Source organism: Leucopleurus acutus (genome assembly GCF_964270905.1).
Source record: "Leucopleurus acutus genome assembly, chromosome: 15".
Classification (NCBI taxonomy): domain Eukaryota; kingdom Metazoa; phylum Chordata; class Mammalia; order Artiodactyla; family Delphinidae; genus Leucopleurus; species Leucopleurus acutus.
The window spans coordinates 71,012,721-71,156,899 of record NC_139157.1 but is presented as its reverse complement, the minus strand read 5'-3'; the positions used below and the strand labels follow the sequence as shown (position 1 = coordinate 71,156,899).

The 144,179-nt window shown below is 39.6% G+C and overlaps 2 protein-coding genes across 2 annotated transcripts; both read left to right on the top strand.

Moving 5' to 3' along the window:
- Positions 1 to 53,381: 53,381 nt before the first annotated feature.
- On the top strand, positions 53,382 to 57,331 carry RIPPLY2 (ripply transcriptional repressor 2; the record flags this gene model as incomplete). The annotated part of the gene is made up of 3 exons (XM_082855953.1): positions 53,382 to 53,747; positions 54,062 to 54,126; positions 57,184 to 57,331. 3 exons carry the CDS (start codon positions 53,382 to 53,384, stop codon positions 57,329 to 57,331), a joined length of 579 nt encoding a protein of 192 aa, XP_082712079.1.
- A 2,195-nt stretch (positions 57,332 to 59,526) lies between these two features.
- On the top strand, positions 59,527 to 143,535 carry LOC309971934 (cytochrome b5 reductase 4). The gene is made up of 16 exons (XM_082855365.1): positions 59,527 to 59,726; positions 64,713 to 64,866; positions 85,185 to 85,285; positions 90,174 to 90,255; positions 103,622 to 103,651; positions 105,820 to 105,880; positions 107,275 to 107,332; positions 108,943 to 109,036; positions 110,845 to 110,877; positions 112,798 to 112,920; positions 125,639 to 125,779; positions 127,388 to 127,540; positions 130,334 to 130,484; positions 130,793 to 130,879; positions 139,808 to 139,972; positions 142,421 to 143,535. The coding sequence occupies exons 1-16, from the start codon at positions 59,652 to 59,654 to the stop codon at positions 142,473 to 142,475; spliced, it is 1,563 nt and encodes a 520-aa protein (XP_082711491.1). The 5' UTR covers positions 59,527 to 59,651; the 3' UTR covers positions 142,476 to 143,535.
- The last annotated feature ends 644 nt before the right edge of the window (positions 143,536 to 144,179 follow it).

The following is a 144,179-nucleotide window of genomic DNA, read 5'->3' as shown; positions in this document are numbered from 1 at the left end:
ATAACTGAATCACTTTGCTGTACACTTGACACTAACACAACATTGGAAATGAACTATACTTCCAATAAAATTTTTTTCTCAGGCCACACCTCCACATCCCATGTCTATTTACAGGCACAAATTGGTACCCATTTTGAGCCCAAGGTTCCAATCATAAAATGTAGGAGAAAAGGCTTTGGTGTATAGGATTTTGATGATTGGAGTTGTGAAATACCCTCATTCCCATGGATCCCCACAGGACTTACTATGATGATGATGATAAAATCTTAATAGAGCTCTCCTCACTCATTTATTTGTGCAGAAATGTAAACTTACAAACCTGTCATATTCAAAAGATAATTTTTGAGCAACTACTGTGTGCTAGCATCTGACAGATAACATTAACCGGAAATAGACACTGAACAACTAAATGAGTTGATCTGTTAAGTATAATTGTTTGATAACATTCATTAATATGCTAAGGCATATTTGACCAAAAAACAGTTTATGTGTTGGTAAAATTAATATTTAGATTTTTAAAAATACAATGAGCTTCTCCTAAGGCCATTCTTAGTGCTGAAAGAGGAAGTCATAAAAATCAGTATAGAGGGTATTTATCATCCTGTTTGTTATGGACTAGAGTCAACTGGTTTGCCTGGTTTAGCTCCTGTTGATACCTGTTGCCTGCTTTATTTTATTGAAGTATAGTTGATTTACAATGTTGTGTTAGTTTCTGGTGTACAGCAAAGTGTTTCTCTTTCGTAGATAAGTTCATTTATGTCACATTTTATTTATTTTTAACATCTTTATTGGAGTATAATTGCTTTACAATATTCTGTTAGTTTCTGCTGTATAACAAAGTGAATCAGCTATATGTATACATACATCCCCTTATCCCCTCCCTCTTGTGTCTCCCTCGCATCCTCCCTATCCCACCCCTCTAGGTGGTCACAGAGCACTAAGCTGAACTCCCTGTGCTATGCATCTGCTTCCCACTAGCTATCTATTTTACATTTGCTAGTGTATATATGTCCATGCCACTCTCTCACTTCGTCCCAGCTTACCCTTCCCACTCCCCATGTCCTTAAGTCCATTCTCTACGTCTGTGTCTTTATTCCTGTCCTGCCCCTAGGTTCATCAGAACCATTTTTTTTTTCATTCCATAGTATGTGTCATCCACCTCACTACAAATAACTCAATTTCATTTCTTTTTATGGCTGAGTAATATTCCATTGTATATATGTGCCACATCTTCTTTATCCATTCATCTGTCGATGGACACTTAGGTTGCTTCCATGTCCCGGCTGTTGTAAATGGTGCTGCAATTAACACTGTGGTACACGACTCTTTTTGAATTATGGTTTTCTCAGGCTATATACCCAGTAATGGGATTGCTGGGTCATATGGTAGTTCTACTTTTAGTTTTTTAAGGAACCTCCATAATGTTCTCCATAGTGGCTGTATCAATTTACATTCCCACCAACAGTGCAAGAGGGTTCCCTTTTCTCCACACCCTCTCCAGCATTTATTGTTTGTAGATTTTTTGATGACGGCCATTCTGATGGGTGTGAGATGGTATCTCATTGTAGTTTTGATTTGCATTTCTCTAATGATTAGTGATGTTCAGCATCCTTTCATGTGTTTGTTGGCAATCTGTATATCTTCTTTGGAGAAATGTCTCTTTATGTCTTCTGCCCATTTTTGGATTGGGTTGTTTGTTTTTTTGATATTGAGCTGCATGAGCTGCTTGTAAATTTTGGAGATTAATCCTTTGTCAGTTGCTTCATTTGCAAATATTTTCTCCCATTCTGAGGGTTGTCTTTTGGTCTTGTTTATGATTTCCTTTGCTGTGCATAAGCTTTTAAGTTCCATTAGGTCCCATTTGTTTATTTTTATTTCTATTCCTCTAGGACGTGGGTCAAAAAGGATCTTGCTGTGATTTATGTCAAAGAGTTTTCTGCCTATGGTTTCCTCTAAGAATTTTATAGTGTCTGGCCTTACATTTAGGTCTTTAATCCATTTTGAGTTTATTTTTGTGTATGGTGTTAGAGAGTGTTCTAATATCATTCTTTTCCATGTAGCTGTCCAGTTTTCCCAGCACCCCTTATTAAAGAGGCTTTCTTTTCTCCATTGTATATCCTTGTCTCCTTTGTCATAGATAAGTTGACCATAGGTGCATGGGTTTATCTCTGGGCTTTCTATCCTGTTCCGCTGATCTATATTTCTGTTTTTGTGCCAGTACCATACTGTTTTGCTTCCTGTAGCTTTGTAGTATAGTCTGAAGTCAGGAAGCCTGATTCCTCCAGCTCCGTTTTTCTTTCTCAAGATTGCTTTGGCTATTTGGGGTCCTTTGTGTCTCCATACAAGTTGTGAAATTTTTTGTTCTATTTCTGTGAAAAATGACATTGGTAGTTTGATAGGGATTGCATTGAATCTGTAGATTGCTTTGGGTAGCATAGTCATTTTCACAATGTTGAGTCTTCCAATCCAAGAACATGGTATATCTCTCCATCTATTTGTATCATCTTTAATTTCTTTCATCAGTGTCTTATAGTTTTCTGCATACAGGTCTTTTATCTCCTTAGGTAGATTTAGCGTTAAGATGGACATCTCTGGGAGAGCTCTCGCCAATTGATGTTACATGGGGCCAGGAGGTCTCTTCTGGTCCAATGTCCTGAACTCAGTTCTGCCACCTCAGAGAGTCACGACCGACACCCGGCCAGTGCACCAAGACCCTGTTAGCCACATGGCTCAGAAGAAAAGGGAGAAAAGAAAAATAATAAAACAAAGTTATTAAAAAATAAAAAAAAATTATTTTAAAAAAGTAATTAAAGAGATTTTTTTAAAAAGAGAGCAACCAAACCAATAAACAAATCCACCAATTATAACAAGCACTAAAAACTATACTAAGATAAACATAAAAATCAGAAACTAGTCAATCTCATACAACAAACCCCAAGTCTACTGTTGTTCCCTAAGTCCACTGCCTCAATTTTGGGATGATTCGTTGTCTATTCAGGTATTCCACAGATGCAGGTACCTCAAGTTGGTGGTGGAGATTTAATCCGCTGCTTCTGAGGCTGCTGGGAGAGATTTCCTTCCTCTTCTTTGTTCGCACAGCTCCCGGGGTTCAGCTTTGGATGTGGCCCCACCTCTGCGTGTAGGTCGCAGAGGGTGTCTGTTCTTCACTCAGACAGGATGGGGTTAAAGGAGCCGCTGATTCGGGGGCTCTGGCTCACTCAGGCCGGGGGGAGCTCGGGGCACGGCGTGAGGGGTGGGCCTACGGTGGCAGAGGCCGGCTGGACGTTGCACCAGCCTGAGGCGCACTGTGCGTTCTCCCGGGGAAGTTGTCCCTGGATCCCGGGACCCTGGCAGTGGCGGGCTGCACAGGCTCCCGGGAGGGGCGGTGTAGATAGTGACCTGTGCTTGCACACAGGCTTCTTAGTGGCGGCAGCAGCAGCCTTAGCGTCTCATGCCTGTCTCTGGGGTTTGCGCTTTTAGCTGCGGCCCGTGCCCGTCTCTGGAGCTCCTTTAAGCAGCGCTCTTAATCCCCTCTCCTCGCGCACCAGGGAAGAAAGAGGGAAGAAAAAGTCTCTTCGGCAGCTCCAGACCTTTTCTCGGACTCCCTCCCGGCTAGCTGTGGCGCACTGGCCCCATTCAGGCTGTGTTCACGCTGCCAACCCCTTTCCTCTTCCTGCGCTCCAACCGAAGCCCAAGCCTCAGCTCCCAGCCCCACCCGCCCCGGCAGGTGAGCAGACAAGCCTCTCGGGCTGGTGAGTGCTGGTCGGCACCGATCCTTTGTGCGGGAATCTCCCTGCTTTGCCCTCCGTACCCCTGTGGCTGCGCTCTCCTCCGCGGCTCCAAAGCTTCCCCCCTCTGCCACCCGCAGTCTCCGCCCGCAAAGGGGCTTCCTAGTGTGGAAACCTGTCCTCCTTCACAGCTCTCTCCCACTGGTGCAGGTCCCGTCCCTATTCTTTTGTCTCTGTTTTTTCTTTTTCTTTTGCCCTACCCAGGTACGTGGGGAGTTTCTTGCCTTTTGGGAGGTCTGGGGTCTTCTGCCAGCATTCAGTAGGTGTTCTGTAGGAGTTGTTCCTCATGTAGATGTATTTCTGATGTATTTGTGGGGAGGAAGGTGATCTCCGCGTCTTACTCTTCCGCCATCTTGAAGGTCCTCCCCTATGTCATATTTTAGATTCCACATATAAGTGATATATGGCATTTGTCTTTCTCCATGTGACTTACTTCACTTAGTATGATAATCTCTAGGTCCATCCATGTTGCTGTCCTGCTGTAGTTATTATTAGGACTCCATTTTACTTTCAGAATTGTCCTGGTTTGGATTACACATTATGTGATTACCTTAGCATCATCACATATTGTAACTCACACAAGCTCAGGCCTGAGACATGCAGTGACTGAGCAACATGGCTGAAGTGGTGTCCAGAAGAAAAATCAACAGGATGGGAATGGAAGGAAGAGTAAAGAATCTCAAGAACCTGTAACGCACTGAACAGGTCCAAAGTGGTGTATTTTGCTTCAGAGGATGTTACACAAAATCCAGTCTGGTGGATGTGACCAGCAATAGGCAGTGGTCAAAACCAGGCATACGGTCCAGATCTGCTTAGGAGAAGACTCCGTGTGAGGGAGTGTGCATGGAGCAGTCAGCTGTGGTGGTGATGGCGGAGGCATACTGGCAGGAGCTGGGCTTGTCAGGGCTCCCCGAAGTGGACTGGCTTAGGCACAGGCCATGACCCAGACCTGGGAAGGAAACTAGATTGCTAGCTGAGAAAACTCAGGCATAGACTTTACTGTATGTATTGGTCTGTACAGCTGGAAGTAAGAGAGAGCTGCAATGTGGTGGGTTCGTTCTGGGTCCACAACAGGAAGACCACAGATTCAGTCCACCATTAGTGCTGTGTCTGGTAACTGTCAGTGTTGGCTCAAGAGCTGGGTGTGAACTTCCACCTAATGACAGGTGGAAGCCATCATTGAAACTACTTATGGAAGGGGCTGGGAAAAGAGCTAAGTCTCTGTTTGGGGGAATAAGGAACCTTGACACATATTAGCTGATATCAGCTGTGCCATATTAGCTTGACACACATTAGATGGAGTGAATGAAGGCCCACATGGTGTGAATTTTGCTACTGAGAAAACACCAACTGAAGGGGGCTGTTAATACAGATGCCGGCCAGAGTCTTGGAGGGAGATCAAGGTGTGGACCAGAAGCTCACAAATGTCAAGGTCAGGAGTACAATCACACACAACTGATGGAGGCCAGGGCCAGAAACCAGACTGAGTCAGAAGAGGAACAGATGGGAACAAGGAAGGAAGGCCTGAGAGGATGGGCATGCCCAACACTGGATGACAGTGGCTGACCTTTGTGGGCCAGCAGGTGTGGGCAGAGGAGGTGTCTCTGCTACAGATGCAGAGGCCAGCTGGGTGGCTGGCAAAACCGACCACAGGAAGGAAGTAGCCTTGTCTTCTGAAAACTGACCCAGTTATGAAGCACGCTTTGAAAAAAGTGAGAGGGGCTAGGGTAACAACCTGTTTTATGTCTTTAAAAAATAATAATAATAAATTTATTTATTTATTTTTGGCTGCATTGGGTCTTTGTTGCTGCACGTGGGCTTTCTCTAGTTGTGGTGAGCAGGGGCTACTCTTCATTGTGGTGCGCGGGCTTCTCATTGCGGTGGCTTCTCCTGTTGAGCATGCGCTCTAGGCACACGGGCTTCAGTAGCTGTGGCACGCAGACTTAGTAGTTGTGGCTCGTGGGCTCTAGAGCACAGGTTCAGTATTTGTGGCACATGGGCTTAGTTGCTCAGCAGCACGTGGGATCTTCCTGGACCAGGGCTCGAACCCGTGTCGCCTGCACTGGCAGGAGGATTCTTAACCACTGCGCCACCAGGGAAGCCCTTATGTCAATTTAAAGAAACAGCATAATGCCAGAAAGCCTTTTCTGCCCACCCTGGTTCATGTGGTGAGATTGTAATAAAGATTCAGAGAGAGCTTTAAACGTTGAAATCACTATCTCAATCGTAACATTTTCTCCTATATATGATTCTTGTTCACGAAGTAAAAAGGGTTGAAAGTGTGAAGGGCATTGAAGTGAAGAGAAAAGGAGAGAGAAAAACAGAAGAAAACAGAAGTGATGTGGTTAAGTATCCCCCACTGTGTCCAGTTGGATGGAGAAGATGGAAGACTCATGACACACAGGGAGATGGAGTCCGCAACTCTAGGCATCTACAGAAAGCCTCATTCTAGTAAATGAAGAACTGTTACTGTTAACAGTTTGGCTGGGTGTGGGGGAGGCGTGTGTGGGTGTGCACATGCGTGTGCACCCTCGCACATACAAAAAGGAGGGGCAAGTGATCATATGATATCACAGCATCACACTTCATGACCTGTTTAATGTGGGTGCATTTGAATCTCCAAGACACTAAACAATGAGATTATACTGCCCTTTCTCCATTTGTAATTTAAAAGCAAACCAATATTAAAATATGACACAAATACAAGGAGTTCAACAAAGTTTTGGCTTTTCTAATAATGTGTACTTGAATTGGTTTTAACATCAGTATGAAATACTTTCAAACATCTTTGTTTTGTCATTATCTTTGGGCCACTGCTCATGTCTGAAGCCATAGCCCAGATACTTAGTGCTGCCTTTGGAGATCCAGCACAGCCTGCGTGGCTAAGATGAGAAGCTAGCTTTCCGGGAAAAGTAACAGCAAGACAGCCTCATCAAAGGCCATTCATCATGGATGCAAAATGCTTACTTCTTCTTAGTCATTTTTCCAATTGCTACATATTTGGAAAGCTCTTCTTTGGGGATAATTATCCTTAAAATCTGCACATAAATGCATACAAAGCCAGGAAGGATAGTAAAAGTGATACATTTGGGATATCACGGGAGAGGAGAGGGGAGTGGACCAGGTTGGGATGGTTTCAAAAAAGAATTTTAACCTTATCTGTAATAACTTAGAATTTTTACAACAAATACATATTTATAATTTACTTGGGTACTGAAAAATTATTTTCAAATGAGTTCATATGGTTGAATAACTTCCAGTGTCATCCAGAATTCTCTGATTTTGGTCCGCTTTAATTTTCCTTTGTCCATTTTCCCTTTGGAGTCTCAATGTGGGCTCCCTACTGTTTCTCCAAGCTTCTTTGAGCTCTCCCAGCTCCTAAGCCAATACTGTCTGTCTCATTCCCCCTCTGGTGAGATTTGATACTCAAGCCCTAAGCTCTTGTCCTCATCTTAGAGTTGTAACTTGCCTCTTGTAGTAGCTGCATTCTGAGAGTGGGGCTCCAGTATTTGCGCTCTCCTGTGGCTCTGCTTCTTAGCCCTGAGCACCTATCTGCCTTGATCCCAATTCTGAGACGTTCTTGCATTAACCTGCTCAGTTCAGCAGTTCTATAAAATAAGTACCAGGGCTCTGCTTCTCTCTTGTTTGGTTCTTCCTCAAGATTGGCAATTGTCCTATAAACCCAATCTAGAAGCTGGAGCTTTGATCCTGTGGACAGATCTGCCCAGGAACCACTGCCCACACCTGGTATTACACCCCTGCACTTTCCCATCACCATGCCAGATTCATCGTCCTGCTGAGAAATCTCATTACAGCTGGGACTTCCTCTAACCTTGTGCTGACTGTGTGCTTGAATCCTGAATTGAGCTGTTTAAACAGGTCAGCCAGGCCAGGAGCTGTACCCGCTAATCCTTTGCTACATGAAAGAGACCCTTCAAGAAATTTCCAGAAAGAGAGAGATGTCAAATGCAATGTACAGTTGGAACACAGCCGAGGCAGCCGGAAAGACACCAGTTGTGACCTCAGAGGCGAAGGTGCAGGTGTCGAGGCAAAGGTGCAGGTGTCAAGGTTAGAGCTAAGACTGAAGAAACAAAATAGTTAGGCAAAGGGAGGGTTGGGAGCTGTCAAGACAAATTAGGCAGAGTTGGAGCAAGGCCTGGCCACCAAGCAGGGTCTGTACACATTACATCATGCTGATGGAACACTCAGGCCGATAGGCCTCTTTTAACCAGATTTGGTGTAATTCTAAGGATCTGGATAGGGTGAGGAAAGAGCTTAAAGTGATGAGCTCCACTCATGCCTGCCCTTCGCCTTCTGACTTACTTCACTCTGAGTAAACTGCCATGCATGACTCACTAAAAAGAAAAAAAAAAAAAATTCCCAAAATACAGCAGTCAGATCCAGCAGTAGTCCACTGAGTCACCAGTTCTGGCATTCTTAACCATACCAGGGGCATTTATATGAAAATGAGTCGTTTTAGTTTTAAATAAGTTTTTAAATTATTTTCTTATTTCAAAGGAACATACAGTAATTCCAGAAAATTAGGAAAATGCAAATAAGTAAAAGGAGGAAACAAGAATCAGCTACAAATATACCACTTATATATTTTTTAATATAAAATAATTTCGGTGTGTCCTTTTATACTTTAAACTGTGTACATGTGCAATCTATCTACCTACCTGTCTATCTAGCGTCTCTCTTTTTATTTAATTTTTACTTTATTATTTTTTATTACTTATCTATTTTATACATATTAGTGTATATATGTCAATCCCAATCTCCCAGTTCATCCCACCACCACACCCCACCGATTCCCCCCCGTGGTGTCCATACGTTTGTTCTCTACATCTGTGTCTCTATTTCTGCCTTGCAAACCGGTTCATCTGTACCATTTTTCTAGATTCCACACGTGTGTGTTAATATACAATATTTGTTTTCCCCATTCTGATTTACTTCACTCTGTATGACAGTCTCTAGGTCCATCTATGTCTCTCTATCTCTTTTTAAATGAGGAGGTCAGACTATACATACTGCTGGCGGTTTTCTTTTCTTCATCCAACAGTATGTCATAGATATCTTCAACAGAATTACTTTCAGGTAGTTCTTTTCTTTTCCCCCTTTCCCTTTCATAGAATGATATGATAGCTCTTGAATACTTTACATTTATTTATTTTGAATGATCTGATATGGTTTTTTAAAAAGTGTCTTTTTGAACAGCCTCATACTACGTTCAGTTGGTTTATGAAGAATTTTAACTGAGAAGGTGTCAAAGCAGTCAAAGAAAGCACAAGCAAAATGACTGAGACTGGAGAAGTGTTAACTAGAAACAAAAATAATAGTTTTTGAAAAATTTTTCCTGATTTTTAAATAGAAACAAATCACTCCAATTCCCAACTTGTCTCAGAGTTCTTGTGACTTATATTTCAACTTCAATTATTCATAAATTGCTATTGTAATTGGACTCCTTTGGGTGAAACATGCAGTAAATATCGAAAAGGCAATTATTCTGTGAAAATAGAGGCCCAAGGAATGGAACCCAGAATGATTCTCAGAATCAATGGTAATTCTAAATTTCATGTTTTTTCCAGGGCAGGGAAGCCCACTGAATGTGGTCAGTGCCAGTCTGTTGCATGCACTACTGCTAGATTTCTCTGCAGATGTGCCCACACAGAAGGCCTCTTGAGTTGTTTTGTTAGTTTGTTTGTTTTTTGTCCATTACCTGGAGATGTCTGCCCTGACCATGCCACTTCCCACCATCCATTGTGGAATCATTGCTTTTCTCAATAGACCACAAAGCTCAGGCAGGTGTCAATGGTCTCTCAGTCAATTCCATTAGCACCTTCCTAAATCTTGCTGGAACATTTAAATTCTTGTCTAAATTATCTTTTTCTTCTCATCCAGGGAGGTATTCTTCAATTATCAGATCATAAATGTTTTCCTTCCATACTATAATCTTGGTTTCAATATTTCCATACTCATCTGGCCATTTTACCGTGTTCAACAGCTGTGCTGTACCACTTTCCTGCCTTTGCAAGAGTTGTATACATGGCTGATCTGAAGCCCCTTGCAGTGAAGTACTGTATGGTGCTTAAAAATAAACACAAAGATTTGATTATCAGTCATTACTTTTGGACATGTGGATTCTGTGGCTTAGCCATTCAAAGAGAATTTTTTTAAATAACAATAACCCTAAAACTTGTGGGGGAGTTTATGGCTGCTGCCTTTGCACAACTTCCTCTTGAATGGCCTATGCTTTTTTTTTTTTTAATACTTCATTTTAAAAATATTTTTTAATTAAAGTATAGTTGATTTACAATGTTGTGTTAGAGTAATATACATACATATATATATATATATATATATATATACTTTTCCAGGTTATTACAAGATATTGAATAGAGTTCCCTGTGCTATACAGTAGATCCTTGTTTATCTATTTTATATACACTAGTGTGTATCTATTAATTCCAAAATCATAATTTATCTCTGCCCACCTTTCCCCTTTGGTAACCATAAATTGGCTTATACTTTTGATGTTCATCCTTCCAATTTCTTGGAGTCTCTTTGTAAATTCTTGTTATTTTTCTCCACACCTGAAATATTTACCTGTGGAATCCATGTAACTGGAGAAGCATTTTTTATGGAGTCATCGGGGGTGTTCAATAACACTTCTCAGAATTACATGACCACGGAGCTGTTCTTCCCAACTTAATTTCATTTCCTTTCGTGTCTTGACCACACTCTGCCTGTTCCCCGGCAGCAGCTTCCAGGCATGTGACTGGCCTCCTGGGCAGCCTTTCAGTGATTTGATGTTAGCGCCAGCAATGTAAAGCCCTCTTGGGTTGGGCTTTATAGCAGCCAGTCCTTGTCTTGCATTATAAGTTCAAATGTCAAATGGCTCTCTCCTTTTTCCTGTCCTGATGTATTCCCCAATATCAACTTGTCGTTGTTGACAATTAGAGTGACCCCAGGTTTCTAGGAGCCCACGCGATGATCCTGTGTTCCAGGGTGGTCCCAGCCTCTGCTCCTCCTGGGCCCCGCCCATCGCTCACAACCCTCTATTGTCCACACAGCTGGGTTTTTCATTTTCATTACCTTTTCCCTCAAGGGCTCTAGGAGCATTTGTCTTCTCATTCAAGACCATCCATATCCACAGACCAAGTTTTAATGCTGTGTTCCATCGGATGCTTTCTCCTTCCATTTCTCTTCCAACGCCCAGGTTTTCTGGCACTTGCTTTTGTTTTCTCTTTGTTTTAAAACCGGTAACCTCTTCTCATCACTTTACCAGAACATAAAGTAGATGCCCGTCAAACTCTTAGTGTAAGATTCTGTCATATGCCACATTCAAGAAAGTAGTCTGTGCTTGTTTATTATTGACACAGAAATGTTAAAATGATTTTTACCTTTGAAAAATGTAACATTAGCATTCCCTGGAGCCAACTCACGTGGTGCAGAAGTTATACATGTAGTAAATATAAATTCTATGGTCTTGTTCTTAATAGTTTTCCAAGCTACTATTTTTCAAAGCACATATTTACTTAAGTGTTCAGAAATTGTTCCTGGATGATTAGAGTTCTGATTCCATTCTGAGACTTTAAAGACTTGTTAAATTAGCTTTTTGGATCATTTGGTGCACTCTAGTGGGGTCTACTTGAATTACAAACAGTCCTGTTTCCAACTCTCCCACCATTTTGGGGAGGGTGGGGCATGACAAGGAGAGGCAGAAATTAGTTTAAAATATACTATGACACAATAGTCACGATAAAAAAAAAAACTGGTTAATTTTTTGAGTAAAAGAAGCATAGGTCTGGAAAGGGCAAGGAGATGTACAACTCATGCCATTGCTTCTAATGAGCACCTCACCCAAGACAACCCAGAAGATAGATTTCTACAGTAAGCGTTTGTCTGAAGGAGAGAAGGTGTGAATCATGTAGCATAACCGTGTTTGTGTTCACTTTGAGAACGTTTCAAATAGATGTTAAACACCCTTATAGTCAAATATTTACAGAGCATGGCTTGTGTACGTGAACTTGTACTAGATGTTATGATTAGTTTTTCCTGAGCCACTATGCACATTATGAATGCTAACAAGCCGCTACACACAACTGTTCCTTTACAGTTCCTTTACAGGTCAAATCATTTAATTAGAAACCTAAATAGATCTCTTCTAGGAGGGGGCAATATCCCGCCATTGTGGGAAATACCCATGTTCTGCCAATAATGTTCAGGGGTCAGAGACAGGCCAGCATGGGAAATTTCTAGTCCGTTCACCTTTAAGATAGCACATATTTATTTCTGTCAGTTTTTTAAGAAAGGAAACACCAGTGCAGGTATGAGGTTATACAATTTTGCAAAGCAGAGAGGACTGAAAGGTGAGAGGTCTGATTCTAGTCTGTGCTCTTTCACCAGCCAGCTGAGAGACTGGGCAAGCCAATGACAGTCTGGACCTCCAGAAAGGTCACTTGTTCACCTGTCAACTTGGGAGGTTGGCCAAATATTTCTTCGTTGGTTGGTTCATGAGTTGATGTTATTTATGAAATTATATTGTTCACAAGTAGAAAAACTATTTTTCAAGGTTCTTGAAAATCTGTGACAAACTTAGGGTACTTTAACATTTATGTTATTTTAAATAATAACATTTATTATTTATGTTAAAGTTCTGTCCTCATCTCAGTAGATCATTTTAAGCCTGTTAAAACTGAGCACTAGAAAGGAACCCTCCTACACTGCTGGTGGGAATGTAAATTGGTGTAGCCACTATGGAAAACAGTACGGAGGTTCCTTAAAAAGCTAAAAATAGAGTTACCATATGACCCAGCAATCCTACTCCTGGGCATAGATTCAGAGAAAACTCTGATTTGAAGAGATACATGCACCCCTATGTTCATAGCAGCACTATTTACAATAGCCAACACATGGAAGCAACCTAAATGTCCATTGACAGATGAATGGATAAAGAAGATGTAATACTCAGCCCTAAAAAAAAGTGAAATAATGCCATTTGCAACGACATGGATAGACCTAGAGATTATCACACTAAAAGAAGTAAACCAGACAAAGGCAAATATCATATGATACCACTTTTATGTGGAATCTAAAAGAAAAGATACAAATGAACTTATTTACAAAAAAAATGGACCCACAGACAAAGAAAACAAACTTATGGTTACCAAAGGGGAAAGGGCAGGGTGAATAAATTAGGAGTTAGGATTAACACATAAGCACTACTATATATAAAATAGATAGCCAGCAAGGACCTACTGTATAGCACAGGGAACTATACTCAATATTTTGTTATAACCTATAAGAGAAAAGAATCTGAACAAGAATATATATATATGTATGTACAACTGAATCTGTACACCTGAAACTAACATGGCATTTTAAATCAACTATACTTCAAAAAACAAAAAACTCTGAGCACTAGATACTTGTTCACATAATTCAGACAAATAAGGGCCATAGCAGAATGCTCTTCAAACATTACCTTTTGTTTATGATGTTTACATTCTCTTGGCTTACTGGAACTCAGTACGTGATAGCAGGTTTCTAGTCCTCAAAACAGGAAGGAATGCCTAATTGCAAGATAGGCACTTCTTGTTTCTGATAAGACAATGCAGTTACAAATAGACTTTATCAGAATCTTTACTATATCCTTCAGTTTGGCACAGGAAGTCATGATTCACATTTTTCTCATTGTTAATATTAAATTTATATTATATAATATAAAAGTATAATATTTATATATGGATTTAAATATCTCTATATGCCTAAGGTTTTGTTTATTAAGCTATACTAAAATGGTTGTGGATTCTGAGTAACTATTTCCAGTTCTTCCTTAAAATTAATACAAGAGACATACTCTGCTAAGTGAAGAAAAGCTAGGGTAAGAATCAGTGACATGAAAGCTTCCTTGAAAGATGATTAAGTCCATCTCTTTGACCACAGCTAAACCTATGTGCTACATTACCTGGGCAGAAAGAAAATATTGATCTATTTTAAAATTCCACTTTCTGGTAGGTTCCTCAGTCCTCCTAGTAACGCTCACATTTCTGTGTTCAACTGTGTCTTCAGACCCCATCCTGCTCTCCAGGATGCAATATTAAAAAACACTATTGAGGGCTTCCCTGGTGGCGCAGTGGTTGAGGGTCCGCCTGCCGATGCAGGGGACACGGGTTCGTGCCCTGGTCCGGGAAGATCCCACATGCCGCGGAGCGGCTGGGCCCGTGAGCCATGGCCGCTGAGCCTGCGCGTCCGGAGCCTGTGCTCCGCAACGGGAGAGGCCACAGCAGTGAGAGGCCCGCGTACCGCAAAAAAAAAAAAAAAAAAAAAAAAAAAAACAAACACTATTGAAGGATGAAAAATGAAGAAACAGGGTTCATACGTTATTCTACAAATTAATCTCCAGTCCATACACACATATTTCCATTGGTTCTCTGGGTTTGCTTTTCCCTCACCATGATTATCAAGTAGATGTAGTTGAATTATAACTTCACCCTTAAGTCATTTGTTTAAATAATAGTTATTAGTACCTAGTAGGCTCTGGGCAATATGTAAATGCTAGGGTTACAGCCTAGTGAATATTTTAAGCTTGCCCTTTTTTGGTTTTATTAAAGTCCCTAACGTCACAAAATGAGCTCTGTGGGTACCTAGTTGATACCAAGCTAAACAGTTGATTTGGTCAGAATAGTGCCTGACAACATGTAATCACAATTTAAATAAAATTCAACTCAAGAACAAAGTCAGTTGAGAAAAAAGGAAACAACACTGTCAAAACTATATTTGGATTCACACCAAACCAAGTACACTGCTATAGCATAATCTAAGTTTTATTAGTTTCTTGTATACACAGAAAACAAACTTTTAAAAATCATCAAAATAATATTAGTAAGGTACCTCTCCCTTATGCTAATGAAATACATCAAAATCAAGACATATAGCATTCCGCTTACTACAAAAGCTTTAATCATCTGCATCACAATTCTATATTAAGGTATAAGCCAAGAGCAGTTGACGAATTTGCCATATAGACACCCAGATCAAGTTTCTGCATTTAATCAGCTACAAATAGACACTGTGTTTAGATCATTTCTCAGAGCAGCACTTTGGTAATATCTCTATCTTGTAAAATATATTAGTGGAAATGAATTATTTTAAAAGCCGATAAGCTTTCAGAAACACCCTAATGACAAATTCATGCTAAAAATGGATATTATATCGATTAGCACAGGAAACATAAAATACTGTAAGATGATTCAGTTCCCCAGAAATTCACATGTAGTCCATCTCAGGAAAGAATTGGTTGTAATCCAGTAACAATTACCTCCTACAAAGTTCTTGCCTGTCTGTCATAGGCCATTTCCCATCAGCTAGGTGTGTTCAGACTCTACAAATAAAACCATGATTAAAAATATCACACTATGGTGTCCTGGTTGCCATTTGAATAAACCAATAAAATTTAATCACAGATTTTTAACCTGTCCTTTCTATAGATGCTAAACAACCCCCAAAGAATAATCACATCCACTTTCATGAAATATTCTAATATCAAACTCATGAAGTACTAAAAGTACCATTGTAAGGTGGAAGCATTTAATATAATGGAAGATCTTGGAGGGAATATATTGCATACAATAGAAATTCTCATTCGGGAAGGGCATGTATATGCTTGAGCTGTTTTCTTCCTGTTACATAAGCACCTGGGAGTCAGCCAGTGGACATCTTGCCTCGGAGAATTGACAGATGCCTACTGACTAAGATGGAAACAAGCCAGGGAATCCAAATTAGCATACTTCATATTGACTATGAACAAAACATTTGCTATAATGAAAGATTTTCAACGAGTTTTCCAGTTTTTGACTTTATTAGCACATTTATTGCCTCCTTCTTCTTAATAGCAATTCCTATATTTGCTTTTATCAGTGTGATGGTGTTGTATTTATTATAGACCGATAAGTGTACTGCAATATGGTATGTGGCCAGAATCGTAGAATATTTAAATATTAGAGGAATACACTGTTGTTTTGAGATGGCATGAGGAGCCTGTGTATTTGCATGGGAATTACCAATTAGTAGGGAAAAAAAAAGAAAATAAGAAACAAAAGAGTTTTTTGCAAATAGTCAACACTACATTTTATTAGTGAATCATGGTGCTTAAAATCCCCATTTTTGTTCTAGTTATCCACATTTCCAGTTTACCTCGTAGTTATAATGGAAAGGTCATAAGCTCTTAAATTGGACTGATCTGCCTTTAAATCCAGCTCTCCCACTTACTAGCCGAATGACCTTGGAACCTAAAGCTCAGTTCCATCACTTATACAACAGATGTAATAATATTTAATTTGAATGGTTGTTACAAAAATGAAATCAGGAAATACTGCTTGTCACAGTTAGTAAGTAGGCTATTATTTCACTTCAAATCCACCCTCTACCCTCAAAACAATAAAACCTGGGTACATCATGAGGGTATTGTGGTTTGGGGTGGTACAAAGCTTAAGAATACAAAATTAGTTTTAAAAGTAAATATATATTTGGAAGGAGAAAATAAATCATAACAAGTTACACATTTTTTAAAAAGCTGATTTAAAAATCCAGGTGAAACAACATACTTTTTGTTAGCCTCCTCATATGACAACAAATTTTGTAATAGCATTTTTCTATATTGAGAAGAAGAAAATAATTCAGATTTTCTTCTAGTACGTTGATGGAACTTTGGTTTATAATTCTGTTTAGTCTGGGAAAACTTTTTTGGGGGGGGTCATAACTTGTTCTTGGGAAGGGCATGTTAAATTGTAGAATTGTTGCCAATTTTGGAGGAGTATTTATCAAGTTTCTTTCCTACGTGAGTTACAAGATTTGGGGGAATTTCAAGTTTTCTCTAAGTGACAAATTTTAAATATCATTTTGAAAGGATACTGGCAACACTTGACCTATTTTTGTGTTGATGTCCTCGTGTCATGATGTTGCATAGTGTGGGCAGAAGCTATTTCTGAAAGCTATTCTTATATCTGGTCAACCAGCAGTAATTTAACTATACTCAGTTGTGACTTTGTAATAAATTCCAATAAATCCAAACTAAATGGATCTCCAATTCAACTTCCCCTTAATTTGCATCCCGTACTGAGGAGGAGAAGTTAAAGAGGAAAGAAAATGGTCTTACAACAAATTGCAGTAAAAATATCTTGCTCTTGCAAGATTTACAAAACATACAACCATATGGGTCCATTGCTAGCGTTGCTCCCAGGGCCTTGGAAGGGATCCAAGTGAAGCTCAAGCTGTATTAGCTTCACCTAAAATTCACCTTTTCTTTTCATCTTTTCCCTTCCTTTCCTGCCCAACATCTGGTCACCCCTTTCTGTATATCCTCTCATTGCTTCAGTTCCCCATGTTCTGACTTTTTGCTCTATCAGTACTGAAATTGCTCCCACAAATGTGATAACATTCAGTAGCTTTTCCTTGGTTTCCATTCGACTTGATCTTATAACCCTTTAGGCTATTATCACATGCTCCTTGAAACTCCCCCTTCCCTTTTAGTTTTTGGTGACTCCTTGCTTCCCCATTTGTCCTTCAGCCTTGCAGTCTTCTTTTTCTGCCCTGTTCTGGCTTGTCTCTTCCTTCACCTCCCACATCATATGGATCCCTACCATCCTTTTATCTGCCCTCCGTACTCATTGCTCTGTGAACTCCAAAGAGAACCCTCATCTCTTACGGTTGCAGCTGGTACCTCCACAGGGGTGATCTCTTAATCTCTGATTCCCATCTTACCCTTTCAGTTTGCTCCAATTTCATTTTTCCACCCATCTGAAGGACAGGCTGCTTCAAAGTCACATCAGCACCTTAAAATGAGATGTTCAAAACCTACTTCATCCTCACCCTTCTCCACTGACTCCACGTTGGTCTCAAGGATATAAATTTTGGAGTAATTTTGATGAGATCCTCTTTGTCACATTTTAGACCTCAGGCTATCACCAAGGCAATTCATTGAAAAGGCTTCCATAACTCTCTCTCAGTATAAATTCCCATTTCCATCTGTTTATAAGCTTTGAACTTAACCCCAATAGTGTATTTTGAGTATTCAAATCTTACCCATCTTTCAGAGTTTAGTTCATAAACATATCTTCCTTTAAAGTGTCCCTAAATAGGCCAATCAACATTTATTTTAATCACTTGGTCAAATCAGCAACAACTCCCTTCTCTGAACTGGGCCTAATTTTGGTTCTTCTAAGTTAAGCAATGGAGACAGAAGTTTGAGGACTCCAAGACACTTTGAGGCCAGTTAATTTCTCTACCACTCCTTTGTTTATTCTCTACTGAGAACAATAGTATACAACATTTTGGCATTACCCATACAGGTTTTTGGTCCTCTGTTGGTGAGATTCTTTTTTTCCCCCCAAATGCCCAAGCAAATCTGAACCTCTGTTTTGGAAGATGAGGACCCAGAGTTCTCTGCACATACAGGCTATTGCCTCACAGGGAGAGGTGGCGTTCTGACTATGTTTTTTGCCTCTTTTGTGACAAAAATGGCAGGTCACTGTGCTACACACTAGCTCCATGTCTTCATTTGAGGACAGTTCAGTCGGTAGGCCCCAATCTGGTTTCTAAAAGTAACCAAAAATAAAAAAAAACAGCAAAGAGAAACAGCTTGTTCCACTTGTTACAGTCTGTGAAATTTATCTTCCTGAAAAGGCACTCACCATTCCTCATTGCAATAAAGAACAATCACATTGGCTAATCCCATTCATTTCCCAGCAGTGAGGAAAAATTGTCGCTTGTGTGATTGACAAGGTTACAGGCCCACGCAGGAGAATTTGAGCACGGATCCTCCAGAACGCAGTTCTGTCACTCTTTTCTGGATTTCTACTTCACTACTAGTCTGTATCTTGGGGAAGAGGGAGAAGGGAATGTGGGAGAAATAATGACTCCCTATATTTCCCAGAGATTCAGTACCAGAATCAGAATTTTTAGAAATGATTTCTTTATGGAGGTCTCACACATCAGCCCACAGACTGAGAGAAGGGAGAAACTCTGTTACGAGTTGAGTCCAAGCCTCCGTGGGGGGCAGGGACTGTTAGTGTACTATGCACTTGTGCTATATAATTATTTATTGACCTCTAATTAGGTATCATCTCCCCCCAAAGACTATAAATTTATGGAGGGTTAGAAACATCTGCTCTTCTTCTTCTCCTGCTTTTCCTCCTCCTTCTTCTCTTTCTCCTTCTCCTTTGAATTCTCAGACAGCGCTGGTTACATAATGGCTACTTATTTAATATGTGCAGATGAAAAAATTAAAGGATTATTTTTAGAACATTGAGGAAAATTCTATACATGTTTCTCAAGTTCAACCTTGTTTGCCTAAATTGAGTTTACAAGCCTAATACCTATGACATTTCCAGGAAATCTTGAAACATGGGGAAATAAGGGGGGAACCACTAAGATGTATAAGATAATGACATATGTACAACACTCTAATTGTGTGGTCCTTCATTAAAATGAGAAAATCTGTCAAACACTACCATCTGCCATCCAATCAAAAGATGAGAAAACACAGGCAAATCAAGTCAATAGATGACTCACAAAAGGGGTACCCATTTGAAAGGCAACACATTACATAATGAGTAACAAAGTCTAAAACAATGGCAAAGCAGTGGGGGGGGGAGGGGAGGAGGAGGGGGAGGTCTGACGGTGATTATCCAGTTGCCATGTCACTGCTGAGCTACAAGAAAAGAATATGTAGTGGGGGGAAGATGACTAACTAAATTAACTATTCTCATCCCGCACCATTCCTGCAGGGACTCAGGAAAGATGTCTTTAATTTCAGGAAGATGTCTTGTCCTTTAATCATGTGATTGTCTTTCATTTCTTGGTCAAATCTGTGATCAGTGGTGGGGGAAGAAGGGAAAGGATAGAGAACCTCCAATTTACTCACAAAAACACAGTTACACTCTAACAGAAGCATTTTGATCCACAGTTGTTCACATTTTCTCAGGGGATAACCCAGCTCTGAATAAGAAAAATGCTCTTGAAAGGAGCTGGAGACTGACCTCACATGATCCAGACGGAGGAGTGATAACAGTGAGAGTAAATCGCTGCCACGTATTGAGTTCTCACCACGTGCCAGGCATCCGGAAGTGCTCTGAAATGACAATTTCATCGATCCACACAGAAACCTTATATATTTGGAACAGTTATGACCCTGATTTCGCAGATAAAGAAACCAAGGCACAGAAAGGTTAAGTAAATAGCTCAAGATTACACAGTTTGAAAGTATCATTAACCAGGATCTAAACCCAGGCAATCTGATTTTAAATTTCATGCCTTCATGAAGAAACTTCGTTTTTATCCTATGCTGTTATATCACAGTGCATTTTAATGTATTTTAGGTCATTTTGTTATCATAAAAACAGAATAATAGAGATGAGTTGTATTATGAAAATACCAATAAAGCTGAAAATTCCATAGAAGTAGGTGGTAGCTATTACCAGTACTTCAGCTTTAATAAGAGAAACCCATGCATAAATGATTTAGAACCGAGAATCAATGTGAAATAATGAGATAATTATATATCATTTTTGTCTCCCCGGTGATCTCAGATTATATAGAGTTTTACAACTAAGGTAAAAACCTAAATATTGTTAGGGATTTATCCACTTTAAAGTTTAACTCATTTAAAATAAAAAGGAAAGAAAAGATTGAAAGCATTTATCTTCTACTCTTGCAGAAAATTCAAATACACAAATTTTATTGAGTATCTCAACTCGGAAAGTTTTGAAAGGGTTGATGAGATTTAAACCTGTGAAGTACTTAAGAACACCCAGCACAGGTATTTTTAAAATGCTTCCTTTAAGATAAAACTAATATATAATAAGTCAAATTTCCAGTGACCTTGTATCTTACTTTGGCGTCCCATAGAAGCAGGCACTGAGATAAGACTTGAAAAGCAAATAGTTTGTTTGGGAGGAGAAGGATGTGACCAGAAGAGAGTGGGGAAGAGAGACAGGAAGGAGGCAACCAATACAGGGCACATTAAGAAGCCAGTTATCACTTCGTATGAGTGGAGTCTAATTTCCCTGGGGAAACCCTGAAAGCCAGTGGAGACCATGCATCCAAGAAGGGTGAGGGAGTTGGGACATTGACACATCAACTCCCATCAGTTGTTGCTTTAGTCATCAAATGAGGGCTGCTTTGGGGAGGGGCAACGATTCTGCCATGGGTCAAGCCTGCCCTCTGTGAGGCAGAGTGGGCTCCAGTAGCAAGAGAAAGTCCTTGGTGCAGTCGCTGGCAGCTGGAAGCCCAGCCAGTGTGCGGGCCCCGGCATCTGCTACACCTCTCCCCCATCCTACCTTTCACTCTAAAGGACATTAGTTTGTCTCTAAATCTTTATATCCAAACATCATTTCCTCTTGATAATAATAAAAGGAAAGATCAAATTATCCTACAAATAGACTTCATCACATTGGTTATTATGAGGGTTCCACAGAAGCAAATGCCCAGGAAGAGAATCCAGGCTCCCTGTTTCAAGCTGCTCTGATGATCAGGGTCATCACAAGGTCTTGCACAGAGTAGTGGATTATGAGTTAGTGGGAAAGAGTGTGTGCAAGAAGCCAAGTGCACTGAGTATATATCATTGATCCAGGATATCAAGATGCCTTCTGGGAAGTCTCTCTTTCAGCCCTCAAAGTAAAATTGTTGTTATTATTGGACCTGATGGTCATTCTTCTTACTCTATCTTCACAAAACCCTGAAGTTCTGTGGGTCTCCAAATCCTTAATTTATGAGGCAAGGAGATTTGCAGTCCAGAGAGAGATCAAGTGGCTTATCCTTGGTCATAAACTGAGTCAGTTGTTCAACAAGGGGCAGCACTGATTCCACATCATCAAGGAGATGGCAGGATTTGGAATAAGAAGTCTGTTCCAGGTCACCCACTCTCCTCTAAGTTGTATGTGTTTCCATTCTTACCCACCTTCTAATTGTCTCATTCTTTCCTTCCTTTCACATAAAAGTTCCTAACTTGGCCAAATGGCCAAATGAGTAGATAGGTGTTTCTCTTTTCTAGTGTTCTTGCTGCATTGTGGCCATAGGTTATGACCTGTACCCCTTTCTCAGGAATGAAAAATACCAGGTAATGAAATAAACCCTCATGGGATTAGATGGTGAAAAGAACATTTTGACCATTTCTTCCTGCCCTTGTATCCTGTTTCTAGTCACCTACCTCTGAGCCATATGCCCACATAGTTAGAAATATGGATTTTTTTGCATGTCTTCTGGTTTGCCCCCAGTTCTTCCCGTGTTAAACTGTTTCTTAGAACTGTTCCTTGATGGTTTGTCCTGAAACTCCCTCATTCATTACCCAAACAGTAATAATCAAAATTACTTAACCTTGAAAAATCAATTATAAAGATGACCCAAGTTGGGAGAAAAAACATTCAAGAAAGAAATGCTTTTAACAAAAAAAAAAAGGTGATGAAACTTGGGAAATCATGTACTCAAGTAAGAAGTGTGATTTTCACTCTCTTGTTGGATGCCTGGTAGGATTGCTTAGAAGAGGAAAAAAACGGATCAGCTATGTGATTTATATTTGCATTTTGAAATTTGTCCCCAGCCTGAAATCAGATCTCTGTGTGTTTACTCAGCCATAAGGTGGAGTCATATTACTCCTCCGGCTGATGACTCACAGGAAACACTGGATGATTTTTAAACAGAAAAATAAGCATAACACTCCTTTTCTGAGCATTCTGGAAGATAGGTGGATAAGAGAAGAAGGATGGAAAATGTCTTCCTACACTCATGGCTCAGTAATCCTCACCAAGTTCAGAAGAGAGCAGAAACACTGAGATTTTTCTCTGGTCTATGCAATGGGAAGTATGAAAAGCTGCTGTTATATTGGAAGTGGATTTATTGTAAGGTTTTCTTCCCAGCTAAAACTCCAGGGTGTGAGTGCACCTGTGGATGTGTGTGTGTGTGTGTGTGTGTGCGCGTGCATGTGCGTGTAAAAGAGAAAGGCATGAGCATAGGACCAGGAAAATGAAACTTGTAAATATTTATCCCTAGGCTTCCTATGCATGTCTCTTCTATATCTTTGGAGAGAACATCATAAAGGTCTGAAGTAGTTAAACATATAGATTACGATTACGATGGAAAAGCAAAATATGGCAAAGTTATCAAAGTTGCCGTTACAACCCTGCACAATTCAAGCATGACACTGACTCATCCTTGGCGGAATAGCATGCATTCCTGTAAAAAAAAAATATTACTTAGAGGACAACATATGCACACTACTGTGTTCAGACCAGGGCATGAACCCGTGTCCCCTGCATCGGCAGGCGGACTCTCAACCACTGCACCACCAGGGAAGCCCCACTACTGTGTTTTAATTGCATCAAGAAGACTGGTATTCAGCCAACATTGATTGGATTTAGAATAGACAAGAACATCCTGCCAATTTAGGGTTTATTTATTTACTATGCTTGGTTATTTAGTTGAAGCTACATCAATTATTTATTTAATGCTCTTGTTAATTTGATCTGCTCCACATGTCTTAGGCTATGGTCTAGTAGACAATGGCTCTTAGGTATGTACTTAACACAGAGACTGTAGACTATTTATACTCAGGCATACTGTCCCTATGAAATGCTCTGATATCCAAGTCAGACAAAAGGATGAGCACCAAGTCTTGATTTCCTAGTGAACTCAGGTTCTCCTTTTACATCCTCAACTGGACCTTGAGACTCAAGGAATACATAGGAAATCCAGATCCTTAAATATGAATTAAAAATTCTGAAAGGTAATAGCAACTTGATAGACATTCATAATTGCCGGAAGTATCTGGGAATAGTGGCAAATTACCTTAACTATGTCTAACTGATCCATTTAGGCAGAAATTTTAATTAATGACAGGAGCAAAAGAACAAAAGTATCAGATTGGTCTGGCATTATGTAGAGACTTTATGATCTGCAGATAGAAAATGTAGCATGTTCTTATCCTGTAAAACTATAATCCCTTGAATCTACAGAACATAACTGTCCAATGGAACTATCTGTGATGATGGAAATGTTCTATATCTGCTCTGCCCAATGCAGTAGCCACTAGCTACACATGGCATTTGAAGTATAGCTGGTGCAATGGAGGAACTTAATTTAAAATTTTATTTAATTTAAATTAAAATACCTACAGGTGGCTAGTGGCTACTATATTGCATAACATAGTTCTAGGGAAAAAATCATTTTTGATCATCAAAGAAAAATTATAGTAGAGTATGGCAGGGATGAGATAAAATTGGAGATTCTGAACAACGGGACATGGAGAAAATATTTGTAAAAGATGTACCTGATAAGGAACTGTTATCCAAAGTATATGAAGAACTCTTAAAACTCAACAAAAGAACACACAGACTAAAAAAGTCCGAAGATCTTAATTGATACCCCACCAAATAAAATATAAAGATGTATATATCCAAGTAAGCATATGAAAAGATACTCTACATCATATATCATGAGGGAAACGCAAATCAAAACAATAATGGGATGCCACTACCCATCTATTAGAATGGTCCAAAACCCAGAACACTGATAACACCAAATGCTGGTGAGGATGTGGAGCAACAGGAATGCTCATTCATTGCTCATGAGATTGCAAAATGGTACAGTCGTTTTGGAAGACAGATTAGTGGTTTCTTACAAAACTAAACGTACTCTTACCATATGGTCCAGCAACTGTGCTCCTTGGTATTTACCCAAAGGAGTTGAAAACTTATGTCCACGCAAAAATCTCACATTGATATTTATAGCAGCTTTATTTGTAATTGCCAAAACTTGGAAGCAGCCAAGATGTCCTTTAGAAAGCAAATGGATAAAAATCAGTGGGCATAATCTGAAACTATATCGATTTTAAAGCAGGATCTAACTCTAAAGGTTTGGAGACCCTTCTAAGAAAATACGTTTTTCAGTTGCACTTTGAGTCCTCTGAGACTTTGAATCAGGTAAAAAAAACTCCTAGAAACTCTCTTCTCTTCTTGAATTCTTTGGCCCTGGTGTCCAGCTTCTCCCTCTACTCTTCTGTTCCTTCTCAGTGTCCATTTTTGGTCCTTTGGTTCCTATTTACTTTCATGCCTCCTATTTGGGCTTTTGTCCCCTGAGCCCTTAAGACTCTTCTCTTGATATCTGCTTGCTCTACCCAGTCTCTGTTCACTTGTCACTCCCATGACTATGTTTTGACTCCCAAACCAGCATCTTGAGCTTCAGACTTCATATTGGGCTGCTTCATCCTAGCTACTAACTCCCCAGGACCCTTCTGCCTGAATGTTCCACACAAACCCAACATCAGAGGATTTGGCTCAGTAACCCTCTAATATCGATACCTTCTGACATTATTAGGCTACAGGTCTTTCATTTTATATCTAGATTGATCTTATCATGGACCTCTTTCACGTCTTATCTTCTGTGGGTGGTAACACTATTCTTCTCCTCTTGAGACTGGAGATATTGGTGTCTAGAACATTATCCTTTCATTCAATTAGTCAACAACCCAACCTTCAGAAGACCAATTCTTCCTCAATAAATGTCCCTCATATTCATCCTGCCTGCTCTTCCTGCAGGGCAAGCTGGAGGCCTGGGGCTCTAAGAATGAAGGCAGCTTGGGCCTGGGAATGGGAAGGGGGTTGGCCATGCACTGTGTGATCAGAGCCCCGGGCACTTGGGGTTCATGATCCATGAATCAGTGAGAGGTCAAAGCAGAAAGTCCATTGGAGAGGACTGAGAACAACAGTGAGAAATATGGGGAAGGTTTTATAGCATATAACCTGCAAGATGGAACAAGCAAGTCTGAGAAGCAAAGTCTACAAAGGGTTCTAGAAGTATGGATGTAGGGCAAAGGAACTTTTATGAGCATCTGTTGATGACTCTGGGGGCAGGAAGGGCGCTGCTAAGATTACAGAGCTTACTAGACTGGCTTTTTTCTTTTCCCTGGTACATCACCCTAGTCTAAGCCCTCATATCTATATTACTACTTAATTACTGGACTACTGCTCTGCCTTAATTATTACTTTTGGCAAGTTAGGCAAACTCTCAGGGCCTCAGATCCTCATTAGTAAAATTGTTCATACCTATCTCATAGAGTCATTTGAGGATTAGATGTGTTACTGTATGGAGAGCACTTAGAAGAGAGTGTGGCACATAACAAATGCTCTATAAACATTAGCTGATGTTCTTGTAGTGTTATATTAATATTATTATTTATGTAACAGTTTTTTAACTGGCCCATCTATTCCCAGACTCTATCCCCTCCATTCCATTCTGCATTTAATTTTGCAATCATTTTCTTCATGGTCCTTCTTTGGCCTTCAGTGATTCCCCAATTACCTGATGATCAGACCCAAACTCCTCTCTCTGACTATCATGACCTTCAGTAATCAAGCCCTACCCACCCAACTTGACTTCTCTTTGCTCTCCAATGCTTCACCTCTCCTTTCAGAGACCTACTTACTGTCTCTGGAGGAAGTCAAGACTTTTCATACCACCTTACCTTTGTTTGGGTTGCTTTTCTTCCCTGGAAAGATCCCCTTTCTTATCTTCTACCTGTCTCAATTCTAACCACTCTTCAGGGCCCAGCTCACATTCTACCTCTTCCACTGCAGCAGAGGTAGTGTCTGTTGTGCTTTTTTAATGTGTATGTCTAATGACATCAAGCAGAATGTCTGACACATAGTAAGTGTTTGATAAATATTTCTGTTTTAATTATCCTTTCTCTAGTAGTCAACATCACAGATTTTAGAACTATCTATTGCTTGATTAATAGTTTATGGATATATGTTATAACCGTTTAGAAAGCCTTCAGTTACATGTCATAGAAGACCACATTAATGGAAGGTTAAACCCTAGGGATATTTATTGTCTGCTTCCAAAGTTTCATCAACAACCTATAAATGTCTTTCTACCCTTTGGTTTCACCATTCTCAGCCTGTTGGATGTTCATCTCTGTGCTTTTTACCTCACCATCACAAGATGGCTGCTATAGCTCCAGTCATTACATCCTCACTTCAGTGTCCCAAGTGGAAGAAAGTATCAATGGCAAATATGTCAACCCTAGTTGGAGAGGCTAGCAAAAGGAGTGTCTGGGAAAGGAGAAAAGGGATGCCATGATTGGCTTAGATAATTCATCACTTGGGGCAGGGCACATTGCTACCCAAACAAAATTGGAATTCTGCTGGGAAAAAAGAAAGAAATGACGCTTGAGTTGGCCTCTTGGTTAGAGTCTGACCCTCCCTCTCTTGCATTTTCACTCTTGAATGTAGTTTCCTTGAAGGGAGAAATAACATCTTTATTGCCAGAGCACACAGCACAGTCTTGAAAACGTAGCAGCCATTCAGTAAGTAACATTGTTGAATCATTATCCAGATAGCTACCTACTTTGTAAGGAAGAGAGGTTCAACACGCACACTGTGAGCTAACAGACACATACGTTTAAGATGCTTTATATGATTCCTGCAGAAGCTCAGAAACCAAAATACAAATATTGAGAAGTATTTTGTTGTTGTTGTCGGTACTGTCTGCTTGATGTAAACATTATGTGCTTAGCTGAGCTGGGAGTCCTTTAATTATCTTTTCAGGAAGCCTTGTTGAGAGGGTAGATCCTAAAGCAACCAACCAGAGTAGCCTCCTGCCATTCTGTGCTCTAAAACAGGAGTCAACTCCAAATAACAGTTCCCTCCCAGACACATTATAGTGTTTATCTGAACGCAAAGTAATTAACATCTCCATCAAATCAAATCTCTAATTGCATCATATGGTCTCAGCAACTCTCAGGCCACTTACCCATCTGGTTGCATCGATTTAGCCATTTGCCAGCATGTGGGTTTGTGTGTGTAGTGAGGGGGGAGCAGAGGATTGTCGGGTGTTTGGAGTAACACGTTACCACATGTGCATAGACAGGGTTGTAACATGTCCCCAGTCACTGTGTGCCTCTGCTCAAGTCAGAAAGGGACAGCTGCTCCTGGTCACACCACTCTTGCACTTAAATCCTAAAACATTGCCTGCTCACTGCCTCTGGAGAGCATCACGGCATGGAAGAGATAAAGGTTTTACAATTACCTGGATGAAACGCTAGAGCCTAGCAATTCCTTAGCTGTGAAAGGAAAATTCTACAGGTCAAGGAAACAATGGCAATTCTAGATAAAAGCCACGCTGAGATTTTGACCCCTTGGAGAGAATGAGATATAGAAAAAGAAAAGTGATTGTTAAATAGACTCGGAGAGTGAAAAATTCCAAATATCACCAGATGATTTGGTTATATGACACTCCACACCCAGATGTTTTAGATCCGAAGTCTTGCTTGACTTTGAAGCACATAAATGCGATAAACAAATCTGCACAACTCTAAGGAGAACTGGCCCAATTTCTACAATGGTTAGTGCCAATGATAAGAAATATGCAACCCAGGAATCTGAATTGTCTGAAGTTGCTGGTCAGGGGCTATCCTGAGAAGTCACTGAATAAATATAGCTGGCGTAGCAGATGTGTTACTAAAACTCATGAATGGCCATTTGGTAAATATGCTGAGACAAAATGAAAGAAACAAAATGGGCTGTGGATATTCCAACAAGCTAAACATAGCACTTGGAACGAACATCACCTAATGAACGGCCAATAAGAGTTGTAAGTTGCATCCATTATTTCAATACGCTTTTTTGTTTAATTTTGTTTTCTACAAAGGGAGAATGCCAGCGCACCTGGAATTAGCGCTTGATATGCTCTCCTCACAGGGGCTACAGTGATCTTGCCTTGATATTAACAATTCCAGCTCCCAGGCTTGGGTGGGAGGTATGGGTGACTGGCAAGGGCAGAGAGGGAAATGACCAAAACGGCCCTCCGACCCACAGTGTCCGTGATTGCTTTTTGCTTCTGTTGTCTCTGACTCATACTCTGACACCCATTTAGCTCATGCTGATTGATGTTCCCACTAAGAGCGAAAGACTGACTAGAATAGTCAGCAGAGTGGTTAGAGTGGAGGTTCTGGATGGATAGAGACCCAACTCTACGAGGCTATAACTTGGGCAAACTGCTTAACCTTTCTAAGTTTCAGTGTCCTTTTGTGTGTGTGTGTGAATTGGAGATAATAAGAGTAACTATCTCATAAGATTATGGGCAGATTGAATGAAATAATCATATAAATGGTTTAGCCCATGATAAGCCCTATAAAGGTTAACTCCTATGATTATTACTTTAGTTATATTGGTGATAAAAGAGAGGGGTAGAGGAAGGAGGTCTTTTAAAACCTATTCCAGACATCATTCATTCACTCATTTCTTCATTCAAAAGAAGCCCCTTGGTGCTCACTCTATCGGGGTAGAAGTAATGGCATTGGATACAACACAAGATCTTGGTAAACTCTCAACTAGGTGAAAATTGCTTCTGAAATTTCTTTCCTCCCTTTCAGCTGCCCTCCTCCACAGTACTATTTTCTCCCAAGGCCCTGGTGGTTCAGAACCACTCACTGAAGATCACCTTAATAGGCCAAACGGTCACCTCAGTCATCCCCCACTGAAGTCTCATTTCCTCAGATGTTTTCTTTGGTGACCGACTTAATTCACGCTACGATGTTAAATTTTCTGGTCTGGTGGTACATTGGATTACCTCTTCCAGATAATAACCCTGCAGTTCAACGGTAGAGACACAGTGCCTTACACATCGGAGTCCTTCTCGTATGGAATTTCAGAGCTCAGAGTGGGCCCGTGGGGTAAAGACCTTGGGGCAGATAAGCTGCTCAGCATCTCCCAGATCAGTTTACACAGGAAGTTCTGTCTATGTACAGGGATGGCTTAGTGAGAGATAATGAGGTCCTATTCCGATCTGATGGTGTAAGCAGTTTAGCTGGAGAGAGAAAAAATTTATCCGTTAGACAACAATAGAATAAAACCCAATGCATAATATTGCTAGATAATAACCGTCAAGTAATATTGTTCTGAGAATACATAAAAATGCCAAAAGTTATTTAGTAATAATAACTAATGTTTGTGGAATGCTTACTATGTGATAACAAAGTTGCATGTGGTAAAATACATGTAACGTAAAATTTATCATCAGTAACATTTGGATATTCACAGTGTTGTGCAACCATCGCCATTATCTAGTTTCAGAACATTTTCCTCACCCACAATGGAACCCCACACCCATTATACTCCCCAATCTCCCCTCCCACCAGTCCCTGGCAACTAATGGGCTTTCTGTCTCTATGGATTTGCCTGTTCTCAATAGTTCATATAAATTGATTCATTTAACATGTAACCTTTTGGATCTAGCTTCTTTTTCTTAGCATAATATTTTCAAGATTTCATCCATCTTGTAGCATGTATCAGCACCTCGTTCCTTTTTTGTGGCTGAGTAATATTCCACTTTTTGGATATGCCACATTTTGTTTATCCATTCATCAGGCGATGGACATTTGGGCTGTTCCGTTTTGCCTATTGGGAATAGTACTACTTTACATATTTATGTTCAAGTCTTTATTTGGGCACCTGTTTTCAGTTCTTTTGGGCATATACTCAGGTGTTGAATTACTGGGTCATATGGTAATTCTAAGTTTAACTTATTGAGGAATGGCCAGACTGTTTTTCAGTTTCTATTTTCCATTACCACCAGCAATATGCAAGGGTTCTAATTTTTCCACATCATCACCAACACTTGCTGTTTTTCTTTTTTTTTGATTCTAGCCATCCTAGGTGGTGTGAAGTGATGTCTTGCTGTGGTTTTTGATTTGCATCTCCCTAATGACTAATGATACAGAGCATCTTTTCCTGTGCTTGTTGGCCATTTGTATGTCTCTGTGATAGCATTTTAAACACGTTATCTCAGTTAACTCTTACCCTAGACCTGACAGCTATTTTGCAGGTAAACTGTAAACTGAGGCTTTGTAACTGAATTTAATATATTGTCCAAAGTCATGGCAGAATCAGGTTTAAATCGATTTTGGCAGTCTGGAACTAGGGGTAACGAACCTGGCAAATAATGGTCTTGGGTAACTGAAGAGCATCTGGACCTCCCAGGTTACAAAAACCTTCCAAGGACAGCGCAGTTAAGAATCAAGTAACGCTGACCTGCAAGGCAGGTCAGTTCTAGAGAATAACCACACGCAGTGGGTCACTGAGCCAGTGGCTGCGCGTGGGGCCCAAGGCAATCAGCGTTCACAATGGAAGTTCTGGGGAACCTCTGAAGGTCATTGGAAAGTTTTATTTCCATCTTGTTTCTCATTATTAGAGAAAAAAGAAGTGGCCTGTTATAACTGCACCAAAATCTAATTTCTTTCACAAAATGCCATTTTATTTGATTCACTACAACATTGCGGTCAGAAGGTGCAAGATGAAGAAGTTAGACTTACATAACGCAATAGCAACAGAAGCCAGACTGTATTTCAAAGAGCACCCAGGATATTCAAAGAGCTTTGGAATAGGCCAGGGGAGTAAGGAACCTGTGCTCTGCTGACCCTCGGACTGACTCGACAGCCCCAGAGAAGAGTGTCTATGCTGACGTGTCACACAGGCCACATATGTGGATGTGCCACAGGCCACTGGCAACTGGTTAGACTTTATACACATCTTGGTTAGCTACCCTGCCTCCTCCTTAGATTATTCTGGAATTGATTACATAATTTGGAAATTAAGATAAATAATGCACAAATAGGGATGAGAGTTCCTACAAAGTCCCTTTGATATAGTAGTTTCTAGGAAGAACACTCCATGGTAAAAAACAGAAAGAAAAAAAAAAAAGAAAAAGCCAATGTACCTGGAAATTGAGCCAAATGAGGGAGAATTTCAAGTTACAGTCTATTTTATCCCAAATACTGGATAATCTTTCATTCTCCGTGAGAGGGTATTACAGTATGGCATGACTTTGTAAGTCAGAAGCAAAGAGAGTCAAATAGACACTGGGACTAGTTAGAGAAACCCAAGTTTGAATATTGGTACTTTTAAAGTATTGACAAATCACTTGAACGGGACAAAGCTTGCTGCCCCTGCTATGTGGGAGCACTGTCTTTTCCCAGGTATTTGTGTGAGTAACACTTGCCTGTCACATACCACCTGGACCATGTGGAGTGTTTTCATTAGCACATACAGACCAATCTCCAGCCAACATCAGCCCTTTCTGTTTACTTTAAACGAAGTGCAAAGTATAAATGTTTATCAAATCTGGACTAGACTGCCTAGTCTCCAGAGAGTTTGATTGTGGTTTCTTAAATGTGTTTGAATATGGAAGAGAGCAATTTTGGACAGAAAATAATGAGATTCACTCGAATACTTTTTCTCTTATGATCTGGACTTCCCAAGGAAAGATGAAGAAATTGGCAGGAATTTTCTTATCAAGGATGGTGACTGTGTAATATCACCCATATAAAGTATATAGAGTTATTTTTTTAAGAAATACTTTTTAAGGGTAGTCATTAAAAAAAATTTTTTTTCCCCAAGAATTCTCTACGCTCATTTGAAAAAAAGAAAACCTCTCAGCAAAAATAACATGTATGTAAAGATGAGGCATTAGTGAAGCAACCGGGGAGCATTTGCTGGTGCCAGGCTGCTATCTGGAGCATTTGTTTCCTGGAGAGGGTGGTGAGATAAAGTGAGCTCTTTTATCCTCTGCATCCAAAATACAGATGCCTTAAATCCTGTTTCAGTGCGGAGCTGAATCAGAGCTGGAGTTGGACCGTGAAACCACAGATCCTTTGTAACAAGGTCTTTATGTATATGACTGGCTGTACTGAGTGGGTGCAACCCAGCTGAATCTATGTGAATTCCCTGGTTGGTGTAAAAATACTTATGGACTTTTCAAAGCAGCTGTATGTTTATTTGAACTATGTGATTCCAAATTCAAAAAGCCAATATATTCAACATTAAAAGCTTATGGAAAATTACAAGTAGACATTACCGGCTTTTTAAATTTTCTCTGTCTTAAAATATATTTCACTTAGAGTACATCACATACGGATAGCCAATGGTTTATTTGTTTGATGCTAGTCAAAAAGAACTCTAGGAAGTTTTCCCCTTCTACTTTTGATATTATTTTAGTTTAAATTTACTATTTTTCTTGATTATTAGTGGAAAGAAAGAACATTGCTGAAAAAATGGAAAATGTAGAACATTATAAAGAAATAAAAATCACCTGTGATTGCAACCCCCAGCTCTAACAAATTTTAATATTTTCATCTATTTTTTCTAGTCTTTTATCTATGATTGTGTGAATACGTATGCATATCTAGATTTCTGTTTGCTTACCAAATTGAATTCATACCTTAAATAAGTTTTGTCCCTGATTTCACTGAATTATACAATGAGATTTTAACATGCCTTTAAATATTCTCTGAGCACAAGATTCTAAACTGCTGCATAATATTATCCTTTAACAATTTCATTACTGTTGAATGTGTAGGTTGTTTTTACTTTTTTGTTTTTTATGAATGACACAGTAATGAGTATTTTGATATACAAATTTTTTATCATATCTCTGATTATTTCCTTTATATAGTTTCTAGAATTGGAATTGGTGAGAAAAATATAAAAGTAAAACTTTCTTAAGGTTCAAATATATTTTGCCTGTATTCTTCCGAATTAATATACCAATGTAAATTTTATAAACTCCCACCACCAGTCGCAAAGAATGTGATTATCTATCTCACCATATTCTCATCCAGACTACTTACTAGTATTAAAAAAGAATAGTTTCTAGTTTGATGTGCCCAAAATAGCACCTCTATGTTGCTTTAATTTGCTTTTCTTTCAAGCTAGTTAAAATAGACATTTAAACATTTTGGTAAGTTGTAATTTGTATGTTTTCTTTTAAAAACTGTTCATTTTCTTTGCCCATGTTCCTTTTTCTATTAATTTAATTTCCTCTTCAGTTTTGGTCTTTAAATAAAAAGTAGATGCTGGTTATAAAAATTTAAACAAAATAGAATTATGAATAAAAATATGAAAATTACCTTCTACCCACCTCTCACCAGTATATTTATATATTTCTTATAGAAATTTGCTTTTACAAAATACACAGGCATACATATACATCTATAGGGTGTTTTTTTTTAAACATAAATTAGATCATTTGCTTTTTCACTTAAAAGTATATTATAGAGTTATTTATCAGTGTTAATAGATACCCATTTTAAAAAATTCTATAGTATTCTGAAATTTGGGGGCTGTATCGCATAATTTATCTCATCATTTCATTATTTCTGTACACCCTTGTGCATATATTTTTATGCTTACTGTGAATGAGGCTCTGGCCTTTTCTATGCATCTTCCCTCTAAATGAATGCAAAATAGGGATTTGATTTTCCATATGTCTTTTTCTCAGGGAAGAGGCTTCTGTCCAACAGCTGAGAACATGTTCTCATCAACTAGTCAGAAGAGACAAGGGCAAAATAAAGTGCTCTGATAGGCCCTTCTTTGTGCTCAGAAATGACAGCACAGGATTCCTGAAAAAACTGCAGAAGATGTCTGACAGAATTTTCAAATCCCTATTCCAAAATCAGAGAGCAGGAGCGCAGCTATTCATGGCTCCAGCAGGGAGGAGAGGGGTGAGTCACCATGTTGCAGCCTGTCCTCCGCTGAACTGGTGGCTTCATGCTTGGAGCTGTTGAGCAGGTTGCCACTGGCCACACCTAGAGGCCAGGCTGACCCCTAGGTACCTAGGATAGAGAACTCCAAGGACAGCCCCCAAAGCCTGTGCAGCCAGTAGGCTCTTGGTTCCTTCTTCCAGGAAATAGCCCAAGGGGCCAAATACCTCAAGAGGCCGGAGGAGGGAGAAGCTGCCAGGCTCAGCCTGATTTCACCTCCTGGCTCAGAGCGTTCTGCCTGGACTGCCGGTAGCACCGCACAGCCATCTGCCTGACCCATCTCAGATGAGCACAATAGAGGGATGCTGTTATGCAGACCCATTGTTCACAATCTCTTACTCCCGGAGATCCCGGGAGGGGATCCTAGAAAATCCATTCATTCATTCATCAGTCAGACGTTTATTAAGTGCCTCCATAATACTGGTTTGTGGCATCTTGTTGGGGAGGAGGGACACAGTGATGAAGAAAACATGGTTTTCTCCCTCAGGGAGCTCGCTGTTTATTATAAAGACACAGATGTGAGCAAGTGATTATGGTAACATTTCACTATGTTAGGTGCCAGACCAGAAGTGTGTCCAGAGTGGGACTGGCATGACGGAGGAGGTGGGTTATTCCTGCTTGGGGGGTGAGGGGACTAGGGAAGTCTTCATGGAGCACGTGCTGTTGGAGCCAAGTCTGCTGGTCTTTCCAAACACTGACTTCCTTTGCATCCCTGGAGCTCTGTCTGACTCCAGAGCAGGTCCTAGCAGTCACAGCTCGTGTCCAAGAGCTGAGCATGGCCAGCCTAGTACCCAGGATTGCGGGTAGGCCTCCAGCCTCTGCAGAAGGCTTCTTAACCACGAGACAACGAGGCAAGCCTAGGAACATAGTGTGACGTCTTAGGGTTGAAGACCAGACGCTCAGAAAGGCCATGGATTGAACCCACAGTGGAGATTCCTTTGACCTTTGTCTTTGTTTACATTTCCCATAAGAAGACCCTGAGACAAAGCTGAATTTTCTGCAAAGGCAGGATGAAAAGCAGATTTCTTGTATATAATTTTGTGACATCATTACCTCCAGTTCCTCCCGGGTCAGGGGTACAAGTGGGGAGATCAGGATCCATACCCAGCTGTGGATTCAAAAGGCCTGGGTACCACTGTCAAGGCTAATAGTAAAGAGAGAACCAGCAAAGTGGTTTAGGACAAGAACCCAGTGAAGTTGAGGAATTTCTCAGAGGTAGTATTTTACTGTTTCATTTTATGAGGAAACTACAGTTATTAAGAATTTAAAGAAGTTGGGTGCTCACTAATAAAATTCATCCTGTGTTTAAAATTAAACTTCAGGTACTTCCCTGGTGGTCCAGTGGTTAGAACTCTGTGCTTCCACTGCAGGGGGCACGGGTTCGATCCCTGGTCGGGGAACTAAGATCCCTCAAGCCATGAAGCATGGATAAAAAATAAAGAAAGAAAATGAAACTTCAATCTATTAACAAATTAACTTTAAATAATTGAATCTAATATTATGGAGTGCAGAGAGCAGAGTGTGGTGCGTATTATTTCTCACAGAAAGAGCACACCCACACACCACTCATTCATCTGGGGACACAAACCTCCCATCGTAAAGTCAGCACTGGAGGAAGAGAGACATTCCTGAGGGGCCTGGAGCCCCTAGAACTTGTGGTCAGACCTTCCACAGTGATTCTTACACTGTGGTTGGAGGGGATAGAAGAGGAACGGGTTGAAGCTGAAGACGGAAAGAGCTTTGGGAACTGTAACAGTTTCCTATTGCTGCTGTAATAAATTACCACATGCTTAGTGGCTCAAAACAACACATTTATTTTCTTACACTTCCGAAGGCCGGAAGTCCAAAATAAGTCTTGTGGGGCTAAAATCAAGGTGTCTCAGGGCTGGCTCCTTTTAGAGGCTCCAGGAGAGAATCCATTCGTTGGCTCATCCACTCCTAGAGGCCTCCTGCTTTCCTTGTCTCATGGCCCCTTCTTTATAGCACTCCAACCTCTTGCTTCCATCACCACGTCTCCTACTACTGATATCCTTCTGCTTTCCTCTTACAAAAATGCTTGCGATGATCCCGGGCCCACCCAAATAATCCAGGATAATCTCCCATCTCAAGATCCTTCATCACATCTGCAAAGTCCGTTTTACCAAAACAGATTCACAGGTCCTGGGAATTAGGATGTGGACACCTTTACAGGGTGGGAGGATGCATTACTCTTCCTACCATGGGTATCATGCTGTTGAGTGCAAGCATATCTATGAGATATTGAGAACTGTTGTAAGTTTCTACTCTGTAGAATGACTTGGACAGATTTTCATGTTAGAAGATATCAGTGACGGTGTAGCGTAGATGCCAAGACTCAGGACAGGTCCAGGTGGGAGATGGTGAGGACTGAATGGGGAAGGGGATGATGCGGACGGGGAAAAGGGGACATGAAAGAGTCATAGCGGATACAAATATTCAGTCACGCTGAAGGTGAAAATTTGACTGCTTTGTTCTTTTTCAGCCTTTCCTTTGCTGAATGAGAGAGATGGAATGTAATTATTTCTTACCCCTGGGAGGGTTCAAAGACTGAGGCTTCTGTTCTCTTGGAGAAACAGAGTTGACTACTTTTGATTTAGGCTCTAGATTTAAAAAGTCTTTGAAGTCTGTTGTAAAAGAACATGGGGTATGGAGAGGAATAGAGGTTGTGGGGATGGGGAAACGGAAGAGAGGGGCAAGAGATGAGCAATACCAGCTGGGACCCCAGAAGTCTGGGAGTTAAACTGGGGCAAGTGGCCCAAGAAGGGGAAAAGCCCGGTGCCATGAGAATGGGCCTGAGGAGGGATCTGAGTCCTCTTCCATGATGGCCCAACAATCACAAGACCCTCCAGCCACAGGAGACAGAGACACTCCTTCGCTCACCAAGTCATTTTGTTTCCCTCCTGGGCACACAGGAGTCTCCACTCTCCAGCCCACAGCATCTGGGTGGGACCATGTGACTGGTTCTGGCCACTGGGACTGGATGGAAGCAGCATGTACCACTTCCAGGCCTGGGATGTAAGACATCATCTATGCCGGATCCTGCTTTCCCTTTCACTACACCCTGTGAATCGACAGGATGGCAGGAATTTGGAGGACACCCGTCCTGGAAAGCTGCTGGAGTATGTGCGTTGGACTTTGCAAAAGTAAGAAATAAACTTTCATTGTGCTGAGCCACTGAAATCTGGGGCATGTGTGTTAATGCAGCACTGTCACGACTAAAACACCAATTGATTTTAGTCCCCAAGAGAACATCACTTAGGGGGCACTGGCACCAGACCCAGGGAGTGTATGGTAGGAGGGATATATTAGAAAGAAAGACTTTTCTGGGGTTCCCTCTGATTGTTCCCTGGTTACCTACCTCCCCACTGCACCTCAGGATGCCTGTGAGTCCAAGAGGTGTCATATCCTGGACACCTAATAAGATAGTGCGGTGGTGAAAAGGTCTGGCTTGTACTAGGGGTACTGAACTGTACATGCAAGGTCTGTGTCCACGCCAGGGACCTCTGAGATGGGACCACAGTTACCGACACCTTGGATATACCGTACAGTTATTTTTCTAATATTTAAAATTAGAGTGACTAGGACCCACATAAATGCTGCTTGCTGTTTTCATGGATATAATCCCTGAAGCCAGCTTTGTTTTGTCTCCTTAGTACTTGCTGTGTCTCAGCCTGACAGCAGAGACTGAAACAAAGGCTTGTGTGCAGGCTGTTTATTTAGCATGTGATCTTGAGGGGCCAGAGGAAGGAACCAGAAAGTGTAAAACAGGGAAGAAGGAAAAACTACTACAAGGCTATTTTATCAAGTTATTCACCCCGGTGGGCAACTGGGGCTTGGTCCCATCAGGGCCGGCTGAGGAGTACATAGATAGTGTCAGAACTGTCTACTGAACAATTTGACCAGGAGAAATATTTCTCCATCACCCATTGGTTGAGGTTGGCCCCAGGAGGAAACGACCCTCCTGTCTTCAGGGCTGAGTCGTCTGCCCTGGTCCTGGAACAGTGGCCCCGGGGGGCAGGCAGCAAAGGACGCTCAGAGTGTGCTGGAGGCAAGGGGCTGTCAGTGTGAAGCCACACAGTAATTTGCCAAAGTCACGGCTGTGAACAGTGCTGAGGCTCAGGGGCTGTGATGCAGGGCCCAGTGGGTGTCTGATACACAACCCCCTTCCTGCCACCACCGTGATCTCTTATGGGGAATTCTTGGGGGCAGGAACTCCTGGCTCTCACCTCCCGTTTCCTAGAAGCTGAAAGCCAAGAGTCCTGATCTGTCCTCTGCCTGCCCTGAGTGTGAATGACCTTCCTTGGATGGCATGCTAAAGAGGGAGTGGAGGCGAGGAGAAAAGCTCAAGGGCACCTGGCAACTGCACCAGCAGATCCAGCGACGCAACTGGAATTGGAGGGATGTTTTAGATGACAACTTGCCTTTCCTCTGCCCTGTAAGACACTTTGTGTCTTCTTTCTCTCCTGTTGTGTTCCAGCTCTCTCTGGGGCCACACACGCCCCTGGTATATCTTCTGCCTCTTTCATTGCTCTTCTATGTTTTAGGCAAAGAGCATAGAGTTGGGAGAAGTGTTGGGAACTTGTCATGGGACAGAGTCCCCAAGGTTCCTGTTCTTGCCTCCTTCCTGAGCCTCATGTGTGTATATCATTTCAGTATTTATTGCTAAGGGAGGGGGCTTCATTTTTTTAATGACTTAGTTTTTGAGCAATTTTTATTTTTAAAATTTAGGTTCTTCCCCTTCTTTGGGGCTGGAACAAAATTAAATTTGTTTGGAAAAAAAAATACTGTGTAGTTTGGCCTGCTTCATTCTCTCGAGGCTTGAATTCTTGGTTTTAGGATCACTTCAATCCATTAGAGTAATACCCCCTTCCCCGCTTTTTTCTTTAAACCAAAAAGTTTATTTCTCTCTCAGTTAAAAGAAATCTGGCAATAGGCAGCCCAGGGCAGGAATGGCAGTTCCACAAAGTCGTTGGGAACCAGCTTCCTTCCAGTTCCCCATTCTGTCATCCTTAGGAGTGGCCCTTATCAGAGTCCAACATGACAGCAATACTATTCTAATAGCGTTACTAGGCTAAAAGACCAGAGAGAGCTAGATATTCAGTTCCACTCATGGGTGAGTGGACAGCTCTGGGAGGCAGGCTGTACATGCCCTGGAAGGTCCTGGCAGGATCAAGTTTAGTTTCCCATGGCTGCGAGCAACTTGATATCATCCCCTTGTAGTGGCTGGGGTTGGACAGAGGCCGTTCCCAGACCTTGAATCCTGAGAGGGTGTAGCAAGGATGGGGCTCTTTGACAATCATTTTTATACAGTGGCAGCCTCAACAGCAACATTCTGACCTGACTGTTCTCTGTGGGTGATAGTTCCTCTGAGTTTCCTTGTCCCTGTCATTCCCTCTCTTGAATTTCAGCCTCCTTTTGCGTCTATGAATCCCTAGTAATCTTCCAGTAAATTCCCTTTTCCTTAAGTTAGCCACAGTCAGAACGATCACTGAATGAGACAGAAGACAAGGTGGGGAGTGGGTGGGCTGCGGAAGTAGTACCATCCCCCCCGAAAAAAACGCAGTCAATGTGAACTCATCGTGCGACCCTCCACTAATTTGTGTAATAAACTACTGGATTCAACATCGAGTATGCATCATGGCACATTTTTAAATAGACTTAAATTGTTTACAGAAACCAGCTCTGGAACAATCTCCTTAGAATTCACATTCAGTAGGAAATTAACATTCAGTCAGAAATTAACATGCATACAGCAGCTTGTCAGTAATAGTCTTATCAGAATAAGAGCATATCCTTCTGAATTTATACTGACCTAGAGATTGTTCTTGGTTCTGTTTCAATCCCACTTACCTTTAATGACATAATTAAAGAGATATCTGGAAATGTGGATTGAATATACACATTTATCTCAGTTCTCTCCTAAAACCCTACTCAAAATGATGGTAAAGGAACCAAAAAAAAAGGCATCCATGCTCAAGGGCAAAGAGAAGGGGAGTGAAAGGAGGATTAGTAACTGACTCATCAGTCAAAAGAAAGCTGACACGTAAACCAGCAGTGGGAGAGAGCGACAACCTGACAACCAAAAAGCTGACTCACACTACCAAACCCCAGAGGCGTCGAGCATTGGAGGCGCCAGGCCCCTGTGAAGATGGGAATGTAAAGAGATGCTGAACGCAGGAGAATTAGTTGAAAGTCTGGATTCGCAGCAGCCAGACACCCCCTTCCCCAGCACATGCACCAGGCAAACACCTCTGCCCTGCCACAGCTGAAGACTGGGAAGGTCAACCCCGACAAGTGTTGGATCTGAGGACAACAGACACAGCTGAAGCATGAGTGAGGGGGCACTATACTGAAACGACGGGGGATTAAATGGACCTGTTACAAAGACATGCCTGACACTCTAAAAACTTTAGGTAGACTGTAAATAATCTATTGCCATATAAGTTCCAAAAGTTTTAATACCAAGGTGTCTATTTTATTTTATTTTTTTACATCTTTATTGGAGTATCATTGCTTTACAATGGTGTGTTAGTTTCTGCTTTATGACAAAGTGAATCTGCTATACATATACATATATCCCCATATCCCCTCCCTCTTGCGTCTCCCTCCCACCCTCCCTATCCCACCCCTCCAGGCGGTCACAAAGCACTGAGCTGATCTCCCTGTGCTATGTGGCTGCTTCCCACTAGCTATCTGTTTTACATTTGGTAGTGTATATATGTCCATGCCACTCTCTCACTTCGTCCCAGCTTATAGCCAGGACATGGAAGCAACCTTAGTGTCCATCGACAGATGAATGGATAAAGAAGATGTGGCACATATATACAATGGAATATTACTCAGCCATAAAAAGAAACGAAATTAAGTTATTTGTAGTGAGGTGGATGGACCTAGAGTCTGTCATACAGAGTGAAGTAAGTCAGAAAGAGAAAAACAAATACCGTATGCTAACACATATATATGGGATCTAAAAAAAAAGAAGGTTATGAAGAACCTAAGGGCAGGACAGGAATAAAGACACAGATGTAGAGAATGGACTTGAGGACACGGGGAGGGGGAAGGGTAAGCTAGGTGTCTATTTTAATGTAACCTTTCTTAGCTATCATGTAGAAATAAAACTTCAGGCCCTCCTAGGACTGAGGCCTGCCTTGCTCCTGATAATCCTCTGCTCTGCAAACATGATGAGTCCATGACCATAGACCCCAGCCCAGGAAAGGAAACCTACTCTTCATAGACCAGCCACCCAGCCTGTGCATTCTTCTAGTGAGTACTTCCAGTGGTAAGCTCTGATCTTTGATTCTTTTTAACACAGGGGTTATAGAGCACAATCTCTGGAGTTGTGTTGCTTGGGTTCAAACTTTAGCTCTGTCAGTTACCTGCTAGGCGAGTTTAGACAAGTCACTTCCCAGTGCCTCAGTTTCTTTATCTAAAATACATTTTCAGTTATATAATGATAGTTATAATACGCCTACGACTTACCTTGTTCACCCATAAAAAACCATCCATCAAAATTACATTGTGCTCAAAGACAGAATTTCAAGACTTTCATGTTATGAAGTGAATGTTTTTGTCCTCTGAAAATTCATATGTTGAAGTCCTAATCCCGGTGTGATCTTTATGGGAAGTGGGGCTTTGGGAGGTGAATAGGTCATGAGGGTGGGGCTCTCATGAATGGGATTAGTGTCCTTATAAAAAAGACCCCAGAGAGATCCCTAGCTCTCTCCTCCATGTGAGAACACAGCAAGAAGACAGTTGTACACATGCTAGGAAGAGAGCCCTCATTAGAAACTGACCATGCTGGCACCCTGATCTTGGTCTTCTAATCTCCAGAACTGTGAGAAATAAATTCTTATCTTTTCCAAGCCACTCAGTCTGTGGCAATTTGCTATAGAAGCCTAAACTAAGATACTTCATTTACAAAACCATAAATTGCTTTGTTCTTTTCCATGCCTATAGACTTAAATATCAAACAGAATTCTGACTTAGACTCATAATTTCTATGCAGTTTTCAGGAATAATTTACTCCATGAGGGTGGATTCCATTGATGTATCTCTCTAGAGCCTAGCATATGAATATTTTTAGAATGAATGAAGAGTTTTTTTAATGAAATCAACTCCAAAATGTTGTCTACAACATTAGAAATTCATCTCAATTTGGTATTGTTTTGGTTATTATAATTTGCTTCAAAGGTCACATTAAATATATTTCTTTCCCGGTAAACCTTCGGTCAAAAGCAATACAGTTCTTATCTGGTCTTGCAGCTTCTTAAAACTAGAGAGACTGTTATGATTATACTGTTTGCTTCCTTGGCATTCTTCATTAATGGATCAAAAAGTAAAGTGAATCGGGCAGCACAGGCTGTGTTACATCACAGGAACAAACAACTCCAAAATCTTACTAGTTTAAAACCACAAAGGTTTACTTCTGGTCAGTGGGAGGTCCTGCTCCATATCTTCCTTATTCAGACCAATGGAATCTCCTCCATCCAGACAAGGGGGAAAGGAACATGACAAAGTGCCCATTGGTTCTTGAGGCTTCCATTCAGAAATGAGACATATTACTTCCACCCATGTATCACAAGGCCACACCTGACTTCAGGGGATAGGCAGAAAGGGCACCTTGCCATGTACCTAGGGTGAGCATGCCAGAATTACTGGAGGACACGAATGACTACCAGATAAAGCATTTCACAATTGATTCTGAGCTCAAAGACAGAATTTCAAGACTTTTATGTTATGAAGTGAATGTTTATGTCCTCTGATAATTCATATGATGAAGTCCTAACCCCAGGGTGGGGGGTTAGGTTCTCATCTCAGTCTTCTCCTGAATTTTCTTTCAATAATTTTTAAAGTTAAGACAGATTTGGTTGGTTAATAAAACGAACCATTTATCATGATTATGGAGAGTGAAATTTTCCTGAAAAGACAGAGGATTGGATCTAATTCTAATCTACTGTGTTTGCTTGTGACTACCTGATGATGGAAAACAAAACAACACGGATTCTCAAAGTCTTGTCAGTATAGTCTGACCATGATAGATCAGTGGGTCACAAAGTGTGCAGGACTTCTGTGGAATCTCTAGAATGCAGTTAAGGGTTCAAAAAATGCCTTCTTTTCCAAGCATATCCGTTTGGGACCAGATTTTCTTCATGTACTTTGACCAAGACGACATATTGCAACAGATTGAATACAGAGCAGACATGAGAATCCAATCATTTTTCATTAAGTCAGACATTAAAGAGATTTGCCAAAGAAATTAGTTCTGGAAAATATAGTTATTTTTATAAAAATACATATTTTACATTAATATGCAACAGGTAATGGTTATTCTAAAGGAATTAATAAATTATATATAGTTTAAAATTTTCTCACTTTTGATTTTTAATATAGTAAATGTTGATAGATATAATCCACACAAACTAAAGGTCTTTGGGGCCCTCAATAATTTTTGTTTTAACTTTTTATTTTGAAATAATTATCCTCAATAATTTTTAAGAGTTTAAAGGGGTCCTGAGACTAAAAGACTTAAGAACCACTGCCTTAGAAAATACCCTGCTTGGAAAATTTCGATTTAATCTTTCAAAAGAGAGAACTACTAAACAGCATTTTCTCTACAGTGAAGATTTTAAGGATCAATGGGATAATAGTAACAATTTGAATTTACCTACAAAAGGAGCAATTGCATGGTGAATACTCATCCCATTGCTGGGAAGCGTAGTTTGACCTGTCTGTATTGAAATACCAAGTCAACTGTATATCTGGATTACAAAGGAGTATATTCTGTTAATCTACTAAATACGACCTGAGAATAGAACTAGTCACTGAATGAAGATACACACCGCTGCAAATAACTAAAACTCATCTAAAAGAGGCTAAAATTAAAATAAGAAAATTCCTATTTTCATATAAGAAGTCCAGATGTTGGATATTTCCACAGATGATTATTTGATAACCTCAACAGCATTAAAATGTTCCCAGGATCTTTACATCCTTCCAACCTGCTAGTTTCAGGATCCTGGTTCATATCAGTTCTTATGAGCCCCAAATCCTAACATCAAAGGTAAATATTATACAAGATCAAGAGGTAGAAAATGGAGGAGTGGCATGCTTATTCCCATGCTTTTCTTTTAGGCAGGAAGAAAGACTTTTCCTGGAAGCACCCTGCCACCATAACACTGACTCCTTTTCTCATATCATTGGTCAGAATTGGATCACATGACTGCTCAAACAAATCCCTGGCAAGTGGGATGGAGGTTGCCATGATTAACTTAGACCAATCGTGATTCTCCCTTCGTGGGTGAAGAAGGGCTTAGCTTTTCCAAAATCATTTGATTTCTTGATATCTGCACAAAATTGGAGTTCTTTTAGCAAGAGTGAGGGTGGGGATGGAGAATAGCTACGGACTAGGGAACCAGTAGGTTCCTGCAAAATCATGACAACTGAAATGTCTCATTGTGGTAACCAAGACTGTTATGAGATAATAGATAAATTCAGAGACGTTTTATAAAGATCATAGTTGCCTGTTTTCCTTCTTTTAATTAATCAGTTGTCATTGGAGCTTAATGAATGCCTAGCAGCATTAAAGATAGAGTCTCAATTTCATAAATTTTTATTGATAGTTCATTCTTAGCTTGTAGTCTATAATTTATTCAATAATAACAAAAAGTCAATTCTACTCAATTTAATACTACAACATTTTTGTTTCCTTAAATTATTATGCATGTGTCGCTGCTGATAACATTATAGTATCATATCTTTTACATTTAATGTTTTCAGTTAAAATTTGGCTCCCCATTAAGCCGAGAACATTTATATATTTAAAGAATGTAAATTTCATTCCATAAGCCAAGTAATTCTCTAAGTAATTAGTAAAATTCAGAAACAAATACAGAGAAAATACTATTCAACATGTCCTTCCTTTTCTAGAGCAACCCACACACCAGCTGTCTGGTCTCCCACTAATAGTATGAACCAACAAGAGCAGGTAGATATTTTCTGCTATGATTCTGTATGGTATGGCCATAGCAGGAATGACTTATAGATCATTTAGGAAATAGTCCTCTGTCATTTCTCCTTCAAGCCTCAGCTTACATGTCATCTCTTCAGAGGCCTTCCCTGACCACCCTGTTTAAAAGAGGCCTCATCCAACTACTTTGTATTAAATCACTCTTCTAATTCCACCTATAGCACTCTTGCAAATATCTGTAATTTTCTTGTGCATGCATTTGTTTATTTTCTGTTTCCCATCTAGAATATAAGCCTTATGAGAGCTGGAAAACATGTTGGCCTTATTTTACACTGTATGCTCGAAGCTTAATACAGTTCCTGACACATAGTGGCTGATCAATAGATATTTAATTGAATCTAGTTTTCTTTCCTGAATCATCTATTTTATGTTATATTCTGAAAGCAAAATTTAAAATTAAATCTTGGTGCTTATCATATTTTGGCCATTGATATGTAATAACATAGGTTATTAAAATTGTATAGTTAATGGATATTTAACATAAGGCGTCAGATGTGGTGAAACATTGTAATACATAGTTATATAATGGGACGAATCAATCTCTTTATGTCAAATGGATACTTTTTTTATAGACTGTATTTTTATTTCATACAATTTATTTAAGTATTTAAATAAAAATTTATTTAAGTATGAGAAATTAACCTATTTGGGGCTAACACAGAAGTTTAGAAATGTCAGGAAATGAGGCCATCATGAACTCACAATACTCTATTTGTCCAAATCTAAACTTCAGCAAATATTTTGTATCTTCAGTATACTTTGGGGACCACCTCTCATGAACTCTCATTGTGGTTTTAATAATATACATCCAGCTGTAACTATAATACAAAGCATGGAATATTTTAGGTCATTAAATATTATACTTTATTGTTATTAATGAAGTAAGCAGGTTACTGAAGGGGTACAATGGAATCTGGCTGTTTTCAATGGAGATATTCCCATGTATGAGTGTGATTAGCACGGACTTGCTAAATTTCTCTCTGAGCCATCTGTGAGCACCTTCTTGGTTTAAAACAACACACACTTGCTCTGCTCACTTCTTAGTTTTTGCCACAACTGTTATCATTATCTTACACCTGGGAAGATTCTCAAATGCCTGAAGTTTGGAAACACCACCTTTCACTAAGAATCTGACCCTCAGACTGAAAAAAGACCTCAATCAAAGTCAACTGTCTCAAATGAGATTTTATTGGCCTAAAATGTTGACCACAGAAATGCCAGTCCAACGGTAAGGGGAAGAAAAGAGAATTTTAGCTTACTATTAGGTTTAGAACACATTTATGTGTTTAACTTCCTAATAATGCAAAATAAAATTCCTGGTCACTTGAGTACACTGGCTTGTCCTTTGGTTCCATCTCAAGTTAGGGGGATTCAAATGCTCCTTTTTTAATGGCCTCAGTGTGAGGTCCTAGGTTCTGGCAAATCAGCAGTAGTGGAGACATTGCTAACAAAGGCCTGGCAGATAATTTGTCACTGCACTCGATGCTTTGGAGGCTGAGGTCCTTACTGCAGACCCAATACAATCTTTTCTAAAAAACTTGCTCTGATCGCCATGGAGCAGGAGTCCTCAACCCCCGGGCCACGGACTGGTGCTGGTGGGCAAGCGGAGCTTCATCTGCCGTTCCCCATCGCATGACCACCTGACCCATCATCCCCGTCCCTCGAGGAAAAATTGTCTTCTACGAAACCGGTCCCTGGTGCCAAAAAGGTTGGGGACCGCTGCCATGGAGGATCCATCCACATGGAGCCTCAGGGAGACTGCACTGCAATGAAACTACCTAGAACTGTCCAGAGACCGGTGTAAATACAACGTCTGCTTTAAAACAAATTCTAAAGTGATCATAGACATTATAGCAATCACTTTTTCTACCAAAGATGCATGTTTTTAAAAACCAGCCAATCAGAAACATCTAAAATAGGCTTCATTCTGATCGCGGTATTTAGTTCTTCAAGCCTAGACTGAGTATGGTTAGGAATCCGTCCTTTAAGGTCATATTTAAAGTGGGTTTTTTTTTAAGGCATTTCAAGGTATTTATTTCTCAGCAGAAGTTTAAGCATATGCCATAATGATGGCATTTCCTTCATAATATATGTTGCTTCAAACCCATCTCTGCAAACCCATCAAAATCTGCACAAATGACTGTGGAATGGTAGAATAAGAAGAGTCTATCAAACACACTTCCCTCTGCTTCAATTCCAAAAGTTCAACTTTTATTATAAATTAAGCAACCGAAAATCAAAGTTCTGAAAACGTAATTGCCTTCCTTAAATCTTAGTTTTAGTTTAGCCTTTAGAATGATCTAATATGCCATGACATAGGCATTTCCATTTTCTGTTGTATTTGTACACCATAAAATTCACCCATTTTAACTGTGCAATAATATTAGTAAATTACAGAGTTGTGCAACCATCACTACAATCCAGTTTTAAAACATTAACACCCCTTCAAGAAGATCCCTCATATGTATTATGTTCAGGGTTTTATATTGCCTTTTTCACAGCTTTTCTGTGTGAAAACATAATTACGTCATTGAAATAAAATACCCAAAATGTTAATAAGTTTGATTCTGTTGGCATTCAGACACAAATGAATCCTTTTCCCAGAAAGGAACACATTTTATATGTACAATCTTTTAAAAAGGAGTCTAGCTAGGTAGGCAGCCATTATCAATTAAAAATAATAATATTTATAAGATCACGGATAAGAGGGGATGTACAGGAACTGAAACTGGCCCTGCTTTTGTACGAGCAAAACCGGCCTTATTCCGGAGGCACATGGTGGCAACAGCAGCTGTGAGTCACTGTCTTCCCCACATCCCTTCACACTGCTGCTTCTCACCTCAGTCTCTAAGTGGAGAATAAGTCATGCCCGAGCTGAGGTCATCCTGTCCGTGGAAAAGAGCAGGGAAACATCAGGTCACATTCAAAATGGGAAACTAGTTGAAGCTCTAATTTTTCTTTTCATTGGTTATTATTTTCTGGATAAGATAGAAGCCCTTTTCCATTGTTTTTATGTGGTCTTGATTTTTTCCATGCTTCCTCCTCAGGGACTTTCACCTAGCACCCGCTCTCCAGGATATGCTCCCTTTCTTTCATCCTGTAGTCATTCAAAAAATCCAAAGATTAAAAATAAAGCATGTTGGGTACACATGCACCATGTGTAAGGTGAATTTATAATCCTTTCTTTTTAGTAAAATATAAAAGCTGGTGGCTTCAATGTCTGTTAGAATGTAAGCTCCATGAAGGTAGAGAGTTCTGTCTGTTTTGTTCACTGATATATCCCAAGCTCCTAGAACAGTGCCTGGCACACAGTGGGTGTTCAATAAGTACCTGTTGAAGGAATTAAGGTTTTTATATTTGTAATCTAATTTTAATCCTCATTGTTGTGCTATGGAAAACATATTGATATGTTATATACAGCACATATTTTAGGAATGGATAATTTCCTAGAAACATACAACCTACCAAGACTGAATCATGAAGAAATAGAAAATCCGAGCAGACCAGCTACTGGTAAGGAGGATGAATCAGTAATCCAAAAACCTCCCAATGAACAGCTATAAAAATAAAGGAAATCCTGCCAGTTGCAACAACATGAATGGACCTTGAGGATGTTATGCTAAGTGAAATAAGTCAGACAGAGAAAGATGGAAGTACTGTATAATCTCACTTATATGTGGTATCTGAAAAAAACCCCAAAAGACAAAAAAACCAAACTCATAGATACAGAGAAGAGATTGGTGGTTGCCAGAGGTAGGGATTGGGGAGGGAGGTTGAAATGGGTGAAGGTGGTGGAAAGGTACACGTTTCCAGTTACAAAATAAATAAGTCCTGGGAATGTAATGTATAGCCTGGTGACTACAGTTAATAACACTGTATTGTATATTTGAAAGTTTCTGAGAGAATAAATCTTAAAAGTTCTTATCACAAGACAAAAATGTGTAACTACGTGTGATGATGGATGTTAACTAGACTTATTGTGATGCTCATTTCACAATATATACATACATTGAATCATTACATACGCCTGAAATGAATATAATATGTCAATTATATCTCAATTTAAAAAGCACATAATTTAAATGTATCGGTGATCTCATACAGACTTCTAAAATAAACTTAAAATGTAATAAGAATATTGATTGGCTTTTGCCACACTGGAAATCAGCTTCAACGTCTGTATAAATAGGTGGCAGAAGTGGAATAAATGTATAAATGGAAGATTTAGGATCTTCTATCTCTAAGAGTCCATATTTCTATTTCTCAGTTTGCCTGAGTTCGATTAAGTATAAATCTTGCCCTATTTTCATTCATTGGTTCTCCCTTTTTTCCTTCTAGGAATTCATTCTTCTTTTTTTTTTTCCTTCACAATTTTAAGACAACTGATGTTCTCTTGGATTTACGTGTCATCATCACAATACACCCATCCTTCCCCACACCATTTCTAGTCCCCTTGATTAAACTTGTTTCTTGAGTGTTCCCAGACCTGGATTACTATCATCACTGAGACACACTCTCCAGTTGCATGAGAATCCTCCCCAGGGCTATTGATCTCATTGCTTCCTTCCCCCTACAGGACCATGAGCCATCGTCCAGGTCCAGTGCCCTCTCTCTAGACGCTTCTCCTTCCCTGCTTCCTCTCTTCATCTTATCGACATTCTCCTGTCTCAGGACTTCCCTGATGGTGCAGTGGTTAAGACTCTGAGCTCCCAATGCAGCGGGCCCGGGTTTGATCCCTGGCCAGGGAAATAGATTCCACATGTATGCTGCAACTAAGAGTTCGCATGCCACAACTAAGGAGGCTGCCAGCTGCAACTAAGACCTGGCACAGCCATATTTAAAAGAACTATTTTGAGCTCTGGAAGACCATTAACTTCCCTTTAAAAAAATTCTCCTGTCTCTTGCACACTAAAAACAAAACCCCTCTACTGACCCAGGCTTCCCCTTCTCTCTCTTTTCCTGTAAAATGGTAGCATCATCTCACTGTTTTTATTTCTTTACCTCTGTAGCTCAACTAACTGTAAAAAATCTTTCACTCCCATTCACTCAAGATGGTGTTTTAAAGTCACTTATAACCACTTAACTGCCAAATTCAATTAACACATGTCCTTATCTTGTTTGACCCCTTGGTAGCACTTAATACCTTGGACCTTTCCTTCCTTGTTAGAATTCCTTCATCCCGTGTTTCCACCACCCCTGCTCTATAAATGCACCTTCTACCACCTTCCCCATTCCTTTAAAGTGAGGGTTTTTCATTTGTTTTGTTTTTGTTTTATTTTATTTTTTGCATACCCTCTCATTTTACAAGCAAATGTTGCTTTCCAGAGCTCTGTCCTTGCTCCAGTTCTCAAGCTTACAAAATTTCTATGGGAAAATGATCAACTCCTATCGTTTTAATTTCTACTTCTTTTTTTTTTTTTTTTATGATTCCCACATTTAAATCTTTAGCTGTAAACTCTCTGCTAAACTCCAGATCTCATATTTCTGGTTGTCCTCTGGATATCTTCTCAATATATATATGTTCCTAAGCCTTCTAAAAATCTATTAATTTTATTCCCTTCTCTGTGTTATGACAACCAGCCACGTTCTAGAGGAAAGAGGCTCCATCACCTTTTATCCTTAAGTGAAGATGATGTGCAGTAGATCCCCCACCAAACAAAAGTGAATATATGACCTGAGTGAGAAGTAAATGTCTATTATTTTAAGCCTATGAGAGTTTGGAGTTATTTGTTATTGCGGTCTAGCCCAGCCCGACCTGACTGATTCAAGATCTAAAACCAAATTCACTGTTGCTTCCTTGAGCACTATTAACAGAATGAAAGAACATAAAAGCATCTCACTTGCTCTTCCTCCTATATTCCGTTCTCCTCATCTTTTTTGAGCCATTAACATCAACCCACTTAAGCAGCCTAGAAACCTAGAAGCATATCTAAACTTCACGTTCATGTCCACCCACATTTTATGATTCAGGTAGTTCTGCAGATTCTATTTCTAAGTATCCGTCAAATATATTCTTTCATTCCCATCCTTAGTATACATCTTCTCATTATCTGTTGCCTGAACTATTGCAATGAGTTTGTAAATGATTTCCTTGTCTCTAGTGTCAGACTTCCCTAAATCCATATGGCTGCCAGAGTAATTTCTATAAAAAGAAAACTTTGGTTATTCCACCCTCCTGCTTAAAATCTCTCACCAGGGCTTAAGTGCTTTATCATGGTATATTAGATTCTAAATAGTCCAAGCCTTTTCTCCCTTCTCAGCCACATCTCTGCTCCAGCAACACCTACTCCCTAGAAGCACTGCCCCTTCTCCCACTCCTGCACCACACACACACACACAGACTCCACTATTTCTTGACTGATTCTTCTAGAAATCCCAATTTCGGTTTCTTTCGCTTTAAGAAGGCTTTCCTGGTTGCAACAAACAGACTTATCACTTCCCTCCCTTGTACTACTTCTTTGCTTAAAGTGTGCTTTTGTTATTGAACGTGGCAATTAAAAAAAAATCTTTGCTCATGTGGCCACTGTGATGGCCATAGATGGCAATGACTGCGATCCTCTTGAGAATAGGGGGATATCTTATTCACAATTATATCTGGAAAGTGCAGACCTTAGCACATTACAGATACCCTAAAAGATGTTTACAAAATGGATACGATAAACCATTTCATCAGATAGCTTAGCATCTGTTAAGTGTTTAGATTTTTTTATATAACAAAATTTATTGAGAGTTTACTATGTGTCAGGCACTGTAGCAAACATTCTATAAGTTTTATTTTATTTAGCCTAACAATACTTCTAGGGCACTGAGACATGCATTAGATATCTATCCTCACTGATTTCACTATCTGAAGCAAACCCTTTCTCACCTTCCTGACAGGTAGATCATTATAGGCCCTTGGGTATTAATTAGATGGATTTCTTTCCTACACAGTAATTGAATGGATAGCAGAGACATTATAGCCTACATTTGGGGTTCTTCTCTACAACTTTCAAGAGGAAGTTCAGCTCTATTATTTAAAACATTTTGGACAAAAATCATGACATTTATATATCATCTTTTCTTGGAAGCATAACTTTTTTTTTTTAACCAAGATTCATGGACCTCTGTGATAAGTAAGGGGTAACTTAAATAAGAGAAACAGGCACAGAGAGGTTGACTAAGTTATTCCACATCATAACTTTCCAGGATTCCATTATTATTCCACACATACCCAACACCCACAAAAGAACTTGCTAATTATCACTGAGTGACAAAATGCCAAGAGTGACAGAATTGTATAGATGACACTCAAGACTTATCTTTGGAGGACACTGATAAGATGTTGGGGAAAATGGCAAAGACGAGAAGACAGAGTAGAACTCTATGCCAAAATCCTATGACTCCAGGCTCTGGTCCTCTAGGTTGGAACATTCAGTCTTTTACAATTAAACCCTTGTGAATCTTTAATCTTCAAATAATAATAGGCAGATGGAGGAACCTAGTCTGTCAATACATTAAAAAACAAACAAATCCTCCCCAAACCGATATTCCTTTCGTAAGGAGTGCAGAACCAGTGGCATTTGCTGAAGGCGAAAAGCCGTGAGACTGTCGAGCAGTAATGACCCGCCACTCGGCCTTTTTTTGCAGTAATACACAAAACGTGTAGAATCGCTTAAGTTTAACCCGTCCTAGCCTCTTCACTAGGAAACTGGTCGCTCGGGCGAATGTTGTTATCCACCCCCCGCAGACAAGTGTGGAAGAGCGATTAACACTCGCTTGACAAACCCGCTCCCCGGGCCATTTGGGAGTTGCACGCGTTCGCCCCCGGGTTTCGGGCCGCTGCGCCTTCACGCGCAGCCTTTTTGTTTACGCGGAGAGAGGGGAGGAGAGGGAGAGGACGTGTAAAGATGTAGCGGGCCGCGGGGGCTATATAAGGCTTCGGGCTCGGGCCGGGTGGGTGCCAGGGGCCAGGCTGCCCATGGAGATCGCGGAGACCACGGAGATCCCAGGCGGCCAGCGCGCGCGCTGCCGCCTCCAGCTGCCAGCCACTACCGAACGCCAGACGCGGCGCGGGGGCGCGGACCCCGGGTACCGCGTCTCTGTCCCGCCCTGCGCCTCCCCCGCTCCATCCCTCCCGCCTGCGCCTCCCCAGCTCCTCCCCTCCGCTCTCTCACCCCCGCACCCTCTAGGCCCTCGCTCAGATGCGGTCGGTTCTCCCGGGTCGGGGCTCACTGCTCCTCTGCGCGCCTTCCGCTGCCCACCTCGCAGATCCGCAGGCTTCTGGAGACCGTGGGTGGAAGACAGTGGCGAGGAGGAAGAGGCGCCGCACCACGCCGCGGAGGCGGTGAGTGAGCCGCGCATCCCGGGAGCGCTGTTGATCGATCAACGCAGGCTACGCCGGGCCCCAGGGAGACGCGCGCCAGGCCTTCCCCTCGCTTAAGATCGCGCCTGCTGGTGGCCATACCGGTGGCCCTGTCGGTGCTGAAGCGACGAGTGCGTCCTCCAGAGCTACTGGCACGAACAGATCGGGCCGGGAGCGAGGCTACTGAGAGCCCCGCGGTCACATTCCCCGCAGACGAGAGGAAAGCCTGGTCGCCAGGGTTTGCAGTTTTTTTAGAAGGTGAGTGCTAACTTCGATCCATTTCCTTACACCCCCAGATGCCAGATGGCCCCGGAATAACGGACGCCTCAGAAAAGCTTTCCCGATACAGACACCCAGTCAGGTGAGTGACAGGCCTCATCGAAGGTCTGTCTGCAGCCACAGGGAAGAGCCGGGGGCCTCGTCCGGCCCTGCTCAGCAGCTGGTCCTGAAGTTTTTCTCTTTTGGAAAACCTATCTTTAACGTTTCTTTAATCTTCCTCGTCCCAGAGGTCCTTTACTCATCGAACTGGAAAATGTAGGAGCTCACGCTCTCCCCTGAAAGAACTGTTAATCAGTGCACACTTAGTAAACACTTAAGAAATATATTATGAAGAGGGAAAGCAGGCGGTGTTAGTAAAAGTAGAAAGGTGACATCTTGTGCCTGCAAAACAATTTCTTTTTAATGCCAAAGGGTTCAAGTGAAATTGACTTCACACCAGGCAGAGTGTGTATATTCTTTTTCTCTTGAAAACCAGAAGGAAGAATGGTATTCACAATCATGGTTTACAGCAAACTGAACAAATCGAGCTTGACGTGTAAGACAAAAAGGAAATATGATGAAAATCCTAAAGACTACTAAGGATCACAAAAGGGACCAACAGTTATTTGACCTAACAATTAGGAGCTAGTTTACTGTTCCTAGCTACTGGGAAGTCAGCCTTCCTGCAAGATTCTTTGTAGCTTTTAATCAGGTGGAAAGTTAATTCTGCAGTTTGCCTGCCTTAGAGAGCTGTTAGATGAAGAGCTATATAATGTTTGTAGAATGTGTATATGTTTATAATAGCACATAGTAGTCGATACATGTTGATTAATTTCCTACCTTTTGCTAGACCTTGTGAAGGACAGATAAAAAATAATCACAGCCCTTTGGAAGTGTTTTAGTAGTTTAGCTTGGTCAATTTTATAACTAACTCTGTCAGAGGGGGTGGAGAAGGGTCAGGGAAGTGTGTATCATAGGTGTGATTACCTGGCTGAGTCTTGAAGTTAACCAGATGGATGGTAGGTCGGGAACGTGGGAGCAGAAGAAATAGCATAGAAAAAGAGAACAGCATGGTTCCTTCTGGGAGCATCAAGGAACTGGCATTTGGGTGTGTGAAGCTGTGGTCATTTCACCAGGGAAGGCAGAGGCCAGGTCTTGTACACCTTGGTACAAGAGTTTTGTCCTGATCCTGTATGTGGCATTGGGAACTCATGGACTTTATTCTGTAGATGGTATTGGGGATTACTCAAAGGATTTTAACCAAAAGAGTAATGTGATCAGATTTATGTTTCAGAAAAATCACTAAGGAAATGGTATATAGCTTTAGTTAGAACACCAAAAGTGAAATTGGAAGTTATTGCAGTTCAGGCATTGGAAGCGAGGATGGGACTGGGTGAATCTGGGGAATACTTAGGTGACACAGTAGATTAGGCTTATGATGTATTGGATATGGTAGGTAAAGTAGAAGTAAAAAGACAGAATGACGCGCAAGTTGGTGGAACTGTAGATCAAGATACTGAGTCGAATTTTCCATTTGTCATATTTAATGTGCCTGTGGTGCCTCCAGGTAGATATTCCAGTAGAGAGCAGCATATACAGGTTTGTGGTCCAAAGTCAAGTTCTTAAGTGGAAATACAGACAGACTTGGGAACCTTTGGTAAATTGGGGAAATCATGGCAGTGGGTCAGGTCATCTGGAGGAGTGAGAGAGGAGAAATGATCACTCTTGATAAAATGGTGGGGGAAGGCCAGCATCTAACCTGTCTACAGAGAAAGAGAGGTCCACAAAGGTGACTGGGAAGAATCACTCAGAACAGGGGAGAATTCAGTAAAGTATGAAGTCCCTGGAAGAAAAATGGCCAGTGAGAGATTCCGGGGGAGAGAGAGTGTGAGAACAATTAAACAACGTTCTTTGGGTTTGGCAGTTTTACACATTAGAAAATCAACTGCTTCCTATATACGCACTTCCGTTTTTGAACTACTGTAGCAGTTTCTTTGTATTTCTCTTAAGTTTATTGTATTTTTATTAAGTTCTATCTTGAGTAGTAATGTGTGTTCTGATTCTTTTTACTCAGTTGTCAACTTCATGAAGGTAGGGACCATGATTTATTCATCTTTGAATTATGTTTGACGCAAGAGATCGCTAAAATATTTATTGAATGACTGAATTACTGATGGTTGTTTATTTAGGCACCCAGTTGATAAGTTTAAAAAAAAAACTATTTGGCTAGAAACGTTTATAAACTACACGGCCTACTTTTTTGCCTTTTAAAATAGAGTATAGTGAACATATGTAACTTTCTCTTTGTTAGAATCAGTCTATTATATGGGTATGTGGGGCTATTTATTGTATACTAAAATACTGTGTACTGTAGCTGGTGATTCAGCCTTGTCCTTTTATTTTACTTGGATGAAAAATAATAGAAGATCAGATGGCAAGATTAATATTTGTTGGAAATTTGAAGTTTTGAGGTAATCACGTTTACATACAAATTATTTGTATAAAACCAGTCTAATTCTCAACATCTTAATATGGTGTTCCAAAATTTAGTTGGGTGGGGAAAGGGGAGGAGATGGGCTCGAGGTTGGGGTCAGAGGTAGCCTTTTGAAAAGGTTGCTTTTTGTACTTTTCTAAACTTGATTTGGTTCCATCTGTAACTAAGAGCTAAGTCTGAGTTTCAAGCAAAATACTAGGTAATTTATGCCTATGTGTAAGATGCATAATACTTTGATGTCTTTATAAAGTTGGCTATCATCACAATTTTTAATGTCATGGTAGGATTCATTTTTTTTTCCCAAAGGAATTTGGAAGACAAACCTTCTTCTGTATTTTGTAAGAATAAATATATCCATAATGCCTGAAGTAAGTTAAATATTGATCTTATGCTCACGAAGGGTTTAGTGTCAATTTGTTTGGTCCAATTTATAGCTTGGATAAAGATTTAAAGTAATTAACCAGTTATTGATACTGTTATTGATACTTTGTTATTGATACTTTGTCAAGTAGACTCCATGAAAGCTGTGATAGTAGCATTTTAAACTATCCAAATGCATAAATCAGTTGTTAAATATATGGAGATTTTTAAATTTGAACGTTTCATGAGTAGAAGGATTCTGAATGTGAAAAAAATAAAGCATATTATGTTGTCTGCTTCTTTCAGACTATTTTGGCCAAAATCAAAGTGTTACGATTACTTATATCAAGAAGCAGAAGTTCTTCTGAAAAAATTTCCAATTCAAGCCACAATTTCATTTTATGAAGATTCTGATAGCGAAGAAGAAATTGAGGAGCTGATCTGTGAAAATTAATCTGATTACTTTTGATGACATTCAAAGCTTGTAGGTACAAATTAGATTAGTGTACAAATGTATCATAATCCTTTTAAATTAACTTATTTGTATATAAATTATTAATAAAATGAACTATTTAGTAATTACTATGGTAGTTTGGCCTTTTTTATCCCTACATTATAATTCAATGTTGGAATTTAAAAATAGGTTTTATTTATAATGGAACCTTGATTGTATTATAAACATTTGGGGCTTATAAAAGATAATTTGGTTCTCTTCATCAAATTACAAATTTATCTTCAGTTATAATTTTGAAAATAAAACTTTTCAAAGAAAGACAATATTTAATTTTCAAGACTGAATCTTGTGACATCTGGTATTTCCTACCGAGCCCCATTGGATGTTGTAGTTACAGATGAATATTATCTTACTAGATAATGAGGACAATCCTCTTATGTTTCCAATCACACATTATTATTATGTATTAGCTAGTAGATGGTGAAAATGTTGTAAATCATTGTCTATAATTGAGATTGGGAATCAATGTTAGGACTATTAAATTGTAGGGATTTTAATGAATGATGAGTCAAGTAATTCTTACTTTAATACCCTTCTGCTGTCCTCAAATCCAGTAGTAAAATAGCATGGGTGTTTAGTACTTATGGCACTACATTGAGGGATCCCCAGAATTAAAACATTTAAATGGATGTGACTTACATGGAGTCTAAAAAAGGGGAGACAAAAGGCCAGAATTTGATAGTATTTTTTTTTCCATTTCTGTCCACGAGGGAGCTAGGAAATTTGGCAGATAGGAGACATTCTCCAACTGCATCACCTTCCATCGCTGCTGTGGTTCCCTGCTCCTGATACTCATGTAACGATTTTCACATAGGAAGTGAAGTAAGAAATTCTTAGAGATTAGCTTTTTTTTTTTTTGCTAAACATAGACTTATAGAAGAATACGTCATCTTTTAATGAAAGAGAAAACAGGAGCACTTTGCATGGGAGAGGTAACATAGTAAACTATGATCATGAAGTTCTTTTAGCTCAAATACAATCTTTGCAGTGGCAAGCAATTGAAATATAAGCATTGATTTCCAGGCACTTTAAGGACAAAGGAATTGAAATAGAGCAAGTTCAAACCATGTTTCAGAGTCAGGAAAAGTTAGTAATGGCAGGAGGATGGAGAGTTACTTAGAACTATATTTCTTTTCCTGAAAACTTCTTCTTTTACTGGGTTCTGCTCTCAGGATATGTGTGTTCCCCAACAGATATGCAAAAAAACCACCAGGTCACCAATCTGGACCTTGAGTATTAGGGACTGGTGTTTACCTGCACAGTATTTGTGCTGCTGTCATTAATAGGGTGGAATAGTATGAAAAGCCACAGCCACATTTATTGAGTGCCTACTATTAGCCAGGCACTGTGCTAGGTAATTTGCACTTGACGTCTCACTTAATTCTTACTAAAACCTAAATCCATTATGCAGATGGGAAATGAGGCATTGAGATACTAAAGTAACCTGCAGAAGGATGCTCATTTAGTAGCTGCAGGGGTGGCATCCAAACGAAACCTATCTGACTCTTGAACGTGGCTAGCTGTTCAGCGCTACATTTGGACATAGGCTGCATGAGTTCTCAGTCCCCTTTATCTTTCAGGGAAGAGAGGAAGTTAGATGAGGAGGAAGAACTTGTGAGTGGGTGAATGGAGCAGAAAGAGACTTTACTAACCTCTGCGACTCATTCGTTAATCATTAGCGAGAGTTCTTAAAGGTGAAGTGTTCTCTTCACCTAGCAGGAGTCACTGTTTGCATTTGACATCTTAACTCTTAAAGGTTCTCTTTCCTGTACAGCGTGGTGCCTTAGAAGAGAGAGTTTCTGAGAAATCAAAATGCCTTATTCCATATTCAAGCAGTGTGATGGTAGTGCTTCAACAATGGGCAGACACTTGTGTTCTGGGTTAACAGGCGTCTCCAAGAATTTATTCTCAGATTCAGTCAGCACCAAGGCTTAGGAACAGCTTCACCCTTTAATCTTTCCACGGAACAGCTGTCACCTCTTCGCGGTGCTGAAATTCAGGGTGCGGGACGAACGGAGCATGCGTACTTTGCCCTGATTCCACCCCCGCCGGCTCTCCGTTGGTCTCGTTGGCTCCGCCCCTCGCGTCCTCGACGTTCTGCGTCATGGCGCGCCTCACCCCGGGCGACCCCGGAAGTGGGTCGGGGGCTTGGCCTCTGCCCGGCCTCGGAGCCGGAGCCGGAGGTGTTACCTGGACGGGTCGCGCCGAGCTATTCAGTCGGGCGGCGTACCCCGGGCAGCGACCGGGCTAAGAGTCCAGGATGCTGAACGTCCCTTCCCAGTCTTTCCCGGGCCCTAGCTCGCAGCAGCGCGTCTCCTCCGGGGGGCGTAGCAAGGTAAGCGGGTGACTCCGGCGGTCTCGTGCCGCAGCCCTTCCTTCTCGCCAGCGTTTCATGCTCCGGCACAGTCCTTTCTCTCCTTCCGTACCCTCTCCCGCCTCCTGTCCCCACCTCTAGCTTTCGTTCCCTCCCGCCCTTGCTGGCGATCTCTTTCAGATCCCATGCCGTTTCCAGTCCTCGAACTCTACTAACCTCTCTCCCTCTTACGTACTGGCCCCTTTTCTTTCCCATCCCATTATCCCGTTCTGTCAGTTCCCTTCTTCCAACTCTTTCCCCATTAATTAAATTCAGATGTATGATAGGTCCAGGCTCTGTGCGTCCTATATTGTAGGGATTCAGTATTAGCTTCCTTCCTTAAACATAACCTCCTCTCCGTTCTTTTGTTCACTTTCCGAAGGGGTTGTGAGCGATGTGAGTTCCCTAGAAGAGAGGAAAGGCTGAGCACTAGCGACAGAGACCAGTGATCATCCCACCAAGGGTGGGGACTCCGGGAGCTAGGGAAGATTGGAGAAGCGAGAACAAGTGTCTGCAAACCTCCAGTTAGGTTTACGGACGCTTCTCCAAGTCACACTGCCTTTCTGTCTTCCTCTGCTACCTGATTGTTTTATCACTGCCTTTCCTACTGATGTCATTTGCTGACTCTGAAGCTAATATAATACTCTTTAACTTTTTGTTGCACGTAGCTTCTGTTACCAATAGGCGGAACACAAATGTGTTTTATATTTGCAGAATTTAATAGAATTGTCTCCTGTGTTCATTGCAACATGAATGCTGCTTGTTTCTGTTGATTGTTAGTTCCTCATTCAATAACCACATTTTCATGTTTTGTTTGCAAGACTTCCACCTACTCGGGCCACTCCTTTTTCATTTCTGGACTCTTGAGCCTTAGCATTGACATCATTTGGGAACTTCACCAACTTTCTCTATGTTCTCCACATGGACCTGGAGTTTGACTCTAGATCACAATTATGGGTTCAGGGATCTGTAGCTTTCATTAGATTTTCAGAAGTCTATCACGCCAACTGTAATAATAATAAAACTGAGATTTATTTAGTGCTTACTGAAGACCTCAGTGCTTTACATGTATTAACTTGTTTAATCTTTCTAATGATCCTATGAAGTGGGTGCTTTCGTTATCTCCATTTCACAGAAAAGAAAACTGGTTAAGAAATGCTGCCTTGGACCCAGTGATGTGATGTGACTCTGACTGTGACTTTTCACTTATTGCTGCATATATTATGCAGCCATCCAGTCGTGTGTCCTCGTCTCCTTGGTGTTTGACCTGCTTCTTTCCTTAAGCTAAGTGCTTGGCTGAATAGTAGAGCCTTTCCAAAGAAAGCATCTCTGGATTAGAATATGAGAGTTGCTGCCCTTCTCCATTAAAACTACCAGCCATGTTCTCAGTATCATTTAAAGGAGAAAACTTAGAGGCAAAGACAAACGTTTCCCCAGGTGGTGATGGGAAAGGTGAGTCTTTGGGTCCAGAAAGAGAATAAAATGCGATTATTCTGCAATTCAAGAGAAAACTCAGACGATTTTTCCCCCTTTGTGAAATTGTTGCCGAACTGAACTTGAGTTCGTTTTCCCGACGCGCAGCGAAGGCCATCTCCTGATACTGGGTTGTGGTGGAGGAAAGTGCAGCGTTTATTTGCAGGGCGCCAAGCAAGGAGAACGGGCAGCTAGTGCTCAGAACACCCAGATTCCCCGATGGCTTTCAGGCAAGCGTTATCAAAGGCAACATTTGGGGTGAGGGTCCAGGGAGCATGATTAGCTTGCGGACATTCTTCTGTTTGGTTGGTGGTGAGGTAACATGGTGATATTTTAGAAATCTCAATCCACAACCTTCTTGTTCCAGCCAGGCTGGGGCCTTTGTGTTTGTGGTCAGCAGTTTCTATCCCTTGGGGTCCTGGTTGCTGTAAAAGAACTCAAGGATATGCATCATGTTGTTGTGTGTATCTCTTCAGGAGGGACTAGGAGTCCTGTGACTATTGTTCAAGCTCTTAGTAGTTTTCTTGCTTGACTACTTTTCCTTGGTTTCTGCATTTTCTCACTTCTATAGTCATTAGCTGTTTGATTCTGCTCTTTGGAACTCTGGGAAGGCCTAGGAGACTGAAGCTTTTTCTACAAATAAGAAGCAGAGACATGGAGACCCTACCATATTTGGGTCTCAGTACCGTATTTATTGAGACCCTACCATATGCTGGAGATGTGATCTCTGTTGGGGAGGGGGAAATTTCTACAGAATTGACACAAGACAGATTAGCAGGAGAAAAAGAAACAAACTTAATTGGCATGCACAGAAATCTTGTAGAAATGGGATCTAATGTTATGAGTCTAAGCTTGTACTGCTCGCAGCACGACAGGCCAATAAGGGGGAGACAAATTGCTGGGGCAAGGAATCATGACTTTATTTGAAAAGCCGGCAAACGGAGAAGCTGGTGGGCTCATCCCCCAAAGAACCATCTTGCCTGAGTTAGAATTCAGGCTTCTTTTATACTAGAAGGGGAGGGAGTAAAGTCAAACATTCCCTGTTTCCCATCAGCCTCCAGAGAGGATGTGTTAATTTCTTCGTCTCTGCAGTCATTCGCAGGTGGGCCTGGTCAGGATGTTTCCTGTGAGCTAAACAAAGGTATTTTAGCTTAATGCTCATTGCCCGGATAGCCGGGTTCCCAGAGATGGGCCATTATGTGTAATTTAAACTTACAGGCGACATCCCTTTAGTGATTAACTTGTAATAGATTCTTCCCTATTACACTAAGGAGTGGCCAAAGCTGGCAGCTTTTATACTTTTTAGACAGACAGTACATTTGAGAGGAATTGATGGGACAAAGAAACTTAGGTCTGGATACTGAATTGGTAAGGAATTTGAGCAGTTTGGGCTTGGGTGGTAAATTAGTAAACAAATAACAAGATTTGTATACAGGCTTCTTGGCCCTGAATTTCCTATCTCTGGTGAGAAGGATGTGTTTCTACCTCCCAGTAGAGGGAGGGCACCTTTCACATGGGAGATTTATTTCCTGCTTTCAGGGAGATAAAGAGGACAGTCAAAGTGTTCCTCTTGCATGGCCTGCCCTGGGCCCCAACATCTCTGTTGTCAAAGAGTTTAGTCCAGCAGGCTTCACAGACTAGTAAAGAGGCAGTTATAAATACCGTAGGGACTGTAGCAGTCTGTTATGACCTTGAAGGAGTCGGGGTCAGAAAAGGCTTCTGGAGGAAGTAATGTCTGTGGGGGAGAGAGCGGAATCAGTTTCCATTTACCTAAAAGCATAGAATGGGAAGGGGCAAAAGTTAAGACGTGGAGCTAGTGAGGTAAACTATGACCAGATGATGAAGGGCCTAGTAAGCCACTCGAGGGCATTTAGAGACATTACTATAAGGATTATGAGGAGCCACTGAAGGAGGGAGGGTCCTAGATTAGATTTGCATTTCCAAAAGATTACTTTTAACTACCCTGCAGGTGATAGAATGGTGAAAGAAGTGGTTTGGGATGGGAAAGATCATATGTATTCTCACACTTTACTTCATTTATGAAGACCAGGAGACCTAGAGAGTTTTAGCGATGGTAAGATTGGGATGATGTGGATTGGTAAGAAGGAATGTGAAGCTGGAAAGGCACCACAAACCTATTAACTTGGTTATTTTGGGGGCAATTGAATATCTAAACAGATATGATTCAGGAAAGTGAGATGTGTGTTTTAGTACTTTCGGGCCGCTCTAACCAAATATCATAGGTGGCTTATAAACAACAGAAACTTATTTCTCACACTTCTGGCGACTGGGAAGTCCAAGATCAATGCACTGGCCAATTATGTCTGGTGAGACCCCGATTCCTGGTTTGTAGCCATCTTTTTAGTGTCCTTACTTGGCGGAAGGGGTGAGGGAACTCTCTAATGCCTGTTTTATAAGGGCACTAATCGCAACAACTTTATCACCTACCAGAGGCCCTATTTCCTAGTACCATCACATTGAGGATTAGGATTTCAGTCTGTTTTGGGGGGGACACAAATAGCAATAAACTTCCTTGAATATGACTGCTTTTATGTTAAACAATTATCTGGTACTATGTTACAAACTAGTTATACAGGTTAGATGTCTTGAAAAATTTCCACTAGGGTGTCTCAACTGGTTAAAACACTAATTGTACCTCTTATCTAAAAGCTTTGAAAATGTATTTTGTAAAAAAACCCAAAACGCACAAAATCCCAAACATCCTGTTATTAAACCCTCTAGGCAGGAGAAAGCAAAGTTTTGTGCAAAGCCCAGGTAATAAATAATTTAGGCTTTGAGGGCGTCATAAGGATTCAGTCTGTTCACCACCAGCACCACCACCATGGGTGGAAATTACTCGTAGCTCAAGGGCTATACAGAAACGGGCATAGGCCAGTTTGCCAACCCCTTCCCTAGAGTGTGACGGTTTAGAGACATTATTATAAGGAATATGGGGAGCCACCGTTTTATTATTTTCCATTATTTGATAACTTTTGTTTCTCAGTGGATTCTTAGAAAACATATTACCATCTCATGTGATTTCTAATATTCTGTGTATGTTGAAAATCCAGAAAATCAACTTCAGCCAGTTTCTGTTTTCTTCTATCAAATCCCTTGATTTTTAAGGCAAAGAAATTTTGGTCCAAATTGGTAAGCGACTAGAACATATTAGCAGTAGAGCCAGGACCAAAATTTGTTTTCTGACTCTGGGTTCAGTACTATCCTTGTACTATGATACCATTTGGATGGACATTTGTGTGCCAGAATTTCTAAGCCCCACCTCATGGCCCAGGTACTTTATATAGGGTTCCATTTATAATTCTGATACCACGCCCTAAAGCTGAAGAAGACTTTTAGAATTGTTATATTTGAGTTTTCTTATCTTTTGGAGTGGGAATCAATAATGAGGTGGCCTGAGGACCAGCAGCAGGAAGGGGAAGGGAAAGCAGCTGACTCGAAAAAGCCACACTGAATTCTTCCCTGTTCCTTTTTGAGGTCCCTCTGAAACAGGGCAGAAGTCTTATGGATTGGATTCGACTGACCAAAAGTGGAAAGGACCTAACAGGATTAAAAGGAAGATTAATTGAAGTAACTGAAGAAGAACTTAAAAAACACAACAAAAAAGATGATTGTTGGATATGCATAAGAGGTAGGTGGTATTTATTATGTACTGCAAAACGTTTTGGCTAGGGTTTCCAGTTGTAATGCTGTACAACCCCTTGGTCCTGTTATTTGGTGATATGATTTGCAATTAGATAACAAAAATATGCCTTACACTGGGCAATAAATTCTCTAATTCGGAATTTGGGTCTGAATTAGGGCAGTATTTCTTCCCTAAGTCACTGTTCACATAGCATCCCTGTACTGTATTCCCTTTGAAAGAAAACAAGTGTTTACCAGGCAATTTAATACCAAAGTAATAAAATTATTCAGTAACACCTAGTTTATATGGAATAATGTTCCACCTTTGTGCCGTGTAACAGAATTCTGTAGGAAAAAATGTCTCTGAGAATCTAAAGTAAATCAGAAAACCCACATTAAAGCCAAATCCTTAGTTTTCACTTGCAGCACTTTTTATTACTTAATCCACGCTTGTTAGCAATACGAGTTACCTGATTTTTCTAGCCCACAGCAAATTAGAAGCCCCAAGCTAGAAATGGATAGATTGGGAGAGAGTGAGCAGAGAAAGAATGATAGTTGATGGAAGTAGATCTCATGGTGTCCTATAGCCTGGTATCTGGGAGAGAAGCAAAAACAATAAAGGGCTTGCAGCTGTGCACTGGATCTCCACAGCAATGTCCTTGAGTCATCTAGATGGGGTTCAGTATATCCACTATCCTCAGTTTAAAGAAGAAAGGAAGTGTGTCATTTATTGCTGTTATCGCAGTTGTAATTTTATCATTGTATAATTTTGGTTTGTTGTCAGTTATCCTGATGACACTGTCACCTGTATGAGGGCAGGGACCATGTCAGTCCCCTGCTGTGTCCTTGGTGCCTGGCACATAGAGGTCATCAGTATGTGTTTGTTGAACTAGTGCAACACTTACCATTCTTAAGAAATTTGGTTACTTGAAGAGGTGGTTGTCACAGTAGATCAGTGGTATAGTAAATGGAAAGACACCAGTAGCACTGTTAGTTTGCTAGGGATGCCCAAACAGAATTCAACAAACTGGGTGGCGTAAACAACAGAAGTTTATTATCTCACAGTTCTGGAGGCTAAGCTTTAAGATCAGGATATCTTCTTTGGGCTTGAAGAGGAAGCTGTCCCATGCCTCTCGCCTCTCTTCTGGTGGTTTGCTGGCAATCTTGGAGTTGCTTGGCTTGTGGTGGCATCACTCTGATCCCTGACTTCATCTTTATATGGCATTCTTCCTGTGTGATTGTCTGGGTCCAAACTTGCTGTTTCTATAAGGACATGGGTCATATTGGAGGAGGGGCCTGCCCTACTCTAATATGACCTCATCTAATTATATCTGCATTGACCCTGTATCCACATAAGGTCATGTTCTGAAGTATTGCAAGTTAGGATTTCAATGTATGAATTTGGGGGTACACAATTCAATCCGTAACAGATATAATTAGAGTGTGGAATGTTTTTCAGTGGCAGAGGGTATGGAATCTTCCAGGAGGGGATGACTTAGCTTGTTCTGAGACAGAAGAACAGATGCTCAACTTTTCAAAGTTTCTCAGGGAAATACACTGTGGATAGACCAGTAACTTGCAATGAGGATTCTGCCAGACACAAAAAGCTCCTTTTGCCATTTGATAGGGTTTTTAATACCCTCCTTGCTTTCTCTCCGTTCTGCATACCTGTTTACCAGGTGCAGGTAACTGGCACAAAATGACCTCCCCACTGTGCCCAAGTGTCTTCTGCTGGCCTGGGTGAAGTGGAGGTCAGTTTCCCACGAGGATTTCTCAGCTGGTCCAGGCTATGGGCGTGTCTGAGCTGTTTCTGCAGTAGGAAGCCACTTTTTCAGAAAACTGTCTCATGTGAACCCTTCACATCCTAGCGCTATTAGATAAATGAGGCATCGTTACAATGCAGTCATACTTTTTTATTCATTTGATGTACTGATGGAGGTCAGGGATGGGTTTGCTATGTTTAAGAAGTAATACATGTTGCTCCCAGTTACATATCTCCCGTAATGATTTGAATGGATGACACTCTTCCGGTAAGGTTGTTGATTTAAGGATAAATTCTTTTAAAGTTTCTGTTGGAGAATGTATTCTACCCTACTAATAATTGGGCTTTTCCCCCTGGATTGCAAAGTAAGATGTGTCTTTTTTTTTTTTTCCCTTTTGACAGAGTTTGGTTTTTAATTTTAATAAAGAAACATTTGATTTAGGCCCTGCCCTGGGACCCTCCACTCTAGGAGGAGAAGATAAATAACTGGTAGACAAGTCTGAGTGAAGTGCCCTACGAGGGCTATAAAGAAAGTGATGTCAGATTGCAGGGAGGGAGACGTGTGGGTCAGGAAAATCAGAGATGCTTTTGTGATAGAGATAAGCCTTGAAAGGGTGGACAGGATTTCAACCAGAAGGGAGGGGGAAGTACACCCGAGTGGAGGGAAATGCTAACCAAGGGTCTAGACACAGAAAAGCTGGAGGTATGTTCTAGAGCTTAGGCTGCCTGTTGGAGAATTATAAGAAAGAAAACTCTGAAGGCATGTTAGGGCAGATTATGGAGGACCTTGAAAGCCAAGCTGAGAAATGTGTTCTTAATTTTGATGGCAGTGTGAACTGTTGGAGGTGCTTGAATGTGGGGACAGAGAAGGCCTTGGAAAAGGTAGTCTGGTGGTGGGCATAGTGAATTGAAATGAAACTAGGAAAGCATTTAGCTCTTACAGAAGTTCAGGTGGTAATAGGTGAACCAGGATGTTGACAAAGGCAGCAAAGTAGGATGAATGAGGATGACAGACAAAGTAGGATGACAGACAAATTCCCAGTAATTTCTAACACAATCCTCTATGAAAGTAGAAGAAAGCACAGGACTGAATGTAATTGTCTTTTTCTTCTTAGCTGTTCTAATTTAAAATGTTAGTGATACCTTCTTAAAGGGAATGTATGCCAATTTAGCTTTGAAGGTCAGTGCTAATGTTTGGACCCAAGTTTTAATCAAAGCTCTACCACAGGGAAGCATGATATCAAGGTATATATTTTTTTCTTTTTTTAAAGTATTGGATTCTTCATTTTCTAACAATTGCCCCATTTTTAGATCAGTTCAAATTTCAGCTTGATCAGACCAAGGGAGACACAGTGTCTCTTTAGAAAATATACACTTTGGCATGGGTTTTTATAGCTAATATTTGGGGGACTTTTTTTTTTTTGAGTACATAGCTGTTCTGCTTAATGTTCAGGTGTGCTAAATCTAGTCACGTTCGTAAAAATGATGGTGTAAAAAGAGCACTTGGCTGGCAGCTGACTGTAAAATGTGGGCATTGGTCTGGGATGATCTCAAAGGCAGGTTTATGGAGTTTCTGATTTGTTCACTTAATTCTCACCTTTCTGTGTAAAGTATGTAACTCCTATAATGCAATAGGAGTTAATTGGGACATTGAGGGACTGGATGGGAGAGAGAGAGCTTTTTCAAAACTTTTGTTGAATTTCCCGTTAATTCATGCAATTGTAGTTTTCTCTTTTATTGCTATTTCTCTCTGTCTCTCTCTCAAGAACTAAAGGTGATTTACAAATATGTGAAGCTTTGAGCATGAACATTTAGGAGTTTGAATAAAAATCTAAATCACTCATCTGTGAGAGCTCTGTAGAGCCTAGATCAGACTTTGTCTTTTCTGTAGTATATTTTACTGTAGTATGTAATCAGTGTGGGTAATGATGTATTAAGTCATGAAATCATCTTTTGGCATCATTTTAATCTTAGGGTGAGGGGAAGTGTGGCCTGATACTCAATAACAGTCTGTTTAAATAAATGATATTTCTAAAAAGTTGATTACAGTAAATATATTGGCCATTCTGCTGTTAAAAATTTAGTGAAGGGCTTCCCTGGTGGCGCAGTAGTTGAGAGTCCGCCTGCCGATGCAGGGGACACGGGTTCGTGGCCCGGTCCGGGAAGATCCCACATGCCACGGAGCGGCTGGGCCCGTGAGCCATGGCCGCTGAGCCTGTGCTTCCGGAGCCTGTGCTCCGCAACGGGAGAGGCCACAACAGTGAGAAGCCCGCGTACCGCAAAAAAAAAAAAAAAAAATTTAGTGAATGCAGTTCCCCAAGTGGGATTTAATGGATTTCATTTATAACTTAGAAATGAACATACTTTGATTTCTCCTAATGCTGATTGTCATATGCTAGTAAATTGAAGAGGCCTGCTTGAGACCATTGTAAAAGTGACTTTTAATGGGTATTTTTCATGTTTCAATAACTAAAAAATCTTGGCAGATTGATTCCAAGAAATGGTATTTTTCCATTACCGTTTCCTAGATTTCTAGGTTCATTTACAGTAAACTTTTAAAAAATTTACTTGTATGACAGTAGTGTAAATTTTTATGAGTGCATCAATCCTCATTATTGCTGGGTTTCAAATTTGCCTACTCACTAAAATTTATTTGTAACCCCCAAATCAGCACTCATAGTGCTTTCATAGTAATTTGAAGACATGCACAGTGCAGTGAAAAATTGTTGCTGCCCGAGCACACGTTCCTAGCCGAGGTCAGACAAGGCAATGTTCTGCCTTCTTGTTCCAGCTCTCTTACAAGTGTCTTTTTTGCCGTTTTTTTAGTGCGACATTTTTCACATCCTGTGCTTTTCGTTGGTGATTTCGCTGTATACATGCCCCCCGCCCCACAAGGAGAGTGCTGAAGTGCTGTCCCAAGAATACGGTCATGTGCCTTCCGGAGAAAATATATGTTAGATGAGCTTTGTTCAGCCATGAGTCATAGTGCTGTTGGCTGTGAATTCAGCGTTCACGAATCTACAGTATGTATTGAATAATATGTCAAGCAGAACATACATTAAACAAGGTTATGTTTTGATTGGTTGACAAAAATGTGACCAGGGGCTTGCAGGAACCTCACCTTGTATTAATATTTTCCCTTAGGAGCAGTGGTTCAGTGTTGGCTAATTCAGTGTTTGAAGTGAGTTTGTAGAACGTAACTGCCTAGAGTAATGAGAATTGACTGTGGTTCTTTAGGTTATCTTTTATTTATACTTCAGTAATAATAAAGTAAAATAAGTTTTATACTTTTTAGGTTAGATTCAAACCCACCAAGAAGAGAGCTGACTTTTTTTAACACCAAGTTCTTTTCTCCAGGTTTCCTTAGCTCCCTGCTTCAATGCTGTTTTGAGAAACTAGTATTTCTGTCTCTAGCTGAGAAACTTTTTCTGTCTGAAAATTTTCTTCTAGAAGCAGTTTTTCAAGTTTGGAACTAATGCTTTAATATATAGTAGAAGGTATTATCACAGTAATATAGAGTGCCTCTAAACAATACTGTATTGTTATTCCAGTCAGCTCAACTATTCTGTACATCGTCTGCTTTGTGTAACAGCCTCCTTACTTGCTTCTTGACAGTTTGCAGATTCTCAAACAACTCCCTTCTGCTATCACTTGCTTGTTTAGGAAATACAAACGAACATTTTTTCAGGTCTATTTCCCTTTATTCATCCATTTCTAATCTAATCTGTAGGTTCTCAGGTTGCCTATTATACACCATTAATGCAGGTAATCTAGTCTGTTGATTTTATTCTGTCCTACTGACATATGAGACCATTCCATTTCTTTTACTTTTACTCTGTCTTTATCTCCTTAATTGTTATTCAATCTCTTCTTTCTTTTTTTGACTCTTCCTCTCTCTGTACCACCCTTTCCATTCACTAAAAATCCATTAGAGGGGAAAAAACTGGTGTTCTGGGCGAGTGGGGGAGGGCCTCATCTAACCCTCAGGTGTTTTGGTTGATTGACACAGTGGTTTACAGACTTCAGCCAACGTTTAGAAATTTCCTTTATAAGAAAGTTTTTGATTACAAATTCAATTTTAAAGAAATTTTTAGGGCAATTCAAATTTTCTCTTTTTCTTGTGTCAGTTTTTATAAGTTATGTTTCTCAGTATATTTGTTAATTTCATCTGTTATTTACCATATTGGCATAAAGTTGTTTATAACATGCTCTTATCTCTTTAATGTCTTTAGGTTCTATAGTGATAGACCCTTTTTCATTCCTAATATTGATAGTCTTTGGTTTTTTTGTTTTTTTTCTTTATCAGTCTTACCAGAAGTTTATCAGTCTTAACTTTTGGCTTTGATTTTCTCTGTTCCTTGTCCATTTTCTATTCACTGATTTCTACTCTTGTTACTGGGGAGGTGACTGTTTTAATTTCTCTTCTTCAACATTGGCATCTATACTTTTGTGGTGATAATTTGCTTGCAATAACTCTTGTTATAGTCTTAGTTAATGTCTGAATTAGCTGGTAGCAGGAAACTCAGTGTTGGGATTTTTATCCCAATTTACATTTTAGCTGTTGCCATTATCTTTTTACCAGAGGTTTTTGCTCACTTAAACTTATTATCCAGTCACATAATTCTCAGATTTTTAATTAAAATCACATATATAGCTCAGTATTCTTTATAAGAAGTGTTTTCTGTTTTTAAACAGCAGGTTGATGATGTGTGAGATCTGTGCTATGTGCTAAGTGTTTACTTTTCCCGACAAATCTATGAAGTAGGTATTCTGCTTCACAGATGAAGGCACGGAAGCTTAGCGAATCCTCATTTTCCAAATGATGAAACTGCAGCTGAGAAAGTATATTAGTGGGGACTCATGGATGTAAGTGGCAGAAACTCCAGCCTAACTTGGATTAAGCAGAAGGCTAAAAAGTTACAGGTGGAGCTGACTTGAGGTGAGGATTGGTACAGGGGCTCAGGTGGTGTCCTCAGGATCTGCTTTCACTCTGTCTGTCAGTTTCCCTTCTGGGCTTGCTCCATTTTAGGACTAACTCTTCACAGCAGCAAGATGACCACAGCAGCTGTAACCCCAGTTCTTTTCAGGTTCTCTTCCTTTTATCTAATAGCTAAAAGAAAAGCCTTGGAATTAGCTCCGATTGGCACAGTTTTGATCATGTTCTCGTTGCTGGAATTGTAGTTCTATTTAGGGGGAAATGGTGTACTTAATCACTTAAACCTGGGTCACAAGTTCATCCTGTAGCCTAGAGAGGGGCCACAGTGAAGAGTCAGGGAGGAGGATGTGACTCCTTGAAGAAAAACTGCTGCTGTTGCTGGAAGGGGAGTGGACGCTGGGTAGGGAAAACATTAATGCCCACTACAGAGCATAGAGTAACTTGCCAAAGCCATAGCTGATGAGAGTAGAGGCAGTATTTTAACCTAGGCAACCTGATTCTAAGCTGTTATACTTAAACTACACTGTACTGCTTCCTGTTTTATCATATTCAACTCTAGATTGGATCCTGGCCTAGCCTTTATGCGTAACTCACTTTGAGTGCCATTCATGAATTAATTTATCATGAAATTATGATGGAGTGCCTGTTACTTGTAGCTCTTCCCTTGTGCTAAATAGCATTGCTAATTAACAGTCATACAGGATAGCCTTCCAAGGCAATTTTTATTTTTAGTAATTTAATGAAATATAGCTTTTGCTTTCTGTGTGACTTTGTGTGTAGTTGTCATTCGTAAAAAATAGAGACTATAGGTTTTAACTTTCTCTATATTGGTTCACTCATTTATTAATCAGTATTTCTTGGGGTCTACTATGTTCCATGCATGATACCAGGTTCTGGGGAGTGACATGGAAATTTAAAACAGAGCTGGCCCCTGCTCATGGAATTCACAATCTGGCAGGGAACACAAAGTGTTACTCAAGTCTGAGGACTATTGTGAAGGAGAGGTCTGCTGTGCTAAGAGTGAAGATTCCAGGAGATTGAGTAGAGATGAAAGGTAAATGGGCATTAACCAGGCAGAGAGGAAGGGGAACAATATTACAGGTTCCGGAAGAAGCACGTGCAAAGTCTAGGTGGTGTGATTGTGTGAGAGAAAGAGCGCAAGTGCAGCACATAGATGTTCACTGTGAATGTGAGGAGCTTCAAGTTAGTGATGCCTGTATCCTTTCTTCTCAGTCTCTTGTACTGGAAAGCCAAAGACATCATTCTTTCCAAGGCGCACTCTTTTCGAAGGCTTGACCCTTTATGTGCTCTTGTCAGTCCTCTCCAGCGTCTTCTGTGACCTCAGGTAGTTGTTTATCCTACATTGTTGAAACACCCTCAGTTCTTTCCTTTCTTTCTTCCAACAGCTTCTTCCTTTCAGTCTCCTCATTTTTTCTGGTCCTCTTGGACTTTGCTTCTTCCCCTGGACTTTCTTCCTCAGTATTTGATGTATGTCCTCTGTTAGAACATCTATAACGTTTTTGGGCCATTTCTTCTATTTTTGTCTTTTTATTTAAATTGAGTTTCAGGGTACAATATGCAGCTTCTCTCCCTACCCCTAGCATCTAGTACAGGGCATGGCTCATGGGCAGTGTTCAGTAAATATCCTTTGAATCGCATGTAGGACTTTTAAACCACATATGGTAGGGATATTTTAATGATTTCACAAAATAGTGACCAGTTGAGGGACTTTCATTTTTGCTGTTTCCAGGTTACATTGCTCTTAGAGTTGCTCTTAGAGTTAGGGAATATATCAATTCCTTAATCAAAAAGTTTGTTATTTCTGGACAGTTTTCTGATATATACTCATGGTCAGTTATTCATTTTTGAGCTCATAGAATGTGAGCTGCAGCCTGATGGGGATCCTATGTTCTCTCTCCTTTGTACAGCTTCATATTTCCTTTTGCAGACTTTGCACACTGTAGGCGTTAAGTAAATGTTGGAGATTTCTTCAGGGCCATTTTTTGCCATTAATATTTTCAATTAAACCTTTTATTTTGAAAAAGCTTCAGACTTTCAGAAAAAGTTGCAAAAGTGATGCCGTGAACTCTAGAAACCCTTCACATGGCTAGATTCACCTATTGTTGACATAGTTATCATTATATTTTAATGAATCCATTTTATCTTCACTACTAACTTATTCTTTATACCTTTTTGTCATCTTTGTTTTAGTCATTGCTGTAAGGGTTTATGATACACAATTTTAAGTTATCACAGTCTACCTTCAACTAATATTATACCATTTTACATACAGTGTAAGAATATACTTCCATTTCCTTCTCCAGCGTCTTGTGCTATTATCGTTATTCATTCTGCATATGCTATAAATCCTGTGACGTGTTACTATTTTTGCTTTAGACAGTCACTTATCTTTTAAAGAGATTAAGAAAATGAAAAAAATTACCCACATTTTTACCATATTCAGTGCTTGGTATATTTTTATGTTGATCCAGATTTCCCTTAAAGAACTGACTTTCACATTTCTTGCACTACATATTTGCTGGCAATGAATTCTCAGCTTTTGTTCATCTGAAAACATCTTTATTTTGCCTTCATTTTGAGGATGCATTATAATTGGGTATAAAATTCTAGGTTGACAGTTTATTTTCCTCAACGCTTTAAAAATGTCACTCCATCTTCTAGTTTGTACAGATGAGAACTCTGTTGTCATTTTTTTTTGAGGTACACGGGCCTCTCACTGTCGTGGCCTCTCCCGTTGCACAGCACAGGCTCCGGATGCGCAGGCTCAGCAGCCATGGCTGACGGGCCCAGCCGCTCCGCGGCATGTGGGATCCTCCCGGACCGGGGCACGAACCCGTGTCCCCTGCATTGGCAGGCGGACTCTCAACCACTGCACCACCAGGGAAGCCCTTATTGTCATTCTTAATTGTTTTCCTGTAGAATGTAAGGCTTCTTTCTTCTCTGACTGCCTTTAAAATTTTACTTTGCTTTTCAGCAGTTTGACTATGATGTGGTTTTCCTTTTATTTTTTCTGCTTGGGGTTCTCCTAATTAACTTTAGGAAGTTTTGGGCCATTATCTCTTCAAATACTTCTACTCTTCTTTTGGGATTCCAGTTCCACATACGTTAGCCTGTATTGTTCCACAGCTCTTAGATGCACCATTCTTTTTTTCACTCATTTTTTTCTTTGTGTTTCAGTTTGATCATTTTTGTTGACTTTTCTACAAGTTTACTTATTTTTTCCTCTATTGTGTCTAGTCTGCTGATTAACTCATCAGAGGAATTCTTCATTCTGATATCATGTTTTTCATTTTTTGTGTTTTCATTAGGCTTCTTTGTATAGCTTTCATCTCTGTGCTGAAATTTCCCGTTTATTAAGTGTCAACCTTATTTTCTACTAGATCTTTTAATATATTAATTAGAGTTATTTTAATGTATCTGTCCTATAAGTTCCAGTATATGCACCATCTCTAAGTCTGGTTGTATTGCTGTTTTTCTCTGTTGACAGTGGGTTTTAACATTTTGAAAAATGTGTCTTACAAGTTTTTGATTGTGTGTTACACATTGAATATAGATGAACAGTAGAACTTGAGGTATTTATACTCAGAGATGGTACACTTTTGGATGTGAGGGTGATCTGGCTGTGACATCTGTCACCCCATTGATCACCAGGGTTGATTCGGCTGATCCGGATGGCTAGGCGGGTCTCCCCTTCCTCCCTCACCACTCCATGTGCATCCCTCTTGAAGCTGCATGCTTGGTTGAAGAGGATGACCTTGCCCGATAGAGGGGGACTGTTCTTCCATCAAGGGTATATGAGTAGCTGCACTCCCCTGCTAGAACCTGCAAACAAGCTCTCAGGGTCATTTGTAGGAGAACGTAGGGTAGTCAAGCTTCCAGTACTCCACACACATCCAGATGAGCTGCTGCATGTGGCAGTCTGCCTTTCTTTAACAGAAGGAAAAGAAATGGTACACTTTTTCTGGCAATTAGGTTGAGTCAGCTTAGTTAGTAGTTGATCTGGGTTTGGGGTGGTGGTTATTGTTATCATTGGTGCACCACTGACCAGATTCCTCCAGCAGTAGGTTACTGCTACCTTGTTTTTGATGCGGGGCCTTAGTGTTGGAGGATTTTTTCATTGTCCCTGTTCTACTCTTCTTAACTGACAGCTTGCCCTATATACTTGCATAGGGTCTCTCACCATGTTCTTGCCCCTCTCCCAGTGGCAGACTGCTCTTACTTGTTGTTTGATGTAAGACTTGTGGTGATAGAAGGGGTTTTGCAATTTTCCTGTTTCAGCCTCAGTCTTAGGCAGGTCCTGTTACCTGAGCCCCATGGGCTGAGCTTTCTCAGTGATCCTGTCACTTTCGCACTGCCTCTTACTCAGTGCAGGGTTTAGAATGCAGGCAGATTTCTTGCCCGTGGCAGCTGAACTTTGCCTTATATCAGGAGGGGAGGAGGAGGACGGGGCAGAGGGCATGGGGTGTGAGCAATTACTCTGCCTGCCTTCCAGTCCTAGAAGTCATCTGTTTCATATCAGCGTAGGATCTCGGCCTGAGTGGGCTTTCTGTCCCTCCTCTAGTGTTTAGCTTACATTTGCCTAATGTCAATGCAGAGTGAAGGAGGATGTGTGTTTCCTGCCCTATCCAGCAGCAGCTAACCTTTGCCTGATATCAGTGCAGGGACTTGAGGGTGGGAGGCCTTACTAGCCCTTCCCAGCAACAGACTGCGTTTGCCGCGTGTCAGGGTTGATCTGCAACATGGGTGAATTTCTTGCTCCTTCCTCAGCAGTAGCTGATCCCCACCTTGTACTCCTGCAGGCCCAAAGTATAGATGGCCTTTTCTCGGTACTCCCGCTCTACCCTCAAGTCTTGGAGCAGGTACTACACACCTGGACCACCTATGGACCTTTCTCAGGTCTGCCCTGCTCACGCTATTTCCCATGAGCATCTCATGAGGTGCAAGACTATGAAAAAAAGAATTGACTGCATGCAGAATCCCTTTGTATCTGAGCCTCTCAGCATTCTAAATTGGCACTAGTGCACACTGGGCCCTAAAAGAGTTCGTTAAAATTTCCGTTGTTTTATAGCAACATCTCTTTTGCCTGTGCTCTGTCAAAGGTCAAGTGGTTCATATGTCCCATTTCCTCAGAGTGGCTTGTCACTCTGTGGAATTTAGATATTTGGTTGCCTTACCATGTCACCTCACTGATGGACTCAGAAACTTGCAGCGTTTTGGGACTTCGCTGGTGGCGCAGTGGTTAAGAATCCGCCTGCCAATGCAGGGGACACAGGTTCGAGCCCTGGTCCGGGAAGACCCCACATGCCATGCAACTACGGAAGCCCGCGTGCCTAGAGCCCGTGCTCCGCAATAAGAGAAGCCACCGCGATGAGAAGCCCGCGCACCACAAAGAAGAGTAGCCCCAGCTCACGGCAACTAGAGAAAGTCTGCGTGCAACAAGGAAGACCCAACACAGCCAAAAATAAATAAATAAAATAAATAAATTTATATATAAAAAAATCCTCAAAAAAAAGTTACAGTGTTTTTGGATTATCTGGCTTTTTTCTTTTTGTTAAGGGTGGGAGCAATTTTTTCTTGTGGCTTTCTACTTCTTAAGTTCATCATTATACCTGTTTTTTTTTTTTTCTTTTCCCAGCCATGCCGCTCAGCTTGCAGATCTTAGTTCCCCGACCAGAGAATGAACCTGGGCCCTCAGCAGTGAAATCGCGGAGTCCTAACCACTGGACTGCCAGGGAATTCCCCATCATTACATCTTAATTAATCTTTGCAGCTGGCTTGTTTCGGAAAATAGGAAATAACTCAAAGCATAAGGACATATTTGGGTTTTTTTTCCGGGTAACTAATAGCAAGGCAGTTCAGTGTTGGTAGCTGTCATTGGTAGCCCTAAGGCACAGGCAAACAGAGGGAAATGATCCCACGGAATAGGAAAGAGTGGGGTAGTCAGAAAACTGATCTTTTAGAGATAGGGTGTCTTGTTTATTACTGGTGTAGGTTGTAAACCCAGTTTAAGAATAGTAAACGTGTCCGGTGCTAGTAATGTTTGGTCATTATTCTTTCTAGGAGAAGTTTGTGGATTTTTTTCAGAATACTCAGAGTGTAACTGACTGCTCAGACTGTTGGTTAATTTTTCATGCTTTCACAGGTCAGTTTACTTTTAATGAAACTTAAATGTCAGGGCTCTTTTTCCTAATACTAATAATGTAACATAAGATGACCTTTGATAATTATGGCCAGTCAACCTTCTGAAGTGCTTGGAGGCCTTTATTACATTCCATTTAAATTTTCCTGGGCAAAATGAGGCATTCAGACCAGATTCTTTTAGCTCTTTTGTTAATTAGACTGGCCATCATTGAAGTCGGTTGGTGCAGTTTGAAGCTCTAAGTTATATTCAGGACAGTTGCTGTCTGGTTCTCATTTCTCTGAGGTAGCGCTGGTCTCATTTCTAGTCTTTTTTTTTTTTCCTCTTAAAAACTGTGCACCAGAGCTTGGCAGTTAATAAGTACTTGAGATGCTAATTTTAATTTTAGAGACTTTTGTCAAATGTTCCGCCTCTTCATAGTGAGGTTGATGGCCCAGAAAGGTGAATGGAAGTTCCACGTGTATGGGCAGAACATTTTTTTATGAATTGACTGGGGGCAGTGGCAGGGATCCCCGCCCTACTATATGTAAATCTTTTCTTTTAGGCTACAATCTTCTAATCATCTGCAAATAACTTCTGCTGCGATAGGTGGTAGGAGGTGGATCTTAGTGTTTCGACACGTAGAGTTTTACTTCTCATTTTTAGTTCAAGCCCCTCCTCCACTAATTGCCGCTCCCCTGAGTGTAATGTGTCTCTGGTTCCTTGTCTCTAGAGAGTAAACCTACACTTCTTGTGGGTTGGGAAAGGGGCTTATTACTTGGTTGCCTCCTGCACCCTCACTTTCAGAACTACCTGGATTACTGATTACTGCACCTTTTCGGGGTCCTGCTGCACATATTGGCTTTTTTTATAGGTTCCCCTCCGATTTACACATAGGCCTTATTTTACCTTTCTTCACTCTGCTAAGTAAATTATTGCTTATCATTTGGCTTTCAGTCTTCCAAAACTTTACTGCTCTCATGTCCTCTTCTGATTTCTGTGTCTCTGTGGTTTTATGTCTTATTTATTCTTTGTAGTCATTAGGAAGATTGCAGGAATGTGAGAGGCAAATGTGTGCTTTTAATCCCAAAGTCCTGAGATACTCTATTATCCAACACCTTGCAAGCCTACATTCTATTATTCTCAAATACCAAGGCCACATTTACTTTAAATCAATCATTATAAAATCCATTTATCTTTCATTAATATCTTTTCCATTTGTCTCTATTGAAATTAGCAAGATAATTGCCTAGTTTTCGAAAATATTAGGCAGAATTCTGCTCTTAGGTGTAATTGATTAACTCCTTTTGGACTAAAACTCCAGCAAATACTGACTATAAATTGAGGACAACATATTTAAAAAAAAAAACCAACTATCTAAAAATACTGGTGAGCAACCAAAAGCAGACAGAAACTAGAGGGTAAGGGTCATCTATATTTAGAAGAAGGAACTGTCACTGGGTGAATTGCCGTTTCCTGTGGCATTTGACTTGAGGTCATGCCCAAGTTGGTACTGTGAAGGGTGGCTAAAATTCAGATGGAGACTCCCAGTCTTGAGTTGAAGAATTTGGCTGGCCTGAAGAGCTAGATGACAGAGTTTGGGGCATTTGTACTAACTGAAAAATGAGGAAGAAAATCCAGAAAAAGAGATCCAGAGAGGGATATAAACTGTCTAAATCTTGCATACGGACAAACTCTAGGCAGCCTAACTAAGGCTAAAAGAATTGAACAGAGGTTTTAGTTTCCATTCCCCCAAAGGGGAAACAGAGTTGAGAGTTTGAGTCCAGTCAAGTTAATTGCCTACTAAAACAGTCAGTACTCTTTGGAGGAATGTAACAGAATCCAGAATTTCTACAACGTACTATTTACAGTGGCCAGAATATAATCCAAAGTTTCTAGACATGCTCAAGAGAAAAGGCAGTTATTAGAGACTGACCCGGAGATGATCCGGATGTTGAATTTAGTTCACAAGGATTTTAAAGCACCTATTACAGCAATACTCAAGGAAGTAGGGAAACACAGATATATGATGAATGAACAAATAGGAGACTATAAAAAATGGGAATGTAGAACTGAGAAATACAATATATGAAGTAAAACATTTTACCAAATGGGCCTAATAGCAAACTGGATCTAACAAAAAGGAAGCTTAGTGAACTGGAAGATAGATTAATAGAAATTATCTGTAGAACAGAGAGGAAAATGACCCAAAGTAAAATGAATGGAGGCTCAGGGACCTCTGGGATAAAATAGAAATGTCTAATATATATTTATTTGGAATTCCAGAAGGAGAGGAATGGCAGAATGGAACAGAAAAATATTTGAAGAAATATTGGCCAAAAATTTTCCAAATTTGGTGAAAGACATAAAATTGTCAATTCTGAAGCTTAGCAAAACCACACATGATCAATGCAAAGAAAATCACATAGGGACTTGATTTTCAGACTGCTGAAAGCCAAAGATAAAATCTTGAGAACAGCCAGAAGAAAAACACCTGGACGCTATAAGAAGGACTGCTGAAGAGAATAAAATAACACCATCAACTCTGAATTCTATATCATTAAAGATACTCTAAGGATGCAGATGAAATAAAGACTTTTTTGGATAAACAAAAACTATGAATTTAGTATCAGCAGACCTATACTACAAGGAGCTCTAAAGGAAATCCATCAGGTTAAAGGGTAATGATACCAGATGGAAACTCAGATCTTTAGGAAATAGTAAATTTGTGAGGAAAGAGACAGGATTACTTTTTTTCCTCTTATCTTTTAAAAAATACATGACTTTCTAAAGCAAAACTATAACATTGTATTGTGGGGTTACATAAAGTATCAGGGATGGAGGGTGGTAAATTGTTCTTACATGTGAAGGGGTACAACATTAACTCAAACTGGTTAAACTTAGGGATATATATTGTAACCCCTAGAACAGTCACTTAAAATATAATGCAGATAGGTATACTAAAAAGCCAATAGATAAAATGAAATTCTCAAAAAACATTTGGTTAGCCCAAAAGAAGTCAAGGAAAGAGGAATAGAGACAAAAACAGAAAACTTGGAGGAAAAAAAAAGAAAGAAGAAAACTTGGGGCTGAGGAGGGAGACTAATAAGATGGTAGCTCTGAATTCAATCACATCAGTAACTAATTTAGGTGTAAATGGACCAGTTATTCTAATTGAAAGATAAGAGATTTTCTGTGTGTGTATATGTATCAAGACCTAACTACGTGATATCTGTGAGAGATACACTTTAAACATAAAGACACAGGTTGAAAATAAATGTGTAGGAAAAAGTATACTATCTAAGTAGTAAATATAGGGAATTCCCTGGTGGTCCAGTGGTTAGGACTTGGTGCTTTCCCTGCCCTGGGCCTGGGTTCAATCCTTGGTCGGGGAACTAAGATCCCGCAAGGCGTGTGGCATGGCCAAAAAAAAACAACGGTAAATATAGTAAGATGGGGCTAGATTAATAGCAGATAAAAAACTATTACCAAAGAAAAGACTCTTACTAGAGATAAAGACATTTTATAATGTTGAAAGGGTCATTAGGAAGACTTTATGCCAGATAACAAAGCTTCAAAATACATGAAGCAAACATTAATAGAATTGAAAGAAAAAATTCAAATCCATTACCATTGTTGTGTATTTTAACACCCTCTTCTCAGCAGTTGTTAGAACTAGATAAACATCAGCCGTAGAATAATGAAAACAATATGCAGTTTCTTTACTAAACACAAGATGGCAAAGTAGTCACAGTACTTGCAAAAATGGATCTGTATATTTGAATGCAGTGAACTATGCCATGATTTTACTATGTGAGCACGCCCTTTTCCTTCATTTATTGTAGAGCCAACAAAATGAACAGTGGTGATTAGTGAAACAAACAGGAATACTGCAGTATAGTAGCATAATACTTTGTATATACATGATAGACGTTAAATAAACTTTTGTTGAATTAATGTGATGTGGGGCTTTGGAGTTACATTTGTGTTTGAATTTTAAAACAAATTATTTTAAAAGCTAATTATAAAATTACCACTTTTACTTATAGCAGTAGTTCTCAAACTTTTTGGTTTTAAGATCCCTTTACTCCTTTAAAAATTACTGAGGACCCCAGAGAACTTCTATTTATGATGGTCATATCTATTGATGTTTACCCTTCAGAAATTAAAATTGAGAAATTGAAAGAATTTAAAAAATTGATTTAAAAATAAACTCACTGTATGTTATTATAAGTAATAATATTTTCATGATAAATAACTATATTTTCCAAAACAAAATATAGTGAGAAAGTGACATTATTTTACATGTTGGCAAATATCTTTAATGTGTGGCTTAATAGATAACAACCATATTCTCATATCACCTTCTGCATTTAATCTTGTATACTTGTGAAAGAATTTTTTAAAAAAGGCAGGCAGGATCTTAGTATTGCTATGAAAAAGTTTTGGCCTTGGACCACGAAAAGAGTCTTGAGCTTTGCAGGAGCCCCTGGACCATACTTTGAAACTCTCTGACTTACAACATAGAACAAAGAAAAAGTGAAAAATTACTAGTTAGTGGGTGTGTGGCCTGAACCATGGGGATGCCCTTCCCTCCTTATTAGTGGGCTGTCAGGGTTCACATATGTGGGTACCTAACCTGAAAAATTGTGGGAGCCCCATCTGGGAGCTAGATTAATAGATATAAAAGGTCCACTTGAGTCTTCCATTGTGCTGTGTCATCTAGAGCTAGGGGTTGAGAATAGTTTGGGTCATGCAGCAATCCAGTTCTGAGTTCAGTTATCTGAGATATGAGGTGTGGTTCAGGTTCCACAGGTGGCAAAAGGCTTTTCCTCTCTAAGGGGAGTTGGAGTAGTGACTAAAAAAAGAGCGGTCTGGAATTGGAACCTTCACATATTGCTGCAGAGAATGGAAAACAGTTCCTCAAAAGGTTAAACGTAGATTGCTGTGTGACCCAGGAAGTTCACTCCTTGGTATATACTCAACAGAAATACAAATATATGCCCACACAAAGCCATGTGCACAAATGTTCATAGCAGCATTATTCATAAAAGCTAAAAAGTGGAAACAACCGAAATGTCCCCGAGCTGATGGATGGATAACTAAAATGTAGCCCATCCATACATGAAATATTATTCAGCTGGAAAAAGGACTGAAGTACTGACACATGCAACACCGTGGATGAACCTTGAAAATAGTATACTAAGTGAGAGAAGGCAAACACAAGAGACCACAAATTGTGTGATCCCATTTATGTGAAATGCCCGAAATATTTAAATCTAAAGAGACAGAAAGTACCTTTGTGGTTACCTGAGGCTGGAGAGGATGGGAGGAATGCTACCTGAAGAATGTTTCTGCATGTTGTTAAATTGTACTATATGTTATGTGGTCCACGGCCTCTGTATAGGGACTCAGATCTTTGCAATATCAATATCAAAAACTCGAAGGGAGACTTCTGCCTTTAAATAACTAATGAGTCTCTGTTTGTTTGTTCCATTTTAGTACTTTTTAAGATCTGGTAATGAGACCACTGTAACTAGTATCTCCTTTGGCCTTAGCTGCTAGGAAGTTCAGGACCACATTTAATTGCTCAATCGTAGTAAAACTGTTAGCTAGGCTAGGCAACTGGTATATTTTCTTTTCTTTTACACGTTTCAGTGTGTGTTCTTAAAATCTGTACGCACAAACTTACACAAACTTAAAGTTAATATATTGCTGTAAGGTGCCCATAGTCTTTATCAGTAGCAGTTGGGATTTAAATTACAACAAATAAAAATATACGTGAAAAACCAGAGGCAGCGTTTGCCAAGATGGAAGAGTTCTTTGTGTGTAAAATGGCAACGTTAGTTTTCAGGTTATACCTGGAATGATATTGATCCTTGAACTAAGCTTTTCAACGAGCAGTTTTAAACAGTAAACTAGACGTTGTATCTTTAAAAGCCTATTGGGAATAATTCTGATCCTAATCATTACTTCAGACATTTGTGGTCTGTGGAATTTGGAGCATTAAACAATAGCAAAAATTCCTTCTAAATTTGGTGGGAAAGGTGAATGGGGAAGGAGAGACAGGGGAACTCTGCCAGTTGTTTTTTTTTTTTTTTTTCTTTTCCTGACTTTTTTGGAGGACTGCTGGAAGATTTTGTGAATTTACTTCTTTTTGTGAATTGCCTTTAAGCAATTTTGTAAAGAAACCTGGACTGCTTGATTATTTTCCAAAATTAAACTGGTGGAAAAATTACAGTACCTTTCTTGAGTCTGAAATTCGACTACTTTCCTTCCAAGATTATTATATAGGATGAACATTTTAAATTATCTGAGGTTATTTAAATTCATGGAAGTCATTACATAAGGAATGGTCCTGGATATAAGAAAACCAGTTGTCCTCCTTGCACTCTTGAGGAGTCTTGAGGGCTGGATTTGTCTGCTGTCTAGTTTACTACAAGTGAAGGATTAAAAAGGAATTCACTTCCTTGGGTAGACTATTCATTGAGCTATTCTCCTATATTTCTTGTTCCTTGTTCCTTCTTCTTAAAAAATAAAAACATAGTTAAATATATGAACAGATAAAGTAAATATTGGGGAAGATGAAAGGATTATTAAGATCTAAATAATAATCTTGGTTCCTTGGGCAACTGCAGAGAAGAATTGTGCTTGCTTTCGCAGACTGTGCCTCAGTGGCCCAGTCACCATCTCGGCCTTTGCTGAGATGATCAACATATGGGTGACAGCTCCATTCTTTTTCATCAGATTCTCCTGCCAGGGCAGTAGAGGACGATGAAGTGGTATATGAGAGAGAGAGGTGGGGGCAGAGAGAACTGTTAAATATTATATATGGTGTTTCATTATTTCTTTGCCTTAGGAGGCAGTTCTCTATAGGTCTTTGCGCACCTGCATAGCTTGCGAGCAGACGCGCCGACTGTCATTGTTCTGGGCAGTCTTTTCAGGGATGTTTGCGTAGTGCACAACCTTAGATGGTAGAGCGAGTGTCTCCCTCTAGAGCAAAGGACAGCTTTGCTTACTGTTCAGTATAATAGCGATCATGTCTCCCTCCAGAGCAAAGGGCCAGGTGTATTTACTGCCCTTCGGAAAATGTTCGAGCTTCCTAAGCTCAAGGTTGCTCTTCCGTCATGAAGCACATTGAGTTTACAGGTGTTATCTGGCCCTCTTCACATAGCTCTGTGGGAATTGGGGTTCAGGGAACTCATGCAGATGCTGATATTCTAGTTACCTCTACTGATGTAAGTACTAAGCTCTCCTTTGTTTCTAACCTGGGAGTCTCGTGTTTTCTGTCAGGACCCATGAAACTGTCAGGCTAACTTGTTAGCTTGCAAGTATGGTGAAATCTCAGACCCCTCATATTCTTAATACTTCTAAATAATGGTTTGTTAAATGGAATGTATTTGGAAAAATTTATTGAAACATCGATTTCTAATTTGTGCAGTTTGTTAGAAGTTCATTTAGAGTGTTATTTCTCCTTATTTGATGTAGGGTTTGTTTATAATGTCAGCCCGTACATGGAGTATCACCCTGGTGGAGAAGAGGAACTTATGAGTGCAGCGGGATCAGATGGTACTGACCTTTTTGACCAGGTAAGGCGCTGAAAGTGACCATTCCCTCACAGTGGAAGAGTGCTCTTAGGTTCAGCAGTGCGACAGTGGTAGAAAGAAAGAAAATAGTGGCATAAATTTCAGACGTGTGGCTTGAATTTTGAAGTGTGGGAAGATGCTCATAAGTAACAACTGTTCATTTAATTTGAATTATTTTACTAACAGTTTAGAGTTGCTCTCAGATCTGTATCTGGGAGTTTACTCTTAAGTGTTTGCTGCTCCTCTGCTGGCAACTGTTTACTCAGTTTTGATCAATTTTGATAATGGTGATGACTGACTTATAGGAGGCGGTGACCATTAGAGGAAATAACAAGTCCCTTAGCTTCTTTGCTCATTTGGGGATTGTTACATAATCAGCCTGTCTTGCTGTACTAAGTCTGCATATTATGTAGAAAGATCATTAATGAATAGAAAACATATTTTTCCTAGAGATAGCAGAGATTCTGTAGTATGTGTCAAAAGATATTTAAATTAGTCACTTTTCCCCCTTATATTTATTAAAAACAATGATTAGCTCTTATACTGTTTAAAAATCATGTAGAATATGCTAATTACTATCAATTGGCTGAACTGCTATTTTGAAACAACTATCTTGAGAAGAATAGAAATTTGCCTTTGTCTCACAAATGCTTTATTTTGTATTTTAGCGATGATTAGCCATGTTGTGGTACTGGGTTTTTACCATCTGAGATACTTGAATCAGATTGGCTTATTTTTAGAGTTGCGTTCTGAGCAAATGAAATTTGATTTCTGTTCCTCTTACCTTCTCATCCGTTGTAGGATTTATTTTTTGACCAGGATACCAGAAATACAATTTGTTTTGTATTTTAATGTACTTACGTGCATCTGCTTAAATAACCGAATCTCATTTGCTGTTAATTTTTTTTTCTGGGTTGGAGAAAAGTCATTTTTACCCATTGGTGATAATAGGATTCTCCTTGGGAGGTCCTCATTGCTGATTTAAATTCCCATTGTCATTTGATATTTGTTATTGGCTAGCCGTGCAAGCCAAATAGAAAGTTTGGGAATATTTGCCGGAAAACTTGTCTACCATACATTTATCTGTCCTGTGTCAGCTGAAAAAAAAATTCACAATGTGAGAGTTGTGAGTTGAGTTTTATTTGGGGCGAAATGAGGACTGTAGCCTGGGAGACAGCATTTCAGGTAGCTCTGAGAAACTGCTCCCAAGAGGTAGAGGGAGAGGTCGGTATTGTATGATTTTAGTGAAGAGGGGTGCGTGGAGTCAGGCACACATTTTGGCAGATGCTTACGGCTAGTTACGAGGAGCAGATGTCACCTTAAATGAGCTTAGTGCTTTTCTAGACATGAGAAGATGCAGGAATTTGAGCTCATGAAACCATCTCCTGAAAATATCTAACTCTCCGAAGGCCTGTTCTGCCAGTTTTTCCCAGAGTACAGAGTGCGTCATTCCTGCTCTCCACCCTGCACTCCTTTCGGGGGGTGTTGAAGGTCAGCAGCTGCAGTGGCTAGTGACTTAGTCCTTGAAGAGGCAAGATGGCAAGTACCAGTTTTTAGCTGGCACCTATAACCTCTTGATGCTGAATGTACTCTTCCACAAGACGAGTTTCCGGTAACATCTAGCCCTGTTCATATTTCTTAGTGTTGTGCGATTATATGGACCTTATTGAAATAAGCTTGTTTTGGGGAAGTCACAAGAACTGCTATATTGTTAAATTCTTTAGCAGTTTCAACAGTACTTTTGTTGACCAAAAAAAAATGCACAACCTAAAAGTTGAGAATTATGTTTTATTTGAGGCATTACTGAGGACTGTAGTCTGGAAACAGCCTCTCAGATAGCTCTGAGAAACTGTTCCAAAGAGGTAAGGGAGAAACCAGGATATATAGGAGCTCTTGCTGGGAAAAAACATGTAGTAGAACATCGAAACATTACTACTAATCACAAAAAGCAGGCATCTCAGTTAATTATTTTAGTGCTTTTCTGTGTATGGGAAGATGCAAGAGTCTGGGCTTGTTGAAATTGTTCCTTTAATATGCACCTTAACTCTCTAGGGCCAGTATCCTCTTTTTCTCCATGCTGAATTCCTCTTAGGCCACACCGCTGGGGGCGGCTGCAGTGGCTTGATGGCTTTATGGCTGCGACATCCTTTGATTACTGAAATGTCAGGCTACACCCTTTGTCCACACTTTAGTTACCAGATTGCTGCATTCCCCTTGGCTTTAATAAGACCAGTGATGTTTATTTATGACTTTTACTCACCACAGAAGTAAACAACTTGATAAAATTCTAGAAACAGTGGTGAAGTGTCTTATATCTCTAATATCTAGTATTTGAGTTGTTCAAAGAATATTAAGTAATCTCTTTATCGTCAGACTTCTGTCTCTAGTTTTGATCTCACTTCTGACTTCTCGTTTCGTATTTACAGTTGGCTGATGGGCGATTTGAAAACCTGTTGGCAATTGAACTCAGTGTGCCCTCAGATAATATCAACTCATCTTCTTCCCTTTGTTTTTTCTACTGTTTCCTGTTTCTGGAAATGGGAACTTGAAACCACTTGAGTAATCTTTACCTTCTCTCATTGTATTATTGAAGTGGTCACCTGGACCTGTGCCAGGGTCTTGGCCCAGGTCGAGATCCCTTGTCTCAGCCTGGGAGGTTCTTTTTCTGCTTGGATTCGTATAGCCAATAACAAAACCAGTGCTGAGACTGGAACAGCACAAGCTTTATTCGGTGGCCAGAGAATGGAGAAGCAAGAACTAGTTTGCAGATCAACTTCTCAACCTGACTCAGGCTGAGACACCATATATATAGGAAGGTTGAGGTAAAATGGAGGGAATTGAGTAGAGGGTGGGAGGAATATTCATGACTTATCCGAGAACTGGGGGTGTGTTTGGACCAGGAACTGAGGCAACACTCCTCTTCAGTCCCTTTTTGGGCTCTCCTGGTTGTTGTCATGGCAGTTGTCAGCTGTCATGGCGCTGGTGGGTGTGTCGCTTATAGCATGCTGATGTATTACAGTGAGTGTATAATGAGGCTCGAGGTCCACTGGAGTTTAGGTCTTCTGCCATTTTGGGCCTAGGTAGTTCTAACCAGTTGTTCAGAAATTTCTTTAGGAGCAGCTTCCTCCTTTTGTCTTTAGGCCTGAAACTCGATAAGGGCAGTTAGCTTCCGTCTGAGGGAGGGGCAGGAGTATGGTTCTGGGGCAACAGTCTTGGTAACAAATGTGCCTCAACATCTAATCACTGGCGAACTTCTGTGATGCTGTCTTTAAACATTGCACCTTTTCTGTCTTCCCACTGCCTTAGGTCAAGTTGTCATCACCCTCTCTAGCCCTAATATTTTAATACTGTCCCGGTATCTTTACCTTCAGTACCGATTTAGATAACATGACAGCTAGAATAGTATTCTTAAAGACAATCATCTTAGCATCTTGTTCTACAAGTTTCAGAGGCTCACCAATGACAGTGTAATAAATTCAAAGTCATTATTCTGGCATTTGAGGGCCTAAAAATAATGTATCAAGGTAAATATTCTCAACATGCAACTTGCTTTGGAACTGAAGTGCTTTGAGCAAATCACCAGTTCCATGATAGACAAACCCCATACCTTTGTCTCTTTGACTATCCTTCTCCTTCATCTATCTGTTAAAATTCTACCCAACCCCATAACCCCAGAGATGGTGCTTTACACATTACTGGAGACTCCATAACTATTTGGTAAATAAAATTTCAAGTTATATTAATTAGTGTGCATTTATAAGTACATATATATTTTTTACATATTTTCTATTTTAGTGTATATTTATTTACTCAGGAACATACATAAAGATTCTGGTATCAGTATTATTTGACCTGATTATTTAGTGATTATATAGCATGGAATAATATATTATGATTTTCCTTTACTGGTCTTTTACAATTGGACTTTTAGGTTGTTCCCAATATTTTGCTAATATAACTAGTGCTATGATGAGTATCCTGGTGCCTGCATCTTTGTGTATATGCAAATATTTTCTCAGGTAAATTCCTGAATTACTGAAGGGAAGAGCTGCATATTTTAAGGCTCTTAATATATATTGAGAAGATGCCCTCCAGAAAGGTTGTTTAAATTCAATTCCCACTAGTAATTCTGGCAACAAATACTGTCAGTTGTTTCCCTTGAAGTGACAGTCTCACTTTGTTCATTTAGAAGAAAATGTCTATCAGATACCCAAGTCTGAGTAACTAGTTTATAGGTCATTCTTTTTCTTTTATGGGTAAATAGACTTTCAAGAAAAAACACAGTTTAATAGGCAAATCAAACAGTTGCCTAAGTGTTTTTCCTCGCAGCAACCATCTTACTTAGCAGCAGAAGTGTTTTTGAGAACTTCCCATTTTGTCACACAGCATATAAAAAAGACCTGTAACCAAGGGTTGAGGTTTAAGAAAATTAATTGTTTTTTCTACTTCATGAAGGATATTCTTAAATGAAAGCAACTCCCTCCAGCCCTGTGGGTCTGTGGTGGTAAGCAGTGTAATGACTGAGACCACTGCCTTGATTTGTGCTAAGATGCAAACTGGTTTACCCACCATTGCTATTTCAACATCACTGCAAATGTCAGTACAAGAAAAAGGCAAATAACATCTTAGTATTATTATGAAACTAATCAAGACCTCGTGGGTATCTGAAAGGGCGTCAGTAACCTCCAGAGGTCTGTACACAACACTTTGAGAACATTGTTCTAAAGTCCCTATATATGCTCCCATTTTGTCACTCCCTTGTTGGCTAATTGAATCTGCTTCTTAGCTTTTCAGAGCCGTGTAAGAATATTTAGTTTTCATCAGAAAAAAATTAGGGCATCTCATGGAGTTAGAGTCATGTTGCTTTTCTGCTATTTTTCTCCCACACCAGGTTCATCGTTGGGTCAACTATGAATCCATGCTGAAAGAATGCCTGGTTGGCAGGATGGCCGTTAAACCTGCTTTTCCTAAAGGTACGTGAAGCCAGGGCTAAACTGGCATTGATGTGTGATACACATGGACTGTCTTTTAGGTGGATTTCAGCAAATAGATTTAAAGAAATCACTAAATTGTTCTCATTTCACTGGCGCCCTGTTCTAGCCACTGTAAAGATTTTACTTTAGTTCTTTAGAATGAAACAATGACTTTACCTTAAAAATTTGGCATGTTTTGAGAGAACATTCATAGTGTGGAGAATAAGCATAATGGAAGTGAAAGAACTTTATTTACTTAGTTTTCATTAGTCTTTTATTCTCTTGTTACATAGAGTAGCTCAAACAGTTGGTTGGAAGTGACTTTTAGACTAGTTTCCTAAAATTTAATTTTTTGAATATGTAATTGTATTCACATGACTCAAAAATCAGAAAATATAAAAAGTTATACAGTAAAGTTTCCCCTCTCAGCTTTGTCTCCCATTTGCCTTGAACTTTTCCACTCCTTGACTCTTTACCATAAAAACTGATTTTAAAGTACTTTTAAAGAAACCAATTGCTTGGGACTTCCTTGGTGGTCCAGCAATTAAGACTCTGTGCTCCCAATGCAGGGGGCCTGGGTTTGATCCCTGGTCAGGGAACTAGATCCCACACGCATGCCGCAACTGAGATCCCACATGCCGCAACTAAAGATCCCATACACTGGAACGAAGATCCCACGTGCTGCAACTAAGACCTGGTGCAGCCAAATAAATAAATAAATGTTAAACAAACAAACAAACAAAAAAAAAAAACGATTTCTTTCCCTTACCTTCCAAACTGCCACTCAGCAATCGGCATGGTGTTGGAGATCATCTCTTTCCTCCTAAGCTTCTTTTGGAAGAGCGCCCTTTGAAAAGTTTAGACAGGCAATTGGAGTAGCAGGAGTACTTTGCTTAAATCCTTTACTGTAGATGGAACTGAGTCGTTTCTTTTGAACAACTCCTGATTTTGACATCCAAATTCGGAATACATTGGCTTGTTTGAGCTGACTCTGCTACTGTTTATTTAGTTCAGTGAGTTTTGTATTTCAAGGCCTTACTGTTAGAGGCCTGTCTGTGTCAGCTGTATAGAAGTAGCACAGGCATACCTAGATTTGAACCCTAGCTCCATGGCCTGTTGGCTGTGCCATAAAGATGGCAGTTTCTGTCTCTGAGCCTCAAGTTTTTTCATCTGTACACATTACTCATAGGGCTAAGAATTAATGTGAGTAAATTAGCATGAATTTAACACAGGCTCAAAAAGGATTTTTTCTTTCTATTGCTATAAAACAAATAAGCAGTACACGCATACAGGCATACTTCGGAAGTATTGCAGATTCAGTTCCAGACCACTGCTATAAAGCAAATATTGCAATAAAGCAACTCACGTGAATTTTTTGGTTTCCCAGTGCACATAAAAGTTACGTTTACACTCTATTCCAGTCTATTAAATGTGCAATAGCAGTATGTCTGAAAAAACAACATACATACCTTAATTTAAAGACACTTTGTTACTGAAAAAAGCTAACCATCATCTGAGCCTTCAGAGAGTCAGTCTTTCTGCTGGTGGAGGGTCTTGCCTTGATGCTGATGGCTGCTGACTGAGCAGGGTGGTGGCTGCTGAAATTGGGGTAGCCGTGGCAACTTCTTAAGATAAGACAGCAGTGAAGTTTGCCACGTTGATTGAGTCTTCCTTTCATGACGATTCTTCTGTAGAATGCAGACCTGTTTGGTAGCATTTTACCCACAGTAGAACTTCTTTCAAAATCAGTCAGTCCTCTCAAACGCTGCTGCTCCTTTATCAGCTAAGTTTCTGTACTATTCTAAATTCTTTGTTGTCATTTCAACAATCTTAACAGCATCTGCACCAGGAGTAGATTCCATCTCAGGAACCACTTTCTTTTCTCATCCATAAGAAGCAACCCCTCATCTGTTCAAGTTTTATCATGAAATTGTAGCAAGTCAGTCACGTCTTCAGGCTCCACCTCTAATTCCAGTTCTCTTCCTGTTTCTACCATGACTGCAATTATTTCCTCCACTGAAGTCTTGAACCCCTCAAAGTCATCCAGGAGGGTTAGAATCAACTTCTTCCAATCTCCTGTTAATGTTGATATTTTCACCTGTTCCCATGAATCAGGAATGTTCTTGATGGCATCTAGAATAGTGACTCTTTCCAGAAGGTTTTCAATTGACTTCAATTGACTTTGCATCAGAGGAGTCACTATCTGTGGGAGCTATAGCCTTACAAAATGTATTTTTTAAATAATAAGACTTGAAAGTCTAAATGACTTTTTGATCCACAGGGCGCAGAATGGATGTTATGTCAGCAGGCGTGAAAACAACATGAATCTCATTGAACATCTCCATCAGACATCCTGGGTGACCAGGTGCATTGTCAGTGAGCAGTAATATTTTGAAAGGAATCTTTCTTTTATGAGCAGTAGTTTTCAACAGTTCGGTTAAAATATTCAGTAAACCATATTATAAACAGATGTGCTTTATTATTCCATTTATAGAGCACAGGCCGGGTAGATTTAGCATAGTTCTTAAGGGCCCTAAGATTTTCAGAATGGTTAAGTGAGCCCTGGCTTCAGCTTCAAGTCAGCAGCTGCATCAGACCCTAACAAGAGAGTCAGCCTGTCCTTTGAAGCATTGAAGCCAGGCATTGACTTCTCCTCTCTAGCTATCAAGGTCCTAGATGGCATCTTCTTCCAGTAGAAGGCTGTTTCATCTACACTGAAAATCTGTTGTTTAGTGTAGCCACCTTCATTAATTATCTTAGCTAGATCTTCTGGATAACATGCTACGGCTTCTACATCAGCTCTTGCTGCTTCCCTGTGAACTTCTATGTTATAGAGATGGCTTCTCTCCTTAAACTTCATGAACCAACCTCTGCTAGCGTCACACTTTTCTTCTGTATCTTCCTCTCCTCTCTCGACCTTCATAGAATTGAAGAGACTAGGGTCTTGCTCTGAGTTAGGCTTTGGCTGAAGGGAATGTCGTGGCTGGTTTAATCTTCTATCCAGGTCACTAAAACTTTCTCCATGTCAGCAGTAAGGCTGTTTTGCTTTCCTGGAGTAGCACTTTTGATTTCCTTCAAGAATTTTCCCTTTGCATTCACACTTTGGCCGACTGTCTGGTATAAGAGGCCTAGCTTTCAGACTGTCTTGGCTTTTGACATGCCTTCCTCACTAAGCCTAATCATTTCTAGTTTTTTATTTAAAGGGAGAGTCATGGGACTCTTCCATTCACTTGAACACTTAGAGGCCATTGTAGGGTTATATTAACGGGCCTAATTTCAGATTGTTGTGTCACAGGGAATAGGGAGGCCCAAGGAGAGGAAGAGAGATGGAGAAATGGCCAGTCGATGGAGCAGTCAGATCACACATATTTATAGATTGAATTTGCAGTCTTATGTGGATGCAGTTTGTGGTGCCTCAAAACAATTACAATGGTAACATCAGATCACTGCTCACAGATCACCGTAACAAATACAATAATGATGAAAAGGTTTGAAATATTGCCAGAATTACCAAAACGTGCCCTAGAATCATGAAGCGAGCAAATGCGGTGGGAAAAATGGCACCAATAGACTTGCTCAATGCCGGGTTGCCCCAAACCATCAGTTTTTAAAAACGCAGTATCCGTGAAGTGCAGTAAAGCAAAGCACAATAAAATGAGGTCTGCGTGTATACCAAAAGCAAACTAGTTTGAACTTTAGTGTCTGGCAGTTCTTCCAAACCAGTTTACTTTTGTAAACAAATCCCTTTCTTCTCTTAATTGCTCCTGAGTTCACCTATTCACTGCCAGCGGGGGCCATGTTCTTAAGGAAAGCTTCTAACTGACTAATTTTACCTCATCCTGGACATTACATATCTTGTTTACACAGTCCGGTACTAAAGGTCATGTGCTTCTCTGTAATACCGTTCAGTGTGGTCAGAAAGTGTGCCAGCTCCTTAGGCTTCTGTGTCATAGGAGACATGAAATTAATAAAAGGATTTTTCTGGTTTCCTTCCTTCCTCCCTGGAAATGAAAGACAGACAATCTTCAGAATGTTTCATCAGATACGGCAAACACCGTTTAAAATGAGCAGATTCCACAAGGAAGTCCCCAGATATTTAATTAAAAAAAAAGGGGGGGGGGCGGTGCTAGAAGCGGCAGTCCAGGATGATAAGCTAGTTCTGATGCCTCCATTTCCCCAAAGCACTCATCAGATACTTGGAACGTAGAGCCACATGGGAATTTTAATGGTCACATAGGAAATGGGAGACCGGATCTTGGGTCTGTAAAGGCAGGGAGTTGGAGCTGAGATCCCTGCCTATGGCTTGACTCTTGAAGTCTATATGATCAGTGAAATGGGAAGGCTTGAAAAGAAAGCTGTGCAACAACAAAGGGAGATGTCAGGATAGTCTGCCTTCACCTTGTTTATGAGGTGATGGAGGAGAGGAAAGAGAAATCTCCTTTGAGAATTTGTAACCACAGTCTTGCGCACATAAGAGTTGGGAATTCAAATATATATACCACCTATGTGGTCTTAGAAACCTCAAACCGAGAAATAAAATGGTCTCCCATTACTGGTTTCCCTGACTGCTTGGCAGATTTATGTACACATTTTTAATGGCGGAACAAACTTTCAAGCTAAAACCCTTAAAACTCCCACAGGGACACATCACCAGTTATTAGTGTACAGTAGAAAAATTAAACAACACTTGAGGAAGCAAGTCAGCAGAAACAAAAGCAGAATTTCACCCCTTGGACTTTATTATTTGTATACAAGTAATTATAAAAATAATTATGAATAAAAATAATTATGTTTGAAGTGATTAGGAAAATAAGAATGAATTGGTAACATGAGTAAAGCAAGAGACTTCTAAAATAATCATGTAAAATTGAAAAAAAATAGAACTCCCAGAAATGAAAAATGGAGCTGGTGAGATTAAAAAGTGCATAGCATGAATAGTTAGAGTTTAGACGTAGTAGAGGAGTTGAGTGAACTGCCAGACTGAGCAGCAGACGTTGAACAGAACGTGGTGCATAGAAACAAAATGTTAGAAAAATATGCAAGAGACGCAGAGAATAGAGCAATAAGATCTAACACTTGTCATCAGATTTCCAGAAGGAAGTAGTAGTGAGAATGAGGCAACATCTGAATGGCTGAGACTTTTCCAGAATTGGTAAATCACAAATCTCAGATTTAGCAAGTTCAGCAAATCCCCAATCAAGATAAATAAAAAGAAATCCACACATAGACTATTCATGGTAAAACTGCAGAATACCAAAGACAACAGCCAGAGAGAGATAGGTTTACTAACAAACCAGTGATTAGTAAATTGACAGCTAATTTACCAGTGTAATTTACTAGCTGTTACTGCTAATTTACTAGAACATCAATAGGAGACGAAGAGATCAGTATCTTGGAAGTTCTGAGGGAAAACAACTGACAGCATAAAGTCATTCAGTAACAAGGATGAAATAAAGGTAGTTAAGACTAACAAAAACAAACAAACAGATTTATGAAACCAAAATCAGAAGGGCTGAGGAAACTGGGATTTCTGACTAAATCCTAATGGTGAAGAACTAAACCATAATGAATATTCCTTCTCCTTCTCACCACCTGGTTCAGGGAAGTGCAAACATGTTTCTTATCCAGAATGAGAAATGGACTCTGAGATACTGTGTATTCATAAATTAAAAGTTTCCTTTTTCACACTGTCTCTGGCCCTGGTGTTGGTTCCTGAGGCTGCGTGATCCATAGAAAAAGCACAAGTTTCATAGAAACTAACATGGCTTCAGATCTCATCTCTGCCTCAAATTACACTCATGAGCTGTTGATCTTCAGCGTCGGTTAACAGATCTGAGTGTTTTTGCTCAGCAGTGAAATGGGGTCTAAGAATGAAACATCCCAAAGTCATTGTGAGGATTAAATGATGTTTGCTAACCACCTGATGCATTCGAAGCAACAGGTGGTGGGAATAGTAGAAGTGGTTATTGCTGTGGTGGCTACTTTTGCCCCTCTGCTCCTACAATACTGAGGCTGCTTACATTTTCTATTCCTTTGTATCCCTATAATTATCAGCATGTGTCTTACCATGGCTCTGCTTCTGGGAAAAATTAAGTATTATCATTATTATTGACAGGGCATGTGAGAACATGTTTATGAATCTCTGTTTCACTATAAAGCCTTTTTGGGTTATACGTGTTTTGCTAAGATGAGGCCAGTAGCAGGTAGTGATGGGAGAGAACTTGCAAGGCATTAGGAAGCAAAGACAAGAACTTTACAATCAGGAAAGTTGTTGACTGCAAGTAAATGGATCGGGTTTTTGGAACAGTAGAGACTTAAGATCCAGCAAGATAACAGTCTGAACTCCAAGCTAACCAGAACTAGTAGATCATATAAAAGGGACAAAGTAACTAAAGAGAAAGGTTTAATGTGTCAAGAATGTTCATGATAATTAAAGTGAATGTTGTTTTAACAGTACCTCCTATGCCTTTCATCTACAGGCAGAGATTGATCCTTGAAGTCTGCTGGCGTGAGACTTAAGGATAGAAACTATTAGATGGGGTGACCGTGCAATTGTCCAAACTGGGGCAGATTGGAGAATGAATGGAGCCTCTATTAGTAGTTATACTGAGACAACAGGGGGCAGGCAGTAAACTGTAACTGTAGCAAACTAGAGACTGTGTTCACTCCACAACTACAGCTTCTAGATGAAATGGGAACAGAGGTGTAAACAGAGATGAAGTGGGAATAGAGGATGAAAACAGATTAAGTAGGAATAGAGGATGAAAACAGAGACGAAGTGGAAACAGTAGGTGGAGACTTGCTGACATGAGGATTTATAGGGGTTTGGGGGGGGGATGGATATACTGAAGAGAAATGTTATATATGGGCTTCTTTCAATACGAGATCCTTGACACCATCTTTTAGGTGGGGTGACCTGCCAGACCCCAGTGCAGGGAGGAGCCAGAAGTAGCATTTTGTAGGCATCCCCACAGCTGAGCAGTCCCGGGAGGACAGTTTTCCATTTATCTACTGGCTTCTGGGGTAGGAGTGATATCTGGGAAGAACACAGAAGAGCTAACAGTGTCAGAATATAAAACACATAATACTAGTGGGTCCTTATCAAGAGAAGAATCAGTGGGTTTTTTATAATCCTTTGTTTAAAAAGTATTGTGGTTTGTATTGTGCTTTAGAAAGATATCAATAATGAATAAAGGGAGAAACTTTGCTTGAAAAGGTGAGCTTCAGTTACTGATTATTTATGTGGAACACTTCATTCTCTGGCAAAGATGCCAAGTGTTCTTTTTGCCCTTTTTTGAGTCCTTTGCTGTCATTATTATAGCCACTGGCCACATGTGGCTACTGTTGAGTATGGAAATACTCTCCAAATTGAGATGTGCTACAAGCGTAAAATACCGCATTTCAAGACTTAGGATGAAAAAAAGAATATAAAATATCTAACAACTTTACACTGATTACATGTTGAAATGACAAGATTCTGGATATGTTGCATTAAGAGAAAATATATTATTAAAACTAATTTGACCTGTTTCTTTGTACATAGTTAATATGGTTATTAGAAAATTTTAAATTATATTTGTGGCTTGCATTATATTTCTTCTGGACAGCACTGTACCAGATCATAAATGCACTCTTAAAATTTTAATATATTAAATTTTTTAAATAGTCACATTTTCTTTATATATATATTTTTTATTGAAATATAGTTGATTTACAATATTGTGTTAATTTCTGCTATACAGAAAAGTGATTTAGTTATGTATATATATACATACACATTCTTTTTTTTAATATTCTTTTCCATTATGATTTATCATAGGATATTGAATATAGTTCTCTGTGCTGTACAGTAGGAGCTTGTTGTTTATCCAGTACTATATATAAAAGCTTCCATCTGCTAAACCCAACCTCCCACTCCATCCCTCCCCCACCCCCTCCCCCTTGGCAACCACCAGTCCGTTCTCTATGAGTCTTTTTCTGTTTCATAGACAGGTTCATTTGCGTCATATTTTAGATTCCACATATAAGTGATATCATATGGTATTTGTCTTTCTTGTTCTGGCTTACTTCACTTAGTAGGGTAATCTCTAGGTCCATCCATGTTGCTGCAAATGGCATTATTTCATTCATTTTTATGGCTAATATTCCATTGTATATGCACCACATCTTCTTTATCCACTCATCTCTCGATGGATATTTAGGTTGTTTCCATGTCTTGGTTATTGTGAATAGTGCTGCTGTGAACATAGGGGTGCATGTATCTTTTTGAATTAGAGTTTTTTCCACATATATGCCCAGGAGTGGGATTGCTGGATCATATGGTAGCTCTACTGTTAGTTTTCTGAGGAACCTCCATACTGTTTTCCATAATGGGTGCACCAGTTTACATTCCTACCCACAGTGTAGGAGGGTTCCCTTTTCTCCACATCGTCTCCTCTCCAGCATTCGTTATTTGTAGAGTTTTTAATGATGGCCATTCTGTAAAATAGTCACATTTTCTAATGGCATAGCCCAGTGTCAGGAATGTTTCTTCTTAATTTCTCATTGTTTTATCATGGTTTCTAATACTTTATGTTTTTAGTTTTCACAAGCGCTTGCTGACTATAAAGCACTTAGAACCATAGATCAGTAGAATACTTTGGAGGTGGAAGAGGGATTTAGAGCTGTTCTAACACCGTCAGTTTAAAAGGGAAGATCCTGAGGCTTGTAGGTATATGTACTTTCCTTAAAGGCTACAGTTATTTAATAGGAGAAGCCCACCATTGAGAGAAATCCTGGGTGCTTCCTTTTGTGAGGCAGAAAATCACCTCATTAAAGTTATCCTCTTTCAACTAATTTATTTCTCTTTGGTATATGCCAGTGGTTCAACCTGGGTTGAGTTTGCTCCCCAGTGGACATTTGGCAATGTCTGGAGATGATTTGGTTGTCACAGCTGAACTAGATGCTATTGGCATTCCTGTGGGTAGAGGAGAGGTCAGGGGTGCTGCTAAATACCGTACAAGGCACAGGATACACTCCCACGACGAAGAATCGTCCGGCCCCAAATGTTCCTAGTGCTGATGTGGAGAAACCCTCATATATGAATTAGTTTTTTATTCTTAAAAATGATGGTATTAGTGACATCACTAATTGGGTGGGCTGGCTGCCAGCTGGGAGGTCAGCTTCTGTATAGTCAAAGTTCCCTCTTCTAGGAGCTACCGTTTCCTCATTGATAAAATGGGGACAGTTCAGGGCTCAAGTGGGTGGACAGAGCACAAGCTCAGAGGCTCAGTACGGGGGAAGCAAGACAGTTACTAGTGGAGAGAAAGGGGTGGGTGTCATGATGAAGTGGACTTTACTGGCTGAGCAGATTTGCTTTCTCAGCCAGGCTACCTTCATTTGCTTTTGTGCTATAGGTCCCACTGTCTGAGTGATTCCTGCCAGAAAGATGTAAGGGACAGGTAATTAAAAATGGGGGGTGAGAAGTCCCTGGTCAGGGGGCAGATGCAGGCCTGAGCAGGAAGTGGGTCTTGCTGTATGATTGTGACTGGCCAGTGTTTGGTTTAAGTTAGTATTTGTTTTGTTTTCAGAGAGAAATGATTGTTTTTAACGTGCTTTTTAAAAAATATTTATTTATTTATTTGGCCGTGTCGGGTCTTAGTTGCAGCACACGGGATCTTTAGTTGCGGCATGTGGGATCGAACCCGGGCCCCCTGCACTGGGAGCGTGGAATCTTAGCCACTGGACCACCAGGGAAGTCCTGAAAAATGATTTTTGAACATGTGTATATTTGTGTATAGGTAATACCAAATAAGAAAGGAGTGGTTAATCCCTCTGAGGATAGGACAAGAGTAGAAAATAACTAATAAATTGGAGAATTGAATAAAAAATGCCAAGTATAGCCTTGAAAGCAGAAAATACAAACTTCTAAAAATGCAGTATTTGCTGTGATTAGTTAAATGAATCGTGGAGAGAAAAACTGACCAGGAATAAGTAACTATATAGTCTGGTACTTTTAGAACTTTTTAATCCTGGAATTTTTCAGAGTATGTGTTTGAACTATTGAACCTTTATTTTAATTCTGCTAGTAGACTACTTCTAGGATAAGGAGTAAACTTCTGGGCCTTGAAGTTTAAGAGATGTACAAAATTTGAAGATGATTCAGAGGATATTTACAAAGATAAATTAAGGAGAGTAAAAGAGAAGGATAGTTTAGAAATACATAAATTATTAAATTTTATAGAATTTGAGAAATGAGTTTATGACTTCGGAAACAAAACCAAGAATTAGGCCTCAGTTGTGTTATGAAGAGTTAGTTCTCTTTAGAGATGAGGAAGAATTTCTAGAGAAAAATGGTTATTAAGCACATTGTAGAGAACCAGGGAGTCTTCTGGCCAGGCAAAGCAGTAAAGGGAACATGGAATGGTACACTTTGGATTTTGTGACTAAGATCCCTGGTAATAAGACAGAGCTCCTATCTGATGGTTACGTGACATCAGCCTTTTGGAGTGAGAAAGGAAGGTGGGGTGTGTAGCTACGGATAAATATGACATTCAGATGTGAAAGTGCGGCGTTTGTCTTCCTAGAATGTTTTTTGTTCAGGGCCTCCTGAAAAATGCTTACATATTTTCAAAATGTAGCTAAAATATTATTTCCTCAATGAAGTCCTTTCAAATTTCAAGTAGCAGTGCCCTTCCTCATCCCTGTGCTTCCATGCCACCTTCTATATTTCTCTTTTAAAACATTTATCATATCATATTGAAAAGACCATATTGAAGTTTCCAATTTAGTTTATTTAATTTTTTCAGTAATACATTCACGATTCCAGAATGAGAAGTGCCATGGTCATACCTTTGTCTCCCACCTACCCTTTTCCCTCCTGTGCACAGATGCAGGTAACCGTGTTATTGTGTATCCTTCCAAATCGTCTTTACGCATGTATAAGCAAACTGAACATACAGTCGTATTTTCCTAACTTTTTATCCAGAGGATTTCATATTGTGTCACTATCCCTATTAAGATGATGGTCAACAGGTATTTGTTAAATGAATCAGTGTACTAGTAAGACAGGGTTTGTTTGTTTGCTTGTTTTTTAACTTTCCCCATCCCAGGGGATCCTTCTGTGGCTCCACTTAGAAGAGGTAAACTAGATTGGGGTCACAATTAAAAATTGTCGCCAGCCCTCTTACCAAAGAAGAGTTGAGTGCTGATAGATCACAGCTCCAGCCTTCTAAAGGACTCAGACCTTTCCAGAAAGCAGAGGCTCTGATCAGAGTAATGCAGTCTAACCAATATTATAAGAAGATGCAAATTTTCTTGGCCATGGAGCCAACCAAATGATGGAATTAGGTATCAAGACAGAATGTTAGATTTCTTGTTAGAGAGGAAAATATCTCATGTGCCTAGAGTAACTCTGATGTAAATGTGCTTAGCAGTAAAAACAAATAGCCTCTCGTATTTCTGTGACTCAGTTTTCAAAAAGAGTTGCAAAAGTACACTAGTGGAGGGTTTTTTTTTTTTTTTTTTTTTTGTGTTACGTGGGCCTCTCACTGTTGTGGCCTCTCCCGTTGCGGAGCACAGGCTCCGGACGCGCAGGCTCAGTGGCCATGGCTCACGGGCCCAGCTGCTCCGCGACACGTGGGATCCTCCCGGACCGGGGCATGAACCCATGTCCCCTGCATCGGCAGGCGGACTCCCAACCACTGTGCCACCAGGGAAGCCCACTAATGGAGTTTTAAAGATATTTTAGATCATTTAGCTAGATGTTCTCTTCCTATTGATACTTCTTTTATTAAAGAAAAAAAAGACTCAGAAAAAATGAATAACTTAGCAGGATCCATAAAGTTCTGACAGGTTCAAATCAATTCACATCAGACAGGAAGTAATCATATGAGATGACATATTTTTTCCCTAGAAACAAATTCCCTGGGGACGAGTTTTCAAAATCTGAGCCTCTTAGACAAAAACAAGTTGTTTTACATGATAAATGCGATTCATCAAACTGCCAACTATGTTGTACACTGAAACTGGGTTTAATTTACTTATGTTACTGTGAGTTTGCTATTTGTTCTAAGATATTGATAAAACAAATGATCACAACTGCAGTAGCAAAAACAGATGAAATTGTATGAAAGTAAGTCAGCAAGCAGGGACATCAGTGATCCCTTGCAAACTAATGACTAGATTTTCATCTGGCAGTTGAAAAACAAAGCTCATTTTGAGGCATAATGTAAATGGTTTTCAGGTCCTGTGTCTTTTCAGAAAGTATTATCTCTCACAATGGCATGTTAAGAAAAATGGCGCTTAGTTTCAGGGGAGATGAAGTTTAATCTTGGCTTTGCTGCTAAAGAGCTGTGGGGTTCATTCAAGTCCTGACCTCTGATTTTCAGCCTTTAATGAGGGGAACGGATGATAAATTTGGTGTATGTTGTTAAGATCCCTTTCAGCTATGAACTTATTTCAGTAAAAAGGGGAAAATAAAAAGAATGGTTATCTGACCTCCTTAATCATGTGTATTTTATGGCATGTGAGTGAAGTGGTAGTAATTATGGGATCTCTGGCTGATTGAAAATCAGAACATAAAAAAATTTGAAAGCTTTGATATACGTACTTTGGTTTCTTTTTCTACAAAACAAGATGATGTCACCTTAACAAGTAATGTCTATCAATTTAGTTTACTACTTGAATATTTTGTGTTAGCTTGGCATTCTTTTTTTTTTTTAAAACTCTGGCAACTTGCTGAGGGTTTTATTTTGACATATGGTTATAAAACTTGTGGTGATCAAAATATAATATAGATTTGTGAGCTGGCTGCCATCCTGAAAGGAAACATCCATTAAATTTTTTTCTGGCTTGCACCCCTAATGATTGATTGCACTGATATACAAGTGAAAGTCTTAACATATTTTCAGCATTTTGGCCATTTAAATTTGGAGTAATAATAATCATTTTAACTGCTCACCTAGATAGGAAAGATAATGAGGCGTCTTTCTTTGGGTTAATATGTATGTTTCATATATAAAGTGTAATCTAATAAACTTTGGATAGTTTTGACTAATTTAGAATATGATGACCAGGACAAAACTTGGGTCTTTATGTGCTTTCTAAAGAAATTAATCAAGGTATTAGAGCAAAAATGTCCAGAGAAGGAGGAAAAAGCCCAGTGAAATTGGAGACAAACGCCTGCAGAAATGGCCTGCTGTCTTCAGAGATGAAATTTCTTACTTAAAGCATAGGCCATCTGTTTATCAGCCTTATTTCTCTCCTCAGGCCTCGGAAGAAAGCCCTTCAAGAAGAGGGCTGTTACCTTTAACTCAATAATATTAACCGATCTTCTCTCTGATGTTACAATATTCTTACCTAACTTTTTTTCTAAACCACTGTACAGACTATCATGAGGAAAGGAGACTCTTAAACGGTAAGCCATATACATTTATAGTAAAAAATGAATCATATTCACATGACTGTGTACAGTATTGCCTCACAGAATTATTTAGATATTTTTTATACAAAGGATGTGTTTACTTGCCTAAGCTTAGAGGATTTGGCGGAGAACTTTGTAGATCCCTTATTGCAGCCCTCCTTTTTTTTTTATCTTTATATATTGATGTTTTTATTTTATAGGATAGATTTTTTTCAGGAGTGTAATTACTGTTTACATTCTTTTATATATATATCTTTATCAGAGTATAATTGCTTTACAATGTTGTTAGTTTCCGCTGTACAACAAAGTGAATCAGCCATATGCATACATATATCTCCCCATATGCCCTCCCTCTTGAGCCTCCCTCCCACCCTCCCTTTCCCACCTCTCTAGGGGGTCACAAAGCATCGAACAGCCCTGACTCTTACCATAATCCCTTCTATAACATCCCTGAACATGTGTTCATCTGCCCTCAGCTTGAATACTCATGGTGACTAGGAGTTCCACCCTCAGAGGCCAGGCTGAACGTGTCCCTCCCTCAGGCACGGGGTGCTCTTCCAGTGTCTACACAGATGCTGAGCAGCCAGCCTATTAGTCTCCCCTCCTCTGGTCTCGGCAGTTCTGGCTTCCTCAGCCGTTCAGTATGACTTGGAATTATGACTGACACTGCCACTAACCTCCCAAAAAAGTTTGGTATGACACTTACGAAATGCACGGGGCTACTCTGACTGAACCGTATTACTAATGTATGTTTAAAAATTGGGTTTTTTTCCCTCCCTGTTTGCACAAGAAAGTTATAGAAATTCAGCTAATAAGCTGGATTGCCAGATGAATTACCTTTTCTTTTTTAACTAGAAAAGATTGTCTTATTGTAGACTACTTTATGCAATTTGTGATGTAACACCTGAAGTTGTTTGTCTGACAGTATCACTGATAGTATCTTTGGAGCTCTTGCGTGTTCTCAGAGTTTTCAAAAACAGTGAGAAAACCAGAGCCTTGAAAATGTGATGTTGAGGACTTCCCTGGTGGCTCAGTGGTTAAGAATCCGCCTGCCAATGCAGGGGACACTGGTTCGAGCCCTGGTCCGGGAAGATCCCACATGCCGCGGAGCAACTAAGCCCGTGAGCCACAACTACTGAGCCTGTGCTCTAGAGCTCATGAGCCACAACTACTGAAGCCTGTGTGCCTAGAGCCTGTGCTCCGCAACAAGAGAAGCCACCCCAATGAGAAGCCCGTGCACCACAACGACAAAGAGTAACCCCAGCTCGCCACAACTAGAGAAAGCCCGCGTGTAGCAATGAAGACCCAATGCAGCCAAAAATAAATTAAAAATTAAATCTTTAAAAAAATAAAAATAAAAAATAAAATTGGATGCTGGGGCACATCCACAAGAATGTCTAAAATGAAAAAAGACAGAATACCACGTGTCAGCAAGGTGGTGGAGCAACAGGGCTCCCATACACCTCTGGTAGAAAGTGTAAATTGGTATGACCACTTTGGAAAACTGTTCAGCAGTATTTACTAAAGCTAGACATATACATGTCCTATATACCTACCAGAAATGTAGATGGATGTTCTTTAAGAATGTATATGTACATGTACAAGAACATTTATAACAGCACTATACGTAACAGCTAAAAACTGCCCAAATGTCCATCAACAGGAGAATGAATAGATTCCGGCATATGGTATGTTCATACAGTGTAGTAATACTCAGTAATAAAAAGGAACAAACTACTGATGTATTCAACGTCCTGGATAAAATCTCAGAAAGCTCCAGACCTGATTTATTGTTTACTATTAATCATGCTGATTTGACATTAACTGAAATGTCTATAGAGCTGGACCAAAAAAGCCAGACCAAAAGAGAACATATTTTATGATTCCATTTTTTATAAAGGCCAAATGCAGGCAAAAACTAATCATGATGTTAAAAGAATAGTGGTTACCCTTGGGGGAGGGGTGCTGAGTGGAAGGGGGCACAGGGAGGTGCTGGCTACAAGAGTTTGTTTTACTTATGAAAATCCATTGAGTAGTACATTTATGACTTGTGTCCTTTTATAATATTTCAATAAGAAGTTTACTGAAAAGATGGGGAAAAGAAAAAAGAAAAATTATACATGGATGAACTGTAGCTATTTTGTTTGTTTTTCTTTGTGAAGGCATGCTTCCCAAGAGCCAAGTGACAGATCCACTTGCCAAAGAAGGGCCTAGTTCTCCAAGGTATGCATCCTTGTTTTACTTTTTTAAAGCGTAATCAGTTCTACACCAAAATATACACATTAAAAAAATGGCTCTAAGTTTGATTTATTGCTTATTTTATTAATTATGCTTCTTTGACACAACAACTGTAGTGCCTCATTTATCAGGCATTGTTGGAGAATGAGCTGTTCCGTAAATATGAATTTTTAACATAACTGAAGTTTAACCCATTTTAAACACCACAACTTTAAAAAAGAACTATTTTTTGTGATTATAAAATATGCATTCATGGTAGAAAACTTGGAAAATAGAAATACAAAAGAAAGTGATAAAATCAGTTGTAATCGCACCAACCCTGGGTATAGACTCTTAATATTTGGTTTATTCCACACAGTTTATTCATGTGATACCTATTTCCATACTATTCTATTTTGATAATACAGTATTACAGTATATTCTATGATCAATTTCCTATGTCATGAAAGATTCTTCAAAAGCATTTTTTGTCTGTATTCTATCATGTGATGGAAATTGATCATAGAATATCCATAATTTATTCAACTATTCTATTTTTTGTGTGTCTAGTTTGCTTTATCAGTTTTTAATGGAAATCCTTCAGAATGTATTGTACCCTGTCTTAGTAAATTAAGCAATCCATGTGTATTTTTGTTAATGATATTTCAGATGCCCTTAGTGTTATGTGTGTTATTTGTAGTCTTTCTCTTACCCCCTTTCCCCCTATCATGAGTCTATAATAGCAGCTTCTGGCTCTACTTGCTATACCTGTTAAATTATTTCATATTCAATTTTAAGTTAAGGGCCTGAGGATACCTCCTAGCATTCACATTGGGGGCCTGTATACAGGTAGTAAGTACAAAAACAGAATCAATTTGATCAATAGCTATTACAAAACCGAAGACTTAGTTTTTCCTTAAGTTTTTACTGTTGACCATTAAGCATCCTTGGTGAGTTAATTTCTTGAGGAGTAATAACATATTTGTGACAGGGAAGAGTGAAGGTAATAAGCATGTAGATTTTGTCATGCTCCTTCAGAAAACATGTTGTGCTACTGCTCTGATAAAAGGAATTTTAGATGTGTAACCTTTATAAAAAGTGCCTTGTCAAGGATCTTGTTTGTTTTTATCCAAGTTAGAATACATGGATGTGTAAGTATTTTAAATTGAGAAATAATTGCTTTATTATTTATTTCATGGTAACACCACTGATTATTTAGAAAAAAAACTTTACCTAGAGAAATGTATTTCTCACTGTAGATTTTGAACTATGTTTTAAATCATGTATTTATTGTGTCATATTTTATATTTTTAAATTGTATATATTTTAAAATTATATATTTAATGATTTAATATATGTTACTGCACATGATTATTTATTCTTTTTAAAATATTTTACAGCTACGACTGGTTCCAAACAGACGCTTTAGTCACCATTGTCATATATACTAAACAGAAGGTAAACACATTTTTAAGATCAGAAAAAAAACAAAAAAGTAAATAATAAATGTGAGCTATGCGCAGGTGTACTTTTCTAAGAGCTCTTCTTGTATTAACTGACAGCAACTCTGTGAGGTAGATCCTTTCGTTACCCCTACCTTACAGATGAGGAAGCAGAAATTAAGTAGTTTACCCAAAGTCACACGGTAAGCGGCAGATCTAGCACTTTGAACCCAGGCCAGCTGGCTCCATAGTATGTGCCCTTAACACCCATGCCATAGCACCTTAGGGAAAAAATAGACCAGGAAGAAGCATATTTTATGTGCTCTTCTGTGATTTTTTTTGTGTTTAAGCATGGATAACAGCAGTGAGAGTCCCCGTTTAACCTCACCATACGAACTAATTTCCTGCACTTAAATTGGAATTCAAGAGCCAGGAGAGGCTGCACTGCTGGAGCTTAGTATGCTTAAGCCACTAACGGGGTTCAGTTAATGCCCTCTGAAAACTAAAATTAAGGAGTTAATTCATTCACTAAGTGTTTATTGAATCCCTGCTTCATTTTCAACACCATCGTAGAATTCAGGAATCTAATGATGGGCCAGTTTCATAGAGACTGAACTCTCACCAGGCTTACAGTCCAGCTGGGAAATCAGATAAATAAGCAGGCAACTTACAACATCTCCAGACACATCCTCCAGCAACTGGCAAGGTTCCCACACTTGAGGAACTGTGGAGATTTAAAGACAAGTTCTGACAGCTAGGAATTTCTGAGAACTCATGCTACTTCTGTAGTAGCAGAACCACATCTGAGCTGGTGAGCACCTCCTACTCCTGCAGCAGGATCTGATGGCTCCGCAGGAGTGACCAGCCTCTGCCTGAAAGAGCCAAGAGGCCCAGAGAGGCACTGCTTGTCCCGCCTTCCACTCCCTCTTGGTATTGTCTCCTAACCAAGCAGTCCTGAACCAGGAGGACAGGGCCTGGCAAGGTTGGGGTCTGTGTGCTCTCATTGGTGATATCAGTGAAGCGCAGAGGATGGATGATTAAGGGAAGGGGGAAGGTTTCTACGTGGAATAATGTATTCAGTGTATGGTGTAAACGATAGGCACCAAAATAACTTGCACCAAAGCTATGTAGAAATTAGAGACATCTAAAAATTTATTAGTGAATTTATTATTATTATTATTTTTGATAAGCTGAGCCTAAGAGGTTGTGTTATTTGCACAGTGTCACATAATAGTGGAAAGATAAAAATGAACACAGATATCTTGGCTTCTTGTCTGATTCTAATTTTTTTTCCAAATTATTTATTCAACAAATATTTGAGCACCTACTTGGTGCTGAGCAATATTCTGAAGACAGTATTCTGCCCCTTACACTTAGAGCTTAAAGACGAGTGTGTAAGGTAGACATTAAGCATAGACAAATGCATAGTTAAAATTGTGATATATACTTTGAAGGAGAAGAACTGGGTTGATGAGAGAGGAAAAAAACAGGAATAATGTGTATTTAGCTTGTGGGTTCTGTAAATAAGTACCATATGAACTTTCACTGATCAGCTTAAAAGTATAGTAATAGGAGTTTGGTGAAAAGTTTACTTTTTAATCTTTCTCTTTTCGATTTCCATTTAAGGATATCAATTTAGACTCAGTAATAGCTGATCACCGGGATGATTCCTTTAGAGCAGAAACAGTTATCAAGGATTATTCATATCTTATACATATTGGTAAGTACCTTATTCTGTATTAATGGAAACAACTTTTGTTTCCTTTAGGTATAGTAGTTACTGGTGTAGAGTCTCGGTACCTATAATATTTTATGTGCCATTGTCATTTTGGTTTGTCATTTTTGATCTTTTTTTTCTGTTATTTCTTTATACTAAGGAAAGTGCTAGCAAATGGCAGTACAACCTCACTTTTCCCAAGTTTAAACAATTAGGTGCGATCAAAATCAATAATCATATGAAATACTTGTTGGTCCAGCTTTGTAAGACTCTGTAACTTTACCTACAAATAAATCTCCGGAGGCCTGCCTGTCATGTGCTTCCGCTGAGTAGACATCACCAGGCACTGTTCTATTGGCCTGTCTCTTGCCAGCCGCAAGGTTATACTGTACCCTTCAGTTGCCTGTCCCTTCATGGGCAAAGACCTACCATACAGTTCACTTCTGTCTGTTTTGAGAGGTTACAGATCTATCAGGGGAAAGAAATCAGGACTAAAATCTAGAATCAAGGTAGCAGATTCTTAATCCATTTCTCACCCATAATGACTCTAGGAGTTCATCATTTTCTCCTTTAAAGAAGGTAATGTTATTCTAATTAGAAAGTAGAAATGAAACAAACCAAAACAGCAAGAAGAAAACTGTATTTTAAGCACACATTCTTATGTAAAGAACGTTTCATTTACTTTTGCAAAACAGAGACTGAAATTCTCCAGGCCTCAGATGACTCGCGATTCAGCTCATGGCTTTACCATATTAATGAAGGACCTTTAGTCCTGAATTGGATTGGAGTTGATAAATGTTTTTTCTTTCTTATTTTCCCCCCACTCATTAATCAACCTCAAATCTTAAACATTTCTTCTAGAAATACATGCTACCCTATTTTTTGCTAGCATAAGATCAAATATATATTGCCTCTTAGGGAGAGTTTTAATGAAAAACTCAGATGTCTAGAAAAGTATACATTATTCATTAGCTCTGTCATGATTTTTCTTTAAGGAAGACCTCTGTGTCAGCCTTTACTATGTTTCAAATACTTTATGGCTAGTTCTGTTCACACTGTAGCTAACTGTATCTTGCACACATATTAACAACAAACAAAAATTCCACAGTCAAAAATGTGAATCTCCTGGTTGCTAATATTAGATCAGAAGGACTAAAATAATGCAGAATCTTAAGTTCCACATAACTATTAACACAGCGAACTTTAGAGCAGTTTTTGTAAAAATACTTCTTGCATCACCCCCTTCTGGAATGTAAGTTCCATAAGAGCAGGGATTTTTCTCTTTTACTAACTGTGATAACTGTAACACCTGGAAAGTGCATAACACGCATAGATGCCCAATAATTTTCTTTTTCAATAACTGAATGAATATTCAACTTAGAGAACAGTAAGAAAGGAAACGCTGAGCTAGACCCAGTCCCGGCCTGTATTCACACACGCATGTGCACACCCTGGAGTATGTGTGTTTCACTTGCTATCTCTCCCTGCCTTGCTCCTGTCTTGGTTTGTAGCATTGTCAATCTGGGACTGTCCTTGCACCAGTGTGGGTTATCCACCTGTGGGCAATTGAGTATTTACTCCTTAATTAATAGGGAGAGAAATGGAAAAATTGAAGACACATATTTAAGTAATTTGTCTCAAAACATTGTATACAGTAATTTGGTTGTGTTCAGTTTCTTTCTTTTGATTTCTCAGGATATGTTTGAGAGATGTGGAATGGTGCATGAAAGAACCATTTTAATGATCTTATATGGTGTTTGTAGACCATAGGAACTGGAGTTGGATCTTAACTGAAATTTTTTTTTCTCCAGCCCTAAGTCATGAGATTCAGGAAGATTTTTCTGGTAAGCTACCAAAAATAATTTATCTATATACATATACACACACACGGGGGCGTGGACAGCATTTGTCTTATTATTCATTTGTATATTTTCATGTTGCAGACAAGGACATGATGTTTTCTATATAAGCAAGTACATTAATTTTTAAATGTACTCTTTTCCCTCTGGTTTCAGTTCTCCCCACGCCTTTTTTCTTTCCCCTTTTTCATCTAGTCTCTTTTCCCTTTCCTTTTCCTCTCCTTAGAAAAAAAATTCCTGTCCCCATTCTTCCTTCCGGCCCTACTCCTGACATGCAGCTTGTAGAAATATACTTAACCACACCAGACAAATTTTTCTTAGGTGTATATATTCAAATATTTAATATTGACAGAGCACATTAAATTATGACTATTTCTGCATGTAAATACACAACGTGGATTTTACACAGCTGTTTAGCAATAGAAGACTCATCAAAGAATGGTGGTTTCTTGTTTTTCATGTTTTTCTTTAGCTTTATTGAAATATAATTGACAAAATTAGAATATATTTAAAGATTTAAAGTGTACAATGTTATGATTTGATAAAGGTATATGCTGTGAAAAGATTCACAGAATCAAATTAATTAACACATCCATCACCTCACATATTTACCTTTGTGTGTGTGTGTCTATGCATATGAACACAAGTTCTGTTGTCTTAGCAAATTTCAGGTATACAAGACAGTGTCATCAACTGTTGTCACCATGTTATACATTAGATTCTCAGACCTTATTCATCTTGTAGCTAAAAGTTGGTACCCTTTTATCAAGCTCTCTCTATTCCCCCCTCCCCCTGCCCCAACTCCTGGCACTATTTTGCTACTCTCTGGTTCTATGAGTGTGAATTTTTTTTTTAATTCCACATGTAAGTGATACCATGCACTATTTGTCTTCTCTGTCTTATTTATTTCACTTAATATAATGCCCTCTAGATTTATCATACGTTGTTGCAAGTGGTAGGATTTCCTTCATTTTTTAAGGCTGAATAATATTCCATTCTATATTCATATATGGTTTCTTGTTTTAAAGTACTGTCAGAGTACCTTACACCGGTTCTATACCTTCCCTTTTCTTTATACCATAGTAAGTTCTGTAAATTGTGTAAATTAAGCTCTTTAAAGTCAAGGACTTCTTATGTTTGTTAAGCTTCAAATCAGTGCTTACTGAATTGAATTTATTTGAATAACCTGTGTTTAAAAGTTGTTAAATTGCTACTGAATTATGTGTTTACAGTGAGGAAGGACAGATTGTTTCTAAAGACGAAAAGAAATATACTTTAGATCTTTAAAAGCACATTCAATTCATAAAATTTAATCAATTTTAAAAGTTTATTTTATTATTGTACTCATGTATTCTAAACTATTTTAAACATTCAAAAATAAAAAGAGAATCTAAAAGATTTTTAATTATCAAAGATTGACGTGCACTTTGTTGGGATTCATTCTCCTGAAGCTTCTTCTGTTTATTAGGCTCAATATTGGTTTACTGAATTCACTCATAAGAACCCCTCAGAGCCCAAGAAATGTTAAAAGAGTATAAATTAAATTTGCTTTTGTGGATCCATTCAATGGCTAATTTGTATATTTAAGTTTTTTTTTAAGCTATGTGTTAATTAGTTGCCATGGCTCTATTTGAGCTTGTATGAAAACTAGCATTATGTATTAGTTTGGCCCTTGATAAATTAATTTGAAAGAAGTTAATCTGAATCTAACATAAACTGGATTTAACACCGTATAAGGCATAAACAATTTTGATGAACATGTACACAAAATTTTATTTATCTCACAAATGCTCAGTGTCATTCATATCTGATTGGGACATTTGGGTTGTTTGAGAAAGATTGGTTTAAAAGTAAAACCTTATATTTAGTATCAATGAATACAAATGCAATTTATCTTCTTTTCAGTGCGAGTTGTTGAGAATGTGGGAAAAATAGAGATTGTCCTGAAGAAAAAAGAGAATACTTCTTGGAAATGCCTTGGTCATCCCCTGGAGAATCATAATTCACTTATTCCAAAGAAAGATACAGGTAAGCTGTGCTATTATTTTGAGTCCTGGGTTAATGAAAATGTTGTGTCAGTGGCTCAGTTGTATCCGAGTTTGGAAGGCCACTTGCAGTGAGCCAAAGGGTCCTTGTATCTCTCTCTGTGGAGTTGAAAGGGACATTGTGTCTGTTATCCTTCTTTTTTTTTTTTAAAGCAGAAATTAAATTTATGACTCTGCTATCTAATGTTTAGACATAACAAAGGTCATTAGGTAATGATACCTAAATGTAGAAACCCACTCAAACTCTTGTCCAACCATTCACTCCTTGAGGTTTTTTTTTTTTTTATAAAAGGTACAGAAACAAGTTAAGTTTATGCCTTGTAGGCACATCTAGTTTTTTTCTGTTAGAGAAGGCACATTTACTGTCTCTCTGCTTACCTAAACCAGTTTCTGAGTTTATTCCTAAAGGATGATACCATTCATTTCCTTCCTTTCTTTATTTTTTAAAGTTTTTTATGTAACTATAACATTTATAGGCAAAGGTGCATCTTACAAGTGTTCTACTTGATGAATTTTCACAAAGTGAATGCACTCCATATTTTCTCTTTGAAAACTGATGGGATTTGCCTCTTCCAAGTGTTTTGAAATTTCACGGTTTGATATACCTTAATGGGGGGTCTGCTTTCAACTTCTGTGCCGAGTATTCATCCTCTTTGCTAATATTTCCATTACAGAAACTTAAGACCTTCGGGCCTGGGGAATACTGATATTTCTTCCCTCCATGGTCTGTGCTTACTTTCTAGAAATAGTCTTGCTTTAAGCCTTCTTAACCAGTTCTCTGATTATCTTGTCTTTTCTCTCTCATTTTCAATTTTGTCCTTTTCTTCTACTTTTGGGGAGATTTCTTCAGCTGTGTCTTCTAGCTCTGCTGTTGTGTTACTCATTTCTACTCTCATATTTTTAACTTTGGAGAACTCTTTAGATTTTTGTTCCTTTGTTTTAGCATCCTGTTTTCTATCTTCTGTTTTTAAGAATTATAGTGTTTGAGAGTTTTTGTCTCCCTGTGTAGCCTCTATTTCTACAGTTTGTTTATTTTGGTCCGTCTTTCATATTAGATGCTTTCTTTGAATGTCTGCTGATCCTTGACCATCTGCTCATACTTCAGGGTGGAACTCTAAAAGCTGATTGGAAACTCTGTGCCTGTGGGTGTGGCTTGTTGACAGTAATATTTACTATGTGGCTGGATGGTTTCTTCGGGAAAAGTCTGATGCCAGTATTTTGTCAGAGTCTCTAGGGTAAACAGTCTTCTACCTCGCATCCAGCATTTCAGAAGTTATATGGGAAAAGAAGGCTGGGATATCTGTAAACTTAGTTTCCTTTTTTTTTTTTTTTGCCTAGTATACTATATTAGTCTACTAAGGCTGCTGTGAAAAAGTACCACAGACTTGGTGGCCTAACAACAGAAAGTTATTTTCTCACAGTCTGAAGGCCAAAAGTCTGAGACTAAGGTGCTGCCAGGGTTGACTTCTCCTGAGGCCCCTCCTTGGCTTACAGATGGCTGTGTTCACATGGTCTTCCGTCTGTGTCCCTATTGCCTCTTCTTATAAGGACGTCAGTCACATCGGATTAGGGACCACCCTAATGACCTCATTTTAACTTACTTTTTGAAATACGCTGTCGCCAAGTATAGTCACTTTCTGGGGTACTGGGGGTTATGACTTTAACGTTGAAAATTGAGGGGGACACAGTTCAGCCTATAACATATACCCAATCTAGAGACCCTTTGTTTTGCCTTCTACGGAGAGAGCAAAATCCTGATATTTTGCTAGAATAGGAGAGAATCAGTCATGTGGCCGTGTGAAGTAGGGGAGGACTTCAGAAAGCAGGGGAAGCAGCATCTAGGCTTCTTCAGTGAACTTCCTTCCAGAAAGAGGTTTTAGCTCTGCCTTCACTCTGATTCGACACTTGGTCCTGCCAATTTCTGAGCCTCAAAGGCTCACGTTACAGATGGGTTGATTCTTGGCTTTTTGTTTGTCTAGCTTAGGATTTAGCTTTACAGAGTCTACTGAGTCAGTTACCAGTCGTTTCTTTGCTTTGTCAGCTCCCAAACTTCTGTTGCTTTTTTATTTCTGTTCTTATTGTCCTTGCAGGCTAGGCCTTAAGAAACAAAACACACACACAGAGGAAAAAAACCATCTTTGCTGTTATTTTAGGGAGGGGTTAGAAGAAACTAACTGTATATATTCAGTTTAGCATCTTTAAATATTTAAAATTATAAAAATATATTTGTGGATAGTATTTTAATTTTCAGAAAAGTATCACGTAGCTGTATTTTGAGTACATACTGTGTGTAGAAGGCTATTTTAGGTATTGTGGTACGAAACAAATAAAAGGCATCAGAAATTATTTTCCCAGGTGGAAGAAAGAACATACACAAACATGAGACTGAAGAATACTTGTATCAAGAAATAGGCCAGTAAGAGCAAGTTACATAGTGCAGACTTGAGTGTATTGTAAGTTTACCTTAAGTGAACTAACAGATGCAGATGAATTTGACCTTAAATGACTCTCCATGAATGAAGGAGGTGAATATCAAGCAATGTTTTGAAAGTGGCTTTAAAAAAACCCAAAAAAACTATGAAGGGCTTTCCAGGTATCATTACTGGGTACTTACTGTGCCAGACCTTTTGCAGGTGGTAGAGAAAGGAAATGTAAGCCATATGTGGGAAAATACAAATAGAGCCATTTTCCCAGAGCAGGAGGTCTCAATTGTGTGGTATAAGGTAGGGAGAGAGAACATAGAGGAATAACTGAGTGGTGTAGCAGATCAGAAGAGAATAGGTAAAAGGCAGTGAAAATGAAAAGAGATATTATTAAAGTGAAATCTGTTGTGCTGAGATTATCTGACTCTCTAGTGATTGGAAAATCATAGCAAACCAAGTAAAAGCTAAGTCCTAGAAATAAATGAGACTGAGAACCCAGGCTGACCTCCATTTGGAAATAGAACGAACATTGCTCAAGTATTCTCTTCTATAATTTCCTGAGGCTTTCCATGAACTCTTTCATCCCTGCCATAAATTTTGGCTTAAATCATGAACCATCATAGTTTGCTTTAGCTTTCTTGTCTGAAATTAGAGCCATGCATGTATTTTTCAGTGAATTAGATTTTCCACTTTGGAAAATGACTCAGAGTTCAGGGGATTTTTTTTTTTTAATTTGTTTGACAGAATTAGCATAGATAATTTCTTCTTCGTCCTTTCTCTTCCTTAAATCATGACAAAAACTATAGGTTATTTTCCACACTAGCAAAGCTGAATACTTACATGATCAGAGTATTATGATTAACTTGCTGTCAGTAGCTTCAAATGTTCAGTCTATCACATGGCTCCTTGGTTTTCAAGGAGGTTTTCATGCTGGCTTCCTCTTACTGAAATTTCGTAGTTTAAAAAATAACCATGTAAGTTGAAGACTTAGTGCACTACCTTCTCATGTCACATCTAGAATTTACTTACACAAAAGGTTCAAATATAACAAAGAACATAATCAGAGAAGAGAAACTACTTCGTTTTTACATTTAATCCAGCTGTAATAGTTAGTAAATTAAATTATATGACTAGAACCAAACTACCATTTGTAACTTGGGCGCTTCCAATTATTTTCTTCTTCCCAAAGATGAATAGATGAAGATTATGAGTGAGTAGTTGTGTGTGTGTGTGTGTGTCTGTGTGTGTGATGACTAACAAACTTGTGTCTATTAAGAGTCAAAAACAATAGATAATTGGATTGCTATTTCTGTATCCAACCTAAAGTTTATTTTAATTGTGATTGCCTTTAATATGGGAACTTAGATCACCAGCCAAAGGCAGTTATACAGATTTGCCAACAAACAACTCAGTAAATGAATATTGGGATACAAAGTTATAAACAAGATTTAGAAAAATTGTGTCATAATTGTGATATGTCAGCAGCTGTTTATAAACCTCTAGGTTTATAGGTTAAATATATATAGAATATATAGGTTAAATATATGGGTTAAATATATATAGAATCTATAGAATATATGTATATTTTTTAATATAAAAATATAAATATATATAATATATATAAATATATATATATTATATATATATAAAATATATAATCTATAGAATCTATAGAATCTATAGATTCTATAGAATCTATAGAATCTATAAATATATATAGAATCTATATGTAGAATCTGTCTATATATAGCATCTATAACTGTCTTTACAATTCAAGTTGAACTGTATGAAATCACTGATATTTATCTTTTAACCTAAAAAAATGGCAGTTTCTCATTATTTGAACTATACTTTCCTCAGGGCTTCCTAACTGCTCACACCACACGCGCGCGCGTGCACACACACTGAAGTACTGTCTGTAGGTGTAAATGTGCTTGTCGGCACTCTGTGAGCAGTCACTTGATGGAGGCTTTCTGTGGAGCCCGTGATTCTGCAGGCAAGCTGTTCGCTGCCACAGTGAACCACAGCTCTTGTTGCAGGGGTAGAAAGAACCGCCCTCACCCCTCCCCTCCCCTTCCTTGCCTGCGCATCCGTGTTTCTTTGCTGCCTAAAACAAGCATTCAGAATTACTGGAAAAGAAGAAAATATTGTGGATAGCAAATAGAAACTTCATTGTGCTTTGTTCTCTTAAATTGTCTGCTCAGCCCAGCAGGTGTAAAGTTGTTGCTTGCACAGTAACTATGAGATGCTTTGGCATTTTGCTGTCTTCTTATTTCTAGCGGAATGGCCTGAATATGAAGAAACACAGAATAGATGGGGCAGGCTGTAAATGAGTAAGAAATTATTTACTATATTAAAAGGTAGAATAGAAGAAGTTTAAAAACTTAGAATTCAGGCAGTTCAGGCACTTCAGTGTATAATGTTGGCTGAATTATTAGTTATGGAACTGAGGAAAAGTGATAAGCACAGAAATGTTCAAATCTAGTGACAACCTTGCTATGATGTGGACCTCATTGTCTAAGGGCCCCATTGAATCTAGTCTTGGAGAAAGAGCTTCCTTTCTCCTAACTTAATGCTAATATTTAAGTCTATAAAATCCTCACTTTGGAAGAAGGATTCAACTCACATCAGTCTAGGTGAGGTAGTAAAAGACCTGAATACACTTTAGGTATATATGTTTTTTTAAAATAATTTTTTATGTTTTTTTTAATAAATTTATTTATTTTATTTATTTATTTTTGGCTGCATTGGGTCTTTGTTGCTGCGTGTGGGCTTTCTCTAGTTGCGGCGAGTGGGGGCCACTCTTCGTTGAGGTGCACAGGCTTCTCATTGCAGTGGCTTCTCTTGTTGCGGAGCATGGGCTCTAGGCATGCAGGCTTCAGTAGTTGTGGCACACGGGCTCAGTAGTTGTGGCTCGTGGGCTCTAGAGTGCAGGCTCAGTAGTTGTGGCACACGGGCTTAGCTGCTCCGTTGCATGTGGGACCTTCCTGGACCAGGGCTCAAACCCGTGTCCCCTGCATTGACAGGCGGATTCCTAACCACTTTGCCACCAGGGAAGCCCACTTTAGGTATATTTTTAACAGTAATAGTTAAAACAGAAAGGAATCTATGCTTTATTGTCAATTTACTAATACTGCTTCATTAGGTTTTACCCCAGTATATGGAAAAATGTGTGCCCATACACGTTTATCATCCTAGTGTTTGAAGCTGTGTTATGAACGTATTCTTATTCATATATTCAAGAGTGGTTTGGGTGAGGATGATAAAACTATACTACTAGAGGTTAAGTGGAAGTCTTACCAGAGTTAGTGAAAAGGCTGAATAATTTTTAAAAACAGTAAAATAAATGCAATTATATAATACTTTTAAAAGTATATAATAACTAAAACTTGGTTGTTTCTTCAGCATAGGAAGGTATTCTAGTGACTTCATGGGTTTGAGTTATTTTATCCATAGTCAAAAATGTTAGATATTTGTACAGTTCTTGAAAATAGTTTGTTCTCAAGTGTTCTGCAGACCTCTGCTCTACCAGCTGAGCTATGGAAGTCTCCGCTTGTTCTCAGGGGTTCTGAACATCATCCCTGCACACAAGTTCATTGCTCATCAAGGTCACTGTCTTGGCAGAAACAGACAGCCAGCAAGGCTAAATCAGGCTGACCCCTGCTATATGAACTGTGACAGATTCTGTAAAGGAAAAACTCAGATTTTTCTTTCCTGTGTAGGAAGAAAACTCCCTCCCTCCCTACTGTCTTTCTCTCCTATGTGTCTCCTTTACTGTTCACACAGAACGCTTCACTTCTGACACTTCTGGTCCCAAATACGTGGAGATTTTCCTCCACAGCAAGCAGTTCTTTGCAGTACCAGCTGGTGTCTTACAAGTTAACTCAGTTCTGACACTGTCTACCTGGAGACACCATCGGATCCCACAGGTTAAGGGCTCAGTCCCACGTGATCCCTCCCCCCATCCCCCAACACACAGACACTTCAGATGCCAGTGGCAAGCCCAGGTTACCACCTGTCCTTCTGACCAACTGGCTATAGATGGGAGGTTCCAAAGACCCCTGCCCTGGGCTTGATCAATTTGCTAGAGTAGATCACATATGATAAAGGATACAGATGAATATCCAGATGGAAGAGATGCAGAAGGTGAGAGAAGGTCTGGGAGGGTCCTGAGCACAGGAACGTCTGTCCGTGGGGAGTTGAGGTCTGTCACCCTCCCAGTGTTGATGTGTTTGCCCACCTGGAAGCTCTTTAAATCCCCTGCTATTGGGATTTTATGGCGGTTCCTCATGTAGGCATGATCAGTTATTAACTTCAGTTCCAGCCCCTCTCCCCTCTCCAGAGGGTGGGACGTGGGGCTGGAAATTCCAAACTTCTTTCATAGCTGCGTCTTTCTGGTGACCGACGCTCATCCAGGAGCCCACCCAGAGTCACCTCATGAGAACAGAAATGTTCCTGGTTCTCTTATTACATAGGAATTTACAAGGGTATTAGGAATCCCGTGTTAGAGATGAGGGTCAAAGACAAATACAGTGGTTCCCCCTTTATTTGTGGCGTTGCTTTCTGAGGTTTCACTTACCGCAGTCAATCGTGGTCCAGAAATATTAAATGAAAAATACCAGAAATAAACAATTCATAAGTTTTAAATTGTGCACCGTTCTGAGTAATGTGATGAAATCTCAAGGCGTCCCGCTGGGGACGTGAATCATCCCTTTGTCCAGCACATCCCACCCGTTAGTCACTTGGTAGCCTTCCGGGTTATCAGATCAGCTCTCGCAGGATCACAGTGCTTGTGTTCAGGTCACCCTTATTTTACTTAGTCATGGCCCCAAAGCGCAAGGGAGGTGATGCTGGCAATTCCAGTATGCCAAAGAGAAGCCGTAAAGTGCTTCCTTTAAATGAAAGGGTGAAAGTTCTTGTCTTAACAAGGAAAGGAAAAAAAAATCAAATTATGAGGTTGTTCTACATCATGTTCTACCATGAGAACAAATCTTCTCTGTGAAATTGTGAAGAAGGAAAAAGGAATCCGTGCTAGTTTTGCTGTTGTACTTTAAACTGCAAAAGTTACTGCCACAGTTCATGATAAGTACTTAGTTAAGGTGAAAACGGCATTAAGTTTGTACAGTAAGATATTTTGAGGGAGACAGACCACATTCACATAACTTTTATTATGGCATATTGTTATAATTGTTCTATTTTATTATCAGTTATTGTTGTTAATCTCTTACTGTGCCTAATTTATAAATTACAACTGTATAATATGTACATATATATAGGAAAAACCCAGAAGTTTCAGGCGTCCACTGGGGGCCTTGGGATGTATCCCCCATGGATAAGGGGGAACTATGGTGTAAACGACAAGAGATGCTCCTACTGTTCTTATCGCTTAGGATATTATAAGAGTTTTAGGAACTCTGTACCAGGAACCGGGGGCAGAGGCCAATATATAGATTTTCTCTTATCTCACAGCCCAGCCCCTGGTCTCTGGCCGTGAACCATTTATATCAAATGATACACAGCTAAGAAGAAACCGGCGCTTTACTAGAATCTCATTCAGTCATTAATAGCTCTCCAGTCCATCACCACATCATATGAAAAATGTCTCCCAGGGTAAGGCCCCTCAAGTGTGCAGACTTTCTATTCAACCTTAATAGGTTCCAGAAACCAGAGTGGTCTCAGCAACATATGGCTTCACCCTTTCAGGCATCTGATAAAATTGAGTTAAGAGACAATATCATGTCTTGCTCTGAGCCTCTTCCAAGGTGTTAATGTAATATTGGATTTCCCTCCTTACATAACCCAGTTTCTAAATGGAATGTCTATTGAATTGAATGGCTGTAGGTTGTGGGTTTTTCTGCGTGGACATATCTAGGTATGTATATCAATATATTTTTAAATATTGTAGATGTTAGTATTGATGTTTGGGGTTATTTATTTTCCATTGGAGCATTTTTTAAGTGTGTAGTTCCACTAACTGGTTGCCCTATGTTGGTTCAGGAAGATCTTAGAGGAAGACATGAGTAAAGGTAGATTGCAAATTAGGAGGTAAGTAAATCATACAGGTATCCAAAAGTAGAGCCTTCCTATGGAATCTTTCGTAAGTGGAAATGGTGTAAAGGGAAGAAGCAGTTACCCTAGGACACATCTAGCTCACGGATGCACAAGGTAAACTGAGACAAAGTGCAAATGCTCACAGGCACAGTTCAAAGTCATGGCGGCTTGATGCCGAGATGCTGAGTGTAGTTCCCGGGGAAGGAGCTTGGGGTGCTACTCTCTCTGCTCGGGGTGCACGCTGCCTCCGTAACAGCTCACTGCAAAACAAACGCTGAATGCTATTTTCCCTTTTCACCGTTTTTCATAAGTGAAAATCCTCTTTGGATTTCTTTCAGTTAGGAAAAACAGGTACTAATGTAGATTTTTCATAAAAGATAAGTGGCGTAAGGGGAAATTTCGAAAAGCGGGGGACACCTGTATTTAGGTAATTGAAAGTAGTAAAGAGTGCTAAGAAAACCTGTGGTTGATCAGAATGGTAGGAATTGGGGATGTTGAAGAAGAGATGTACCTGGGATGGATGGTGACTTGCTGAACTGGTTCCCTAATTTGGACATTAAATAGTAGAGAGTTGTAAAGGGTGGAGGGATAATCTATAAACATTTATGCTTGAACCGATGTAGTCGAAATAAGGAGGAAGATGCTAAAGAACGATGTACTATTCTAGAACGATGATTCTCAAACTCTTTGAACAAGGCCTATGAGTTGGGGCGAGAAACTCTCATAACTTGTTGCCCCATCCACCCACATCTTCTCAAGTGACTCTGTGATCTTGGGCAAGCCGTTTAACTTCTGTAAGCCCCTGCTTCCAGCAGGGAAAATGAGAGTCGATAGGTGCTTTAAAAGTGTACTAGGGGGAATTCCGGTGGTTAGGACTCTGCACTTCCACTGCAGCGGGCACAGATTCCATCCCTGGTGTGGGAACTGAGGTCCCGCATGCCGTGTAGCATGGCCAGAAAAACAGAAAGTGTACTAGGAGCAGGAAGGAGCTGAAGGACAGGTTGAAGGCAGTATGGACTCCCAGTCCAGTGCTCTCTTCCACGTCTCTCTCCCACTGAGCTTTGTCTTTATTTTAGCCTGTGAAAGTCTACTCTTTAGAAGGAAAGCTATAGTTTCTTTTCAACAAGAAGAAAAAAGGATACCCAAATTATCATATTATCCTCAGCATTTCAGTGTTATGCTGAATGTCTCAATATTATATGTATGTTATTAAAAGAAGTTAATGTGGGATTAACAGATACACACCACTGTATATAAAATAGGTAAACATCAAGGACCTCTACTGCATAGCATAGGGAAATATATTCAATATCGTGTAATAATCTATAATGGAAAAGAACCTGAAAAGGAATGTGTGTTTGAGTGTGTGTGTGTGTGTGTGTGTGTGTGTGTGTGTGTATATATATATATATAAAACTGAATCACTTTGCTGTACACCTGAAACATTGAAGATCAACTATACTTCAATAAAAAAATAAAGATTAAAAAAAAGAAGTGAGGTTTCTGGGCAGTTTTCTGTCTTATGTTTTTGTTTCACCATCTCATATTTATTTTCAGTTTCTCATTTTCTTGTATAATTATGCTTATAAAACCAGAAACCTGACACTTCAATACAGGCATTATCCAGACTGAAGTCGTCAGTGCATCTGCTTTATACTCCTTTTCCCCCATTTTTCAGGTCCATGCCTGTGATACTTCTCAGTGCAACTGAAAGACGAAAACATTCTTAAGTTTTCCGTAAGACTTTTAGAACCTGTTGTTAGCACGTCCTTGTGAAATTATGGCAGTTTTATTATTTTATCGGTAAGATGTTGAAATTATCTCAGTGGTGTTAAATAGCAGGAACACTGTGTTAATTCTCTAACAAGGAAAGCCAGTCAGTCACTGGAACCCAGAGTTTCCTTGTGTTTTAAGTATAGTCAAAGAGGTGCATATTTACTCTAGCAAATCCTTTCTGGTAAAGGCTAGAGGTGAAATTGTCAGGAGGGGCACCTGCCCTGGACTCCGTGCTTAGAGGAAAACACAAGCCTCTCTTCCAGCCGCATGGCTTCCACAGGATGAGGAGTGTGCAAGGTGAAGAATTATCCACCTGGAGTTCAGGCGCTTTCCTTCACCACTGCCCTCCAGGTATCTGGAACCCCAGAATTCCCTGCCCAAATGGCCCCAAATCCGCTTCTATCCAGGAAGTGGCCAAGGCTGTCTATGCAGAGAGCAAGTAGATGAGCCTTAACATATGGGCTGGTGCACCTACACCTGCACAAGGCTCCACTCAGGGTCAGACAGTGGGGCTGAGAAGAGGGGCGTCAGGCCATAGGCAGTCAAGGGGGGGCTGCTGTCACCCCTCCGCCATCTTCCTGTGTGGAACTCTGAGGAGCTGAAGAATCCTGAATTCGAACCTAGCCTTCTAGGTCATTATGAAAGTATATTTCAAGGTGTAGCGTAGAACATATTTTATTTAGCAGTTATTTGTCTGATTTATAACTTTCACATATTTAGACATATAGTTGGGGGTCTCATATTGTATTACCACTCCGGGTCCCAGGAAGGTCTAGAGGAAGGGATAAGGAGATCGTTTGAACCTTCATTTCTTCTTGGGGGTGAGCCTAGGTCCTCTGATCCTTCGTCGGTCCAGTACTGGATTAGGCCTTCCGGGATAACTCTGGGGCGGTACCCTTAGCTGTAATCTGGTCTAAGCTTTGCCCTGGCAACCATGCACTCTAAAGTTTATGTGCATACCAAGCTACCATGGTGACAGATGGAAAGATTTAGTGACCAGGTTCTTTGGGAGCAAAAGGGACAAGGGAAGAAAAGAATTGGATGAAACTGTGGCCAAAATGATTTCTTAGGATTCTATGTGAATTTTAGTTTTCCACTAACCATTCATTATTTGATGTAGGACCTTCACATCCTGAGGTCTGGAGTAAATCTCTCTGCACCTACTTAAATATTTTTAGGTTAAAAAAAAGAGCATAGGGGCTTCCCTGGTGGTGCAGTGGTTGAGAGTCTGCCTGCCGATGCAGGGGACACGGGTTTGTGCCCTGGTCTGGGAAGATCCCACATGCCACGGAGCGGCTGGGCCCGTGAGCCATGGCCGCTGAGCCTGCGCATCTGGAGCCTGTGCTCTGCAACGGGAGAGGCCACAACAGTGAGAGGCCCGTGTACGGCAAAAAAAAAAAAAAAAAAAAAAAAGAGCATAATTAGGATAATAAGATGCTTTATTAGGATTAATTCCTGACATCTCTGTAAATGCTATTTTATAAAAGAGGAAATTATGAAACAAAGTCTACTCTGGCATGCTGTTTACATCCGAAAGAAAATTTACAAGTGAAAATATTCATGCTTTCAGAACTTCCGTAACAAGGTCTTCCAATCCAAGTGGTATTATTTTGCTCTGTATACAAATAATATTTCCTGAGCTTAGGGTATTAATTTCAAATATTTCCTGTATTTATAGAAATACTTGATTCCTTTCATTTATTTGTATTTTAGTACCACAAACTTGGCATATTCAGTTTTTCACTTAAATTAATTTTCCAGATAATCAGAACTTACACCCTTAAACCTAAGTTTATTTTTTGTTTTAATCATTTTTTGACCATTGAAATGTTCTATAATTCATGTACATATGAATTTTGTTTGTGTATATATAATACACATATACAGAGACACAAGAATGTATTTTTCCTGCCTTTATCAAAGAAATATTTCTAAGTTATTGAATAGTGCTGGTATTGTTAAACCTTAAATATTTCAGTTTCAGGACTTTTCCATTCTGTAAGAAAAGAATTTAGAATGAGCTTTGTTGATTATCAAATATCTTTCACATCTACAGTTTAATTACATAGCTGTTATAGGCTTAAAGGATGGAATTACTTTAAAAAGTAAATTTAAGAAGAAATAAACTAGACTTTAATTTCTTAGGCTATAATGGTTTTAACATGCTATAACAACAGACATGAGGAAATAACACTCATTTTATAGAGCTTATTTTTCAAATTACAGAAGTACTTACAGGTTTTAGAAAATGGATATCACAGGAAATAAAATGGAGAAAACTAACACTATAAGATTTTCAAAATACTGGCGAATTTTTTAAATGTCACAGACTGTTAGTGAAACTCAAGCTCACTAAAGAGCGAAAGCTGAGCCTGTGTTTTTGCGTGGTAGGTCTGAGAGTACTGCTTATTTAATTTATTCCTCACTAAGAGAAAATGAATCACTTTCTAGGTTTGTACTACAGAAAGTGCCAGTTAATTTCCAAGGAAGATGTGACTCATGATACGAAGCTTTTCTGCTTGATGCTGCCACCAAGCACACATCTTCAGGTGCCAACTGGGCTACATGTTTACTTCAAGCTAACTATCACAGGTAAGGCAAGCAGAGGCTTTGCGGAAACATTTTCTTCTTTTATAAGCAGTTCGGAATCAGTACTAATCTCTCGAGGAAGCGCCCATTTAGGTTATTAATAAAATGTTTCTGGGCAGCTAGACTTAGTGATAGCCAGATTCTAGGTTTGTGGATGCAGTGATCCTACATGTGGGAACTATAGCTGTGCTGCATCACTGTATGAACAAGGAAATTATCACTAGTCACAGAGGTAGTGCCACCAGCATTGTAATTTATTACTAACAAAGCCTTAAAGGAAAGAGGTGAGGGAGCACACAAATGGTCTTCCGTGAAGACAACTGCCAGAAACACACACTAACGTCTCTTATTTAACCACTTACGGGTCTGTCATTTATGAAGTTGAATTTATAAAACTGAAAACGAGTGGATGATTATAAATGATTTCCTTGCATGTGCCACTAGTATAAGAAGCTCTGTAAACATACTCCTTACTGTGTAAATTCTTTTTCCCTCATTTTTGTCCTGAAATTACCTCATTTACTTGTTTTAAATACCTTTCTTAGCGATGTCTGACATCTTCTTAGTCTTTTGAAACTGCAGAAGATAACACTCCTAGCCTTTCCAGCAATCAGCCTCACAGACTACCAGCCAGGATTTGGTGACTGTGGTTTATTATGATGACACTGTTCAGTTTTTCTCTTCATCATCACTAATGCCAAGTTATCATTCAATAGCTGGTATCTTCCCCAGTGTGGTTATTGTCAATGTATTATGATTTACATATAGATTAATTTTTGTATATGTGATGGAACCATGTATAAAATTTTGGTCTTTCAAATATGTGGTGACTCCTCTTTCTTTGGAATTTGGCTGGCTAAAGTATGACTTCTTATTAATTTTACCCTGTTTTTTATTATTATATTCTTAGAAGTAGTTGGATTAACATTCCTCTCAGTTACCAAAGTAATATATAAAACATTAAATTGTTAAAACAATTCAAAATATATAAAGTAAAAAGTGAAATTCTTCCCTTCCTGGAACGCAAATGATCCCACTGGCCATTGGTATCCATTGTTAAAAATTTGGTATATGGGGACTTCCCTGGTGGTCCAGTGGTTAAGACTGCATGCTTCCACTTCAGGGGGCACGGGTTTGATCCCTGATCGGAGAACTGAGATCCCACATGCCGTGTGGTGAGGCCAAAAATAAATAAATAAAATAAAATAAAATCTTTAAAAAATTTGGTGTATAATTAAAATTATTATGTAAGTACCTTCTCGCATCTCTGTGTAAACTTTTAATGTCATTTTTGTTGTAGCCTATTACAAAGCTTACATGTTGATGGTGTAGATGGTTGTCTAAGTTTATTAACATAAAACCCCATCACCTTATGCCACGCTTAATAAAAACAGATTATTTATATTATGGGTAGATTACTGATTTGTTAACATTATCTCAGCACACATAGGTTTAGGGTATATATACATGTACTACATACATATAGAACATAGAATTAAGTTCACATTAAGTGTACAGTTTTAAATATATACTGATAGCATCATAAAATTTGTATGCTTCATCTTCATTTAGATTTTTAGATTTGAATGTCTTTGTTGTGACTTTTTCCAGGTACTGAAATTGTGAAGCCATATACACCCGTATCTGATTCCTTATTCTCAGAGTTCAAGGAACCAGTTCTTCCCAACAATAAATACATCTACTTTTTGATCAAAATCTACCCTGCTGGACTCTTCACACCAGAGCTTGATCATCTTCAGATTGGTTAGTATATATATTTTTTAACCTAGATTGTGTTCTGGATTGGATCACATGTTACAGTTTCTTTTAGTTATTTCCCTGTGGGAGTCTGTCAGATATCGTAAACTCATCATGTCTGCAGCCAAAGTCGTGTTCTCTTAGTCCCACCAACCTATCCTTGCTTCCATATTCCTCATCTGTTATTTGCAGCATCACTGTTCATCCTCGACCCAATCTGGAGACTCGAGTCATCGCTGCATCTTCCCATTTTCTCCCTCCTAATCCAGTCAGTCACTAAGTTTTATTGAGTCTACCGCTCAGTGACTTTTTAATCTTTCTTTTCTATCCCTTCTGCCACCTTCTTAGATCAAGCCTTCATCATTTCTCTCTTAATCTGTAATTGGTCTCTCTCAGTTGCCTCTAACTGGTATCTTTCTATTAATCTGCATTTTCCAGTTCTTTTTCCATACTGCCTTGATGATAGATTTAATCATGTTGCTCTGCAGCTTTGACGCCTTGGATGGGTCTCCATAACCTGAGTAGCACAAGTATTTTGTATGGTGAGAGGTGAAGCTGGAAAAAGCATCCAAGTCTTTGCAGGTCACGAAGAGGACTTAATCAGTTAGTCCAGAGGTTTGTCATCCTCATTCTTAGGTGCTTGAGTTTTTTAGAATGCCTCTCTCTACCTGTCAAGTACCTTTTTAAAAATATTTTTTAAAAATATCACTTACTTTATGAAGCCTCCCTCCTCTTCTGAACCCCTCGGTAACTAACACTTTGTTCATTGATCTAGGATAGGAATAAATAATATTCCTTCTTTACAGGATTTTGAGTTTAAGGATAGATATGTCTTATCTTTGTGTTTTCCATACCCAGCAGGGCAGTTAGCGCATAACAGGCTCTCAATAAAAGTACTATGAGAGAATTAATAAAGGGACTATAAGGAAATCTACTAATATTTAGAGACCGCCCCCCTTCCTGTTTCTACTCCTTTTTCTGTGTCTTCAACTTTTGACTGCCTTTTGCGTAACAATAAAAGAGCTCTTCCCCTTTTAAGACAGTATTAGCAGTAATATCGAGTGAAGTAGATCACTAAAATTTGGAAATAGAGAAAATTTGCTGCTCTCTGAAAGTTAAGCTCAGTAGTCTACATATAATAGATGTGATGAGTCATCTTTGGTTACATAAATCAAAATATTGGACATAAATGTGAACCTAACGAATTTTGGAATACCTACATATCTAGTGAAGGTGATATCACCTTGCGAAGGACTGACAACATGATTGTAATATAGCAGCTGGAAACTTAACTGATGGTATTATAACCTATCCATAGAGATTGTGTAGCAGAGAGCAGGGTGGAGAGTCAGCACAGAGCATGGGAAAGGAAAGCCGAAATAGCAAGATCAGTGTTTTTTCAACTTCATCTAGGGGAACTAGTCATGGCACAGATACTGGTGCCACTTAGAGGGTTGTACGCTGGCATGGCAGTGGTAACTCATGAAGTCTCAATATGGCCTATGTGAGCTACCCTATAAAATTATCCACTTCTTTGTTTCAATTCCATGTTCATCAAGCAACTTTTAAACGATCATTTTGCCCTTCCAAATGTGCCAAATGTTTGGTCTTCCAATACTGGGAATGAGATGCCCTGGATGGGGCATGTAATGCCCAGGTCACTAGATGCAGGTAGTCAGGCTGAAAATCCATTGCCATTCTGGCATGTGTGCTTTAATCTCTTGTGAACTTCATTAGCATCAAGTCCTTGCCTGAGTCTAATCAATTTTATGACATTGGAAGGACTGGACTGTGGACAAAAGTTATCAAGTTAATATCATTCTGTGAGGCTGCTTTAGTAAACAACCAGCTGACTTTTTCCTGAGGATGTCTGATCTTATGGTCCCTTTCAAACTATAACAAGGAGCTTCTGTTACTTTCTAATGTTTAACTCATCAATTACTACAACATTCTTACTCTCCTGCCATGGACAAAAAAGGGAAAAATTATGAGCATCCAAACATTTAAAAATAAACCAGAACATTTGAAATTGTTTTTAAAATATGGTCAGCTTTATTTTGCATTTTTAAAGTTACATTGAAAATTTCTGAAATGTCCTAAAGACAGTTCTCTTATATGAGTGGTACATAGCGATTATATCAACTGCATAGCAGAAAAGGGTTTATTCAACGGTTTTGATTGAAAATTTGGAAGTAGCATGCCCCAAGTACGGTTTCTGATCGTGCTTTGTCTTTATGGGAATTAAATGCAGAACAGCTCTTGTTTTAATTGATAAGTATTTTCAGATATTTGATGGAGGCAAAGTTAGCGCTTTTACCAACGACGTAAGATATTAGAATACATTTCCGTTTCAATTTTCTCTCCTACTACGCTTATTACTGTGGTTAAGAATCAGTATGTAAGTAGTGAATGTGTATTTTCCGCCCTATACTGTGCAAGACAGGTATACTCGGACTCTGCTTTTGAAGTGCCTAGTTCTAGTTTAGCAATCAAGCCTTTATTGATAATTTGTAGTTAAATATTTGGCAATCGTTTGTATGTTAGAGACTCCAGTTGATTTGGGAAAATAATATTGGGAAACGAGTATAATGAAATCTCATTATTAATTTGATTATAATGATAATTTGAGTATAATGACATACTTGGGAGCCTAATGAGTATTCTCAAAACCCCTTACATTCCTTAAAAACTGAGATGTAGTCTGATAATTATGCAACCTGTTTCTCCTCGTGTTCTTAATTCAGCTAGGTTAACGCTCTCATTATTTTTTCCTGATTTTATGTATATTTCATTGTTTAGGAGATTATGTTTCTGTAAGCAATCCCGAGGGCAATTTTAAAATATCCCAGTTCCAAGACTTGGAAGATCTCTTTTTATTGGCAGCGGGAACAGGCTTCACACCAATGGTTAAAGTACTGAGTTATGCTTTGACTAATATACCCAGTCTCAGGTACGTCATTTTGTCTTTAATTACTACCCTTGTAAGACTGCTAGATTAGTAGAAGGTATTCTAAATCGATTAAATACTTAGTGGACCTCAACAGACATGTTATCCCTCAGTCGTCATTTCTCACTCTTCTTCCTCCACTCCAAGCTGTTTTATTTACTTGATTCCTTTATTTTTGATATTTTTGGTTACCTAATTGGCACTAAAAAAACATTCATGCTAGTTCACTTTTAGACTTTCCATTCATGCATATTTTTTAATTCTATAATCGAAATGGTACCTTTTGAGTTGTTGTTGTTTTTTCTTTTAAGGAAAGTGAAGCTGATGTTCTTCAATAAAACAGAGGATGACATAATTTGGAGAAGCCAATTGGAGAAATTAGCATTTAAGGATAAAAGGTATAAATGTGGTATTAGCTCTGTTTTTAAATATTCATACAGGTTTAGTCAGTTGATACCCTGCCTCCTTTGGTTGGAGTTTTTAACTGACCAGGAAACTCCTTCAAACAAAAATAATCACTAATTCTCTTAAAAAAAAAAAAAAAAAAAAAACTAAATGTAAGTAATGTTAGTACACCTCTCCCAAAGAAATAGTTTAATAAAGTCAATGTGACATCAGAGATGTTTCACTAAAATATATACTGGGCTTTATGTTTATGTTATGTTGTGTATACTGAGTTAGGTTTCATTGAAAATGATCCAGTGTAGCCAGTTTGGTAATTCAAGATGTTCTTGTTATAATAGGGACAGATCAGATAAATCTGGTGAGGTAGGTTAAGCAAAAATAAACACGTTTTTTTACTACAGGATTTCTTAGAGCGTTTACTATGCCAATGTCCATTGTGACTTTCCAAGAAGGGGATTCCTTCTGCATTGTTTAGCAAGATTCTCTTCATTTTTTTTCGTTCACATTAACACGTATTAAATATCATTAGTGGTCCTCAGTACACACTTTGGGAAATGCTGGTATAGGTAATAGAAAAAAGTCTGAGTCAGGCTGAATTCAGTGGTAAAATGAGGCAGCAAGGACAGCAAGGTAGCAATTTGTTTCATTGAAAAAAGAGCCCTAGCACAGTCCAAGGAAGTGAGATAATTTAACCACGCATACGCCCCATCTCCCCTAAAGAGGTATGAAAGCAGTTGGAAATTCAAAACAAAATTTCAGAAGAAGAATGAATTGGACAAGCTGTCATATTTCTGAAGCAGTTTTGTAATCATTAAAAACTATTTCTAAGAATTGCAGAACTTCGTAAGTCATACAAAATATCTGACGTAAGTATTTATGTTTATGACAGTATGGTGGAGATAAAGTTCTTGACATTTTAAAAGTTAAAGACCTCAGAAATCCAGCTGTCCCTGGGGCTCCAGGTTCTTCTGAATATTTTCTGAATATCCTCACTAAGGTGATGCCGTGGTTCCTTCTAGTCTTTTCCTCTCTGTTGTCTCCCATCCTCCCCCTCTTTCTCTTTTAGTAAATAATTTGCACAAATGAAGGACGACCTGAATTTAATCACCGAAGTGTTTTCTCACATACTTAAAACATAAACCTAAGAATATGTACTATACTTAAGTAGTTGCACAGCAATTTAGAGCATAATTTAAAGAAGTGTCTTTTTCACTAATTTTCAAAGTGGAATATCGGAAGCAGCATTTATCAAAAAGCCTAAAGACCTAAATTCTAGTTTTCAGTCTACCCTTTACTAGCTTGAAACTGTATTCAAAAATTACGTAGCTCTGTGGGCCTGTCCCTTTATTTTCAAAATAGAATAATGACATCTTTCCTATTTACTTCATAAGCCTGTTGTGAGGACTAGAGAAGATAGTGCAAATGCTTAGAAATTGTGAAGCCCTGCCTCAGATATTTGGGTTGCTGTTATGAAGGACCTCTGTATACATGTGTTCTTGTATTGACTGTTTGAGCTCCTCTTTCCTAAACAAGCATTTAAAAGACTTTAAGCAGACGTAGCTACACTTTTTTAGCTAGGTTTTTTTAAAAAAAGTATTTCTGGCAGTTTTGGGACATGGTATTCTTCAAGATAGTTTGCTTGTACAAGAAAAATTCATTTACTATTATTTCAGCAAACAGACATTGTACTCTTAGTCTATCCATTGATGTTAAACTCGACGTAAGAAGTAACTTGTATACGTATAACTGAATCACTTTGTTTTACACCTGAAACTAATACAACGTTGTTAATCAACTACACTCCAATATAAAATAAAAAGTTAAAAAAAAAAAAAAAAAGAAAGAATTGGTAGAAAGGCATGTATTACAGCTTCTGAACATGAAGTGCCCTTTAACAACGTCCCCTGTGTGTTGTGTTTTGTCTTGCTTGGTCCACATAATTTGGGTTGGTGGAATTGCGTAGGCTGCAGGACTGAGGATGAGGAAAGGCCCCTTTTTTTCACTTCTGGATAACTGGCTCTAAGTGAGTGAGACGCTCCAGTGTGCTGGGAGGAGTGAGTGTTTTGCCTCTGGCCTGCCTTCATCCTCTCTCTTCTGCTCGCTCGCGCTCTCCCTGCTCTCACCTGCCTGCTCCCGCTACTGTGCGCTCTCTGCTCCCTCCCTTTCCTTCCACTTTCTGGGGGTACACTCTCCTTGCTGGGGGCCCTCTACTGGCACTGACTTCCAGCCTCGAATGATCTGTGCCCCCCTGGAGACTTGGGGTCAGACCCTCACTGGAAAACACAAAGGCCTTGGGGTCAGACCCTCAGTGGGAAACACAGAGGCCTTGTGTATGTACGTGGCTTTGAAACATTTGTCAGGAACCTTCCATATTCTCAGGTTTTATGCAGATAGAGGAGAAACCTAGCCTTAAAGGTTTACTGATGGCTCTCGGTAGTACTGTTCATTCAGAGCATAATTGTTGAGTCCCATACACAGAAGGAAAGTGAAAGTTCAAATTAATATAAGGTAGTTTTAATTTGTCACATCTGTCATTTAATTAACATTTAAGGCTTAATTTTTTTTATCTGTTAAACCACCCTTTCCTACATCTTGACTCTCCAATGTCACTGCTCATTTTAGTAATAAAGTTTCTGATGTCAGAATGTGAAACTTGAACACATCTCCTTGGTTAAATTATTATTGGATTGTGACTATTAAAAAATAAGTTCTATAGTTAAATGAAATACCTTACTCTCTGTAGGATTAGGACACAGCTTTCCATTCAATCCTTTGGGGAACAAGGAGGGATAGGAAAAATGTATACTGAGACTGGTGTATTATCTAATATTTTCATTTTCAGCAAGCATGCTGTGCTTGTCCTCAGAGTTTATCCAAATAATATAGTTAGCAAAGGAAATTCTTCGAAATATTGTTGTATGATGGAAACTTATTAACCTGTGACCTCAGGCAAGCCACTTGATCTGAGGGAGCTTCAGTTTTTCCATCTGTAGAACAGGGACATCGATATCTCCATCATAGGGTTGTTTGGGAGTGGGGGCCATGAGATAGCGGATGTGGGTGCCTCGCCCAGAATTAGCATATTTGTAACATTCATTTACTCATGAATTTCCTGTGAGCGTCTCCCAGGTGCCTGTATGGGGGTATAACGGGGAACAGGATATTGTGTTGGCTTATCTTCTCATGCAATCCAGGGAATGGATCTCTTCATTTTCCCATGTTGCTAAACTTAATCTTAGAATTGCCGAAAATAGGTAGACGATTTGTACTCTTTCAGGATGTTTCTGTTTCAATTCAGTTTTCATGTCATTAAGCATAAAATTTCAACGGAAAAAAAAGAAGTTAGCTTGCCTGAATTTTATCCAAATATTTTATTACACTTGACTGTTAACTCCAGTAGAAGGTAAATATGTACAGCAGCAGGTGTAGGTAATTACTATGTAAACGGAAATCCAAATTAAATTTCACTTATCTCTGTCTCGACGACTGAGCAGTGTTATGAGGCCTGGTTGACTCAGTCTTACACGCTGGTACTCCCCCCTCCCCCAGTAGAATGCGCCCGCTCTGAGTTCTCTGCTTTTGCAGAATTCTTTTTGAGGTGCAGGACAGTTTGACAGTGAGATTGACTTCTGGATGGCATTTTGTAATATATAAATAGAATAAGTATTTTCCTTCCCTTTCAAAGCAGTCATGTTTGAAGATAATAACCTTATTTTAGTAAAGTTAGTAGCATATTCTTTTCTGTAAATAGTAGAATTTGATGATTTGCTGATTTTCCCCTGTTTATAAAATTAATACATATTTGTATAGAAAAATATATAAGGGAAAAGATCACCCATAATCTTACCACCCAAGGAACAACATTATGGTTTGTATCTTTCCATTCTCCTTCTCTCTCTTTCTCTCCCTCTCTCTCTCACAGACACACACATACATACACACATGCACGCACTTATACACTTAAATGCGCACATTATTTTTTTGTATTTTTAAATAATGTAGCCATACTGACTATACTTTTTATAACTACATTTTTAGTGAATTGTGTGTATTCTATGTATAGAACACTTTCAACCTGTGGCTCTCGACCTGGAGTGATTCTGTTTCTCCCCGCCTGACACCCTGACACCCTGACACCCTAGGGGGACATTTATGTCTTGAAACGTTTTTGATCGTAACAACTGATGGAAGGGGTTCCCCTGGCACCTAGTGGGTAGAGACTGCTAAGAGCCTACAAGAATGCTGTTAAGAGCCTCCAGTGCACAAGACAGCACAGGACAGCAAAGAATTATCCTGCCCAAACTGCCAGTAGCGCTAGTTGGGAAAACTCACTCTACACCATGATTTTTAATAGCTGCATTGTATTTGGTCATTGAGTTCATACCATAATTTGTTTAACCAACCCTCTACTGTTTGACATAGTGAGTACAAATTTTTCTGTACCTCTCTAGCTATGCAGGATAAAGGTTCACCAGAAGAATCACTAAGTCAAAGTGTACCAAGGCCTATTGATCCACTTTGACAGTAGCCTCTCGAAGGTAAAGGTTTTTCTATATTCTGGTGTCAGTTTGGGGACCAGCAATGTGTAAGTCCCATTTAAGATGGCAAAATCCAGTGATTCCAGAAGCACAAGTAAGTTAAACAAGGTGCTTGAACGCCTTTCTTTTTCCCCAGCCTGTGAGGCAACTCAGATATGTGGGCCCCTAATCTGGACCCTATACCACTCTCTGTTCCTCCCAGATGTTCCTCCAGGGGTGGCGTTTTTTGGATTTTCTTTTTTACTGAAGTATAGTTGATTTACAATATTGTGTTAGTTTCAGATGAACAGCAAATTGATTGAGATATATATTTTTTAGATTATTTTCCATTATAGGTTATTACAAGGTATTGAATACAGTTCCCAATGATTTTTGTTTTTTTTTTAAATTTATTTATGTTTTGGCTGCATTGGGTCTTCGTTGCTGCGTGTGACCTTTCTCTAGTTGCGGCGAGCAGAGGCTACTCTTCATTGTGGTGCGTGGGCTTCTCATTGCGGTGGCTTCTCTTGTTGCGGAACATGGGCTGTAGGCACGTGGGCTTTGGTAGTTGTAGCACGCAGGCTCAGTAGTTGCGGCACACAGGCCCTAGGGCACGTGGGCTTCAGCACTTGTGGCTCGTGGGCTCTAGAGCGCAGGCCCAGTAGCTGTGTCACACGGGCTTAGTTGCTCCGTGGCATGTGGGATCTTCCCGGACCAGGGATTGAGCCCATGCCTGCATTGGCAGGCGGATTCTTAACCACTGTGCCACCAGGGAAGTCCCAGGGGTGTGTTTCTTGGAATGTGTTCCTTGAAATATTTATGTGTTCCCCCTAAAGGGCTCTATGATTAAATAAGTTTGAGAAATGATGTATACTATGTTATCTTCTTGAAGTTTAATATGAACTTAGCATATTCAAGGCTTTGAGAAATTCTAAACAAATCTATTTAACTTCTCTTAACCCAGTAGTCCCAAACTTATTTGTCAGGTTAGCCTTTTGTTTGCATGGACAACCACTAACATTTGGAGGAGCACATGTGTTTAATCAGATTCGTTTTGAGAAATATTTTTAACCCCTAGCTGTTTATTTTGTGAGCTGTTTTTCCCATGAGCAAATAGCAAGTTTTTCTGCAGATTCTAGTATTTTTCTTTAGCTAGAGAAACCAGGAAAAGCTGGGGCCCCAAATACTCTGAAGTACTACTTTGTGGGCAGTGACAAGCCACTGAAGCTTTAGCAAAGTTGTGAGATTGGATCTGGGTTTTTAGGAGAACTAGTATAACAAGGATATGCCAGATAGATGAGGGTAAGCTTATTAGAGTAGCATCTTAGACAAGAGATAGAAGGGCCGGACCTGGAGTTGTGGCAGTAAAATTGGGAAGGCAGGGCTATGTATGTTTGTTTAAGAAATAGGAAGGAGTGGGTCTGGGAAGCTGATTGCCTGGAGGAGGAGGGAATACGCTGTTGAATGACTTCAGGCTCTGCATATGGTTTAGACTGAATGCATACGTTTATATTTCAAGATTTTTTAATCTCAGGTCATTTATCAGCCTACTTTTAAGTAATTTGTTTTGGACAAGCTTGTTTACTTCCATTGACATTTAGACCTCATAGGCATTCATCAGAAGCAGGCCTCTCTCTCTCTCTCTCTCTCTCTCTCTCTCTCTCTCTCTCTCATGTTGCTTTGCACTTTATGGATTCTCGAAATTTACTTTCAAGTAACCTTTTCAAGAGTCCCAGTCCTTTCTGGCACTTCTGAAATCATAGGGCAGAAAGGAGTTTCAGGACATTTGCCAGTGCGTCCCCTCATGCCTCAAGGCTATAAATGCTTCAGACAGTAAGTTGCCCTTCAGAAAAATTCAGAAGCAACCATCCACAGTAACCATCTGTATCCTGATATGCTATAAAAAGCCCTTCATTCATGTATTCTTGAGTCTTACCTTGGGATTGCTCCCGCTCCAGTGAAAGCTCTTTTCCAGGGCTGTGAAGGAGAAGAGAAACAGGAGAGCATCCTCCTTACAATCCCCTGAAAATTGCATCCATGCCACCTGGTCACGTTTTCCACTGAGAGACCCAAAGGTATACCCGGGGGACCAATATGTGAATAAATACAAAATACATGAGGAATTTATACCATTTATGTAAGGATCACAGTTATTTTTCACCCTTTAGTAGATGCCTGCAGAAAGCATGCCACTGATTAGGCTTTTTTTTTCTTTTTTTTCTTTTTAAAGCATCTCACTAAAGGAAAATTAAGATTTTTATTCAGATGACAAAGGACGCCAGTATTGATTTATATATCTTAGCAGTTTTATTCCAGTGACAGGCTGATTGGAAATAGAGGCAGAGGAGACTATCTTTTATTTGTAATTTAACAAGGCAGTTGCTATATTTTATTGCGTTGTCTATGTATAATTAGAAATGTCTTAAGATAGTGGTTCCACAGCTGCTTTTGGGTCCCCTCTGATAATCTGATGAAAGGTTATAGACCTTCTTCCCAGAAGAATGCCCTTACAAATTCACGTACATTTTTATATGTAATTTCATAGATGCCAGCATATGGCTTTGTTCTTCTGAGTATAGTGTTTATTTTTAACCAATATGGCTTCTTGTTAAATAAATTCCTTTTTTCATTCATCAAGTATTTTTTGCACACTTGCCTCAAGCCAGGTCTGGATACAGTATGAACAAGACAGGCCAGGACTCTGGCCTCATGGAGCAGCAAACAAACATCACGTTCCAGAATTACGTAACGCTATCTTAATGATAAGTGCTGGGAAGGAAAACATGCTAGTAAAAGAGAGTATTCGGGGTACTGTTTTGTATAGGGTGGATTCCTATTGCTGCTAAAGTGAAATGGGAACCTTGAAGGCAAGAAATAAAACACTGTTGGGATTTTAAATATAAAATCAGAATAGTAGAATTGTAAGAGAGCATATAGGTTTCCCACCTTGTTCCACAGATGGACCTATAAGCCCTAGAGGCTGGGTCTGGTGAGAGCTGGGACGGGTTCTGTAGCCCCGCTAGCGCCCTGAGCTGGTCTGTTTGCTTTGCTGGCCCGTCCGCTCTTGGGAGCGCTCACCCAGCTGCAGCCCAGCCAGGCGAGGACCACAGCTCCAGCCATGTCTTGCTTCTGATGTTTGGCTCCCAGGGCCACCTCACGAGAGAAATTATTCGCTTCAGCGTTTTCTTAAGATTGAGATTCACATATTACTCAAGTGGAAAATGTAGAAACACATTCGATCTGATGCTACTGAAAATGATAAGAACTAACTGTGTTTGCAGAAATGGAGCAAAGGGAGCAGGTAGAGCTTAGAATTTTGAATGTGCTATGGCTGTTCATCAGCAGTTCACTTAACAGGTTGCAGAGCTGTGGGAAGAAGTGGTCTGTTGTTCCCTTGTGAGGCTTGGTTTGATGTGCTTCTTATCCTAATTCTGTACCCTTTGTTTTCTTTGAAATGTTTCACTCCATAGTGTTTGAGTGCCTCCTGTGTGATGGCCACTAGGGGTGCAGTGATAACCCAAGCAAACATGGTCCCTGCTCTCACGGAGTTTCTGGTCTAATGGGGGAGGGAGACATTGCTAGAAAAAGCACCTTGGTGGCCACATATTTACAGCCTGATAGAAAGGCTATAAAGAAGAGGAAAAGGGAAACATTTCTACAACACATGTAATTACGAAAGGACTCCAGGCTGGTGGGGCTGCAGTGCTTCCCTGGAAATGATGCTTGAGCTAAGAAACTGAACAGTGGGGTGTGGTAGAAACATTACAGAAGGAGAAAGAGAACAGGCAGGGTGTGGCAGTGAAGGCTGAGAGAAGCAGAGCACAGAGTTGGGAGCCAGGATTGGGGAGAATTTGGACGTGGAGGGTGAGGCAGATCAGTCCTGCGTTTCTGGTTGGTGCAACCAAACGGACTGTGGTGCCATTCACAGCAGTGACATCGGGTGTGGCACAGGGATACCGTAAGTCAAGGTTGAAGCCACGAAGACAGTAACAGTAAGAAGTCGGATAGGCCGTTGGTTATCGGGGTCAAGGACTCATTGGAGGGGTTTGAGTCAGATGAAAATGCACATGTCACTGGTCGTTGCTCTTTACTGTGCTTTATACAAGCGAATTATTAATAAAAATGTGGAGTTCTCTGAGATCCTTCGGAGCTCTCTTTCCAATGAGTTCAATAGAAAATGTCAAATTATTCTCTTATCTGTAGCAAAAGTTTATCTTTAGTAAATGTGGATTTACCTGTATTTGCAAAATGTTTACATTCTGTTCTAGTGCTTTGCTAGCAAGCGTGTCAACCTTCATATATTCATTTGTTCTCCAGGGGAGAAAAAGATGCGTTAGTGAACTGGAAACATGTTCATAATGTATTTAATATAATAGACTTTAAAAAAATGTTTCTTTTCTCCAGATTTGACCTTGAATTTGTTCTCTCAGTACCTACTTCTGAATGGAACGGCAAACGGGGATACATTTCACCAGCTCTGCTTTCTGAATTTTTGAAAAGAAGTTTAGACACGTCCAAAGTCCTCATCTGCATTTGTGGACCAATGCCATTTACAGAACAAGGAATGAAGTGAGTAGCAACGTGGTAGGAGAGAGAATCCCAGCACCGTGAAATGACGACCTCCTATGAACAGCAGTTGACGTGGCTCTCATTTCTTCCTATTCATATGAACACGTACTTCAATAGTCTGTCACAGCACAAGAAAATAATAACAAAGTGTTTAATCTGCGTGCAGGTGAAGCGTCGGAGGCCCGGATTATGCACAGAGTTAGACGTGAACACAAAAGTCAGACACAGCCAGCTCTTGATGGCCTCTGGTAGTGGCTGGTAGTGTGGACGCTTTCACAAGATTGGTGCCAGATAGTTTTGGGGACACTAGATTCAACCTCCTCTTCCACCAAAGCTTCATAATATATAATAATTTTTTTAAAATATATCATATTAAGCAGTGTTCATCTCATTGTACCTTTTGATCTTCCATCATTCTCTGCAACTGGGTGAGCATTAATCGGTAACACAGTGAGAGAAAGCCAAACAGCAAGACAAAAACCAGAGACTAGAACATAAATAAGCCAAGACCAAGAGTTGAACTCCGCACAGAGAACAACCAGTGGTAGTGACCATCTTATTTAAAAATCACCTTGATCTTATTTAACTCTAAAATGACACTTTAAAATATTTGGTTACATATAGCCACTACTGGGTTTCTCGATGACTTTAAAATATGACTGCCTTAAATGCCCTGCATTTCCTTGTTTGGTATATGACTGAACCTAACATTTGCTAGGTAATTTTCTCTCTTGCTATTTTATTTTTAATTTTAATTATGAAAAAGACAGGCGGTATGTCCGGAAAGGTAGGTTGGGTTCAGATAGTGAGAGGCTTGCCTGCCGCACCACGTTGGCCCTCGTAACTCCTGTGCCGTCCTGTCGTTTTGTCTGAATGTGCGTGTCAGCTCTGGAAGCTGCCACTTTGGGTTGGTATCCCAGCTCCACCACTTAGGGTCATGCTACAGTCATCAGCTAAGTGTCCTAGGGCCAAAACCATCTAAGCTTTCGTGCACTCACCTATCCGAGGGAATAAATGATACTATTGATGCATGTGAAATGCTTAGCACAGTGACTACAAAGAGTGAGTACGAAGGAAATGTTTATTATTTTCAGCAGCATTTTATTTATTTTTTTCACCTCCTTTTTTTTTTTTTTGGCCATGCCACATGGCTTGCGGGATCTTAGTTCCCCAACCAGGGGTCGAACCCATGCTCCCTGCAGTAGAAACGTGGAGTCCTAACCACTGGACCGCCAGGGAAGTCCCCTTCAGCACTATTTTAAACAGAGCTACTTTTAAGATTTCAGTCTCCATTTACAGTATTCTCCAAGTTGAATTATACTTAAGCAGTATTTCTGCTTCTCCTGTTCAGTGGGGGAAAATTACGATAGAATGCTAGGGGATCAAGTCCTTACTTCAAAAACTGGTGAATAAAGAGGAAGAAAACCGGCATTTATTCTGCCTTTTCTGTATGAGTTATACTACTGGATAACCACATAATAGATGAGCAGAAGTTATTCTTTATAGAATTCCTCGGCTGATAAACGAATAAAGAATGATAGGAGTAGAATATCACCAACTTCGGTCCCTAATGAAACTAGTAGATATGTACATAGATCACCAGTGGTGGTTAGCATCCGAAAAGAGAGGCAACCCGGTATTATGTGCCTCCTGATGAAAGAGCACTATGAAGTAGTCTTGTCAAAAAGAATTGAACCTGTATCTGATTAAGCCTCTCGATCCAATTATTAAATTTTGGGAGATAAAAGGAAAAAGGAACATTATTAAAGTAAACCACAGGGATGCAGCAAAATGAGAACTGTGAAAATGAGAACTGAGAAAATGAGAACACTTAAAAATCTGATTTTGTCAACAAATAAATTGAAGGACAGAGAGAGAGAGATGGAGAGGATGTTATAGATCAAAAAATACCCAAAAGAGGGGCTTCCCTGGTGGCACAGTGGTAGAGAGTCCGCCTGCCGTTGCAGGGGACACGGGTTCGTGCCCCAGTCCGGGAGGATACACATGCCGCAGAGCGGCTGGGCCCGTGAGCCATGGCCGCTGAGCCTGCGAGTCCGGAGCCTGTGCTCCACAACGGGAGAGGCCACAACAGTGAGAGGCTCGCGTACCGCAAAAAAAAACAAAAACAAAAACAAAAACAAAAACAAAAACCAAACCCAAAAGACATATAAACCAATCACAGTGAGTAGACTTTAATTGGATCTTGATTCAAACAAACTTTAAAAAATTATGGCATTTATGAGACAATTGAAAATGTGAACACTTACTAGATACTAGATGATATTAAGGAATTAGTGTTAATTTTTTAGAAGTGATAATTGTGTTTTTTAGAAAACACATGCTAAATGGGGAAAATGAAAAAATAACATGGTTACGATGGTAAACTCTGATCTTGTTTATTTTTAAACATCTTCCCTAAGAAACATGTGCTTTTTATTTGTTTTTCAGGTTGCTGCATGATTTGAACTTTTCCAAAGATGAGATCCATAGTTTTACAGCATAATGAAGAGCCGTCGTTCAACTGTTTTAGCTAAATTTGTGATTAATTAGGGTTTTTTAAAAGAACATTTTTGTATATAGGTTAACTAGAATCCAGGTTTTAGTTTCTTAAATTAAATCAAATGTTTCTTCACTATAGATACCTTGTTGACTTTATTTTGTACCATAACTTATTTTACTACTGATATTTGTCCTGGAAGGTCAATCGTGGCAACAAGTATATAGAGGATTCTTTGTTATGAATCACAAAGTTCCTTACCATTTAAACTGTATCACTGTTCTACAATAAGCTCTTGTGTTTTATGACATGATAAAGCAAATGATCATTTTGATCACATTTCTATGCTGTAAGATGTCTGATTAGCAATACAGATTAAATTTTACATTGCACTGTAAACTCAGGAAATGATCATTTATGTCCTTGTTCTTACTATGAAAACATGGAATGTTATAACTTAAGTGATCCAAACATTTTGTGTGTCTATGGCCTTGATACAGAGTAGAATAAAAAATATTCTGAAGTACTTTTTAATCTTTGTGGTAGAAATGTGTTTGAGTGCAACAGTATGGGTTAGTGTCTGCGGGGAATTTTAAAAGCAGCAATAAAAGATTCTGGAGACACTTCACACACGCAGCTTTGGATTATATGTGTTTAGAAAGTTTAAGACAACCTTGACAACTATTCTGATTCTTAGCCAAAACTAGAGGCATCAGGAAAGATAATGAAAGTATAGCATCTGGTCTCATGGTCTAAAATAATCATTTGGTGCTTTGGAATAGGTTAAATTTAAATTCTTTTTGAGCCCATCTAGACCAGCTGGGCAAATGACGGACACTCCATCCTAAATGGTACCTTCCCTGGCTGGCTGCTTGCCCCACAGCTGGCGGCTCAGCAGGGAGCCCTCCTAAGCTCTGCTGCGTGGGCATCTTATTCTCTCTCCCTGCTGCTGTGTGCAGCCTTCAAAAGCTTTCACAGATTGGGATTCTGCAAAGGGTATCAAGAAAAGCCATTGTATATACTACCAAGTGTAAAACAGACAGCTAGTGGGAAGCAGCCACATGGCACAGGGAGATCAGCTCAGTGCTTTGTGACCACTTAGAGGGGTGGGATAGGGAACGTGGGAGGCAGGGAGACGCAGGAGGGAAGAGATATGGGGACATATGTATATGTATAACTGATTCATGTTGTTATAAAGCAGAAACTGACACACCATTGTAAAGCAATTATACTCCAATAAAGATGTTAAAAAAAAAAAAGAAAAGCCATTGTGAGCTTTTCATGAGGAAACTGTTGGATGCATAGGTGGCTATGTGTAAGCCAACTTAGATTTTACAGCCGTATTCAGGATGGCAGCATTGCTTTTGCTTTTACAGAAATCGGGGTGTGGGGAGTCTCCAACTCCCCTGTAAACGATTTGGTAAATAGCTAAGTCTTCACTGAATGAATGGTGGACTCAGGAGGAACACAATATTAACGTTCCTCAAATTACAAACCCCCAGCCCAGGAAGCTCCCCAGGTGCAAGTGGCTGGATCAACACTTTTCTTCTTTCCCTGCGTCTCCCTCCTCCCTGCATAGTCATTCACTCAGGCCGGAGGTGGCAATGCTCCCTGTGGCTAACAGGAACATTTTCTACCTCTGCCTTCCTACCACCTCTTTTTTTCTCCCCTAAGATCATGAACTTTCCAGGCACACCTTTTTTTGTAGTT

What these genes read in the sequence shown, in the direction of transcription:
- LOC309971934 (XM_082855365.1), top strand. Translation starts at nt 59,652, where the DNA reads ATGCTGAACGTCCCTTCCCAGTCTTTCCCGGGCCCTAGCTCGCAGCAG. An exon ending in TAAACCTGCTTTTCCTAAAG is followed by an intron (nt 90,256 to 103,621) that starts GTACGTGAAGCC and finishes ACCACTGTACAG; the next exon opens with ACTATCATGAGGAAAGGAGA. An exon ending in GATTCAGGAAGATTTTTCTG is followed by an intron (nt 110,878 to 112,797) that starts GTAAGCTACCAA and finishes TCTTCTTTTCAG; the next exon opens with TGCGAGTTGTTGAGAATGTG.